The 144,179-nt window shown below is 38.6% G+C and overlaps 7 protein-coding genes, 1 long non-coding RNA gene and 1 other non-coding gene across 21 annotated transcripts in view; 4 read left to right on the forward strand and 5 right to left on the reverse strand.

The window, feature by feature from the left end:
• Positions 1-8,579: 8,579 nt before the first annotated feature.
• Positions 8,580-11,635, reverse strand: dcakd (dephospho-CoA kinase domain containing). 2 transcript variants are annotated; one of them, XM_077245354.1, is made up of 5 exons: positions 11,547-11,635; positions 10,863-10,975; positions 10,526-10,729; positions 10,352-10,439; positions 8,580-9,508 (listed from the first exon to the last, which is right to left on the reverse strand). In XM_077245354.1, the coding sequence occupies exons 2-5, from the start codon at positions 10,972-10,974 to the stop codon at positions 9,223-9,225; spliced, it is 690 nt and encodes a 229-aa protein (XP_077101469.1). In that variant the 5' UTR covers position 10,975; positions 11,547-11,635; the 3' UTR covers positions 8,580-9,222. The 2 variants fall into 2 exon arrangements, with proteins under 2 accessions (XP_077101469.1, XP_077101468.1); XM_077245353.1 differs by having other exon boundaries at positions 11,430-11,592.
• A 1,240-nt stretch (positions 11,636-12,875) lies between these two features.
• Positions 12,876-22,490, reverse strand: fam171a2b (family with sequence similarity 171 member A2b). The gene is made up of 8 exons (XM_077245296.1): positions 22,276-22,490; positions 21,377-21,604; positions 20,620-20,712; positions 18,838-18,990; positions 18,545-18,724; positions 17,864-17,977; positions 17,653-17,779; positions 12,876-16,656 (listed from the first exon to the last, which is right to left on the reverse strand). The coding sequence occupies exons 1-8, from the start codon at positions 22,370-22,372 to the stop codon at positions 15,102-15,104; spliced, it is 2,547 nt and encodes an 848-aa protein (XP_077101411.1). The 5' UTR covers positions 22,373-22,490; the 3' UTR covers positions 12,876-15,101.
• A 1,597-nt stretch (positions 22,491-24,087) lies between these two features.
• LOC143752192 (carnitine O-palmitoyltransferase 1, liver isoform) lies at positions 24,088-45,038 on the forward strand. Of its 2 annotated transcripts, XM_077245303.1 has the most exons (20): positions 24,101-24,163; positions 24,274-24,335; positions 26,286-26,428; positions 28,262-28,401; positions 29,929-30,100; positions 31,219-31,320; positions 31,435-31,572; positions 32,662-32,739; positions 32,841-32,948; positions 33,582-33,669; positions 34,568-34,763; positions 35,408-35,596; positions 35,735-35,840; positions 36,535-36,651; positions 36,740-36,904; positions 38,145-38,273; positions 38,545-38,700; positions 41,088-41,201; positions 41,289-41,381; positions 42,211-45,038. In XM_077245303.1, exons 3-20 carry the CDS (start codon positions 26,288-26,290, stop codon positions 42,343-42,345), a joined length of 2,367 nt encoding a protein of 788 aa, XP_077101418.1. In that variant the 5' UTR covers positions 24,101-24,163; positions 24,274-24,335; positions 26,286-26,287; the 3' UTR covers positions 42,346-45,038. The 2 variants fall into 2 exon arrangements, with proteins under 2 accessions (XP_077101417.1, XP_077101418.1); XM_077245302.1 differs by having other exon boundaries at positions 24,088-24,335.
• Positions 45,039-45,738: 700 nt separating this feature from the next.
• On the reverse strand, positions 45,739-48,512 carry LOC143751535 (dynein axonemal assembly factor 3-like). The gene is made up of 6 exons (XM_077244085.1): positions 48,441-48,512; positions 47,156-47,278; positions 46,731-46,953; positions 46,484-46,553; positions 46,308-46,382; positions 45,739-46,222 (listed from the first exon to the last, which is right to left on the reverse strand). The coding sequence occupies exons 1-6, from the start codon at positions 48,510-48,512 to the stop codon at positions 46,084-46,086; spliced, it is 702 nt and encodes a 233-aa protein (XP_077100200.1). The 3' UTR covers positions 45,739-46,083.
• A 435-nt stretch (positions 48,513-48,947) lies between these two features.
• LOC143752221 (uncharacterized) lies at positions 48,948-63,539 on the forward strand. The gene is made up of 5 exons (XM_077245352.1): positions 48,948-49,043; positions 57,716-58,303; positions 62,875-62,922; positions 63,062-63,124; positions 63,425-63,539. Exons 2-5 carry the CDS (start codon positions 57,742-57,744, stop codon positions 63,445-63,447), a joined length of 696 nt encoding a protein of 231 aa, XP_077101467.1. The 5' UTR covers positions 48,948-49,043; positions 57,716-57,741; the 3' UTR covers positions 63,448-63,539.
• Positions 63,540-70,067: 6,528 nt separating this feature from the next.
• Positions 70,068-74,177, reverse strand: LOC143752208 (dynein axonemal assembly factor 3-like). The gene is made up of 12 exons (XM_077245336.1): positions 74,126-74,177; positions 73,855-73,952; positions 73,659-73,768; positions 73,430-73,523; positions 72,917-73,077; positions 72,647-72,823; positions 72,002-72,124; positions 71,783-71,905; positions 71,424-71,646; positions 71,180-71,294; positions 71,004-71,078; positions 70,068-70,503 (listed from the first exon to the last, which is right to left on the reverse strand). Exons 2-12 carry the CDS (start codon positions 73,934-73,936, stop codon positions 70,365-70,367), a joined length of 1,422 nt encoding a protein of 473 aa, XP_077101451.1. The 5' UTR covers positions 73,937-73,952; positions 74,126-74,177; the 3' UTR covers positions 70,068-70,364.
• An 18,147-nt stretch (positions 74,178-92,324) lies between these two features.
• On the forward strand, positions 92,325-92,862 carry LOC143752230 (uncharacterized). Its single transcript, XR_013207355.1, has 2 exons — positions 92,325-92,364; positions 92,826-92,862. It is a non-coding gene; the product is annotated as an uncharacterized LOC143752230 (long non-coding RNA).
• A 24,018-nt stretch (positions 92,863-116,880) lies between these two features.
• The window catches only part of kcnc3b (potassium voltage-gated channel, Shaw-related subfamily, member 3b), a 69,496-nt gene continuing 42,197 nt past the window's right edge, over positions 116,881-144,179 (forward strand). For 2 of the 11 annotated variants that reach the window (XM_077245319.1, XM_077245314.1), the window contains exons 1-2: positions 128,269-128,688; positions 139,113-139,779. In XM_077245319.1, coding sequence (XP_077101434.1) covers positions 139,162-139,779 — 618 coding nt within the window. In that variant the 5' untranslated portion in view covers positions 128,269-128,688; positions 139,113-139,161. Of the gene's footprint in view, positions 116,992-128,173; positions 128,694-139,112; positions 139,780-144,179 lie in introns of those variants that run through there. The other 9 variants (XM_077245316.1, XM_077245312.1, XM_077245320.1 and 6 more) reach the window with 8 other exon arrangements.
• Positions 122,308-122,450, reverse strand: LOC143752289 (U4 spliceosomal RNA). Its single transcript, XR_013207366.1, has one exon. It is a non-coding gene; the product is annotated as a U4 spliceosomal RNA (small nuclear RNA).

Below are 144,179 nucleotides of genomic sequence, written 5' to 3' on the forward strand. Positions count from 1 at the left end.
CTTCATAATTTTTGATTGAATATTATTATTGTTATTACATGATTTATTGATGCATAGAATCTATTTGATTGTTTAGATTACACTTACCTCTTGCTGTGTTTCCTTTAAATGATTCAGACCAAGAATATTTGTAATTCCACTACCATTTAACTTCATCACAGTGGTAATGGAGAATTGGATATTTAAAATGAGATCACCTTACCATTCAGGACCTTTTAGAAACACTCGAGACCAGATGTACCAATCGCACTTGGTGACATGAACCCATCTATTGTTTTGTTTTTTTTGTTTTGTTGCATTATGTGTTCGGATGCATTTCCTCACGTTTTTAAGTTTATAAGTGCCCAATCGTGAAGTGGACATTTAAGACGATTTTCAGGTGTCTCACACGAAGCAGTGTGGAACCAAGGAGAACACCTTCATCCATCGAGGTCTGCCCAGACAACCGCACCGCTGGAGGTGACAGGATTGGTCAAGAGGGTCAGATTATCATCATGGGGAAGGTGCCAGAGAAGCAGAAGTTTCTCTATGAAGGAATGACACGTCGACTGAACAAGTCACAAAGGTCCAGATTGACTTTATGAACTTTGCTCACATTCTAGGCTGAAACGCAAGAAGAAAACCTGAACGCATTCATCCACCGGCTGAACTCAAGCTACATACACCCGGTGAGACCAGGCGTTCTGTAGGTGAACACAGCCCTCTGAAAGCTTCTACAGATGCTAACATTGCAAAGACAATTTTTGAGTTACGTCTCAAGGATTACAACAACCGTCTTACTGTGACCACGCAAGTGTTCAAATGAATTTGACCCACGTGGTCAAGAGGCCAATCTGTAAGACTGGAAAAACTGGAAGGACTTTAAGAGAGGGCCACTCTCTGAGAAAACAAAGGAAATTAACATTTGAACTCCCCCTCATGCACTATTGAGACGAAGGTCTCACCTCCCTCATCCTAATCTACATTTCTCTCCCCCATTCTTGATCCTGGCAGAGATCTCCCAAACTCACACAAGAATCGAAATGGTTTAATGTGAATGATTATCATCGAGTTTTATACATGTTTGGTATTATTTGAAATGTCTCGGTGCGACTGGTACAAATGTCTCATTCCCAAAGAAGTAAACCAAAAGGTAATAAAGTTCTTAGGAAGTTTAGAAATATCTTCCACACTGGAGGGTGTGTCTTTGAGTTAACACCTTCTGAACATTTGACTGAATGCTAATTTTCCACTGCTAGCAAATGGTGACTTACAGGTAAATTTCCACTGTGTATGATGTTTAGATTTGAAATGAAGTCTGGGTATATAATGAAACGCAGCGAGAGCTCGGGGCCTTTCTGTATCTCAGATCAGCCCGTGAATGCTGAGGGACGCCGAGACTCAGCATTCATGTATGTCTTTGTTCGGGTAAAAAATTGTTCTCTTTGTTCTAGAGCATTTGATGTTTTGCATTGATTATGAAATTGTAATGATACATTTACCTGACATATTAAATTGTGATATTTGATTATTCTAATTGAATTTGACATTATTTTCATTCAAGACTTTAAAAGAATAGTAAAACATTCACTCACATTTAATGATGCATAGATATCATTAAAGCCTTTTTTCATTTATGGAGTCAGATGAAATAACGAGTATATACATATGAAAAAATGTATTGAATTTAACCAAAAATACTTTGCCGCGAGATAAGACAGTAATACGCAAAGACCTAAACCCCTCATTCGAATACCGCCATTGGATTGAGTTAGACGGCCTTACAAATTGACTGACCCATCAGAATCAAGCATTTCAGAGACCCGTGTGGCCTATTACTTTAGAAGTAAAACAGGCCCCTTCTAGTTGAAAGCCAACTTTCTTTAAGCTCATTACAAATCTGAGCACCGCTGGGAAACCCTAAAGTTATACAGTAGGTCCCAGAAACGGCAAATGATGACCTGGGAAGTTGCTCCACAACCACTGTGGCCTTGAGCAGGGCATTTAACCCCAGGACTGCCCTTCTGGTAAGTGCACTTAAGTAGCTGTGCATGAAAAGAAGCGTCTGCTAAATAGCCAATAACCAAACATCAAGGAGAGGTCAGTCTACCCATAAGCCCCTGCCCCTTTCCTCTGGGGGTGTCTATGTGTATCCTCAAATTAGAGTCATCGCAATCAGAATGTCATCTCAGACACAAAGATACCCGCCGACGCACACATCAAAACACGGAGGATGGAAAACAAACAGCGGATGACTGACAGGTGAGAAAGGTAACTGTCTGCGCTCTGAACACAAACAATTCACAGACTCAGATCTGCCAATAACAGGCTTCCCGCGGGGAAAAGCATGGTGAAACATGATGATAATACATAATGCATAGCCTGTTGAGCTTTTGCCAAAGCAAATCACAATCGCGTTGAATAGAATAATCCCTTATTTTTCATGGATTAAGCTGTTAAAGATCACATCAGCCCTGCTGGTTAGAAGTGGTGTAAATCAGCAGATAAAGTCAGTGTGAGGTTGTTTTCATATAGGCAGAGATGAAGGTGATTCTTGTGCATAAGATTGCAATGACATTTCCAGACCCCTTTGATAAGCCCAGTTTTCTTATCTCACTGAGACAGACTTGAGACTACAGCGGGACACCTGCTTACATGACCAGCGCTCTCATCAGAGACCGTGCAAGATCTTCAGTAATGTTATTTAGAGATCGTATCGATACCAGGAATCTCTGTTTAATGTTGGGAATTGTCATATGCTAGAAAAAAAAAAAACACAAAGTACACTTGTTAAAGTCCTCATGAAATCAAAATGGACAAATCTTGTTTTTTTATGGAATATTGTAGCATTTTTTTTTATAAATATTCATTCATGCACATCAACCCTAGCTGTAAGAACATTTTAACTAATATTACTTATTTGAGTAAGCTTACAATGTATAACATACGTCACCTTAAAATAAAGTGCAATCAACATTTTTACAGTGTAATTTCAGTAATAATTTAGACTATCATGACTATTTTCCTGCATGGTTGTTTTTTGCTGCTGTGCCTTTAAGACTTTCATTTAACCTCTTTTTCACATGTGAAATGAGTTTTAGCAAATTGTTGCACTCACACATGGGCTGCTGTGAAGCTAAATTTAGTTTTTAACTGCTCCATCCTTTAATAACAGCCTCCACAACATCAAATGTGTCATCCAAACTGTGCAGATGCAGACCGAAATGATAAAACTGATGATGAAAATAACCTTCAGCCCCTTAAATCTAACATCAGGATTCTTCAGAAGGATCTGCAAAACAGCAGCTTTACACAGCAAAGGTTTGGTGAAATTTCATTTTACTTTTACTATTAGTTCTTCTGGTGTTTAGCAATACTCAAAGTCTATTTAATAAGGCAAGTCATCACATTGTGAGCGTTTTTGTAAGAATTAAATTATATATTTAATTAAATATAATAAAATGTTATTGAGACCTAAATGTACTTTATTATTATAAAATACATTTTAATTTATTTTAGTTCAAGTTTTAGTAATTTTGTTGTGTTTTGTCTTTTTTTTGTCAATGTGGCTTATTAATTTTTTATTTCAGTTTTATTTTTTTAGTATCAAGTTAAACTAAATAAATGTTTTGAAATGTTAGCTAGCTGTAATAAAATTAATTTGTTTTTGCCATTGCTCATTTTTTAAATCTGGAATAAAATCTGACAACAATGTACTGTATCAAAAATTGTGGTCCATGAGCATTAAAAAAATTTCAGGCAATAAAACAGTTACAAAGATAATGTGCTCTTCTAACTGTAAGGTGGGACTTCCATTCCTATAGTCACCATTTTAAACATTGAGATGTCACTTTTAACAAAAGATTGGCTTAATGTATGCTATATTATGGCTTCAGTATATACTTTTTTTGGTCTAAGGAGGAAATGTTCTGAAAGTTACCGTATGTTTTCAACTTTTTTACTTCAAAATACAAAAGAATTTGCCATAAAAATTCTCATACATATCCACCTAATTTTTCATGTAAGCGAAGATGCGACCATTTGTTTTTGTAGCTGTAGACCTAATCCTGGCTTAATCCAAGCCCTGTCTGTGAAACCAGGCTATAATGTGTAAAGTGGCGTGGAAACGGAGGATGGGCGTGGCTTGCTGTCTGTGATGAAGGGGTGGGGCTGGTTGTGATTGGTGGAATTATATTAGCAATCTCCTCCCAGACTTTTGAGTAACTCAGTTCATGTAAATGTCAGTTTGCAATGTCAAGGCTTCAGGTAAACGTGCAAAGCAGATGAGGACATTAGTTTGCCCATCCTCTCATCGCCAATGACACCAGCAGAAGCTCGGTCTCAGCTTGACGTGAGTTCACAGAAGTCAGACGAGCAGCAGATCTCACCTTTAGCTTTGAGCTCAGACTGGCAGGTGGGCTGCATGTGGCTCATGTAAAGTGCCAGCTGATGGTTTATCTGTTCCAACAGCCTCCAAACAGCAAATGACAAACGGAAGCGCTGCTGGGATCTAATGTCACGTACTGTAGCTGTAATTTAGATTTACTTGATATAGGCTATTGATTGTGTGAAATGTGCTTTCAGATTGTTCCAGAGGTGCAAATTAATGTTTCTGATATTCCTATTAAAGGGACAGATTGCATATTCTCGGGACACATTAAAGGGATAGTTCACCCAAAAATGAAAATCCTGTCATCATTTACTCACTTTCATGTCTATCCAAACCTGTATGTATTTTATTCTTCAGCAGAACATAAAGATATAAAAAAAAAAACTTTGGGAATCTAACAAGATTGTAAGCCATTGATTTTTATTGCATGGACCTTTGCGTTTCACACAGGATTGGAACAACATGAGAGTGTGTAAATGATGACAGAAATTTCATGTTTGGGTGAACTATAGCTTTAAGAGCTCAAGTAGATGCATGTAGAATATCATTATCCAGACAGTAGCATAGTGTCGGCCCAGATGCGGGCCACATCTGATACACGTGGATTCAACGCGTACCAGATGTGGGCTGGATCTGGGCCTACACTATGTTGCTGTCTGGGATATAGGTCATGTTGGTTAAATTTCTTAATGAAAATTATTACAAGCGTTGCCAAGAATTCATGGAAACATGCTTATTCACTTATTTCAAGCCCTGATGTGCACTTTTATCACCATATTTTAAAAAGTCAAATTCGGTATATCAAATAAGTGCCAGCAAACAGCCCCCGAAATCAACGCCTGCTGACAAACACACACAAAGCAGCTGTCACTTCTCATTAGGTGGGTGGTTTCCAGCTGAGTTGGTGAGATAGGGCTGGGTGACTCGACCAGCGACAGTCTGTTATGATGTGGACGCACCCGCAGGCGAGAGAAAGAGGTGGGGGGGGGGGGGGCATATCTACAGGACACACATATACACACACACCCACAGTTGATCAAAAGTGATTGTAAAGAGTATTCAAATTCAAGATAATTTCAAGGTTATTCAATTCTATTTCCTGTTCTTTTCAAGTTTCTATTCACCAAATAATCTGTTTTCTTTTCCGCACATTTGTTTTCAACATTGATAATAATTAGAAAATTGTAGAATCTACATATTAGAATGATTTCTGAAGGATCATGTGACACTGAAGACTGGAGTAATAATGCTGAAAATTCAGCTTTGATCACAGAAAGAAAAGGGAAAAAAATGTAAATAGGAAACAGCTTATTTGATGATATAACAATATAATGTAATGATTATATTTCACAATATTACTGTTTTTCCTGCATTTTTAATTACATAAATGTCTGTATATACAGTGGGGCAAAAAATTATTTAGTCAGCCACCAATTGTGCAAGTTCTTCCACTTAAAAAGATGAGAGAGGCCTGTCAATTTCATCAGAGATACACTTCAACTATGAGAGACAAAATGAGAAAAAAAAAAATCCAGAAAATCACATTGTAGGATTTTTAATGAATTATGGGGGAAAATAAGTATTTGGTCACCTACAAACAAGCAAGATTTCTGGCTCTCACAGACCTGTAACTTCTTCTTTAAGTGGCTCATCTGTCCTCCACTCGTTACCTGTATTAATGGCACCTGTTTGAACTTGTTATCAGTATAAAAGACACCTGTCCACAGCCGCAAACAGTCACACTCCAAACTCCACTATGGCCAAGACCAAAGAGCTGTCAAAGGATACCAGAAACAAAATTGTAGACCTGCACCAGGCTGGGAAGACTGAATCTGCAATAGGTAAGCAGCTTGGTGTGAAGAAATCAACTGTGGGAGCAATTATTAGGAAATGGAAGACATACAAGACCACTGAGAATCTCCCTCGATCTGGGGCTCCACGCAAGATCTCACCCCGTGGGGTCAAAATGATCACAAGAACGGTGAGCAAAAATCCCAGAACCACACGGGGGGACCTAGTGAATGACCTGCAGAGAGCTGGGACCAAAGGCTACCATCAGTAACACACTACGCCGCCAGGGACACAGACGTGTCCCCCTGCTGAAGCCAGTACATGTCCAGGCCCGTCTGAAGTTCGATAGAGAGCGTTTGGATGATCCAGACGAGGATTGGGAGAATGTCATATGGTCAGATGAAACCAAAATATAACTTTTTGGTAAAAACTCAACTCATCGTGTTTGGAGGAGAACGAATGCTGAGTTGCATCCAAAGAACACCATACCTACTGTGAAGCATGGGGGTGGAAACATCATGCTTTGGGGCTGTTTTTCTGCAAAGGGACCAGGACGACTGTTCCGTGTAAAGGAAAGAATGGGGCCATGTATCGAGAGATTTTGAGTGAAAACCTCTTTTCATCAGCAAGGGCGTTGAAGATGAAACGTGGCTGGGTCTTTCAGCATGACCATGATCCCAAACACACTGCCCGGTCAACGAAGCAGTGGCTTCGTAGGAAGCATTTCCTGGAAGTCCTGGAGTGACCTTTTCAGATCTCAACCCCATAGAAAATCTTTGGAAGGAGTCGAAAGTCCGTGTTGCCCAGAGACAGCCCCGAAACATCCCTGCTCCAGAGGAGATCTGCATGGAGGAAAGGGCCAAAATACCAGCAACAGTGTGTGAAAACCTTGTGAAGACTTACAGAAAACGTTTGACCTCTGTCATTGCCAACAAAGGGTACAATATATAACAAAGTATTGAGAGAAACTTTTGTTATTGACCAAATACTTATTTTCCCCCATAATTTGCAAATAAATTCATTAAAAATCCTACAATGTGATTTTCTGGATTTTTTTTTCATTTTGTATGAAAATAGGTAAATTAAAAAATTACAGGCCTCTCTCATCTTTTTAAGTGGGAGAACTTGCACAATTGGTGGCTAAATAAATACCTTTTTGCCCCATTGTATATATATATTAGTGCTGTCGCGATCAATCGCATCTAACATAAAAGTTTGTGTGTGTATATATAAACACACGCATATACGTATATTTACAAACGTTTACGTTAGATGCGATATATGACAGCACTATATACAGTGTGTGTGTGTATATATATACATTTTGAAGTATTAAAAATGCAACTGTACTTTTGTAATTAAAGAAAAAAAGACTTCAGGATGTATTAATGAGTATTTTGGTGGGAAATGTGCTCAATTGGGATAAAAAAATAATGTCATCACTATGCAAAAAAAAATTAGGCTTCATTTCTTTTATGGCAAAAATATAATTTCTTATTTTGTTTCTTGTGATTTTTGCGGTTGATTTTTCTGTGAATTTCATTCGTAAGTAACATTTCCCAAAGTGACAGTGTTCAAAAAGTTTACTTTTCACTCTACAGTAGTTACTTTACATCTTGATATGCAGACGCTTGATTCTGTTTCAGATGAACATAGACTAAAGCACTCTGACAAGACTGCTCTCTCTCTCTCTCTCACACACACACACACACACACACACACACACACACACACACACACACACACACACACACACACACACACACACACACACACACAATGATCATTCCATTAAGACAGATGCAAAATCTTAAAACCTTGACCATCTCTCTCTCACACACACACACACACACACACACACGCACAGAGAGGTCTTACTGTGCAGGGCCGCTGGGCCGCGTCACTCTGTGTTAGCATAAGAACAGCTTATTAAAGACAGAGAACATCACCATGGGCCAAGCCTGAAGATGAAGCGAAGTGAGTGAAGAAGACAGAGAGAGAACTCACAACTGCCATATCTGTCTGATGCACATGTGTATTACTCATGTTTACACTGCGAGAGGAACTTGTTCACTCTTACTAATGTAGCCTGCATCAACAAAACCTGCTGTTTAAGATATTTGAAAAAATATCACTGAACCAACCTAAATATGATCATCTATACCTACAAAACTATATTTATACGTTAAAACAGGTAAAAAATAACTCTTTAAAGTACTAACTGCAGGTTACCAAAACGAAAACTTGCATAATTTCCCCATCTGGACTTCATATCAATAAATATTCAGAACAACACTCCGACTTTTGCTTATGTCAAAGTGTGATTCTTCTGTTGACACGTAAATATTTACCCGTTTTACATATGCAAATTACTGCATGGGTCATTTAGCATTACAAAGAGGGATTTTAGTACAGCAGATGATGTTGTATCTGTTTAATTTAAGATACAGATCAAAATATATGATGTTCACAAAGAGCAGCAGAAGATACTGATACATTCATTCCATTTTATGAAAGCGTGAATTCATAATTAACAAATAAATGTGTATTGAGGTGAAAAAAAAAGTTGCTTTGTTATCAGAACTATTTTATACAATATGTTACATTTAAAATAAATCACAACTATTGTGTTGATAGTTACACAGCCTGTGCTTTTGCTCTACTGTGCTATGATAGTGCTCATATCACGGGATGCTAGAGGTTACGCAGAATCCACAGAAATCACATAATACAGCTGCGTACAGTAACCGTCAATATTGAGGTTTCATAGATGTAGCTCAGGCTGCAAACTAGCTGTCGGTGGTGAGGTTAAGTGAAGTTAGACATCCAATAAAACCCTAACAGAAAGTTATGTTAAAATATAAAATCCTATGCTTTATTGTTTTCAGACTGAAATCAAAATTCTGTCATAATTTACTCGTCATCATGTCATTCCAAACCTTTATGAGTTAGGCGTTAGATTAAGCCAGGATTAGGCCTTAGTGTGAAAGTCAATGTGGGGTCCAAAGTTGTTTGGCATTCTTCAAAAACCAGGGAATTCATACAGGAGTACATGATGTTTGCTAAGAGACGAGCAGTCTGACTGTATACAGGAACAGACCGCCGAGCCCGGCGACGGCTGCCACGGCGACCGCCCTGACGACCAGAAACTCCATGGAGTCCTCCAGCTTGGTGTGCAGTCGCAGCACCTGTCTGTGAGTGTCCTCGCGAGAGCCCGAGTTCTCGATCACGTGACTGGCCAGTCCACGCTTCTCTTTGAGGGGCATCTGAGCGCCAGTTCTCTTTTCGGCCTCCTCCTGACTCAAACCATCCCTGTGCATGAGTCGGGACAGCTGCGTCGCCGGATCACTGCCAAAATACACACTCGTCAGTCAGGTGGAGATTTCAGCGTTGGCTTACACTTGCTAACACTCTTTTTTAAGGTGACGTAGTTACATTGTACTTACTCAAATAAGTACAGAGTAATATTTTGGTTAGGTTTAGGGTTATTCACTTGGGTAACACTTTATTTTACAATGTCCTTGTTACATATGTTACATGTACTTACCATAGTAATAGCATTAAATTATGCATAATTACATGCAACTAAACCTCAACCAAATCCTAATCCTACCCTAACCATATAGTAAGTACATGTAGTTAATTAATTTTACTCAGAACTTACATGTAGAATTATACTTACACCTTAAAATAAAGTGTAAACTTTACTTGTAATTATGCATAATTTACTGTTATTGCTATAGTAAGTACATGTAGTAACTAGGTCACCTTTAAAATAAAGTGTTACCCATAAAGTGTTACCTAAAACTATTAGACAATCATTGCAAACCTGGAAAAGTAAACGCAAACCTCCATGAAAATTAGGAATTGGCAGCCGAAAAAAGTTTGTTGAAGTACTAAAATGACTAAAACTGAAACACATATTAAATTAATATTATAGCTAAATGTATATAAATAAATTAAAGCTAAATAGAAATATTGAAACAAATATAAAGGAACATTAAATTATTAAAAAGTAAACTAAAATTAAAATGTTCAAAATATTATATTGGTATATAAATAATACTAAAATAACATTATTATCTGCTTTAAAAACTACTTTAAAGTAACCAACCCAATCTGACTCACGTTACAATGATTTATGAAAAACAGAGAAACTAAAATATATAAAAATGTATATGTATATCATACCAGTATACGACAACAGTGTGGGTTAGGAACCGAGTGAGACGGCGAGTTTCGAAAAGCAGCGGCACATCCAAAATCACATACCTATAGCCTAAAGAACAACAAACACAAGCGTTTATTCACGAGACTCAAGCATACTCATAATCTGCCTTGTTTTATGCATGTGTGTGAGTGTACCCTTGATGAAGTACAGCAGTATTTGTTTGAACATTTCTTTATGTATTTCTGGGTGTGTGATGGAGTTCAGAAGTCTTCGTTTCTCTGGGTTGGAGAAGATTATCTGTCCCAGTTTCTGTCTGTCAATCTCGCCATTGTCTAACAAAATTTCCTGTCCAAAGTGCCGCAAAATCAGTCTGTACGCCAGGCTCTGGGGCTTCACCACTGAAGCATAAAGAAAAATCACACAAATAAAGCACACAAATATACAATAAACACACATACATAATTTATATATATATATATATATATATATATATATATATATATATATATATATATAAACAGTGCTAAACACCTTTTCGGGCAACCAGATCTGCATCGATGACAGGACAGCCCAGCTCTTTGAGTTGAGAAGACACTGTGCTCTTCCCTGAGGCGATCCCTCCGGTTAACCCCACCAGAAACATGCTGAAACAGACAGAAATAACAGAGACATCATTTACCCATTATCATTTACAGTATGTGGCTCAAGAATATTTATCATTGGCGCTCTCTAGCGGCCATGGAATTTCAATTGAAATTTGGGCTCATTAATATGCGTTTATAAGATCAGTAGGAAACATGACCGACCCAAACAACATTTCTAATAATAATAACTAACATAATGATTGTTGACTTGTTTATATCTGTTCATTGAGCGGTAAAACACAAGTTAAATCAGTTGACAAATTTAGCTTGGCTTAAAATCACTCAAACCACAACAATAATGTGACTATAAATGTTAATTAACACTACTGACATTTTAAAATGTTAAAAACATACAGAAAACTCAGTTACCCAACAGCAATGACCTACTTCATGCTGTAAACAGAGATTATAAAAGCGTTTCTGCATATACATTTACACGAAAATAAAGACGAACCTCAAAGAAACCCCAAAACACAAATCTCGCGCTTAATGGAAGGTTTCTAAAGGGTTTGACGACTCTTTAATAATAATAGATAAATATATTCCCATTATTTGTGTACATAACATTGACCTGTTCGCGTGAAAGCAATGCTTTTCTCTTCCTCCTCTTGGTAATTAATTCAACACAGCACATTAGCGCCGCCACGCGGCCTGGAGAGCAATTACAAGTCTGAGAATGTGGAGTACACAGCGAAGTCTCAGCAAAGCTTTTTAAAGGGAAAGTTCTACATCTTCTCCCATTCATAATGGTTTATTAATCCCTGACTGAACCAACAAACCGGTTTACCAGTGGCTGTGGTATTTATGCAATGACAGGCAGGTATGTTGTATGTATGTTGAAGCAAGAGTAGAAACAGCTGATTTCCAAGAGGCTTTATTGAACAACCTTGTTCTATTTTTTCATTTAGTCGTTTTCTTATCCCACTGCTGTAAGCTTGCACTCTAAAAAATGCTGGGTTGTTTTAACCCAATTTTATGATCAATTATGGACAAACCCAGCCATTGGGTTACATTTTTAAATAACATTTTTAACCCAATGTTTGAGTTTATCCATATTTGAGCCAAAATGATTAAAACAACACAGCATTTTTTAGAGTGAGATGCTGGATCAATCGTCCTACAACTCTTGGTTGTGTCGTCCTCGTCCATATTTTTAACCATAGATCGCACGATTCACACGCCTTAGAGATGAAACACAGATGGTCAACCTAGAACTCGATCTACTAGTTAGGCCTGATCAAACACACCTGCATCTAGTGTTCAAGTGAGCTAAAGACTTTAATTAGCAGCTCATGTTTAATTAGAGCTAGAAATTCTGAGAAAAGTCTTTGCATTTTTAATCTTGCCCTATGCATGGAAATATGATTTAGATCAAATGTTATCTAGACATTCAGACTTTCAGGGAAAAAGCATTTGAATTCTGGGTAAATAAAATGTATTTCTATCAGTATCTAGTGTCACAGGTCATTTTTGTGAAATCTTTGAATATTATTTAAAAAAGAACAACACATCACATCAATGCAATTTCTACATTTTCGTAATGATCCATTGCATTAGCTGGTATTATATGCGGCAAATTAAAGTAAAAAAAAAAAAAAAACTTCTATACTCTAAGCAAACACAGAACGTTCCCCTAACGTTCCCGAATGGTCGGGTCCCATGAGGTTATTTTTTTGGGAACCAAACAAGAACGTTATAGGAACGTTCCATGTAGGTTATTTTTAGGTTCCATTTTTTCCGGGAACGTTCCCCTAACGTTAAGGGAAAGTTCTAGGAACGTTCTGGGAACCAAAAACGTTCCCAGAACGTTCCCAGAACCTAAATTTGTTTGCTGGGATGATTAACAGCTGATCTACTCTGTAGACCAAACTTTCAGTTTCATATTTAATACAAACAGAAATGAAGGGAAAACCCCACAAGAAATGGAATTTCTTTATTTTATAGCACATGACTTTCGGACACGTCAGAAGTGAAACAGTCCATTTCACATGTGATTTTTCTAGGATATTATGAACAAATTATAAAATTGCAAAAGTTCCATCTGACATGATTTTAGAACAATTAAGCAAAGCTGTTGTGCACAATGGAAACAACATCATAATATCATCAGAGCCATATTCATATTCAGTCAAAGAGAGAAATATTTACACAGTACAGAGGGAAATGTGTTTTAGGGCACCACATGTACATTGACAAAGGCATATTGAGATTTCCTGCATAAATTACCCACAGGTTGTGAACAAACTCTGAAGAGATAGGGGAAGTGAATGGCTTTTGATTTCAGCTCTTATAGGTTTGAGTGAAACTCGTGCTATAAAGACTGTGCAAATCTAAACTCAGTGAAATTGTAGTTCAGTTTTTATACATTTTGAGATTATGTAAGGATTAGGGGGTTTCAGCACTTAGTATATAATCCTCTGTAGAACTCCACAAAACAGCTTACACTATAGAACTTCGTGATGAATAATCCAGAGCTTAATCTCAGTTCCATTCAAATTTGTGTAATAGTTATTATAAGGAAGGAAGGAAGGGTTGCAAAACAAGTGACACACATATGACACATGTTGCAACAGTGCTGTCATTTGTTGTAAGTTGACAGTCATTGCAGGAGACAGCATTAATCACTGGTCTACATGTGATTGGCATCAGATCACCATGAGCAGAGCTATTTTTGTAAAAGTCTCTTTCTATCATGTTTGATAGTCATCAAATAGCTCTGGAGTGTCTCATCCGTCATGCTCCATACGGTACCCTGTAAATCTGCCTTAATTATTCATAAAATGTTGCTTTAAAATGATACAAGTGTTGTGCTTGTTTTGATGATGGTTAACACAAGTAAAATAATACGTTTTAAAAAAAATTGTACATAGAAAAGTACCAAATAAAGAAGTGTCATAAATTACTAGCTTTTAGTATCTGAATGGCTTTTTAAAATGAGCAAAGTCAGATTTTTTTTCACAGTCAATGCAAGTTACAGACAGCGTGAATATTAACAGCGCTGGAAAAGGTTTGGCCTGTAAACTGGTATAGAATATTTCAAATTGGCATTTGAAATTTTGGCAAATTTCTTCCCATTAGGCATCAATATAAGATGCATCCACCTTCATGCTTGAATAGTGTCTATTTTAATTTGTTGGCATAAAAAATCTGTTGTCCTATACTAGTTATCTCATGCACATATAGGCTATCATACATATACACAAAATGCAAATGGCTCTCTTTTAAACAAATGAAAGGCAGACTAAAAATGCTAATTGTGGGGAATATACATTCATTTCTACTGTATCGCAGTCAATGCTTTTTCATTGTAAGTGAGAACAGGGTCCCATTGAAAAAACCTAATTTGGAATCAGCTTTTCCTAAACAAATCTTCAAGTGCTAGGTTTAAACTAGGTGCATTTGAGTGAAAAATGTGGTACGGCATAAAAGAAAAAGGATTTCATATTACAATAAATCAAAATGCATTATGTAATAACTTACAGAAATTCCTATAACATCACATAACACATAAATGTGAACATGAAAAGCCTTGATATAATTTTCCTCAATCTACTTAAGATAATTAAGGACTAACGGTAAAAAATCTGGAATGTTTGAAATCTGAACTGTAAATTTCAGATGGAAGATTGAATGAAGAATTGACATCAAAATGATGAGTATTGAAGGTAGAAGAACGAAGGGATACCAATAAATATACTGCATTAGAACATAAGGAAACAGGTTTCTAAAGTTTAACATGAAGTTCTTGAGACATCAAGTTCTTGATCCAACATATTAAAGACACAAGCTAAAATCCATCCATTCAAAAAGTTATTTATTCCCAAATCATTGAGAGTGAAAAGGTACTTTTGGATCCAATAGTTTGTAAGAGTCTAATTGGTTTGGAAATAACCGTAGACTATAAGACAAAGTCTTCCTCTTTGTGTGTTGATGTGTTGTGCTTTATTTGAATGCACTCGCCCCTTCTTCTTTTTTGGAAACGTCTATCAAGACACAAATAATCAATCTGTGTGTGAACATTTTTGGGTGACGTTTGTAAAACTTTCGATTCGAGTCATTATCAATTCGAACACATCTATAGTTTGTCTAATTGGCCAAGGCAGCTGCTGGGATTGATTTTCTCACTCTACTTCTTGGCATTAAACACCATGAGTGGGCGCTCTTCAATACGCTGCCAGGGACTTTTCTTGTTTTCATCTTTATCGTCAAGGTCGTTGTCATCTTCTGGGCTGGTGACAGAGTCACGTTGCGTTTCACTGTTGCTACTACGTGAGCTGTTACCTCTGCTTCGACCCCTTCTTGGCATTGAAGACCCCCTTGGTTCTTCGGGACCGTCATCCAAAAGAGGGGTCAAAGGGTTTTCCAGTGGCGAACTGGCCCCCATGCGGCTCACTCCTTCACTGAGGTCCAGAGGGTCATGATAGGTTGGTTTAAAGTAGTGTTTCCCGCCACCCGTACCGCTGTTTCCTCCATGGCCCTTGCGCCCGCTTCCGTGGTGTTCCTCTTTGGTCTTGCGACCAGACGCGGATTTGCGCTCATGTTGGGAATTATGGAGACTTGTATCGCCGTTTCGGTCCTTGCTGCTCCCGGCAGGGGCGCTCAATGTGCTTTGGGCGCTGTGGTTTCCGCTGTGCGAACCTCCGTGGCTGAGATCTGCCCCTACATCTATGTATGAGTGGCGTACGTGAGCGTTGGCACGGCCGTCGAGTGATATAAACCAGGCACGAGGATGTTGCTTTACCCCCAGTTCCAGAAGCTTCTTCTCGGTGAGGGCTTGTAGCTCCCCATTCATCTGCGAAATGGTGGAGTCATTGAACAAAACAGGGATGTGAACCGGTCCTGGTGTTCCACTTGAGGGCCAAACACTATCATCTGAGCCTGCTGGAGATGCACCTTGTTGGGCTTCTGAATGACCTGAACCAGGGGTCTGGCCTTGGTGGTTTTGGCCTTGAATCCCGCTGCTGGTTCCCTGTGAACTCTGTCCATCTCTGTCTGCCTGGTTCGCTCCATCCTTTCCCTGATCTGTGCCACCGAACTCTGACGAGAGCCTCATGTAGTGGGCCGGGATCACAAGAGTTGGTACCATAGAACGGTACATATTCTCCTTCATCTGATCCAATGAGCTGCAGAATATAATCTGACCTGGTTGCGTGTTGAGTGACGTTGGACGAGCAAGGTGATCTGGCCCCTGCAAGACCTGCGAGTACTCCGGTGGCTTGTCAACATTTGGTGGAGAAGGCGGATCAGACGTGTAGCCACGATTATCATTGACGTGCCTCCGGCGATAGTCATCTTTCTCGCCAGGGCTGTAGTTGCGTCCGTAGTCCTCATGTAGAAGATTGCTGTCCAGATTGCTTGTATCTGTGGATCGATGCACCTTCATGGGGAAACTCTCTGCATTTCTTTGGGCACCTTTGGACTGCTTGGTCTTAGATGAATGCCGAAGCTTATGGGCAGGAATGTTTCTGGAAAACTCTTCCCGAGCGCTCTTGAAGGCATGGGATGGGGATCCCTCGGATTTGTTGGTGTCCAAGTTGCTGTTGGAGGCAGCGGATTCAGCATGGCCACCACAGATGAGGTTTAAGTGGGACATGGAGGTGCCTTGGTCCCGCTTGGAGCCGTTCAAACCAGATGGAGCTTGAACCTGTTTCTGCTGCCGTCGGGGCTTCAGACACTTTCGTCTGGAAAATAAATATTGACATTTAGTAATCTTGTAACATATATCTTATAATAAACCCAGGTTCAGTGGGAAGACATGCCTGTGGTGACATTTCTGCAAAATGATTTTAGAGTACGTCGTTTCTCACATGTTTCACGATATTTTCAAAGTGAAATGTCCTGTGAGTGGTGGTAAAAACGTGTTCAGTTTTACTAAAAACCGATTAACACGAATCTGGCAATGTTGTTGGTTGTTGCACATATCGTGGCAGTTGAACTTAAATGTGTGGTGCTAAATGATTAATGCTATATTGCGATTGAAACTAAAGCACCACCTTCACTAACCGAAAATATTAAGCAAACATAAGAAGAAAATGCATTTGCTGAAGCAACCATGCCATTTTAGTTTTCAAAATTCAAAACATATTTGTTTACAAATCATACACATATGGTAAAAGTGTTTTGAGGTCATAATAACATACTAATGTGTAAAGAACATTATTAATCAATAATCTGGCCCTTTAATCATAATTTGTGAGAAATGGATTAAACGTTGCTGGTGTTTTACTGGCACTACTGTTCATTTCAGCTGGAAACTGCAGTGAATTGTATGTATCATAGAGTGTGATAAAAGATGGACAGCACGTCTCCGCTTCCGTCCACAGTAGAAAACTAAAACCAAACGTATTGGGAAAATAAACACTTGAACATACATCTGCATGATGAGAACTACCTAAAATAACAAAAAACATCTTGTGTTGTAATTGTAAAATGTAATTGGGTTTTTTAGTTTGGCTTGCATCCCATTTGCTTACATGGAGAGGGCGGGGTTTAAGACCTATACTGCAGTCAGCCACCAGGGGGCGATCAAAATGCTTTGGCTTCATTTTTAAGATGTGTGTACCACATTTGGTATGTATAAATACTTTTTTGGTTAAAAAAATGTAAGAGGCATGTTATTCCAATGAGCCTATTTTGCTTATAATAACACATGATTTAGACTTTAAACTAGTACACACCTGCAGTAGTAGAGTAGGACACAGAGTAAGACTAGTACCAGCAGTGCCAGAGATCCCAGGATTGACAACAGGAAGAAGGTGTGGTAGGCTGTGATGTCCCTCAGGCCTGGGTGAGACAAACCTGAGCCTAGTGTTCAAATACAAAGCATGCTCAGCATTCGTGCGCTTTTTTTTTCTGCATAAACCACCGGGTTGCATTTGAGTATATTACCTGCTGAAGAACGGAAGGCTGCGATCCAGTAACCAAGCTGGGAGGCAGTGAAGTCCCACGTTAGCTGTGATCCCTCTCGAGTGATAAATCCTGTTCCATTTCGTACCCATAGTCCTAGGGAACAAACACTTATTATTTACAAAATGATGAACTAGCATTGATTGGGCTTTAGCAGGACTTTCTGGAGGACTTTGTTAAATAAAAGCATGTCTTTAAGGTGTCTTAAAGCAGCACCAAGTAACTTGTCCTCTGCGGTCGCCCTACAGGTTGGAAGCGGATTTGTCCATTACCGCTGTCGCAAATAATTTAGCCTACCGCAGCCTACTGTCGCACGCGCACACACATGCTCTCTGTATGGCCACAGACAAGGTAGAGTATGATGCATGATTTTATGAAAGTATGATGTATTGCGACATCACAAACGAGCAATTGTTGCAATTGTAACGCTTGCCGTAAAGCAAGTCAAATTAGTAATTTTCTTATGTCTCATTAGAACTACAGAAACGCGACCCGATCTGGTAATCTTACATAGCGTGGATATATCAGATAAAGGTCCGCAAAGCTGTGGCATAAGTGCATTTCACCATGTCACGACTTGATGAACCACTGAAACCATTTTGGAAACATTATTTTAAGGTAAAAAATCTTACTTAGTGTTGCTTTAAGCATGATTGTACATACCTGTCTTGGTGTCGTACATCCATACAGGAATGCTGGTTGCAGATCGTATGCGAGTATCAGACGGCAGAGGCACGGAGATGTGAACGGGCTCGGTGACCTCAACCGCTCGACCCTCGCGGTCAAACAGTTGTGCATTGACCGCTGCAATCGTTGTAAGGTCCGTCCAGCCATTCTCTCCTCCTTAGCACAGTTACACCATCATAAATATACTGTAATGTCTACAGATCTCTTTCATACTGCAAGACTCTCTTATCTCACAATTTTTAGACTTATATAGAAAGACTTTTTCAGACCTGTGTTGTTTGGTTCCAGAGCGAGTGGGTAAGGGAATGAGTTGATTTCATTCTGCTCTCTGGCTGTTGTTAATACTGCAGTCAGTTCTGTGTAGGAGGAGTTAAACTGTAGGCTCCGCCTTGGAACTTGCAGCCATGGCTGGCTCCGCCCACCTGGAGGTTTAAACAGTAATAGAGTACATTAGCGCCCGCCCCCTTTTTCAGCGGCACTGGTTCCGGAAGTATTTTTTCGATTCATTTTTCACATAGGGATTTAAAAAAAGTAATTTTTAAAGAGTTATAGACCATGAACCAAGACAATCAGCTACAAGGTGAATCACTACAAACTTTGATTTGAAACAAAAAAGTTTTTGAAAATGGTACTTAACGGATTTAGTGAGGCAAAGAACTACAATGAAGCATAGCATAGTCGAATTAAAACTGATGGAGAATCATAAAACTACTCATTTACAAATGTTGATTATAAATATAAACAATATATTTTAAATTTATTGCAAAATATGCATATATATACACACATTTAAGTATTTTGAGAGCATATAAAGATCTACTCGATTACATCATTCACAATGCTTCATGGGAGTGGACTGAGCGTAAGAGTGTTGCTTGTTGCGACTTTCTGATTGGTGGAATTTTCTGTACAGCATCATGGGTAATGTAGTTTTTCACCACAAATTCCACTGTTAAACACGATTATTTTAAAACTAAGTTGAAATGATGCGGGATGACGGCTTCAACAGAAGCAAATACCATTAATTAACAACCTAGTAGCTCACAGTAGGTCTCTCTTTAAAGGTTTAAATGTTATCATTAAAAATCCGTTTCCCTATGGAGGAAATTAATGGAATTTTTATTTCCAGAACCCGACTGTAGGGCTCTATAGAAATTAAGTACAATGTCTGAAAAGAAACATAACTTTACTACTTTTATTATATAGATTAATAAGCCAGATAATTAAAAAGTCTGGGCCTAAATGTGTTTCTTTGGTATTTGAAGTGATTTTTTTTTTTCAAATTATTTGGATTCACACAGAAATGTTCATTAATGGCCAAAACTGAAATGGACCAGATTATAATGTTTACACAATCTTTTTCAAAAATGTTCCTTTTTTGATGTTTTGTATGGCTATACAATACTTTTATACAAGAGTTTGTGTAAACCAACATTATCATATGATTATATAGTAGACTGAATTCTTAAGTATGGAAACCAAGTGTATTTTGGCATAGAAATGTCTTGTAATGTACGTGTATGACAACTAAGGCCATCTCTGCATTGGATAAAGCGTACTAAATCACTAAATGTAATTAAGCTACATAGCTGGGTTGCCACTTAGGCAACTTTATTTGTTCTAATATTTTGTGAAATGTAAGCCTCTCCAAAGCACACCACAGACAACCTTACAATGGTCTTTACTCCACAATAAATGCCCTATGATTATAGTGGAATTGGAGCAATTACATAGCAGATTCAGATGCCAAAAGATTCTGTAATGGCATTACAATATTTCTGCTGTTGCTATGGTGACAGCTGCAGGAAACTGAAGTGTCAGGTTGACATAAGCTGAAAGCTTTAAACAAAAGAAAATACTGATATATGGACACATTTGCCAACTCAATGTCACTTTTTCGTAACCATCAATCCTCAATAATAATCGTATATTTTGTGATACGGGTATATATATATATATATATATATATATATATATATATATATATATATATATATATATATATATATATATATAACAAGTTGCTTCAAAGGTCACAGATGTTTTCTTACTTGGGGAACCATGAAAGACCTGGATGACATCATCATATAGGATCAGTGTGCCAGGCTTCTGGGCCATCAGGTAAAGACTGACAGAGGCATATACTAGCAGAGAGAGAGATTTGTTAAAAAAGTAGTAAAATAAAATGGGCACAGATTAGGGCTGCACAATTAATCGAATTTCTAATTGCGATTATACGGATGCCACGATTACGTAATCGTTCAAAGCCGCGATTACAAAAGAAAATCCACTCTGCGTGTGTGTGTTTAGAGCATATTTATGTTATGAGAGGTGAATCACGACTACTTCAGAAAATCCAGCACAATATGACATACCAGGCAGTGACGTAAGTGTACGCTGAAATAAAAAGTCTTTCACCTCATGCATAAAATAACCAAACTGAAAGGCAAGAATATTTTGAACTACTAGCTGTGCCACATTAAAAGGCAACACTGATAATTCTCACATTGATGTGGTTACAATTTTTGTGTAAACATGTATTATAATATGCCTATATATATTCAATGTAAATTGTGATAATTGTGATAATCGTAATTAATAATCGCAATTACAATTTCAAGTGAATAATCGGCAATTATGATTTTTGTCATAATCGTGCAGCTCTAGGCACAGATGTCTGTTATGCCACACTGAACAGCATGATAATGGACATCAATATACAGTATATCCGAATTAGCAGATGTCAATGACAGATTTTTATAGATTTTGATACGATGTATAATGTATTCCATTTAGGTGTTTACTCACAGGGTACGCGGCTGGCGTGCCATGGCACTGAGCTGGTGAGGTAATCTCTCTGAGATGCTGTAATGATTACCCATGTTCCTGTGCGGTACAGAAAGCTGACCACCTGTACGCCATCACTGCCTGCTTTGCTTTGTGCCAGCACACTCTGGTTCCCATGAACCGTGATAGCAGCGTTGGATAGGGGTGAAAGATCACCGCCGTCAAACACCTGGACCCTCACCTGCACCTCTGAGAGGGATAAAACAAATTCACATGACCAGATGCACGGAAATAGTATTACCAGACATATTTACGTTCAGAAATAGGAAGTCAAACATCAAATATAATAAATGGCTCTTTTAACCTATTATATGATCCACTAAAGACCCAATGGGTATAGAAACCTCTTAGATCTGAACACAGACAGCTTCATGATTCTCATAAAAAAATATGAGGCAGCTCTCAAACAGCATTCACAGCTCACTCAGGAACAATAGCATGCAATCATATTGACAGCTGAAGTAATAAATAAGCACAATTATAATGCGCCTGTAATGAGCTGCCAGTGGTTCTCAGTAAATCTTAGATTTGCATAATTGACAGGTACACCAAAAGCTGTTTAGATTCAATATGCTTTTTCGTGCAAGTGCAACCAAAAGCTTAGGAATTTCTAACAGGGAAAGGCCAGTATTTCAATAATATACACTTATTGTTTCTGGTCTATAAGGCCATGCGATTCATTTAAAGTAAAATTCGTCAAAATCTGCATTTCAGAATTGCATTTAGCAATCAGAGGCTGATGCATACAAATAATATGCGTTTGCATTCGCATTTAGCTCGTTTGCTCGATGTTTTACAAATAAAATAGCCCACCACTCCCTCATCCAGAACCGCTATGCGCTCCTTTATTCTCTACTCACCGAGAGCTTCCCTTTCAGGGATCGATTTGCCAGCTGTCCCTTTAAAACTGGACAAAAATAGAAAGAAAAGAAAACGAGAGACCAAAAAGGATGGCATTTTCAAAGCTACATCGCTGTTTCCACCTCGTCAGCCATTTGTGTATGTGTTTTTTCAGACATGGTCGCCAGCATCCTTCTGTGTGATGCGGGATGCTGCGCTGCCGCCTGTCATTGTCAGTGGAAGAGGAAAAACAGCGGCCTCGTGTGGTCAATTTGAGCGGTGCTTTAGAAAATCCTACTACATCAATATTGTTTGTTTTGGGAATCTGTTCTGTTTGCATAAAGGGGTGACCGGGGTAGGTTCAGCTGGGAGTTCACCGTGGTCCGGATCTCGGTGTTTTTCTGATGTGTATATAATAAAGGTTGTGAAATAATTGCCTAGGGAGAGGTCCTCCGCACCATAAATTTCTGGTTGGGGCAAGTTGTCATGTTTTGTACATGTTAATAATCTAAATGTATCAATGTATCCAATGTAATAAAACAGTATTTGTTGCAATGCTTGTTTTACAAATTAATTGTTTTGTTGAAATTTTGTTTTGTTTATTTGTTTTGTTCATTGTGACAACATGCCCCACTATTGGGTTTCACATTAGAAATTAAGTTAGCCTATTGTTAATTTGATCTATCTATCTATCTATCTATCTATCTATCTATCTATCTATCTATCTATCTATCTATCTATCTATCTATCTATCTGACATTACACTAGTATTTTAAAATGGATGCAAAGTTTTTGAATGCAGTTTATCAGAATAAAATCCACACTCTTCATGGAAGTCTGCAAACATTGTAGCAGTAAACACCTAGAGGGCGCTATTTAAATAATGTATGCTGATCTAATTTAAGTGAGATGAAATGAACTCAACGCGAGGTCCAGATTCAACAGTAAACAGTCCACATTGTGAGCATGTTGACTTCAGGAATCAATAATTGTGGGAAAGGTGAAAGATACGAATGAAACAGTGGGGTAAAAACTGTCCCATGCTGACCCACAGGTATTCCTGCTGTGAAATAGGTCAGTTGAACAGCTTATGTAAGCCAAGGGGAAGGGGGGTTCGAGGGGCTGTTGGTCTTTTCCCACTTCTATGGAAAGGAATGAATCCTGGAAAATCTTTAAAGGAATAGTGTCATAATTTACTCACCCTCAAGTTGTTCCAAACCTGTATACATGCCTTTCTTCTGCTGATTACAAAGGAAGATATTTTGAAGAATAAGGGTAACCAAACAGTTGATGCATGGCCCCATTGACTTCCATAGTATTTCCCCCCATAGGCCTACTATGGAAGTCAATGGGGCCCATCAACTGTTTGGTTACCCATATTCTTCAAAATATCTTCTTTGGTATGTATCTCATTATTATATGTTAGAAACTGACATTAATACTTTAACATTTTATGAAATGTCCATGGCCATGGATGGCACTATATGTTTTTAAAGATTCTCCTTTATATTTCCTCTGACATCCTTGTCATTGACCCACAGTTGTAAAGAGATAATAAACTTAAGATGACGTAGAGGAAATTATTTTGCACGAATATTGACCTTTATTTAACAGTAACACCAAAATGTTTCTTTTATACTGACCGCTCCGCGTCCGCATACATGCTTAAACTGTAAGCCATGTAAATTGCTGCCCGTCCTTAATCTTTGATTGGCAGCCGAGACGTCCAATCACAGCGAAGTTCCCCGCGTATTACGCGGCATTCTATTTGCTGATTTGCCAGCGCGTGCGTCAAGCTGTTCCACGGAGACGTCATCGTCTCCTGACCAATCACAGCTCACTTCCGAGCCGCTTGTTTCCCGCCCTCTTTGCTGTATCTTTTACATTCTTTCGCACTAAGTATCAAAGGTACTTTGTATCCAGTTACGCTACACACCATTGAGTCATCACCATCTATACTGGGGTTTTATTACGAGATTATCAGTACATATTTTTTTTATGTTTATGTTCCTCAAAAGCAGAAGGGTGGAAAGGAGCCCGTCACTTTGTTCCCGTCATCAGTAACATCATTAAACAGCAGGTAGGGATGATGCTTTTTGACACTATAATGTACATGGGATGCATGATGATCTGTAGTTTGTTGGAGACGATGGATGATGGAGATGTCTGGGGTATTTTGTACTGATCGCCGGTTTTTATAGCTGGTATGCTAACAATCCGTTATTGGCCTTGATAATACTTCCAATACAAACCCATCGCTATTTAATGACAGTAGACTCCCAGTTCAGCAGCGTGCTGTCATGTCGACCTCATAAACCTCCTCACCTGCTGATCAAGCGTATAATGGTAGTTTATAATGGATGAGTGTGTTTTTTGGCTCTGAGTTTGTTTCGCCTGTTAGGGTTTTTTCTCTTTTTTTAGATTAATATGGGTAGTTACTGATTAACTGCTACTGTTATGCAACAAACCTGTTTTATAATTCATGGAGTCGGTGTATTGTGGGAGGACTAAATTGCCATTTAAATGATAAGCCCCTGATAAATCTGGCACCTGTCCATTACGGTCTTATATCTTTTTGAATATTTTTTTTTATTATTTGAATATTATTATGTTTCCTTATTCCAAAAGATCCTACTCCAGTGTTGTCGTGCAACATTTGTGAAATAATTCACTCGTTATTTTTAATTGGGTTAAAGTTCATTCAATTCATCCCTGTGCAGTGCCCTCTTCTGGCCACTTGTGATAGTGCAGTTGGAAATGCCTCATTTGCATGTTTCCTGCAGTGTCCCAGAAAGCAGTGATGACGTGGGATTGTTTATTTGCATAATTAAAGTTTTTTTTTAAACTTTCTTTCTTAGCAGATCTTTTATTGAGCTTATTTTTATTCTAATTTTGATTTAAATGTATTTTCACAACAAATATATATATATATATATATATATATATATATATATATATATATATATATATATATATATATATAATTAAAAATACTAGCCTGGTTGTTGGGAAAAATAAACAGTGGAGCATATGTTATTAAGAAAATAATATCTGAATTTTTAGGAACAACTTTTAATGAAAAAGGCAGAACTCATGACATTAAAACAGTTACATTCAGATTGTGTAATATGTGTTCTTTTTACCACCTTTCTGTTACTTTATTATTTATATACTAGTATTATAGTATTTTTCAATATTTTAAATTCGTTTGATTATATTTTCAGTTTTCATTTAGTCATTTTGTTGTAATTTTGTCTTTTTTAGTAGTTTTTTTATATTTCTATTTCTATTTATATAATTATAAAATAGAAATATAATAGAATTTATATATTCTATTTATATTTAAGTCAACACTAACAGTGCTTATTTGTCATTGGTATAAATTAATTGTTTATATGCATGTTCAAAAGTATAGGCATGTAAATTACTTTGATAATGCTTTGGCAGTGTAAAGCTTCTTTTACCAAGCCTGTGTAAGTCACTGTGCGTATGAAGATTAAGTGGCGCACACAGTGAATCCTGATGAATACTGTATCAGTGTTTTGCCTGAGCAACAGACTGGTAGTCACGAGGGAACCCTTTGCTCTTGGTTGCCATAACAACACAGTTGCCATAGATACATCTTGTCTGGATGTAGATGTGGGAGTTGTTTTATTTATTTATAAGTTTTATTTATATATAAAGTGTAAGTGTCTTGTCTGTCTGAAATGAGAAATGGAAAAAGAATGAGTTTTAAAGGAAGTTTCGCTTCGTTACACAGACCGGAAATAGCTTGTCAAGTATTTCATAAGCATAAAACGAACCCTTAACTGAAATGTCTGTATCAGCACTGCTCTTGCCTTAATGGATCATAACTCAAAATGTCAAACTTGTTGATTCATAATGGATGGTGATCAAGTATAAGTGAGATAACGGGGATGGATTCGTCGAGAGCTGCAATCATGCACTCGCATGGATAAAGTAGCTTTGCTGCAGTGAAATTTGAGCTGCCGTTTTAAAAGCCTCTGTCTTTGTCTCACACTCTCTTTAGAAATGGCAGAAGCCCATCAGGCCGTGGCGTTTCAGTTCACCATCACCCCTGAGGGGATCGACCTGCAGCTGTCCCATCAGGCCCTGAGACAGGTCTATCTGTCAGGCCTCCGCTCCTGGAAGAAACGCGTCACACGGCTGAAGGTAAACGCCAAATGATGTTTACATCTTTCTTTATGTGATGAATCTGAATATTTTGTGGTAAATAATGTTTGGGTTGGGATTTGGTTAAAATACAACTTGATTTGATTGGATTGTGAATGTTGGGCTATGATATTATTAGTTAAAGGTGCCATGTGTAAGAATTGAGGTAAAAATATCCAAAAAATGAGCTACACGCATCAAAAGAATGAGAAGAAATAAGGGTGATTATGTCATTAAAAAAATGACAAGTTATAGTGTTGCGGAGATATCAACCTGAATTAGCATGCTAAATTACTAGCCACGGCCCGACAGGTGTCATAATACCAGTTTCGGCCATGGGAGGCGGTATGCGGGCAACATAACCACCAGTCAAACTGCAATACACGAATAACTCGCACGGCTTGTGGGCGTACTTGAACATGATGTGTTTGATAGTTAGCTCTACCCACAAATCCGATCCGGTTTTCACCTGTTATCTACCAGAGCCCGTCTCTACCAAGCTGATGATAAATTGTAACATTAGCTAATTATATTATGTTTATTAAATTGCTTTCCTGAGGTAAATCTGACATATTTGTTCTCCAGCTATGTTATTGACCTCCGCACGCTGATTAAAAAAATGATTGGTCGATATTATGTATGAGGAATACATTTTGGTAAGTGGTAGCATACTGTATCTTTCAACAGTGTTCGTGTGTTTTTACTATTAGCTAGTAGAGATAGCGTAGAGAACGATAATCGTTCATGTGCACTAGGGATCTGTCGCGTAACATTTACAAGCGCCAAAACGGTATTTATTGTTTGAATTGCGTAATAAAATTGACAGAATCTGAGTGCTGAGATGTTTTTATATCATAACTAACCTGCTCTGTCTAGTCTGTCGGTCTGCGTGTCCTCTTTGCTTTGCGATTTTTCTGTGCGTGACAAAATTGATGTGTGGCGTGACTGAGAGCGTGTGAAAAGTGTAAATTGCGTGTGTCTCACGGTGAATTCGTGAGAGTTGGCAGCTCTGAATGGCGCTAGCTTGGTCAACATCAGCGAATGCTGTCTGTCAAATTAATGTAATTCAAACTAACAATAAAAATGTAATATGAACAAAACGAATATGAACATATTCACTGGTAAAGGTGAAGGGGAGTAGCTTGAAGATGTCATTTAAAAATCACTTGACATCAACCAACGTTCCTCTGGAGTCAAAACGTCCTCTACTAGGAGTTGCTCGGCTTCAGCTATGGCTCTAGGGTCGTTGTGAAGGGGGCGGAGCATAGAGACTATGCCGTTTCTCGTTTGTTACTCTAGAGTAGACCAACTCACTTTCTGGAGGTAGACTGCCCCCATCTGGTATGGAATGTGGAGTATGAATAGATTTTTTGGCGTACATGACACAAGACACCTTTAAAGTGCCCCTATTATGCTTTTTTCGGATATTACCATTCATTTAATGTGTCGTGTGATATGACTTTTTGTGAAGTTTCAAACATCAAAGTGCAGATAAATTAAGTTACTGTCTCATAAAAGAAAGAATTGATTCTGAACTGCATGAAACGAGTCGTCAGTAATTCCAGTCTTATTTCCTGCATAAACCGAAGTAGGTTTGTAACAGATTTGCATAATGCCAGTCTATGATATTCATTGGCTGCCCGCGAACAACATCTACTTTGATAGTAGATTTTGATATTTGATTGATAATTAAATCTGTCCGGTTTATTTTTGTGCATGTTTAAGGTTGATAATTCTCACACATTCCCCAGCTGCATTTCGTAGTGTCTTTTGTTTATTCTGGCGGTCTTTCCTAATTTTTCATCTTGTTTGTTCATTGCTTCTCTCGTACAGAACAATGTGATCACTGGCGTGTATCCCGCTAGCCCGTCCTCATGGCTGTTTGTTGTCATCGCGATCCTGGCCACCATGTACACGCGCTCGGACCCTTCCATGGGCCTCATCGCTAAAATCCAGGAACACCTGCCTGTCAGGTAAAGAGGTCACGTTGTTGCCTCAGACTTATTGAATTTCATCCCAGTTCAGAAAACAAATGATTTATCTGCATTGTGAACTCAAAGATACACATGAAACATTTGTCATCCTCTTATGTAACTCTTTGCAAGCTTTTTCAAAGGTTATGAGTTCCTACCCATGAAAACATGAGCATGCCTGCAGAGGGTGTGTACTGTACCTTCACACACCTTGTTTGCGTTGTTTTCAGACAAAAGCAAAAGAGTTATTTTACAACATGGATGCTATTTTGTGTGTATGTGTAACAATGACTTTAATAATGAATAGCTGGTCAAAATTCTGTCATTTGAATCCATTCTTATGTTTTCTTTACTTTCTTCAAGGGCTCCTGTGTTTCCAAGTTTTTTCCCTGTATTAGAATTTCTGAAATATTTGGGAATAGCATTTCAATGTTATTATTTAATACTTCCTTCCAAAAGTTTGGGGACTGTAAGATAAAAAAAATGAACAGTTTAATTCAGTAAAGATGCATTGATCAAACATTACAGTAAAGACATAATAATGTTACAAAATATTTATATTTCAAATACTGTAAATGCTGTTCTTTTGAATGGTTTACTCCTGAAAAAAATGTATCACGGTTTCCACAAAAATGTTAAGCAGCACAACATTGCAGTTTAGCATTGATAATAAAAAGAAATGTTTATTGAGCAGTAAATCATCATATTAGAATGATTTCTGAAGGATCATGTGACACTGAAGACTGGAGTAATGATGCTGAAAATCCAGCTTTGATCACAGGAATAAATTACCTTTTATAATGCATGAAAAAGGAAACAATTATTTTAAATTGAAATGATAAATTTACAATATTACTGATTTTACTGAATGTTTGATCAAATAAATGCAGCCTTAGTGAGCAGAAGAAACTTCTTTCAAAAACATGACAAAATCTTATAAACTATTGAGTGGTAGTGTATGCATTTTTAGATTTTAGCAAATATAAGGAGTTATTAAAAAGACTTGAAGTTGTGGTCCTCAGGTTATGCATCAAGCCTATCATATTTTCTCTTTTTGAGGTAATTATTTATTTCATGTTTTAAAAAAACATGAAAAAACAAAATACAAACGCTTGTTTGTAAGTATTTGATCTTAAAGTCAACCATGGCTGTTACCATTATTTTAACTAGTAAATAAGTAATAGTTGATAATTCCTCACCATGCAACATTTAAATACTTTTTTTTTTATCATTGTTTTTAATTAATTAATTTATTTAAGTGAAGGTCTTACTGAGATACAATATCTCTTCTACCAGGTAGTCCTGGTCAAGATGTGCAGCTGAAGAAAGAAAATTCACATAAAAATGCAAAGAACATGAAAACCACACTGTAAACAAACACAAAAAATAGGTCTGATGGGATATTTACAATCCTTGAAAAATGATATTCACCTTATCAAAGTGCACCTGTTTCATAGTGTCCCATAAACTAGAAAAGTTCTGAAGTGTTGCATACAGCAGTGTAATGCTGTCTGTGTTTGGTTGTAGTGATTCTCTGAGCATTCAGTGTCGGACGGTGGTTTCTGCCGTGTTGTTCAGCACTCTGCTCTGGTTCTCCCTGATCTTCACCATGAGGCTTTGCCTGAAGCAGTTACTGTCTTATCATGGCTGGATGTTTGAACAGCACGGGAAGGTGTCCAACACCACCAAAATCTGGGCGGTTAGTACAGTCATGCTATCAGACATACCTAACCTACAAACTCCCAACTGTAAATCAAGGTGAAGTGTATTCCTGTGAATCCAGTATTACCAAAAATAATGACTTCAAGAACTATGCCAGAACTAATGACTATGCCATCCACTATTGGGTGGGAAACCGATAGTCCTGACCTAAATTTGCTGCATTGGAGTCAGTCAGTACAATTTTATTTGTGTAGCACTTTTCACATTGTTCCAAAGCAGCTTAACAGAAAATCATGATATTATTATTTATAATATCTTCATGTCTTATATTTATCAGAATAGAGCTGCGCAATAAAATAGTCTACATTTTGCAACGATACAGGCAATAACACAGTCGATATATGCTATATAGCCTAGTATATATCGCCCTATACATGAGTAAATGAGGTATTCAACTTTATACAAAAAGCTGAATGACTACATATTACGTTTTGCAATTAAATAAATCAGTCAGTTGAGATTTGCCATATAGTATATATCACTTGACGTCATTGTACTGTATGTTTGTGGAGGAAGTTGGATATAATATATATACAACTTCATATAGAGCTGTACGATAATACAGTTTACGTTTGTGACAAAATAAACAATCACGCAGCTGAGATTTGCAATATAGTAGATATTGCTTTTGGTGTGTGTCTGGCTTTGAATCAACCAGTGTTATTTTTAGTATCATTGTGATATATTATATTAATATTTTAATATTTTTAATTTAAAGTTAAATTTGTAGTAATTTTGTTGTGTTTTTGTTATTTTTAATAGTTTTTTTTATTACTTTTTATTTAAGTTTTAGTACATCAAGTTAAACTAAATCATAAATTTGCCTTGGCAACTAGCTGAAATAAAATAAGTGCAAGTATTTTTAAACGCTATTTAATAGTTTCAGTTAACGTTTATTTAATTTGAAGTAACCAGTTTTTGGTTTTATTTTTAGTTAACCGTAATAACCCTGAAATCAACACCTACAAATATTTTATTTATACTGTACATAGTTGTCATATTAAACTGGAAAGGAGAAAGTATTTGAAAATCACAAGTAAAAAAAAGTTAAAAGTTAAAAAGTCACCTTTACCTTATAAATGTGCGTGTTTTCAGGCCATGGTCCGGATCTTCTCAGGCAGACAGCCTCTGTTGTACAGCTACCAGGGCTCTCTGCCAAACCTGCCTGTTCCAACAGTCAAGGACACTGTTAATAGGGTGAGATCATCATCATCATCAGCAGCAGCAGCAGCAAACTGCATCACTAAATACACTTTATATGGCAAAAATGATGATTTATTAACATTGCAAGCTGTGTCTCTTCTGCTCTAGTTCCTGGAATCTGCGCGTCCGTTGATGAGCGATTCCGAATACGAGAGGATCACGACTCTGGCCAAGGAGTTCGAGAGCAGTCTGGGCAACCGCCTGCAGTGGTACCTCAAACTGAAAGCCATGTGGGCCTCCAACTATGTGAGAACAACCAGCAAACCATCCACAACAGATTAACATGCAACCTTTAAAATGCTGTTTGCAACCTGTTTTACTTCCTTGGTCTGAAATAATTCAGAGCGAAACTGAAGAAAATGTAGCACGGAATTGAATTTTAGTTATCAGGATTTGATTGGTTCATAAAAAGTGGGGATTACACACCAAATTAATGGTGATTTAAGGAAAGTGGTTAGAAAGAAGGATTTGTGAAGTTGTGCAGAGTAGGAACAATTGCATTTTTGTTTAGTTTTAATGAAAGATTATGAAAAGAATCAATTATATTTTATTTAGAATAAATAGTGTGCTGATTAGCAGAGACAAGGAGTTAAGTTTAATATTTATTTAATATGAAGGCAAATTTGGTCAATTTTCACGTTGACCTGAAAATCATCTTGTGCTAGTGGGATTGTGCCGAAGGATGGTTCAAAGATTTCCTGACCTGTTTTACTTTGAGATTGAATTGAGGCTGGGCGATTATAGCTAAAAATGTAAATATTTTTCCAAATATAGATGATATTCAAAATATATACATTGCTCTTGAGAAATTTAGGCTATGTTTACACGACATTGCATTTTTCAGGCTGTACCAACCAATGCGCAGTTTTTTTTGTCATGATTTGAGTGTTTAGAAACTAAATTTATGAGATGATTGTTGTCAGATTTTATTTTAAATATGAAATTTAATCACAAGCTTTGTGAACAGCTGCTTACTATATAAGCTAAACTTTTCAACATTATCTCAATGTATACAATATTCCCTAATTTTATATTGTCAACAAATATATCGCAATAATGTCAATAATATTTGATGGATCACCCAGCCCTAGACTGAATACATTTTTCCCTAACATTTAATTTTACAATGTCTTTGTTACAGAAGTTAAATGAGGTAACTGTAGTAATAAGTATAAATTATGCATAATTACATGCAACTAACAATAAACCAATCCTAACCCTATAATAAGAACATGTAGTTAATTAATATTGCATATTATTTAAACGTATATTTACACTGCAACACGGACATCTTAAAATAAAGTGTAACCAATTTCTCTTGTCTGCATATTTAAGGTCAGTGATTGGTGGGAGGAGTATATCTACCTGAGGGGGCGTGGCCCAATCATGGTCAACAGCAACTACTATGGAATGGTAAGACTCACTGTGAAAACACTCGAAAGTTCTAAACAAGCAGGAAGTTCTAGTGGTTTTGTGTGATTGCATTTGTGTAAGCCGTTCTATTTCATTCTCAGGACTTCCTGTACGTGACACCGACACCGATTCAAGCGGCGAGAGCAGGAAACACACTTCATGCATGTCTCTTGTACCGCAGGAAACTCAACAGAGAGGAAATCAAACCTGTGAGTCCACATTGCAGCACTGACAGATGGTATTTAGTGGAGGGTGAAAGCCCTCGTCGCCCCGAGCGAGGACAGAGATTGATCACAGAGCTGTTTTTAGCTGTGCATTGAACTTTGTTAGGCTTTGAATTAAATGGATTGGGTAATAGTGTGTGTGTGAATAGGGAAGAGCCACAATCATTGTTTGTGGCCACTGAGTCATTTTTTTGCATGCTTGCACTAAAGAGAAAATAGTACGCAAAAGCAAAAATGTTTTCCCGTAATATGTGCATATACCGTATCGTACACTACAAAACTTGCTAATTAGTTCACTCTGTTCATTTATATCTGCTCCAATTCACATGTAGTATAAAGCAGAATAGCATATAACCGCCCATTAACATAATGTATTAGCACCATTTGGTGAAAGAGCATTTGAACTATGCCAGTATGCAGAGATTAGATAACCATAACAAATCATTTACATATTTACTGATAGTTGCAGTAGCAGTTACAGCTTTCTTAAAGAGATAGTCCACTAATTATAATGAGAATTTTCAGTTTTGTGTGGCCGGTCCCTGTAATTGTAATTGTCAGTGAGAGGGTGAAAAATAGTTAAGTTACCTTGACTAACATTATAACTCTGTCTCTTAGGGTCGTGTTCCAGGTTTAAATATTCCTTTGTGTGCCGCTCAGTGTGAGAGGATTTTCAACACCACACGCATTCCAGGAGAAGAGACAGGTGACACTACATTATTTACATTTTTTTGAAAGAAGTTCCTTATGTTCACCGAGGTTGAACTTATTTGATTAATAAATACAGTAAAAATGATAATATTGCAAAATGTTATTACAATTTAAAATGACTAATTTCTATTTTAAAATATTTTAAACTGTAATTTATTCCTGTGATCAACATTTTTAGCATCATTACTCCAGTCTTCAGTGTCACATGATCCTTCAGAAATCATTCTAATATGCTTATTTGTTGCTCAAGAAACATTTCTGATTATTATTAATGTTTGAAACCGTTTTGCTGCTTCATATTTTTGTGGAAACTGTGATACTTTTTTTCAGAATTCTTTAATGAATAGAAAGAACAGCATTTCAAACATGAAATAAAAAGCTTTTGTAATATTATAAATGCATTTACTATTACTTTTGATCAATTTAAAGCATCTATGCTAAATAAAAGTATTGCTTTTAAAAAAAACAGTTTGAACTTTTACAGACTATTAGAATTAAAACCTCTAAATTCATTAGAGAAATAGAGAGACTGGTTCTGTCTGTTTGTGCATCTCTATTTCTATTTTTCTTTTGTTCTTCAATAACCTCATCAAACTGACAGTCTCTTCAGTTGATAAGATGTTTGATATTAGTCAATTTCCTGGAAAGGTCACAAATACAAACCAACTTACTGAATAAACTTCCACGCGCACACACACGCGCGCACACCCTGGTCTAGCCTGGTTTCTTGTTGTACACATTGACTTACTGATACACAAACACACTCAGATTTGTCCTCTTCTCTCGTCATCAGTTTTTGGCACCATTTTCAGATGCTTCAAAAGCTCATAATACACAAAGCATGAATGCAAGCAGTGAGAATTTGCATTGAATGTTTTTCTGTGTGCATTTAGATTCTCTGACCCACTGGCAGGACAGTGAGTATGTTGCGGTCTTCCACCGAGGCCGTTATTACCGCCTGTGGCTGTATCATGCTGGCCGTATGCTGTCTCCCAGAGAGATTGAGCACCAGGTTCAGCGTATCCTTGATGACCCATCAGCCCCGGCGCCCGGAGAGGCCAAACTGGCAGCCCTGACGGCAGGGGACAGGTATACACACACACACACACGCTCTGACACACTATACAGGGTTCATTTACCACAAAACAAACATGCATGTGCTCCGATTTCTCTTTGTAAATAAATGTAAAATGCTTCATTTTAATGAAAGTTGGCAAAGGTCCAGTGAATGTATATCAAACGATTAGTTAAAAATGTAATTTTTCTCCTTTTAAAATTTTTGCAAATAATTAGTAATATTTCATTCAGTGCTGTTTTAGTATAATTGAGATTGTATTGTATTTTTTTTAATTAGATTTTATTTTTGTATTTGCTGTTTTCATTTGAATGTAAACGTTTTTAAATGTAAAAGTTATAGTAAGTTTGTTGTGTTTTTGTCATTTTTATAATTTTTTAATATATATATATAAATATATTAAAAATGTCTATATAGTTGTTAATACTATGCACCTTTTACTATGCACAACAAGTGTTTAGTTGTTAATACTAAACACTTTCTTTTACATTTTGTTTTATTTCAAGCCACACTTTTTTTTAATGGTTTTGGTTAACTATAATAACCCAGATTTTAGTATTTTTAATGCATTTTTATTATTAAGAATCCTTTCATTCCCTTGATTCTTTCTTTAAGGCTTTTCTGTGAATGCTTGAATGGTTTGAACTTTCTTTCCCAGAATCCCTTGGGCCCAGGCCAGGAAGGAGTTCTTCAGCTCAGGGGTGAATAAGAGATCTCTGGACTGCATTGAGAAAGCTGCGTTCTTCGTTACCCTGGATGACGATGAGCAAGGCATGATGGGAGATGATCCCGCTGGCAATTTGGATCGGTACGCCAAGTCTCTGCTGCACGGCAAGTGCTACGACAGGTGAGATGTTCATCCATCCAAAACGGTCCGTCAGTTACATTAAAAATACGATAAACTTATTTACAACACTAAAATGATATTTGCTCTTATGCTACCAAACATATATGCATATACATGTTTTGCTCTTTTTGTCTTAAGATGGTTTGATAAGTCGTTTACAGTGGTGGTGTATAAAAACGGAAAGAACGGACTCAACGCTGAACACTCCTGGGCGGACGCACCTATAATGGCTCATGTGTGGGAGGTGAGAGAGAGAATAAGTGAAAAAGAGATCACGTTTAGACGACGAACAAACGAATGAGAGAGAAACCCAGATAAACTAATTGGTACTTGCTAAGAATGAGTTGAGACAGTAAGAAGATTTCGTGTCTTAAGCTACAGGTTTTAAATAGTTCTTATTCTATTAAAAATATTTGTTAATAATAGAGATAATAAAATTCTAGTAGATGCTTATATACATCTAATTGTGGCTAAAATTCTATAAATTGGAGTAAATAAAATAAATAAATTCAAATAAATAATTTTACATGCTACAAGTGAATTAAGGTATCAGTGTTATAATGTAGATTATGAAAAATTGATATTTTGAGATTCTTTCTGAATGTCAGTGATGATGTCATTGTAATATCTGCATATAAAGTTGCTTTTTTTCCTCTTGCATATTTTACATGCTGAACTGTCGTTTGGTCTTTGCATGTTTGCAATTAAACAAAGAATTCAATAAAAAAATGATTCATCCTCATGCAGTTTCAAACATGTGAACAAATAATAAGACAATTATTCCTTTAAACTTACTGTAACCTGATTTTTGCTAACTTTCAAGCATTGTTATTTTTCTTCCAGTAAATGCAAATCTATTTGTTATTGGCATGTTAGCAGTTTTTGTTATTAATACTATGTTAGCTGTTTTCTAATACAAATGTCTCTTTCTCTCTCAGTATGTGATGACTACGGATTGTTTCCAGTTGGGTTATAATGAAGAAGGTCACTGTAAAGGAGACGTGGACTCCTCCCTGCCTCAACCTTCTAGACTAACCTGGGACATACCTGTACAGGTACAAACACACTGTAACGCCTTCTCATGTTACAGTCATGCAGTGTACAGTGACACTGAATAATTGATCTTCTTGTATGTGTTTTCAGTGTCAGGAGCGTGTGGATCAGTCTCTCGCTGTGGCGCAGGCCCTTGCCGACGACATCGACTTTCATGTGTTCCCAATACAAGAGTTTGGCAAGGGTGCCATCAAAAAGTGTAAAATCAGTCCAGATGCCTTCATTCAGATTGCGCTTCAGTTGGCCTATTACAGGGTAAGACACAAACCCCAGCGTAGTGTGCTGAAGTCAGTTCTCCTCAAGCTCACACTAGCAGACGAACCACAGGTGTCAAGAATCACATTAACTATGAATATGTTCCACTAACACAAAGTGGCACAATACGTTTGGTTTATTTCTTTCAACACTAGATCTATTGTTTTATTATTAATAACATAACCTTTTTGTGTGTGAAATGTTTGAAAATGTACTTGGTTTCATATTTTATCTAATGCAGTAACGTTAAAATATTTTTAAGTGTGACTTACTGTATATAAAATATATTATATATATATATATATAATACACTAAGTGTGTATATTTCACACATCTCCATTGTCTATCTTAAAATGCCCCTATTATGCTCTTTTAAAGGCTCCTACAATAGGTTTACATGCATCCAAGGTCAAAAAACACTTGAATTTTGTCATAATATACATTACAGCATCAGCTCTTTTCTCACAGTGTCTAAAACAGTTTGATAAAGGATTCAGTCTCTCTAAACCCCTCGTTTCCGAGAGCCTGCTCTGATTGGTCAGATGGCCCAGTCTGTTGTGATTGGTCGATCGCTTACAGCGCGTTTCGGAAACAAAACGTATCTGAATTTCAGCTCCGGAGGCTTCCTCAGCGCTTTTTTTGTTGTTTGAGGGTCAAAGTAGATGTTGTTCGCGGGCAGCTAAGGAAGATCATTGGCGGGCATTATGCAAATTTGTTAGAAACCTACTTAGGTTTATGCAGGAAGTAAGACTGGAAATTACTGATGACTCATTTCAGGCAGTTGAGAATCTATTATTTCTTTAGGAGACAATAACTTAATTTATCTGCACTTTGATCTTTTCAGACGTTTTACATTCACAAACAGTCATATCACACACTACATGAAAGATAATATCTGAAAAAGCATAATAGGGGCACTTTTAGTAACTTTACTGAACACTGAAATTGCTTTGTACATGTATGACTATGTAGGAAATGTTATGACCAGGAACAGGTTGCATTGATGCAACTACTCAGGTAGTTATCTTGACATATTACACACATTCATGACATATATTAATTATTTAAGTATATATTATTTTATTGTATAAACTTATTTAGTGTGTATATTTCACAAATCTCTGATGTTTTAGCAACTTTACTGTTCACTGAAATTGTTTAAGAAACATTAAACAATTGATGTAACTATCGAGGTTTAAATAATGACATTCTTCCTTTCTCGTTCCTTCCCCAAATCCAGAATCGAGGCACGTTCTCTCTGACATACGAAGCGTCTATGACCCGTTTATTCCGCGAGGGCCGGACTGAGACGGTGCGTTCCTGCACCAGTGAGAGCTGTGCTTTCGTCAGAGCACTAGATGGTGGAGAGGTAACAAACATACACACATTACACACATGCTGTGCATGTTATATTTTTGTAGTGACAGAAATATATTGTAAAAATGCTGTGAAATTTAATTGCTTATTGCATGTAAATTCTGTATCTTTACAATTTAATTCAATAATTTAAGTATTTTTATTTGACAGTTGATTACTTTCAAACTGTTTTGCTACATTTTGAATAGTTTAAGAGCATCTAGTATCTTTTCAAACAAACCCTTACAGCACAGCGCATATTTAAACTCTCTCTGTGTCTGTAGAGTAAGGAGGTGTGTCGACGTCTCTTCCGTACGGCATCTGAGAAACACCAGAATCTCTACAGGATGGCTATGACCGGAGGAGGAATAGACCGACACCTGTTCTGCCTCTACATTGTGTCCAAATACCTGGGAGAGGAGTCACCCTTCCTCAAAGAGGTGTGTGACTCTGGGAATGTTATCTGATTAGCAAGGAAGTTGGAGCTAGATTAGTTTAACTGATTTTTGATTCCCTGCAAATGCTCTTTCATGTGTGTCCGAACTGGAACATACACGATAAACCTGTTTCAGACAAATAAAAATGTATTTTTGTATCATGATTCGTGACATTACATTCACAACAGATTCTCATTACTGTAGTGCAAAAAATACACTTTACAATAAGGTTTCATAACATGAACTAACAATGATAAATACTTCTAAATCATTTATTAATCTTAGTTTTCAACATTTACTGATAGATTATTTTTAAGAAAATATATCTGTTTATATTATATAATGACCTGAGCTAACTAACAATGACCTATCGTTAACAAATATGAATACATACGGTAACAAATGTATTGCTCTTTGTTAGTTAATTTTATGTAAAGCATTAAGTAACTAATATGTTAACAATAACATAACAATAATTATGTTAACTAATGGGACCTTACTGTAAAGCGTTACCAAAATGTTTTCAAAAAAGTTATTTAAATTGTGAAGTGTTAAAGGTATTGTAGGTAGAAAGCCACAAAAATACTTTTTGTCCAAATTTGTTTAAACTGTCTTTATATATCAATGCATAATTAAAATGTAAGTACTCTGGAAAAGAAATTATAAAAATCGAGTGTCTGTAGTCCTCTCAGGACTGCAATAAACACAGCTCATTATTCCATTAACTCCCACCCCCTCCCTTCTCGGCTCCTTCCAAAGCCACGCCCCCAAAACAAATGAACGCGCGATCCCGGCCGTTCGCATGAGGTCTATGGTTCGCTCAGCTGGAAGAGTCGGACGCGTTTACCAGCTTTACCAGATGTAGTGACATCATGTCAGAATCACCAATAATAAAATAACTAACTTTATCAGTATGAATATAAACAATTAACATGGCTGTTAGTACTCACTATCAAGCTCGCATATCGATACTGGTAAAGTTTAAAATATTTTAGCTCGTAACGGAATCAAACTCAATATAAGGCAAAGCTATAAATAGCTTCATCGATACACGTTTGCCGTTACTATCAGTCACACTGTGATGAAGGTGAATTTGTAAGATTCATAACATAAGAACATAGTTTAGGCAGAGGGTAAAGCTAGGTATAAAAATAGATCCCCTAAACTTTTTAACCTAAATTTGGCGAAATTAAACAAAACAGCTTTCAACTGCAGATGGGCCTATATTGCTTATTTATCGTCTCAACCCTGGCTCACTAACAGTAATGTTATACCAGTCGACACCAAAGTTACACTGTCATAGCTAAGCCAGTACCGTTAGTTATGCTACGTAACGTTAGGTTAGCTATATTAGGTAGCTACGTGTGCTAGTGATACTTCATGAAAAAATAAATGCCATCAAAATGAAAACAGCAAGATTACCTGTCCAGCAGAAATAAAGCCATCATGGAGTCACTTTTCAGCCCCTTGAGAATGAGATCCCTCAGTAGTCGCCACCGCTGGAAAGCCACGCCGATATTGACTCTTGTATGATTTCTTTATTTATCCAAAGACTTTTTGTTCATAGCCTTTTCAAATACTGTCTTCCTTTTTTTAACTCGTTTGACTTCGCTGCCTCTATATGCAGGTAACGTTACTGAGAATTGTGACTGTTCTTTCTCTGCCATAATTGTTTGTTATTACTAGCTTCCGTGCCTCTTCAAACGGGTGCGCGCATTTGGGCTGCTCCTGTATCAGCAGAGGTGGTATCCATGGTAGCGAGGGAGAGTGACAGTCGCCCCAGCCAATCATTTCTTTCGTCCCGAATGGAATAATGAGCTGTGTTTATTACAGTCCTGACAGAACTACAGACACTCGATTTTTATAATTTCTTTTCCAGAGTACTTACATTTTAATTATGCATTGATATATAACGACCATTTGAAAAAAAATTGAAAAAAGTATTTTTGGGGATTTCTACCTACAATACCTTTAATACGTCATGGTAAAATGTACAGCCATTAATTTATGATGAATTAATAAATGTTATTTAACACAGTTAAAAATAGCGTGACTTACTATTTAGGATAATGAGAATTACAAAAAAATACTCTAAAATAAAATTTCCACAAATTATATAGTAATGAAAATTCCGGGGAAATTTACTCATGAAAAAAATGTCACAATGCAAAAAAACAAAACAAAAATAAATTCATAATATTTCAAAATGAGTATCTTTAATTTCGATTTTGTTTAAATGTTTGTGAGATTCACCCATCTAACTACATACATTTTTAAATGCAATATTATATTATAAAATATATAGTACTTTCATTTTTAAATATCTTATTATTAAAAATATTTGTATTCTTATGTAATATTCTAAAAAAAAAATTGTTTGTTTTCTTCAGGTGCTTTCAGAAACGTGGCGTCTGTCCACCAGTCAGACTCCACTCCAGCAGGTGGAGCTGTTTGATTTCGTGAACCACCCAGACTACACAACCTGCGGTGGAGGTTTTGGCCCGGTCAGAAATATTCATGCATATTCACTTAACCATTAACATTCAATTGTCTGTGCATTTCTATAAATGTTCGTCTGTGTGCTCTTGAAGGTTGCAGATGATGGTTATGGCGTGTCTTACATCATCATCGGAGAAAACATGATCAACTTCCATATTTCCAGCAAACACTCCTGCCCTCAGACTGTTAGTACACTAATATATGCTTCCTTTACCAATTTTCTGAAATCAAAGGACAAGAAAAACTAGAGACTAGCAAACGATTTGACAAACTAGCTATGTTTCCACCCATCTATTGTTATGCACAATTTGGGATATTGCATTAAAAAACACTGGATGGAAATACCAAGATGCACAAATTCTAAAAAAGTAGAACCGAATACCCTCAATTGAGGTGCATGCATTTATTAACTGATAAGAAAACATGCACAAAAACTAAGATGGAAACATTTACTGAATAAATCCCTCAATGCGCAACAAAAAACGTGGCTTCGCTTCAACTGAGGATGTGATTGGATAACTGGACTAACCAGCAGACTAATTTCATCGCACAGCATCTCAAATGTTGGTTTGGTTGTTCTGAAGTGCCTGAGCCATGTCTGTCATGACTTTGAATGATTTGGTTTAATTCCCTCCCAGAAGTGTCTCTCATGATTGTGTTCCCAACTCAAGATAACATGACAGCATTTATTGCATTTTGTCTGCGCTCTGAGACACAGTGGCTTCCCCAATTACAGCAACTTCAATTTTTATTACAGATATTTTGTGCCAATTTTCCAGGTAGTGATGCTTTTGTTCTCCTGAACACAAACGGTGCTTTATTCGCAAATGTGATTTTCCAACTTTTCGCATAAATTAAATTTGCAACTTTGGTTGGAAACATAGTTAAACTCTTGTTAAATTTGGTAGGATGAAAACTCATATTAACATGGAAAATATAACATTTATGGCTTCCTTTATGGTGCTACACCTGATTATGATGACAATCACATGTAATGCTATTTTGGTTTTGCAGGATTCTCACAAGTTTGGAGCTTATATCAAGAAGGCCTTGGTGGATCTCTTGGAGTTGATGTCACCGGAGAAGCCGGACCTGTCCAAAGCTGAGCAGAACCACTCGAAGAACCCCCAGAGCAAAAAAGACCTGTAGAGGTAGAACAGATTGCCTATGACGGTCAAAAGAAGACATGAGGCCACATGGAACTAGGAAATAGTGCGTGTGTGAGTGTGTGCGTGTTCGTTTGAATGCACGTTTGTTTTATCCTACAAATATGCATTCATACGTTCCATGCTTGTTGTAATCGATGCCATGAAGCCATGATTAACATATTAATGTAAAAATGGTGGAAGCTGCTTCTTCAGAAAAACGTATTAGTACAAAATAACATTTATGAAAGAGGAATAAAAGCGAAGGGTAGTGAGGTAGCGGAAAACCTTCCTGTTTTCCAGTAGAACAGTTTCCAATTTAGTTTTCATTTAGATTTAAATGAGGTCCTCGCTTTTAATTGTAATGAAGAATCAAAAATGATTAGTGTACATTATCGCCAGAAGATGGGAATCTAATGGTTAATGATCTGACCAGTTAGTATAATGGTGTAAGGATGACATATGAACGGTAATGCATCACCTCTGTACCTTCTGATGAAGGCACTTCACTGCTCTTACAGGACAGTAAATCACACCTAATAGAACTATCCATTTGAGCATGTTATGTTAAGGTTTAAGACTCTGAATAACTTGATCTTGGACCAAAATCCAGTGACGTTTTACTTGAATCCCAGAGCAGATGTATATTTACAGTTTCAGTGACCAATGACTCAGAATATTACATGTGACTGCAGTTTTAATATGATTGTCCAGATACATTTATATGTTCATCTCATTATTAAGTCTAGTAATTTTAACTGTTTTTTATTTAAAAGTACTGTTTTTTTTTTTTTTACACAAGGTCAATTTGCAACTTAATAAATATTCACAATGTATTGGTTTGAGAATGTCTAATAGGTATTAAAAGCGATGCCAGAGGAGAAAACATTTATGCCACGACAAATTCCTGTTAATATCTCAGGTGTTTCGAATGCACAATTAAACTCAAAAGATGAATCACGGCCAGTTAATTATAGTTAGTTCTTGTTTACTTCCTGCTGCTTTAAAGGGATAGTTCACCCAAAAATTCTGTCATTAATTACTCACCCTCATGTCGTTCCAAACTCTTTCGTTCATCTTCAGAACACAAATGATCTTTTAAATGAAATCTGAGAGATTTCTGTCCCTCCACTGACAGCCACTCAACTACCATGCTTTAAAAAGTTCATATGAAATTCATATGAATTGAGCAGTTTTGTCCAAATTTTCTGAAGAGACACGATGGCTTTATGATGAACAGATTGAGATCGAGAATGACATTTACTACAACTGATGTGTGAATTAATGAATGTTTAAATGTGAATAAAAGCCTAAATTCAATCTGTTCATCATATAAAGCGACCGAGTCTCTTCAGAAAATTTTGACTAAACCACTCAATTCATATGGATGAGATTTACGATCTCTTTATGAACTTTTTGAAGCGTCAAAGCGGTAGTTGCGTAGTTGTCAATGGAGGGACAGAAATATCTCAGATTTCATCAAAAGAAAACTTCATTTGTTTTCTGAAGATGAATTGAAGTATTATTGGAATGAAATGTGGGTGAGTAAATGATGACAGAATTTTTATTTTTGGGTGAACACCCTTTAACTCTTAACAGACCTAGATGCTAAGTATATAGTGAAAATCTGATTTGATTTAATTTGCAAAAATGCTTTCAAAGCTAAATGTGGTCTTGATTGATATGTATCAAATAATAATAATAATAAACTCTTTAAAAAACATTCCAATGTAACTTTTATTTTCAAAAAAGTAGAAAACTGAAAAGTGATAAAAAAACAGAAATTGATTTAATCTGTTATTATAATATGCACTAATAGACAAACTAGAGTTAGAATGTGATGCAGTACATATTACTATAATCATACTTCTATAACTCATATGATTTGACAGTTGTCGCATTAAAACATACAACACCAAAAACTGTTTTTGCAAAGGATATGAAGGCGGTGCCTGGTTTCACAGGTAAAGGAATGAGATATGCTTATCAACATCAAACATTTACAATCAATATACAGGCTGCATTAATACTGTATTTCACTATTCGTTGTTGCTGTAAGCCCTTTGCTACACTTAGCTGGACTGAGAGCAAGGGCTTGTAAACTTCCTCTTAGTTTTCAGTTTTCTCTTTGCAATCTGTTGGCAGCTGTACTTTTTATTATCTCTGTTACATCCTCACACTTGGCAGATATAAAGTTGCCTTTTGAGTGCACGAGATCTCGTTTGCACAACTCCTAGATATTGTCATTTTGCAAATATTGATATAGTTCAAAAAGGTCTGTTATCTTCTGTTCTCTCTAACACTGCTTACACACTATATCTCACTAGAGTTTAAACCTTACTGAAGGATTTTATAATTGTTGATGTTATATTATTATTGTCACTATTCTTATAATTAACTTGAAACTGAAAACAGTAGCAATGCAAGTGTTTGTGTAGTGCTGATATTAATGTGGAGCGGCAGTGTTTTATGAATGTTGAATCATCAGCGATCGATCTCTCTGTCCCGGGCCAGTACTGTATTCTCTCTCTGCTTGACTTTTTCTCAGATTTCCTTTGGTCTCAGACTATCTGTACACCGCAGAGCTTTACACTTTCTCTCTTACTCTGGAAATCTGTCTTTCCTTTACATTTTGTATGTGAATGAAAAGAAAGAGACAACATGTTCACTTTTTTTAATTAAAATTGTTCAAGCACACGTGTTTGTGGTTTTATTATTATGACATGATGTTTGTGTTTTGCTGGATCAACATGAAGACCAAACGTTCTCTCAGGGTTAGGGATGTGCCGTTCATTAAAGTTTCAGCATTAAAAGCCATGTCCACACAATTATATATATATATATATATATATGTTCTCATAATTATATGTAGCCTATATGACAGGATTGCGCTACACGTTGCACTTAACTGCATTTTCCTTTTTGAATTGATTTCAATATTACAAGCAAAACCATCATGTCGAACAGTACGCATCTGAAGGAAATAATGCTTTATTTATAGGCTTTGATGTATTGACCAACATTCATTAAAAATGAACATATATCGGTATGGTGGCCAAAATGTCACTACTCTGGGTTGATTTATTTAATCAACTGTCTTGGTTTTTGTTGTTTTGTTTCATTTTCACTTTTTGTTCTCCTTTTTTTGCAATTATTGCCACATTGGACTTATATTATTTGTTTAGCATCTTTTGTTTGTAGTTGTTTTTTCCTATATTACTTTAGTTAACTTAGGTCTATTACTTTAGTGTTCCCATTGTTGTAAAGTTTGTTCTGTTATCTTGACCTAAGAAATGTATCCATTTATTTTATATTCATTAATGCATTTATTTTATAGTCATCAATGCATTTATTCATTTTATTTGTTTCTTGAATAACCCATCCACACTTGTTTGTGCATTTGTTGGTCATTTATTCGTTTCAAAGCTAATTTAGGCAACGCTTCATAATAACATTTATTAAAAAGTTAACAAACATGAATACATTTATATAATGCTTAAAATCATTAGTTCATGTACATTCAAGCAGCTAGAAACTATAAAATTATATACATTTTCATATTCATATTTAAATGTTTGTTAAAGTTATGAAGTCTTGGTTAATTAAATCTTCCATTAAGACAAATTTCAATTTCTATTCTGAAATGGTCTTTTTTTGTTGTTGTTGTAATTTATAAAATGAATATGACTGATGTAGTGCAGTGTATGTTTGTAAAGTGTGTATCTGAAAGTGTGCGAATCCTTCAGTCATTTTTCCGTGTGAATACTGCATATACGTCACTGCTCTGGTCGTGGTTTGCAGTGAATCCTGATTCTCCAGCGATCTCCTTCACTTTGTCAGCAAAACACGACACTTGCTCTTTTGAAAGGTCCAACAGGAAGCTGAACAAGAAAAACAGTGACAATGAGCATTCAGGAGTTTTGCTTGTAAGCTATGCATCAAAATGTGTGTGTGTGTTGGACCCACTTTGCTAACTCTATTAGCAGAGCAGCATCAGGCGCTGCGATCTCTCTCAGAGAAGAATCAAGCTGATGAACCATACTGAGAAAACAGAGATTGTGTTATTATCAGACAGTTTACACTGGTCACTTACACACAAACTCAAGTACTGTTTCTGTGAGCTGCATATCAACAGGCGTCACCTGGCTGAACAGAAGATGCTCTTGAACAAGTTCCTATATTTGTTTTTGAGGGGAAGTTTTTTGAGTGATTCTGGAGACAGAAATGACACTTTCACTCTCAGGTTCAGCAAATATGCAAAAACACAAGAACCCAAAGCAAATGTGTTGAAAACTCTCAAAACTATCAAAAGCAGCAGTTTGATTTGTTTAAAGCACTTCACTGGCAGTGGCAATAGATCTACATTGTTGTGACATAATAGGACATTACCAAGTGCTTGTGTGTGTTGTTCTGCTGGATGTTGCTCAGTTTCTGAGTGAGTTTGAGAGGAAGGTGGATCATTCTGTATCTTCTCTTCTGTTATGAGACGGTCTGTGGATTGACAGCAGGAACTTGAAGGGTTTGGAACATCTTCATTCAGTAAAGAGCTCTCTCTAGTGGCAAGACATTCAAACAACGCCAGGACGTTCACTTCTGAAATATCCTGAGCCGTCTGAGAGAGAAAGATGGCCAGAGAAGGGTAAATCATGATGTAAATGTTATTGCAATATAAATATCATGCAGTATAAATGACAAGCTATAAAGATAAGTCCTACATCTGGTCTTGGACAGAGAAAATAAGTAATGCAATATAATGATTTTTTTTTCATGAGGTTTTTGTTTGTAACTTAATTTTGGGAGTATTAAATTGTCACCTTTACATGTTGATTGTTCTGTTTCTTCAGTAGGTCTTTGTTATCGGTCTCTATGCCGAAGGACAGATATGGACTGGAGACGATGTCCCCCCAATATCCCCTAACAGCAACCTGATCTCCTTTCTGGTACAAACAGTTTCATGAAAGTGTATCATGGGCCACAACCAGGGGCGTAGCACCAAATTTTGGGCCCTGGGTACACACCATCTTGCTGGGCCCCAGTACCAAATACCATAGTGATACCAATGGGTGGGGTATTGCATTTTTAACATAAAAACACTTAAAATGTAAACAAATGGTTGCTAAAATGTTACCCTGGATCACAAAACCAGTCTTAAGTAGCATTGGTATATTTGTGGGAATAGCCAACAATACATTGTATGGTCAAAAAATTATCAATTTTCTTTTATGCCAAAAATCATTAGGATATTAAGTAAAGATCATGTTCCATGAAGATATTTTGTAAATGTCCTACCGTAAATGTATAAAACATTTATTTTTGTGAGTAAATGCAGCACAATCGCGAACATAAATGGACAACTTTAAAGGCGATTTTCTCAATGTTTCGATTTTTCTGCACCCTCAGATTCCAGATAGTCAAATATTTGTATCTCGGCCAAATATTGTCCTATCCTAGCAAACCATACACCAATGGAAAGCTTATTTATTCAGCTTTCATGTGATGTATAAATCTCAATTTCAAAAAAAATGACCTATAAGACTGGTTTAGTCATCCAGGGTCACAAATATCCTTTATTGTCACAATACCTTTTTTTAAAGTGTATCCTAAGTACAGGTTAGGCTAATTGATGATTATTTGTCTGCTTAAAATAAATGCAGACTATAGAATCGCAGGGTACACTAACCGCCAAACTAGACATTCAGTCTTTGAATTACTTTTTTAAAAAAAGTCATTTTCAAGAGAACTGAGAACAATCCTGTACTTAATGTAAGAGCGTGCGCGCGCTAATTTGCATAACAATGCTTTAAAATAGGCGCTAACGATCTGTGTTTTCGGGGGTGTTAGATTTTGACAATGGAGGGGAATATACAGTGTTTTCATGTAAACTTCTGACTCTGGGGAGAACCGCAGCAGTAACAATGTCAATTCTCGATGATGCATATGGAGCTCACCTTTCTTTTAAAAAAAGCTGAGTGAGCAACTGCTTGCCCTCATTTGCCTTTCTCTCTTTAATCTTCTTTTCGTTTTTGAGCCCCTGATTTTCCTTTTTTTAAGGAAAGACATGACTCTTCCCCTGTCTTCCTAGTTCCTATCACGGCTCACTCCAGCTCCTGTCTCATCAACTGATTCACCGCAGGACCGCAGCAGAAGCACCTGGCCTGCTGGTCGTACCATTTACATTGATTCGAGAGGGGTGGTGGCGCCCTGCACAGCATGGAATTTTTTTTTAATACCAAACCAATGCCTAACTACAAGTTTAGTTTTGCACAGGAACTTTTTTTTATTTTGACATTAATGCTATACAAATGTTAGTGCATGTATATATATGTATAGAAAACTGACTTTTTAGAACCCCCCCCCCCCCTGCCTCGGGCCCTGGCCACAACTATTACTGTAAAGTGAAATGTTTGAGTAATTTGAAATATATAAGAAGAATTAAACGATTTGTCCATAAAACGCATAAAAAGTTTACCAGCCAGTAGATCTGTAGGCCACATAAGAAGTAACAAGTCAGACAACTGTATTCCAAGGATGAAGACCTGCTTTGGGTTAAACGAATAACGCGCATTTCATAGTAAATGCAAAACCTGAAAAACTGGTTTTAGTTACGGAAACTGTGCGTTTAACTTTCGATTAAGATTCAGTAAACGTTGCTCCAACAACTGGTCTAAGATCATTCTGGGTGATAGGACAATAAAAGCCAAGGTGAGCTACAGTCTAAAATAAATAGCCTACTTACCCCTTTTTTTTGCTGTCGTTAGATCTGCCAGAAGTCTCTTATTTCTGTGAGTTTTAATGCTGGGTGACGGTGACTCCTAACTTATCTAACTTACTCCCAGATCTTTCTTAACACAACTTGGGCTATATCGACACTGAATATTCGTTGTAGCCTAATAAATCTACCAAATCCATAAGGATTCATTGAGGAGTTTAAGTAATCTAGTATCTACGAGGACCGAAGCTACTTATTTCTGAAAAGTCATTGTCTGGAAGTGAAAGTAAAACAAGAGAAAAAATACGTAGGCTATAGAATATTTTCGTCTGTTTTTCTTATCAATTCAAAAGGTCACGACGATGATTCTATGGACTTCGTTTAAACGCTACACGATTATTAGGACTGAGTGAGCGTTTTGCGCTAAAGAAGTAGGCTATATAGGCTACTGTTACTAGGTCAGTGTTTTTGCCTGATGTCTATCTTTTCTCCCAGTAGGGTGCAGTAACGCTCATTTAACCTTCATTTAGGTTAATGCATTTGTGCGAAATGTGACTATAAGTTACTTTATTATAAATAAAAAATGTAGTCTGTTATGTTTAAATAATCATCAGATGTTGTAGGGTAATTAATGTTTTGTTATTCCTTAGCCTATATTTGTACTTTGTTTTGGTTAATGAGATTCCCCCTTCCATGCGTTATATAAAGTGCTTTGAGTGCTGAGAAAAGTGCTAGATATAGATGTAGCATATTATTATTATTTTTAAATTCTGCTTGTGGTTGGGTTTAGTATCTTGATGTTTATAGCATTCATTTTTTACACTCATGGACATAAAATGTAAATGAGAGAAATCGACAGAAAGGCTATGGCTACATTACTGAAGCATGTGTTAACATGAAGTGGTATTGATTATCTGTGGTGTAATGCTGGATGTTTTAAACTAAGAAGGGGACAGACACCTTTTCAAATTTATCATTGTTTGATGTTGCAGGCTAATCTATCATTAAAAATACAAGAATGTGAATTTATGATGAATATTTTTACAAACCATGACCACTTGTTTTGTTTACATTTATTATGCTAAACTTTTTATTTGGATTGCTTTTGTTAAACTTTCGCTTGTTTATTTTGAACTTCATGTTTGGAATCAATTTTTTTTCAAATAGTTCTCACAGAACAATGAGACAACTTTAAAAAGAAATCTTTAAGTATGCAAAGAGTGAATAAATAAGCATTGTTTCCATTTCATTAACTGAGCTGCTTTCTGGAAATGAAATGAACAGATTTTCAAGATTAATATAGAAGATATAATAGAAAAAAATGTTTAATGTAACAGTAGCACATCTAGCTTGAAGTAACCAAGTTTTTTTTTTTGTCTCACATTTAGATTTTTCCCTTACATGTGTTTTATACATTCTGAACAGTTTAATTTATTGCTATTTGAATTTACCGCTCACATCAGTGTAGATTAACATCAAGATAAGATGTGAGGAGACATTCATTGTAATTATTTTCTAGTCTAACAGTGGATTTTCGGCCTCAGAGTTCCAGAAATATAAAAAATGGCTGAAGGTGGAGAAGTTTCAGAAATGAATCAAAGCAAAGGCAAGGAACAAAACAAATCTTACATTAGAAAAATGACAGGAATGATATTTAATTGTCTCTTGCCAGTCTGATATTGAATTTTCTGAACCTGGAGACCCTTCAGGTTTTATTTCTTACACTAGTAAAGATATATCACATTATATCACTTTTCCAAAGCTTGCTTTAACAGAAATGTAAATGCAAAATGGTGTCGTACTTTAATGGATTTTTTGCTTTTTGACACAAAGTTCCAATAAATAGTTTAAGTTTGATAAATTGAAAAAGATAATGGTTGTTTAAATACTCAGTAGTTTTATGGCTTTAATGGGTACCATTTATGCCTTTGACAATAAATGTATCTGTCTAGCTGAAGACTTTAGTTTTGTGATTTCTGTGTCTGCTGAACCTGGAGTAGACGACATCTTACCTGTTCATCTCTCACCTGAAACCAGTGCCATGAACACAGGGCCGGCCCGAGGCATAAGCGAACTAAATTTTAAATTTTTGTTTTTTTTAGATGACTTAAACCACAAGTGACATAAATGAATGAATGAATATGAATGAATGAATAATTCAAGACAAGAAAATTCTGATTTCATGATCAATATACGTACCTGCAAACAACTGCTGCTGTGTCTGCCAGCGTTTAAAGGTATTGTAGGTAGAAATCCCAAAAAATACTTTTTTCCAATTTTTTTCAAACTGTCTTTATATATCAATGCATAATTAAAATGTAAGTACTCTGGAAAATAAATTATAAAAATCGAGTGTCTGTAGTTCTCTCAGGACTGTAATAAACACAGCTCATTATTCCAACCGGGACGAAAGAAATGATTGGCTGGGGCGACTGTCACTCTCCCTCGCTACCATGGATACCACCTCTGCTGATACAGGAGGAGCCCAAATGCGCGCACCCGTTTGAAAAGGAACGGAAGCTAGGAATAACAAACAATTATGGCAGAGAAAGAACAGTCACAATTCTCAGTAACGTTACCTGCATATAGAGGCAGCGAAGTCAAACGAGTTAAAAAAAGGAAGACAGTATTTGAAAAGGCTATGAACAAAAAGTCTTTGGATAAATAAAGAAATCATAAGAGAGTCGGCGTGGCTTTCCAGCGTCGGCTACTACTGAGTGATCTCAAGGGGCTGAAAAGTGACTCCATGATGGCTTTATTTCTGCTGGACAGGTAATCTTGCTGTTTTCATTTTGATGGCATTTATTTTTTCATGAAGCATGTATCACTAGCACACCTAACTACCTAATATAGCTACCTAACGTTACGTAGCATAACAAACGGTACTGGCTTAGCTATGACAGTGTAACTTTGGTGTCGACTAGTATAACGTTACTGTTAGTGAGCCAGGGTTGAGACGATAAATAAGCAATAGGCCTATCTGCAGTCGAAAGCTGTTTTATTTAATTTCGCCGAATCTAACTTTAGGTTAAAAAGTTTAGGGGATCTATTTTTATACCTAGCTTTACCCTCTGCCTAAACTGTGTTCCTATTTTCACCGTGAACTCTACCTACTCCGTTTTTTCACGTTTGGTTTGTTGTTATATGCTCTACATATGTTTACATATGTCTTTATTAGAGCCCGACCGATATGGATTTTTGGGGGCCGATACCGATATTAGGGAGTAAAAAAAGCCAGATACCGATATATCGGCCGATATTATTTATGTGTATATTATAATACAGTAGCAATATTATTTATGTGTATTATAGTACAGTATACCAGTCAAAAGTTTGGACACTTTCCTATTGGTGTGTACAAACTTTTGATGGGTACTTTACACAGTAGCTATAAACAGAATAAATATATTTTATAAATACGTTTTGCAATGATCACTCAAATGTGGTAATCAAACACTTGTGTGACACAGATATGTAATGGAGGCAGGGGGAATGATAGAATGAGAATTATTCAGCTGAGCTGTTACCAAACTAGTTTGCATTGCATGTTATATTATATTATATTATATTCTAAATACTGTTGCATAATCTTCACTAACGACGACTTTGTCTTTTAATTTAGTCATAACTTGTATCAATAAATATATAAAAAGTGTCACTGACAAAACCTTATTATCTTCTATTTTTACTCTTAATTCCTCTAATCTCTACCAGTGGAGGAAGAACTCAGATCTTTTTACTAAAGTAAAATGAATAATATCATAATGAAAACGTTTTTAATTACATATGTACAGTACTTTTATACTATTTTAAATAATTAGTAAGCAAAATGTACTAAACGTGAAACTAGGCTACTCTTAATGCAAAATGGCCCTATATAAAGTGTTATAATTATATAGATTTTTGGAATATTGCTTGATGTTGTAACGTAGCGTTATCAGGCAGAATGAGCTTTAACACTGTGTCTACACCGGACGCGGCCGTTACTGCTCGCGTCGCAACAGCTGTTTACCCTAGACAAAGCAGAATCAGTTTACTGTCGGAGATCGCTCGCGCCACGCATTTTAATCAATGTTTCATCAACCAATTGCCTTAATAAATAAGAAGAAGGCCTAAATATAGCAGACAATATAATCAGGACTTCTCAGCTGCGCGCTTGCAATAGTCACAAGCTCACACAATACGTGACAGAGGCTTGTAGCAGAGAAATCAATTCTGTGAATTACACTGCGCATATCACAAGTAGGCTACTACCCACCGGATGAAGAAGGGTTGGCTCTCAGTCTCCACAGGCTACATAAAATATTCATTTTACTTTATTTTATTTTATTTTTCGTGTTTGCATTTATGAGGAAAAAACAATGTCAGACGCGACAGTTCAGCACTACGGACGTGAGCGCTCTGAAAGCGGCACTAATGCTTTGAAACTTTCACATAGACATCAAACAGAAAGCACAAAACCTTTCGTTTCAAAGTGAATTTCGTTTTGTATTAATTGTATCTTCATTTTAATCAATGTTTCATCAGCCATTTGCCTGGATTTAATTTATAAGAAGTAAATTTAGCAGACGATAGATAATCTCGACACGGAGGCGCCTGCGGGTGAACTGGAGCTCGTCTCATATATCTATATTGAAATGTCTACTTTTAAACAGAACAATTCAAAACGAAAGACAGACAGACTCATGTAATCGTATGAAATGTGCATTTCTCTCTGGCGCGCGCTCACTGAAGATCGCGAGTCAGCATCGTCAACTTCATCTTTGGCTGACACTGACTAAAAACACTTGTTTATTAATAAACAATTAAAATGTCTCCTTGCTATATTTGTTGTATTCATAATCATTATTTTTGCCAGTTCTTGTGACAGCTTTTAGGTGCTTTATTGGCAGCGCCACCCTTACATGAATCACCGTACCCGCATTTTTTAAAATATTCATTTATCGGCCATTATAAATGCCGATACCGATAGTTAGGAAAATGCCTAAAATCGGCCGATAATATCGGCCCGCCGATATATCGGTCGGGCTCTAGTCTTTATGTTGTATCTGTATGTGCTATACAATATATGTTGTGTGTGTGTGTGTTATATTATCTTGGGTCTGCAATGCAGTTGTGAGAAGGTGTTTGAGTGTATGTAATTCAGTTTATCTGTAAACAATCTTATGTTATGAATCTTACAAATTCACCTTCATCACAGTGTAACTGATAGTAACGGCAAACGTGTATCAATGAAGCTATAGCTTTGCCTTATATTGAGTTTGATTCCGTTACGAGCTAGTAAAATATTTTAAACTTTACAAGTATCGTTATGCGAGCTGGATAGTGAGTACTAACAGCCATGTTAATTGTTTATATTCATACTGATAAAGTTAGTTATTTTATTACTTGTGATTTTGACATGATGTCACTACATCTGGTAAAGCTGGTAAACACGTCCGACTCTTCCAGCTGAGCGAATGGCCGGGATCGCGCGTTCATTTGTTTTGGGGGCGTGGCTTTGGAAGGAGCCGAGTAGGGAGGGAGTGGGAGTTAATGGAATAATGAGCTGTGTTTATTGTAGTCCTAAGAGGACTACAGACACTCGATTTTTATAATTTCTTTTCCAGAGTACTTACATTTTAATTATGCATTGATATATAAAGACAGTTTAAACAAATTTTGACAAAAAGTATTTTTGTGGATTTCTACCTACAATACCTTTAAGTCATGCGCATAATCTTGACACCTCGCGAGTCCATAGACAATTCGTGCGCAACTGCGCATAGTCACGGTATCGGTTTAAGTTGGAGAAAATAGCCGCAGAGGAACTTAACCTTCTAGGTGTAAGGGTAGCAGTTTGAATAAATAATAAACATAGCAGTTTGAACTCTTCTCCACTTTATTATACCACACATGATCAGATCACTAACTCCAAAACCCCCGACACTCCGATACAAAGTGCGCACTACCCATTCCTATCTACGGCAAGACCCGAGGGGAAAAATAGATTGCATACACACATACAACGAGCGCCAGTACATCATTACCGGTATAATAGTAACATACTTTCTGTCATGTACAATCCAACAAAGTCTGTTACAATAATAATAATAAAAAAGATTTTGAGGACAGTTACACTGTATTGAGACAGTTGAGAAATAATAATAATATTTTTACAGTTTTCAACAATAATTGTCATTGTTGAACCCTTGCTCTTATTATGTTTCTGATTTCTCAGTTTTGTCATTATTTTTTGCAAGTAATTTATTTTATATGTTTTGAGACAGTTTGTTTTAAGAAGTTTCAAAGAGTTAGTAAAAGAGTAAAGTAAAAGTTAAACTTTTTTATTTAAGTAGGCATCTATTTTTTATTAAGTATTTATTTTGTATTAATACATAACCTCACTGTATTCATTTATAATATATCATTATTGCGTGACATTTGTGTCAATAATTGTCAAGCACAGGTGACTTCGCGTAGTGGGAGAGGGCCCCCAAATCAAATTCTGCTTAGGGCCCCCAAAAGGCTCGGGCCAGCTCTGCATGAACATCAGATGGTATAGAGGGACAGAGCTCATTTATCAGTATATGAACGGGCTGTAGAGTCCAAATAGTGACTATGAGAACCGAGTGATTCTGTCTATCCAGGCCCTGGAGAGAGGAAATCTTTTTCTGACTTTGAGAAATGTCCAGGAGTCAGATTCAGGAGACAACAAACAAACAAACAACAAACAAACCTAATATAGCCGCAAACTGATTGTTGGGGTCCAAGCACGAACGATTCATGAAGACGATCATATTATTTATGTATTAAATTACAATAGACAAATAATATTGTCTGTTTATTTTAATTGGACCGCAATACATTCAGTCATGTCTGGCAACTTGACAAATATGTTTTCAGTATCATTAGATTTGTAAAAAAAAAATAAAGGTAGTTCAGAGATCACAGATTTCTTTGCAAACTGATTAGACTTAGATTATATAAGACATTCAATTGTAGGAATCTACACTGCTCAAAAAAAATAAAGGGAACACTTAAACACAATGTAACTCCAAGTCAATCACTTCTGTGAAATCAAACTGTCCACTTAGGAAGCAACACTGATTGACAATCAATTTCACATGCTGTTGTGCAAATGGAATAGGCAACATGTGAAATTATAGGCAATTAGCAAGACACGCCCAATAAAGGAGTGGACTCCATGAGAGTGGTATGAGGGCCCGACGTCCGCAGGTGGGCTGGCGAGCACATGGAGGGCTGTGCGGCCCCCCCAAAGAAATGCCACACCATTACTTACCCACCGCCAAACTGGTCATGCTGGAGGATGTTGCAGGCAGCAGAACGTTCTCCACGACGTCTCCAGACTCTGTCACGTCTGTCACATGTGCTCAGAGTGAACCTGCTTTCATCTGTGAAGAGCACAGGGCGCCAGTGGCAGATATGCCAATCTTGGTGCTCTCTGGCAAATGCCAAACGTCCTGCACGGTGTTGGGCTGGAAGCACAACCCCCACCTGTGGACGTCAGGCCCTCATACAACCCTCATGGAGTCTGTTTCTGACCGTTTGAGCAGACACATGCACATTTGTGGCCTGCTGAAGGTCATTTTGCAGGGCTCTGGCAGTGCTTCTCCTTCTCCTCCTTCTCCTCCTTGCACAAAGGCGGAAGTAGCGGTCCTGCTGCTGGGTTGTTGCACTCCTACGGCCTCCTCCACATCTCCTGATGTACTGGCCTGTCTCCTGGTAGCGCCTCCATGCTCTGGACACTACGCTGACCGACACAGCAAACCTTCTTGCAACAGCTCGCATTGATGTGCCATCCCGGATGAGCTCCTCTACCTGAGCCACTTGTGTAGGTTGTAGACTCCGTCTCATGCTACCACTAGAGTGAAAGCACCGCCAGCATTCAAAAGTGACCAAAACATCAGCCAGGAAGCATAGGAACTGAGAAGTGGTCTGTGGTCACCACCTGCAAAACCACTCCTTTATTGGGCGTGTCTTGCTAATTGCCTATAATTTCCACCTGTTGTCTATTCCATTTGCACAACAGCATGTGAAATTGATTGTCAATCAGTGTTGCTTCCTAAGTGTACAGTTTGATTTCACAGAAGTGTGATTGACTTAGTTACATTGTGTTGTTTAAGTTTTCCCTTTATTTATTTTTTGAGCACTGTAGATTCATACCATTGAATGTCTTATATAATCTAAGTCTAATCAGTTTGCAAAGAAATATGTGCAGTATATAATGAATTTGATGCAGTCCATCTGTAGAACCATTATCTATTTTTGGGAGCTGCAATCAGTCAGCAAGAAGAAAACTACATACAAATATAATGTCTTGATGGAAATCTAAAAATTCTGAAAAGTTTGTTTATGGGTTAAGTTTAGATGAGAGAAATTATCATTATATTAGTATAAAAACAAGCCAACATAAGGTTAGGTCTGAGAAAGGAAAGTCCTCATCATTATGGCAAAACAAATATTTGTTTGTGTGAGGTTACATTTTATCTGAAAGTGCATGAGGACGATCAGAGAATCATACTGCCATATCTTACTGTAACTGTAACTGCAATGAAATAATAATTATTTTTCTAGGATTAAAATAATTATTTTAAATTCTTTAGCTTTTTTTGTGATTTAAAAAGTTAAATTACAAAATTCTCTACCTTTTGATTTCCTGCAGGGGAGAGGCAGCTGCAGAGAGAGATAATGGAAGAGCAGAGAGAGAATGAGAAACGGAAACTGGAGAGACGGATAATTAAACTGGAACTGGAGAAAAAGGTAAAGGAACTGAAACTGGAGAAACAGATAAAGGAACTGAAACTGGAGAAACAGATAAAGGAACTGGAACTGAAGAAACAGATAAAGGAAATGGAACTGGAACTAGAGAAAGAGATAAAGAAACTGGAACTGGATAAACAGATAAAGGAACTGGAACTGGAGAAACAGATAAAGGAACTGGAACTGGAGAAACAGACAAAGGAACTGGAACTGGAGAAACAAATAAAGGAACTGGAACTGGAGAAACAGATAAAGGAACTGGAACTGGAGAAACAGACAAAGGAACTGGATCTGGAGAAACAGATAAAGGAAATGGAACTGGAGAGACGGACAATGAAACTGGAAATGGAGAAACCGATTAAGGAATTGGAACTGAAGAAACAGACAATGAAACTGGAAATGGAGAACCATATAAAGGAACTGGAGGAATGGATGGAGGATCCGGAGAGACAAATAAAGGAACTTTCTTCACCCACTCATGCATTACATGGTAATGATAGATCAGAAAAAATCTTTTGAAAGTATCTTCCAGATCATTATAATTCTATGCTGTAAGGCCCAATCAGTCCAACTTTAGTTTCCGATAAGCAGGTGAAGGTTTACTATATGTAGCAAATTAGCTCTAAAGAAATATTAATAACCAATCATAACTTGTTATAATTGATTTTGAATATTTGGATTAGTTAATAGAATTACCTTAATGTAGTAAAATTAATATTACAATCAATCAACCTATTCGTCCCATGAACAAGCAAGCAGAGAATCAAAACCAAATACATATTGTGCACAAGTTTTATTAACTAAATCACGAACACATAACTAACATACAAACAATAACACATATGGGTAGATGTTAAATGACAATATGATAAACAAGTGGAATTAAATTAAGGTACGGAAAAGATTCATTGAACATGAAAAGAACCATCAGCTTATTATTTTAAGAGCACCTCATTAAATGTATACTTGCTTGGCCTTGCAGTGAAAGCATTTCTTGAAGTTCCAGAAAAAGGGTCTTGATGGTTCTGTGAGTGTCAAACGTTGAAGTTGCAATCGTTTTCTTCTCCGTTGGATGAAGAAGATATGATGAACTTGCTTGGTTAGTTTGACTCTTTTCTGGTTGAAAGTTCTCTCTCTCCATGAACACATGGCTGGTTGTGAGTCAAGGCCTGTTGAGGCCACGCAGGACAGCACAGCGCCCCGAACGTACCGAGAAGGCCAAGAGAGGGAAGGGCTTGTGTAGAGGCCATTTAAAACCTGAGAAAGGTCCCACCTTTCAGGGTTGGCTCAACCAATAAGAAAGGGGAAATTTCTAAGCGGGCGATTCCTCTGTTGGGAGCATTTTTGACACTATCTCAAGTGTGGTTAGACATATGCCTTGCCATTTGTGTCCATTTATACTCAGATGGATATAACAAACACACACTGCATTCTAAGAGATGGTGATGTACACTAAAGTATGAGTCATTAAATCGCACAGGGTCCTCGGATGTTAATTTAACCAGAGAAAGTTCAAATGTAAATTTTCCAGAAACATCCTTTGTCTTCTTTGGGAATAGTCTTTATTCATTCCTGACTTTCTGGCATCTGCCTTACAGTTCTTTCAGTCTTACAGTTCCATCCTTGACGCTTTGGGTCAAATTCAGATGAGTCCCTTCAGGGTCACTGTTAGATGTTTGTTATAATCCTTTAGATGTATAGTTAAAAATTGTCTTTGCAAGGTTAGCAGCTGTAGAAACCTTCAGAAAGCTGTGTTCACCTGCAGAACACCTAGTCTTACCAGGTGTATGTGGCTTGAGTTCAGCAGGTGGATGAATGCGTTCAGTTTTTTTACCTGTGGTTCAGCCTAGAATGTGATAACAGTTCATAGAGTCAATCTTGGTCTTTGCGACTTGTTCAGTTAATGTTTCATTTCTTAATGGAGAAACTTCTGCTTGTGTGGCACCTTCCCGATAATCTGACCCTTCTTGACCAATCCTGTCTCCTCGAACGGTGCGGTTGTCTGGGCAGACCTCAATGGATGAAGGGGTTTCTTTTTGGTCAGACGCTGCTTGGTGTGAGACACCTGAAAAGCATATTAAACGCAACTTAACGACTGAACACTAATGAATTTAAAGCCGTTATAGGAAATGCATAGGAACACTAAATGCAACAAAACAAAAACATTGGATTCTTGTCAGCAAGTGCGATTTGTTACATCTGGTTTCAAGTGTTTCTCAAGGTCATGTAAGGTAGAGTGGTCCCATTATAAGCATCCAATTCTTTACTACCATTGTGATGGAGTTAAATGGTAGTGGCATTTAAGTATTCTTGGTCTGAATTGCTTAAAGGAAATGTAGCAAAAGGTCAGTTGAACTTACATATTTAAATAGATGGTATGCATCAATAAACCATATTATAATAACAATAATAATATTAAATCAAAATAATGAAGGTATATATAATAATCGCTGTGTTTGTTCAGGAATCTTCCAATGCACGCCAAATGTAGATCTAAGATTTTTAAGAAGTTATGTGAAACATGCTTAGTCATAGAATGGAGATTGTGCATTCATTGCAACAGGTGTGTGTGTGTGTGTGTGTGTGTGTGTGTGTGTGTGTGTGTGTGTGTGTGTGTGTGTGTGTGTGTGTGTGTGTGTGTGTGTGTGTTATGGTGGCTAAGCCACAGTCAATGACATGGTCAAATTGTAAATTTTGTAATGGATTGAAGTGCTTGAACTTCAAATCTATCTGTTTTTGATAATGTTTCTGTTATTATTGGTATGTTGTGAAACTAGGGGTCCTCTGGTTTGCCAACCACCCTAACAAATATCAGAAAGTTTAAACACTTAATATCAGGTCTGCCTCTGCTTAAGAAATTGCATCATTGTTTTGTGACTGTAGCCATTCATTTGTATATTAAAGTGTTTTCCCAGGATTGCCCAGAGGGTTGTTAATAGCGTATGCTATGTGTGTCTTTGTTAGACTGTCATCATGGGATTAACTTTACTGTCCTATGTGTGTGAAGCTATCCGGATCTGTTAGTGTGAAGATGGAAAATAGATCTATAGTAACACATTTGGACTCTATGCCATTTTTGTCTTCTATGATGTGTAGTCTTCAGCCTGGCTAGACTTGATCTATTCCAGGTGTTGTGGTGGAGGTGTGTGTTCTGTGTTCATGTCTGGGAGATGGGTGGAATCTAATCTATAACAATTGTGTTGCATAATTTAGTTCCAGTTCTACAGTGGGAGGCCATACTTATGTATCGATGTACTACTGTGAGGTCTTGGCGGAATAGTTTTGCTACGCTGCTGCTGCTGCTTTAATTGCTGCTGCTGTAGAGCAAGTACGGGACTTGCTTCTGCCAATACATACACGACACGCTGCTGTGAGCAAGACACGCTGCTGCTGTACAATAGTGAAGGGTTTCTGAAGCGCGCTGCACTGCTAAGGAAAATGCTACCCAAGTATTTTAAGGTTGAGCAGCGAGCTCATTGGCTACTGATACGGCAGGAGACAATCAGCTGTGCCCTATAGATGATGATGTGAACAGGTGATTTAAAGGACATATTATCCTGCACCATATAGAGTTTCATGCCAGAACTTTGTATTTAATTTTGAAGCTTTCAAAAGCCTCACATTCAGACATGTGAAATTCTTTTATTTGCTTCATTATCATGTTTCACCTGTTTCGGTGTTGCTTGCTTAGCATTTGCTTAGGTGTTGTTCACACATTTGGCTAGTGAAGATCTTTGTGAACTGTAAAGACTGTGGTATTTCTGTCTGATGTTTAGCATTTCACAAACTCCTGGTAAATTTACTTCCATGATCAGATTAAATTTTAGATAGGGCACCCCAGTGAAGAATGATTTGGTTGCTATTACCTGTGCCACTTCTAGTTGTGTTTTTGTAAAGGCAAAAATAAAAGCACACCTCCCTCCCCTCTTGGCACTGGGTAGCGGACCAATGAAATTGAATTGTAAGGATTAATGTATAACCTCTGTATAACCTATAATGTATAACCTTCTCCTATTAATGCCCTGCGTGGCAATTATAATATAATTTATATTATAATTTGGTTTATAATACAATTATATTATATTAAAAAATAATATAAATAAAATAATATTATTTCTGGTCTCTGAAAAGACCAGAACAACTTAGTTGTCAAAGTGTTTTTGCAGTTTTAGTTGCAGTTCAGTTCTTCTCACAAGGCAATTCTTGTGGATTTGCCCTGCAGTCACAGTACTGGCATGCATATTGTGTGTACAACAACAATCAGGCTTAAAGCCAATGAGGTATACGTGGGAAGCCATGGCATGACCAAACCAAAGGTACCGCCAGGGAAGTCATATTGGTTGGCTTATATCTGTAATAGTGGTCATGGCTTCTGACTAGAGATAGTGTTATTTTTATTCAAGTGTATACAGATCTATGGGGACTATACAAAGTATCTTAGATAGAGTAAGTATGAATGCGACCATCTAAGGTATTAGTCAACCTCTGTTTAGTGACCAAAAACTCCAGAGTTTGTGATCGCGGGCCCGCAAACAAATGAATGGCCGGTGCCGTGACCCTGTGAGTCTTTTGCACATGAATGAACAAGTACAATAAGACTAAAGAGTTCAATAGAATAATCAAATCTGTAGCTAAACTACATATAAATGACCAATAGCCAATTGGCATTCTAACCTTAATTCGAAGTTCTGATAAAATGTCAGTTTAATTGGAACTAAATTACTTTGCCACACTGAAAAGACAGTAATGCACAGTAAACCTTCGGGAACTGTCATTGGACCGATTGGGCTGGCCTTAAAATGCAATAAATACAAAAGTAAACTGTGAAGGTCTAAAAGTTTAGAGGTTCTCAACTCTGGCTCTTGAACTCTACTTTTGAGCAGAGTTTTTCTCCAACCCTAATCAGACACGCCTGAACAAGCTGATCAATTTTTCAAAATAACCAGAAAGTTTTAGGCAGGAGTTTGATCAAGGTTGGAGTTAAACTTGAGAGTCAGATTTGAAAACCCCAAGTTTAGAGATCTCTTCTGATTAATTTTGTTTACTTCTTTTCAATTTTAGGTCCTACATCTAGACGTAGAAATAGTATTGATGGAATTCCCCCACGCAGTAAGATAGCAATTCACATGCTCATATGATTCTTGATTGTTTTACTGCAACAGTAATAAAATGGGAATTATGTACAAGTAGATTTGCAAGAGAATGCCATGCTAAATTAAATATCTTAATGTCTTGTGATTGTCTTCAGTGAGTGATGATGGCACACCAGAGACACCCGAAACAGAAGAGGAGAGAGAGACCAGGGACACAAGTGGGTGTATAAGATGCATGCAATTGCTGTTATGTAGTTATAATATGAATAATTATTCTACAACTACAGAAAATATATTGAAATCTGTCTTAGTTTCGTGGTCCACAAGGTAGTAACTACCTATACCAGGAAAGAAACCTTTGTGTATCTGTTTGTTTGAGGTGAAGAGGGGACTTACTGTTAGTTATTACAGTTTATATCATATTTCCAAAACCATATTACAGTTGCATTTGGTTTTTGGATTTAGTTCAAGTTATGTTATGTATTTCCTCTTTCTTTGTTTGTGTGTCAATATTGCAGTGGAAAGAGAAAGTGGTGATTAAAACACAAGACGAACAAGAGGAGGCAAGAACATCATAATCAGTAATGAATGAATCCTCCACAGATATACAGTCACAGGTACAAGAAAAAGAAACAACATCACAATCAGGATATACAACACAAACACCAGAGAGATCTGGAAGACTTTTTCACAGACTGTGCTGACACGTTTTAAAGGTCATCAGCATCCTAAATCCTGCAGTTTTATATATATATATGAATGAATGAATGAATATATATATATATATATATATATATATATATATATATATATATATATTAGTGGTGGGCCGTTATCGGCGTAACGTGCTGCGTTAACGTGAGACTCTTATAAAAAATATCGCTGTTAATCTATTCTCAAAGTTGGGTTGGGATCATAAAATAGCTTTTTCGAATATCGTTATATTTCCTCGCAATTCCATGTGTAGCCTAGTATACTGTATATTTGACATAATTGACGCCGCGCCTACTGTCACAGATCGCGCATGGGTATTTTCCTGTCCGGGACACAAGGTGTATACTTTTACATGTTACGTTGGGCGACGTTCCTCTCGTTACTTTATTTTAATGCAATTACATGTTGTTAAATGAGTTTATTCCAAGCGCGCTGTATCTTTGTATGAGCATGAGCGATGCTCAATTTACAAATGAATCACCCTTTTAAGTCGATTCTGTTCAAAGACTTCATCAAACAAGTTGAAAGATCTGTCTAAATCGGTTCGCGAATCAGTCTGAATGATCTGTTCAGTTCCTCACGCACTGAATCGTCTGAAGCGCGTTCAATCACATTCGACACGGAGTCGTAACAGGAAGATTTAAGAACAACAAGAGCTACAGTTTAGTCTAGTGAGAGCAAATCTGCAAATGCATCATATTTTTCCCAGCGATGAAGATATTTATTAGTTGAACATCTTCGTATGCTGTCTGTGAATGAATGATTCCACAGGACGATACATTCGATTTCATTTCATTCAGGTAATACATTTTACAACCAAACCGATTATTAAGCCACGATAGCACTACAAAAAAGTATGACATTATCCGTTTTTTGGACATACATTAATTTATAGGCTACAAAAAAAAAAACGCTTCAGAGCGTCGGCTCACTGGCAAAGGTTAACAGGTTAAATAAGCTAACGTTACCATTGTGTACAGTTTATGAAATGAACACCCGCGATCCATCTCACGGTAATGTGTGTATATTGCGCAGGGGCATAGTCACACGAATAGTTTACATTGATTGAAAACTAATTGGTTTAAAAAGGAGGAGGCTATTGCCAGTAAAGGCAGGTTCACATAAAATCATTATGACATATTACATTATTTTTGATCTAACGAGCATCTGGTTTGGCGATGCAAAAACGGACTGTAGCCTAAACGTCGTGACTCGTGCTTATTGTTTTTTTCTTCTTCTTTTAGCCTACTATGTAAAAAAAACGACGATAACATGATACTTGTTCAATTAATAAACAGTTTGTTTGATGACAAATCGCTAAAAATGAAATTGGCCTCCCTTTCTTTCATTGTGAGTGTGCGTTTTTTTTTTTTTTTTCGAACGATATTCGACTTTTGCTCCTCTATTGTCGAATGGCATTTTTGGCCGAAATTCACATCCCTACATCCCTGCGAACTATTCTCAAAGACTTACTTTTAGTCATTATTTGGGTAGCACACATATTCTGAATGCCTTCGGCAGAATTCAAATGAGCCATTTTAATCTAGATTAATTCCAAGATTACAGTGAGATTAATCTAGATTAAAAAAATTAATCTATGCCCACCTCTAATATATATATATATATATATATATATATATATATATAATGTACATTTACAACACTATTCTTAGTATTGCATTACCTTTCCATCAAATTACCTTTGCATCAAATTACAAGAAACTAGTTACCTCTGCTATCAGGGTTTCTTTAAAGCAGCTGTGGAAGTGACGGTAAAGTTGACGTCTTTCTCTCTTCTGACTGCTGTTATCAATCTCTCTATATATTTTCCTCTTTTTCAAAGTTGTGAAAACACTGTTGTTGAGTTTTTCTTTTCTATTTGAGAAAACTAGTGCAATGTCCGTGCAAAATCTGTTTTTGTGTGTTTTTAGTAATTGTTGGTGTAGTATGTTGGAGTTGCTGAATAGCCGAGACTACTATTACACAGAAGCCTAAACTCTGAGAAAACGATGACGTTAAGCGCATCAGAATAAAATATAATATTCAGAATTAAACAGTGTAGCTGACTTACAGATTCAGTTAACATCCACAAATGAATAAGCGCGACGATTCAGGGAGCAGCGACACAGTGAACTCCGAGAAAACACTACCCTTGAGCAAACAGTTTGTGCTACAAATGATGGTCGTGAATAAAATATAATATTCAGATATTTTTTAAACCACAACCCCTTATTTTGGGGAGTGGCCACTTAGTGTGCAGTGTGAGCAAGAGTGGCCAGCAGCTACAAAAGCCAATGTGTGATTCTTTTACTGATATATTTAACGATATCTTTTGCATTTCTAATACAAACAATGTCAAACTTGGCACGGCACTTACTCGTCCCCGTAGCAAGTCACCTGTCAAGTTTGAAATCCATCGGACTAACGGTTCGAGAGATATGCGAGTAACAGATATGCCCGTTTAAAATCAGTTTTGTGTGTGTTTTTAGTAATTGTTGGTTTGGTGTGTTTGAGTTGTTACAATTACAAAGCAAAAGTTCAGTGACATTTTTATTTGTGCATGATAGAAAGCAAATACTAATACTAATACTGATATAATGACATACAATACATATGGAAAATTGAACTGCATGGTTGCAAAACAATTTATAATGGTGATATTAGGTGACATGTATTTGGGTATCTGTGTACAGGTAGCAGGAGTTTAGATTAGATTAGATTTAGATTAGTGTCAACTTTGTTATCATTGTGCAGATTATAGAGTATATTATAGAGTATTATAGTAGTATATTATAGAGACAACGAAAGGCAGTTTGCATCTTTTATGTTTAGTTGGTGAATAGCATAGGCTACTACTAGTTTGTGCTACAAATGATGGCCGTGAATAAAATATAATATTCAGATATTTTTAAACCACAACCCTCTAATGTCAGAATGTTTATTTTTAAACAACTTTAAAAGTCTTTACCGCGATATGCGAATAACAGACACACAGACAGACGTTTCTGTAATAGATGTATGCGTGTCTGTGTATAGGCTATTATATTTATATATACTGTAGGCTATATTATGTGTGTGTGTACTGTATATATTTTTAATCGCGATTAATCGATGTGCAAAATCAGTTTTTGTGTGTTTTTAATAATTGTTGGTTTGAGTGCTCATTGTTACAATTACACAGCAAAAGTTCAATGACATTTGTATTTGTGCATGGTTGAAAGAAAAAACTGATACTGGCATAATGGAAAATTGAACTACATATAGGCTATAACTAACTACTGACAACTAACTACAATATTCAGAAGTAAACTGTGTAGCTGACCTTGTGTAGCTGACAGAATGTTTATTTTTAAACCACAACTTCAATGTGTGCTTCTTTTACGATATATTTACCGATATCTTTTGCATTTCTAATCCAAACAACGTCAAACTTGGCACTGCACTTACTCGTGCCCGTAGCAAGTCACCTGTCAAGTTTGAAATCCATTGGACTAACAGTTCGAGAGATATGCGAATAACAGACACACACTCCTTTAGGAATTTTTTTAAAATTAGTTTTACACATTAAATTAAGTGTTTAATTTAAACACTTTCTCAATTTTTGTGATGTTTGGTAATGTTTCTGATTTATGTTTTCTGATTTGCTAAAAAGATAGAAGGCCTACTGTGATTTCTCATGACACCTATTTTAATTTAGATATTTTATTCTTCCATTGAATGCAACATAACATTTAATTTTATAATGTTGTTAGAACTTCAAATTCAATTAAATATTTTTAAAGTACTGTTTTTTTTTCTTTATTATTATATTAAGAATAAAAAGTTATACCTATGTATGTACACAGAGTATTTTGCAAGTCTGTTATCTTTTTTTCTGTACTGTTAACTCTGTTCATTTTAAGTTTAAACTTACAGATTTTTTTTATTGTTAGTTGTTATACAGGCCCTTCTCATAAAATTAGCATATTGTGATATAGTTCATTATTTTCCATAATGTAATGATAAAAATTAAACTTTCATTTATTTTAGATTCATTGCACACCAACTGAAATATTTCAGGTCTTTTATTGTTTTAATACTGATGATTTTGGCATACAGCTCATGAAAACCCAAAATTCCTATCTCAAAGAATTAGCATATTTCATCCGACCAATAAAAGAAGTGTTTTTAATACAAAAAAAGTCAACCTTCAAATAATTATGTTCAGTTATGCACTCAATACTTGGTCGGGAATCCTTTTGCAGAAATGACTGCTTCAATGCAGCGTGGCATGGAGGCAATCAGCCTGTGGCACTGCTGAGGTGTTATGGAGGCCCAGGATGCTTCGATAGCGGCCTTAAGCTCATCCAGAGTGTTGGGTCTTGCGTCTCTCAACTTTCTCTTCACAATATCCCACAGATTCTCTATGGGGTTCAGGTCAGGAGAGTTGGCAGGCCAATTGAGCACAGTAATACCATGGTCAGTAAACCATTTACCAGTGGTTTTGGCACTGTGAGCAGGTGCCAGGTTGTGCTGAAAAATGAAATCTTCATCTCCATAAAAATTTTCAGCAGATGGAAGCATGAAGTGCTCCAAAATCTCCTGATAGCTAGCTGCATTGACCCTGCTCTTGATAAAACACAGTCGACCAACACCAGCAGTTGACATGGCACCCCAGACCATCACTGACTGTGGGTACTTGACACTGGACTTCAGGCATTTGAAGCAACAGAAAGACTGAGCAACAGTCCAGTGCTGCTTCTCTGTAGCCCAGGTCAGGCGCTTCTGCCGCTGTTTCTGATTCAAAAGTGGCTTGAACTGGGGAATGCGGCACCTGTAGCCCATTTCCTACACACGCCTGTGCACGGTGGCTCTGGATGTTTCTACTCCTGACTCAGTCCACTGCTTCCGCAGGTCCCCCAAGGTCTGGAATCGGTCCTTCTCCACAATCTTCCTCAGGGTCCGGTCACCTCTTCTCGTTGTGCAGCGTTTTTTGCCACACTTTTTCCTTCCCACAGACTTCCCACTGAGGTACCCATGATTGCGGTTTTGAGTAATGAAACAGGCTGGGAGTTTTTAAAAGCCTCAAGAATCTTTTGCAGGTGTTTAGAGTTAATTAGTTGATTCAGATGATTAGGTTAATAATTCGTTTAGAGACCCTTTTCATGATATGCTAATTTTTTGAGATAGGAATTTTGGGTTTTCATGAACTGTATGCCAAAATCATCAGTATTAAAACAATAAAAGACCTGAAATATTTCAGTTGGTGTGCAATGAATCTAAAATATATGAAAGTTTAATTTTTATCATTACATTATGGAAAATAATTAACTTTATCACAATATACAAATTTTTTGAGAAGGACCTGTATTGTCACAATAATAAATGAAACTGAAAACTATATCTTACAATATTTTAAACCTTACTGATGGATTTTCTAATTGTTGTTGTTATATTATTATTGTCACTATTCTTATAATTAACTTGAAACTGAAAACAGTAGCAATGCAAGTGTTTGTGTAGTGCTGATATTAATGTGGAGCGGCAGTGTTTTATGAATGTTGAATCATCAGCGATCGATCTCTCTGTCCCGGGCCAGTACTGTATTCTCTCTCTGCTTGACTTTTTCTCGGATTTCCTTTGGTCTCAGACTATCTGTACACCGCAGAGCTTTACACTTTCTCTCTTACTCTGGAAATCTGTCTTTCCTTTACATTTTGTATGTGAATGAAAAGAAAGAGACAACATGTTCACTTTTAAATTGTTGGTGGTGGTTCACGTTTTTTAATTAAAATTGTTCAAGCACACGTGTTTGTGGTTTTATTATTATGACATGATGTTTGTGTTTTGCTGGATCAACATGAAGACCAAACGTTCTCTCAGGGTTAGGGATGTGCCGTTCATTAAAGTTTCAGCATTAAAAGCCATGTCCACACAATTATATATATATATATATATATATATATGTTCTCATTATAATTATATGTAGCCTATATGACAGACTTGCGCTACACGTTGCACTTAACTGTATTTTCCTTTTTGAAGTGATTTCAATATTACAAGCAAAACCATCATGTCGAACAGTACGCATCTGAAGGAAATAATACTTTATTTATCGGCTTTGATGTATTGACCAACATTCATTAAAAATGAAATCCCTACTCTGGGTTGATGTATTTCATCAACTGGTTTGTTTTTTGTTGTTTTGTTTCATTTTAACTTTTTGTTCTCCTTTTTTTGCAATTATTGCCATATTGGACTTATATTACTTGTTTAGCATTTTAATTTTTTGTTACTAGTTGTTTTATAGTCCTATATTACTTTATTTCTCTTAGGTCTATTACTTTAGTGTTTCCATTGTTGTAAAGTTTGTTCTGTTGTCTTGACCTAAGAAATGTATCCATTTATTAAATAGTCATTAATGCATTTATTCATTTTATTTGTTTCTTGAATAACCCATCCACAGTGTTTGTGCATTTTTTAGTCATTTATTAGTTTCAAAGCTAATTTAGGCAACGCTTCATAGTAACATTCATTAAAAAGCTAACAAACATGAATACATATATATAATGCTTAAAATAATTAGTTCATGTACATTCAAGCAGCTAGAAACTATATAATTATATACATTTTCATATTCATATTTAAATGTTTGTTAAAGTTATGAAGTCTTGGTTAATTAAATCTTCCATTAAGACGAATGAATATGACTGATGTAGTGCAGTGTATGTTTGTAAAGTGTGTATCTGAAAGTGTGCGAATCCTTCAGTCATTTTTCCGTGTGAATACTGCATATACGTCACTGCTCTGGTCGTGTGTTGCAGTGAATCCTGATTCTCCAGCGATCTCCTTCACTCTGTCAGCAAAACCCGACACTTGCTCTTTTGAAAGGTCCAACAGGAAGCTGAACAAGAAAAACAGTGACAATGAGCATTCAGGAGTTTTGTTTGCAAGCTATGCATCAAAATGTTATCATGAGCATGAATGTAAGTGTGTGTGTGTGTTATCATGAGCATGAATGTAAGAGTGTGTGTGTGTGTGTTTGTTTTTTTGATTTGTGAGGACACAAATGTGTATAATGACATGTGTATTACACTGGTATTACAACTTGAACGTGATTTATGAGGACATTTGATGAGTCCTCATATTTCAAATGGCTTTAAAAACATACTAAGCAGTATTTTATTAAAAATGCAGAATGTCTCCTGTGATGGGTAGGTTTAGGGATAGGGGCAGTGTAAGGGGATAGAATATACAGTTTGTCCAGTATAAAAACCATTACGCGCGTGTGTGTGTGTGTGTGTGTGTGTGTGTGTGTGTGTGTGTGTGTGTGTGTGTGTGTGTGTGTGTGTGTGTGTGTGTGTGTGTGAGAGAGAGAGAGAGAGAGAGGGATGTTGGACCCACTTTGCTAACTCTATTAGCAGAGCAGCATCAGGCGCTGCGATCTCTCTCAGAGAAGAATCGAGCTGATGAACCATACTGAGAAAACAGAGATTGTGTTATTATCAGACAGTTTACGCTGGTCACTTACACACAAACTCAAGTACTGTTTCTGTGAGCTGCATATGAACAGGCGTCACCTGGCTGAACAGAAGATGCTCTTGAACAAGTTCCTGTATTTGTTTTTGAGGGGAAGTTTTTTGAGTGAGTCTGGAGACAGAAATGACACTTTCACTCCTCTCAGGTTCAGCAAATCTGCAAAAACACAAGAACCCAAAGCAAATGTGTTGAAAACTCTCAAAACTATCAAAAGCAGCAGTTTGATTTGTTTAAAGCACTTCACTGGCAATAGATCTACATTGTTGTGACATAATAGGACATTACCAAGTGCTTGTGTGTGTTGTTCTGCTGGATGTTGCTCAGTTTCTGAGTGAGTTTGAGAGGAAGGTGGATCATTCTGTATCTTCTCTTCTGTTATGAGACGGTCTGTGGATTGACAGCAGGAACTTGAAGGGTTTGGAACATCTTCATTCAGTAAAGAGCTCTCTCTAGTGGCAAGACATTCAAACAACGCCAGGACGTTCACTTCTGAAATATCCTGAGCCGTCTGAGGGAGAAAGATGGCCAGAGAATGGTAAATCATGATGTAAATGTTATTGACATGTGGTCTTGGACAGAGAAAGGGGAAGAAAATTTATGAGGTTTTTGTTTGTAACTTAATTTTGGGGGTATTAAATTGTCACCTTTACATGTTGATTGTTCTGTTTCTTCAGTAGGTCTTTGTTCTCGGTCTCTATGCCGAAGGACAGATATGGACTGGAGACGATGTCCCCCCAATATCCTCTAACAGCGACCTGATCTCCTCTCTGGTACACACACACACACACACACACACACACGGTTTCATGAAAGTGTATGTATCATGGCTCACAACTATTATTGTAGACAGTCAATCTACTCACATGATTGAACACTCGTGTGGAAAGTAGACTCTGATTGGCTGTTTGGTAAAGCCCCTCCCTCATTTCAAAGGCCACACCACTTTCCCTCCATTTCACATATTGATGTTTGCTAATGACGCCACACTAAGAGAAAAATCACAGGACTTTGTAGAGCAGTTGTGAGATAGACTTAATATCCTTCACTAAAACCATAAAAAAACTATTTTGTTACTTCAAATAAATTAAATTAAATCTTATTTTTATTTAAACTTAGATAAACTAACTTATTTAAAGCTAGTTGCCAAGGCAACATTTGTCATTTTCGTTTAGTTTCACTTGCAGTACTACAATAACTGAAATAGAAATGTAAATTAATAAAAAGTAAAAACAAAACAAGAACTACAAAATGATTAAAACTTGAACTATTTTTTTTTCTTTACACATGGAAACATGGAAAAAGTGTGCTGTGAATCAAAAATATGTAATTTAGGTGCAATAATTCAGAATTTGCCTAAACAATCACATTTGTAATAAATTATGGGCTGAAATAATTCTATTTGGCAAATAACTGTGTAACATACAGTAAATTGAGTCTTATTGCACGGCTCTGATTGGCCTTCCGGAGTGCAGGTGTATATAATAATGTCATGTTATTATGGTACATACGCCTCTCTGGTGCAGTTTCATGCTGAGATCCCAGTCGAAACACCCCTGTCGTGAGTCGTAGCGAGTCCCCAGGTGCTGGCGAACACGGGCGTCCCAGACCTTACGCACACTCGCTGGCACTGACGGTGGCCGTTCCCACAGTTTAAAGATCCGAACCAACTCATCTCTCTCCTTAAACTGATGAAGAAACAGCAGAGGAGTGGATATCACTGAGATGAGTCTGATTATGACATGCAGTATATAAAACGCATATATTAATGTCTGCTGGACCTTCAGAAGGCTTGTATCAAGGCAAGGATGGGCGTGCGAGTTAGAGGACAGAGTGTTTGTGATGGAGAGAGAGAGTTGAGCCGCGGCGTGTTTTAAAGTCTCTTCCGTCTCTTTGCGAATCTCAGAATTCCCAAACACCTCCAGAAACACTTCGGTCTTTTCTAAAAAAATACAACACAAATAAACTTTCTTGATTTGATCTGATCTGAGTATACAAACATGAATGCAATATGTGACAAAAACAATGTATAGAAAACAAAATAGAAGTAGCCTAGATTTGTATTTTCTGTTTTTTTTACACCTTTCCCTAACTTGAAACGACAGGAATTGTCAAAATCTAATATAAAAAAATACGTTTATTACATCTCATTTGTATTATATATTTATTTTATTCTTTAAAACGTGTAATATGTTAAAATGTGTGTATACATATATTATGCTGGGAATTATAGGTTATAAACTTATAATTTTTAAAAGAGCAGAAGCTATGTCATAATAAATGAAGGTACGTACTGTGTAGACTCATGTTCTCAGGGGTCTGAAGTGATAAATATAGTAGTAATAATTGTCTGGCAACAATCTCCATACTGTTCTCAATCACCCAAATCTGCAACATGCCACATGTCTAATTATTAACACATTAACATGGACATAAAATTTGATTTATGTTGTGGTAATAATACGTCATAAAGGCTATTATTATGCTGTGTAGTAACAGACGGGTCAGTGATGAATCACACACATGTAGTGTATCAGAGTGTGTCAGTCCAGTGATGGTCTTCAGGATGTGTCTGGGATCTCCGCTGCCCACCAGCAGAACATTCAGCTCTCCATCTGACCTCACCATGTTCTCTGTATAGAAAATACATCAAACAAATGTATGTGAGCATTCCATATTTACTGTGTGTTGTGAGATACTGGGATGGTGTATGGTTCACCTGAGTTCAGGAGGTCTCGTGCTGGTCCGAATCCCCACCAGGTCACACACCCCGCGCCCTCGACAGTCCGGCCGGCGCTCATTCTCCACGAGCACGACCTTATAAAACGGGATAATTCCTGAATATCCGGGATCCCGTTTGTAGCGGCTGTTGTGAATTTTAGTTAGCTATAGCAGCTGGCTGAAATTTTTTTTTTTAATAGTCTGTATGTGAAGCCGTAATATACGCTACAAATAGTAGCAAAATGTAAATAATCCTCTGTGAAACTCACCTCTCGGTCGCTGCTCCTGCCGGGTACAAGCAAGCTAATGTTTGGACCGCGGTTGCTTAGCAACAGGAACCGCGCGCCGTGTAGAGTAGTACACAAACACATATAAGGTTATTTTGAATAAGTTTTAGGTTGTCCTTGTCCGGGTATTGTTCTACTTACTTAGTAAACCAGGGTGTTTATTGCTCAAGTTATCTCTAATCCTGTATTTTTCTTTAGTTTCTTTATTTTAGGGGCATCCGCGAAAAGAAAGGCTATATTTTATTTTTTAAAGACAAAAAACAACAACAACAACAACAAAAAAAACACTGGCGTTGATTCGATAACTCAAAAATTGTACCGTCTCAGATTCATATCTTAATATAGTTAACTACTTCAAAACCTGTCAAAATAGTATCTCGGTGACAAGTGAGACAAAGTTGAATGCACTGGGAATTCCTGTTGAAACTTGGATTTAAATTATGGTGGGATTCAGGAAAACTGAATAAAACAGTTTCATTCTAAATTTTCAAAATGTTCTTCTTCTACAATCTAAAATTATTTCTTCTTTTTTCTTTTTCATTAACTTAATTGATCTATAACACACTCTAAACAGGTAGGCATAAAATATCCATATTAATTACCTTGAATATTAGTGTAGCATTTACGTGGAAAAACGTAAGAAATGTCACCTGATCAGCTGACGTGATTAGACTATTTCCAACAGATATCTCACATGATATCTCTGGGAAAACGGTTGTTGCTGTTAACAGAAGTACATTTATTTATTTTGGCAGATTGATACGTATTTTAAGATACAATTGGATCGTATATGGTGAATTAGCTATAACCACATATGAATTGAAATGGACATGGAATCAGAAATTAAAATGTTTATAATACCTTTATTGTTTTGAAAAAAAAAGTTATACATAACACTGGACCTCGTTCAAGGTGTAGGCTATATTTGTTTCATAGTCGTACATAAATTGGGTATAAATATATATATATATATATATATATATATATATATATATATATATATATATATATATATATATATATATATATATATATATATATATTTAACGTCACAATTTCATTATCATTAAATCTAGCAAATGGCAGCGTTTATGTATGTATGTAGGCCTATTATTATTGAACAAAAGACACACTTATCTGTTGTTTTTATCGTATCTAAAGCAGAGTTTGTCTGTTCTGCCAGTAGGGGGCAGTAACATGCCTAACACTATTTTGACATGTCTGACAGATATTTTTTCTTTATTAATTATTTTCTCTCTCTCCCTCTCTCTCTTCTTCAGAGTTGTCTGTTGTTTGCCAGTCTGACATTGCATATTTGAATCCTGGAGATGTCGTTCTGTCGTGTCATCTTGAGCCAGCCATCAGCGCTGATGGAAATCGTGTAGTGGAATAAGGAGGATCTGGTCTGCCATTATAAGGATGGACAGATGATAGAGAGCTATGAGGGTCGAGTCAGTCACTCACTGCAGTATATCTACACAATGGAAATGTGTCTTTGACTCTCAGAGATGTCAGGAGATCACAGAAAGGCCCTATTTGTGAAGTCATCTAATGTCAAACATTACAAGATACTATTTTGTATGCAGTATCACCTGTAAGTATTCAAATAAACAAGTTTCAAAGATATTCTAACATAAGTCAGTTTGAAATGGTCCCTTTTACATCAACATGTGAACTGATAAAATGCATTGTCAAATGTATTTATAGTTTTCTAGTGGACATTGCTTCAAAGCAGCTTTACAGAACAATATTGCAGTAATAATGTCTTAATGTTACTATTATTCATGTGGTTCACAATATTTCTCTGTCCAGCTGAAGACTTGTGATTCCTAATGGCACTGTGTCAGCAGACGTGATCTTACCTGTTCATCTCTCACTGAAACCAGTGCTCTGTCCATGAACATCAGCTGGTATTGACAGTCAGAGCTCATTTATCAGTATATGAACGGGTAGGAGAAAACAATTGATAAATTATCAGCTGTCAGATAAGAAAATACACATGTAAAGTTTTCAGGAGTTATCTTCATGATGAATATCTGCAGACTGGAATAGTTCACTTCACGGTAAAAAATGATTTTTTGGTAAGGTAAATACTACTGAAAAAAAAACAATGTAATTTACAAGAAAAAGTTAGTTCAGGTAAGAATTAAAAGAAAAACTAAGTAAATTCCATATCAGTACTTAATTCAAGCGAGTAGAAATGAAAGCGTAAATATCAACTCAATAAAATTAAGTAAAAATTACTCAACTTTTCTGATACTGGGGTTCCCATCATGCACTGGACCTTGCATAATTAATGAGGTTAATTTTTCACTGGTTTCCAGCTGTATTTACACTGTTTTATCATTGCTTTTGTTGTCAGGATTAGTAACTTGCCATTTTGTGACATTTCGAGTAAATTTTCTGCTCAAAATGACACATTCAAACACAAAAACGATCCATGAAATGTCACCGTCATTGTGTATTGTCTACCAAGTATTGAGATCTTTGCATTCACATCAAGCTTAACATTTGTCATGATGAAGTATAAATTATTTAGATACTCTAAGTTAAACACATACTATAAATGTCTGGTATAATTCAATAAAATTGTTTGAGTGAAATGTAATGCAAAGGAAATTTCAACTAAATTGATATTAATCAACCTTTTACTATAGCCAAGTTAAAATTACCTATTTTCTTTGTTACTTTCACTTAACTAGGTTAAGTAAAGTTTACTTAATTCCATATTCCAAGTAAATTTTAACTTAAAGATTTCTAATTAAAGCTACTGATAAATATGTTTAGGTTTTTACTTGGCAAATCTTTGTAAATTTACTAGCATTTTCTGAGTGGAAAAAGTTGCCTAGCTTTTTTTCAAGTAAATCCTACTCCAAATTTTTTTCAGTGTTGCAAGTGAAAGGTAAGATGCCGTTTTAATACATATACATTATTGAACTATTCTTCTCCGGCTCATTTCTGTTCTTTGTTCATGGAAAAACACATCAGTACTGTAACAGTAACATTGACGTTTTAAAATTTGAATTTTTTGTTCTAGTTAAAATCTATACAAAAAGCAAAGCATGTAATAGTTTTACTTGAAACATGCAGTGGCCCTGACATTTTTGGATACTTAAGTCATGCTTGAAAATGTCTGAATTTCATAGGATTAGAAACAAAATATCAAACCAAGTAGCATCTGCAAACAAATGATGCTACAGCTTTTCTCAGAACCAGCTTCATTTTTCTGAGCCACTTTTTCAATTATTTTTAATCCGCTGTTTCATGGTTCTGTTTCATGGATGTGTTTCTCAAATTCATTTAAATTCTCTATAACTGAATAATGTTGGTAACCTACACACCCATTGACTTCCATTGTATGGACAGAAAAAAAACTTGACATTTCTCAATATGTCTTATTTTATGTTACACAGAAGAAAGAAATTGTACAGGTTTGGAACGGTATGAGGATAAGTACAGTACATAATGATTGAATTTTCATTTTTAGGTCAACTCTCCCTTTAACATGTGAATTTGTTCCACAAAATGTACCAACCAGCAACATTTTGTCTTTCTTTTTAACAATCTATCTATTTCTTCATGTTTCGAATCCTCCTAGCCAACATTTATTTTTATTTATTGAAAAGCGTGTTATATATATATATTAAATATAGATTTATTTATAAAAAGATATAAATATGCATTTTGTTTTGATATTTTGAATTGATATATAATGTAAAGACATGTAAATATTTTAAATTGTGTCTCAAGTTTCCAAATACTTTTGGGGGCCACAATTGCTGTACTGTGACTCATTAAAAAATCACCTTGATATTTGGTTTGTTTTACGGGATTCAGAAGTGTGATGAAGCTAGATTGAGAGATTGAGACTTACTAAGACACGTACGGGATGACATTCTGATACTGAAAATACAACTATTAACAGGAACCTTGGGTTTGCTTTAAGAAACACTCGATCCAGATGTTTTTGGTATGAGAGACAATGAGAAGAAAAAAATTCTCCAGATTATTTTGAAAGTGAACTATACATAAAGTAAATTGCTTTTTTTGTTTTTGTTTAATACTACAATCAGTAAGATACCTTTAAATGCATGTGATTTTCTAATCTGTAATATTCTCTGATCATCCTCAAACTTTCAATGTTACTGTAACTAATGAAATGGTAGTTACTGTATCTTTAATGGGAAGAGCTATTGAGATGTTAATTTCATTTTTGTTGAATTAGAATTTGCAATCCAATCTGCAATGTCATTTTTGTATTTTAAATAACATTTTATCAATCGATATCTTGTGATTGTCTGCAGTGGAAGATGATGGCATACTTGAGTCACACACAATAGCAGGAGAAACATTGAGATGTGTGTTTGGGCAAAATATCATAAACATTACAGAACATGTTCTATAAGTGCACCAAACTGTAAGTGTCATGGGGGGACATACTGTAAGACGTATGCACTTGCCATCATATACTCATGCTTTTCTTCACCTAATTTTTCCCCATTAAAATGCTTTTTATTTTAATCTGTGCACAAGCAAGCAGTTTCAGTGCATTTTGTTAGTTTCTCATTGTCCGCAGTAAGGGCAAGTATTGCCTGCTGGTAGCAGATACACCAAACCTTGGTATATTTGTTTGGTCAGATTTTTCTTTGCATTGTAGGTGGAGGATTGACTTACAGCATCATTGCAGCTGTATTTGTTTTGTGATTTGGTTAGTTCAATATTAAACATCTCCTGTTTCTTTGCTTGTGTATCAATATTACAGTGGATAGACACCATCATGATCAAAACACAAGACGAAAAAGAGGAGGGAATACTGCCACTCCGCAGGAGTTGTTCAACCCACTGACACCGAATCAGCAAAGTGAAATAACATCAGAATTTGTCATTTTACCGAAAATGGCTACGACACGTGCACAAGAGAACCCTGGAGCAACAGTGCAAATGGATCAGGAAAGTAGACGAGAGTGAATCCACCGAGCAAGAGAGATCCTCCACAGATATACAGTCACAGGTACAATAAAGAGAAAGCACATCACAATCAGTCTCATCACTACCAGGAGATACAACACAAACACCAGAGAGATCTAGAGACAGAATGCCCAGAAAGTACAAATACAAACTGCCAGATTGTTTAATTATTAGACAAAGTAGGAGATATACAATTACTGGTCTATTAGGGTTAAGCAAAGGGGCGTCATGCAAGCCAAAATTCTGGGGGGGGCACAATCTGAGGCAATTGTTTTCTGACGGTTAGACTAGGCTAGCTATCGATAACGTTACACTGACACAACTTAAGTTAATGCTCAGAATTCGCAGCTAATATCAAATCCATAACTTTTTGATCAAGTTAAAATTTCCAGGTCAACCACAAATAATCCCACTACCTTTTAATATCATCCGATAACTAATTCAATGCCGATTTGTTGCTTTGCCCACTTACCACTTCAAGACCATCTGTAAAACATTGCCAACTCAATGTGCGAGACGAGTGAGTTGCTTGAACATACACAGCAAAGATTCTAGAGCGCTGATTTGATGTACACAGACACCATATTAGGAGAAAGGGGCAGGCTGATGCTGACCGATTTATTACACATCCAGAAGAATCAGGCATGTGATTGGCTAAGGACAAAAAAGCAGGAAAATATACCGATTTTGTTGTTTTATTAACATTAAATAGATAGTTCTCCCAAAAATTTTAATTGTCATCATTTACTCTCTCAAGTTGTTTTAAACCTGAATAAGTTTCTTTCTTCTGTTGAAGTTATTTGGAAGAATGTGGGTAACCAAACAGTTGATGTACCCCAGTGATTTCCATAGTATATTTTTCGCTATGGAAGTCAATGGGGACCAGCAACTGTCTGGTTACTCACATTCTTCAAAATATCTTCTTTTGTGTTCAGCACAAGAAATAAATTAATATAGGTTTGGAACAACATTACAGTGAATAAATAATGACAGAATTTTTATTTTTGGGTGAACTATCCCTTTAAGGACAAGCGGCTGCATGTTTATTATTAGGGCTACTGTCTCTTTAAGATCTGTACGCGACGCGTCTAACATACACACATTTGACAAGCAGATTTCCCTCAAGTTTTTCGGTTTGCTTTCAGTTTAGACATAACCAACTTTCCTTATGTATTTGTGTGTAACCTTGTGTGTATTTGAGAGTATTAGCGAAATAAGACTCGAAAGATAACTTAGTCCAGTAACCACGTGCTGTTAGACAGGCTGTTTTAGACGAGGCTGACTCCAGCTCCTTTTTCGCCAGCTCCTTATTCGTCGAACTATTCGTTCCACCTTAAAAAATTTGGATGGTTGTTAACCCCTCCCCCTCGGTGCTTTTGGCCGTATTCCTTAAAGAAACAGTTTTACGGGAATTATGAGCCTGTGAATCGGGCAGTATTTTTCATTTAACATTGAAAATATATACTCCTGTAAAAATTATCTTGTCTGCCTCTATAAATGGTGTTAGCTACGTGGTAAATTCAACCAGAGTATTTATTTTGTATTTAAGTTCCATTTCTTACTAAATATTTTTTTAAAAATATGGAGTAAAGTGATATTATGTTTGCAACTGAGATTTAATGTTATGTAATTTCTGTTGTTTATTAGAAGTTATCCATTACTCCAGTCTAACACACACACACACACACACACACACACACACACACACACACACACACACACACACACACACACACACACACACACACACACGCACACACACACACACACACACACAAACACACACACACACACACACATACACACACACACACACACACATATATATATATACATATATATATATACATAAATATATACACACACACACACGAATTCTTGAATTACAACCTTTTCTGATGTGTTATTGTTGAAATATGGTTCCCAGAATATGCCCCACCATTGTAACTTTTTGTGCCGACATAGCATACTGGAGGTGTCATTACTTTAGTATTTCACAAGTTCTAAAAAAAAGGGGGAATGTAGAGGTACAGATAAATTCATTCTTAAACGAAATCTTGCATTACAACATTTTCTGATGTGTTATTGTTGAAATATCGAACCCAGAACATGCCACTCCATGCAACTTTATGTGCCGACAAAGCATAATAGAGGTATCATTACTTTAGTATTTCACAAGTTCTCAAAAAAACGAAAACGTAGAGGTATAGATAAATTAATTCTTAAACGAATTCTTGCATTACAACATTTTCTGATGTGTTATGGTTGAAATATGGTACCCAGAACATGTCCCACCATTGAAACTTTATGTGCCGACAGCTTACTGGAGGTTTCATTACTTTAGTATTTCACAAGTTCTCAAAAAAGGGGAACATAGAGGTATAGATAGATTCATTCTTAAACAAAATCTTGCATTACAACATTTTCTGATGTGTTATGGTTGAAATATGGTACCCAGAACATGTTCCACCATTGAAACTTTATCTGCCGACAAAGCATACTGGAGGTGTCATTACTTTACTATTTCACAAGTTCTCAAAAAAGGGGAACGTAGAGGTATAGATAGATTAATTCTTAAACGAAATCTTGCATTACAACATTTTCTGTTGTGTTATGGTTGAAATATGATCCCCAGAACATGTCCCACCATTGAAACTTTATGTGCCAACAAAGCATGCTGGAGGTGTCATTACTTTAGTATTTCACAAGTTCTCAAAAAAAGGGGAATGTAGAGGTATAGATAGATTAATTCTTAAACGAAATCTTGCATTACAACATTTTCTGTTGTGTTATGGTTGAAATATGGTACCCAGAACATGTCCCACCATTGAAACTTTATGTGCCGACAGAGCATACTGGAGGTTTCATTACTTTAGTATTTCACAAGTTCTCAAAAAAGGGGAACATAGAGGTATAGATAGATTCATTCTTAAACGAAATCTTGCATTACAACATTTTCTGTGTTATGGTTGAAATAGGGTACCCAAAACATGCCCCACCATTGCAACTTTATGTGCTGACAAAGCATACTGGAGGTGTCATTACTTTAGTATTTCACAAGTTCTTAAAAAACTTTTTCGTTTTTTTGAGAACTTGTGAAATAATAAAGAAATGACTAATCCAGTATGCTCTGTCGGTACATAAAGTTGCAATGGTGGGGCATGTTCTCTGTACCATATTTCAACAATAAATCATGAGAAAATTTTGTAATGCAATATTTCGTTTAAGAATGAATTTATCTATACCTCTACATTCCCGTTTTTAGATTTAATGTTATGTAACTAAGATTTAATGTCATGTAATTTCTATTCTTAATTAGAGTTATCCATTACTCCAGTCTAACACACATATACATATTATATATGTGTGTGTGTGTGTTAGACTGGAGTAATGGATAACTTCTAATAAAGAACAGAAATTACATAACATTAAATCTCAGTTGCAAACATAATATCACTTTACTCCATATTTAAAAAAAAAAATATTTAGTAAGAAATGGAACTTAAATACAAAATAAATACTCTGGTTGAATTTACCACGTAGCTAACACCATTTATAGAGGCAGACAAGATAATTTTTACAGGAGTATATATTTTCACTGTTAAATGAACAATACTGCCCTATCACAGGCTCATAATTCTCGTAAAACTGTTTCTTTAAGGAATACGGCCGAAAGCACCGAGGGGGAGGGGTTAACAACCATACAAAATTTTTAAGGTGGAACGAATAGTTTGACGAATAAGGAGCTGGCATAAAAGGAGCTGGAGTCAGCCTCGTCTGCAATTGCACGTTGGGTGTTCGCGCTCAGTAAAGCGCATGTTAGAGCAGCGCATCTGCAGTGAATGACATGTTTAACCGGCAAGGCTTTAAAGCACATGCAAATAATTAACTTTTGTGAACTCACTGAACTGATGTGTCCCGTTCCTCTGCGTTAACATTTGATATGAGTAGGCCTATTTATCGCGTTGTACACTAATGCTGTTGAGACGGAGGCGCCAGAACTGCAGCTGATAGATTGCACGATATACATATTTCTACAAAAGCAGTGAGCAGCTTGCTTGGAGCAAGGATCATAGCGCAACTATATCGATATATGCGATATGGTCTAATTCCATATCACATTTAAAAATATTTTTTATATCGATATATGGGCCAGCCCTACTGATGGCCTAACGGCGATGTTTTTGTCAACTGACAACGATATCACTGTAAATGAAAACATAAAAGGGTATATATGAAGAGCATTTATTTTAAAGGCTTATTTGCATATTTTCTGTTCATTTAACATTGCTTGTCTCATTTACATTTTATTTTCATTCCACACATTCTTTTAATTTCATATTGCTTTTCTTTTACTGTTTTTCTTTACATGTCACATAAGTTTTCTTTACTCTTTTAGTGAGTTATTGTTCTAATTTGTTGCTGACTTTGCATTCTTTAACCTGTTAGGCTGCAACCCCACTTTTGAAAAATCCTCAGAAATGGCATACCCAAACTGAAACAGATAGCCTACAGTTCAATTCAATTCAATTCAAATTTATTTGTATAGCGCTTTTCACAATACACATTGTCTCAAAGCAGCTTTACAGAAAGTGCATTTCGGAAATGTACATATAAAAATACAGTTAGTTAATCAAGTAGTAATTTATGGCATAACATATCGCCGGCTTTGAGTCGTCTCTTCACAGGCGTCGAGTCGTCTCTTCACAGGCGTTGGGGCATCTGAAGTCTCCGTGAGAGGCTGGATACAAACTGGAGCTGACGAACGCTATTTACCTCGGGACTAGCGTCCCGAGATAACAGCAGAAAGGCAGATGGGAAATAATTAGCATAGCTGATGTTCATAATGTTAATGCATTCGAACTGATTCAGCAGTAGTATTAAAGGTTAAGCATTAAGTGAATGCTTGGTTAAAGAAATGCGTCTTTAATCTAGTTTTAAACTGGGACAGCGAGTCTGAGTCTCGAACAATATCAGGAAGGCTATTCCAGAGTTTAGGAGCTAAATGTGAGAACGCCCTCCCTCCTTAAGTGGACTTAGATATCATAGGAATGACCAGAAGCCTCGAATTTAGTGATCTTAAAGAGCGCAATGGATTGTAGGGCGATAGAAGGTCTGTTAAATACACAGGAGCTAAACCATTTAGGGCTTTATAGGTCAGTAGGAATACTTTGTAATTGATACGTAACTTAATAGGTAACCAGTGTACAGATGATAAAATAGGTGTTATATGATCATATTTTCTTGATCTAGTAAGAACTCTAGCGGCTGCATTTTGCACTAACTGTAGCTTGTTTATTGAGGATGCAGGACAACCAGCTAATTAAGCATTACAGTAATCTAGTCTCGAGGTCATGAATGCATGAACTAGCTTTTCTGCATCAGAAACAGATAGCATGTTACGTAGCTTAGCAATGTTTCTATGGTGGAAAAAGGCTGTTCTTGTAATATATGAAATATGATTTTCGAAAGTCAAGTTGCGGTCTAGTATAACACCCAGGTCTTTTACTGTAGTGGATAAAGTAATAGGACATCCTTCTAAATTAAAGTTGTATTGTAAGGGATTTTGTGGGTAGTTTTTTGGACCAATAAGTAGTACCCCGTTTTATCTGAATTTAATAGCAGGAAATTACACGTCATCCAGCATTTTATATCATTTAGACACTCTGTCAATTTAGATAAGTTAGTGTTTTCATCTGGTTGTGATGAGATATATAGTTGAGTGTCATCAGCATAACAGTGGAAATTAACTCCATGTTTTCTTATAATATTACCAAGTGGCAGCATGTATATTGAGAATAGCAGAGGGCCTAACACCGATCCTTGCGGCACTCCATAGTCTACTGACGTTATCTTTGATTTTTCCCCATTTAAACAGACAAAATGGTAACGGTCTGATAAGTACGATCTAAACCAGCTTAATGCCTGTCCCTGAACCCCAGTGTAGTTTTGTAGTCGATCCAAGAGTATTTTATGATCTATAGTGTCGAACGCAGCGCTAAGATCGAGTAGAACTAGTATTGAGATACAGCCTTGGTCAGAAGCTAAAAGTAAATCATTTGTAATTTTAACTAGCGCAGTTTCTGTGCTATGATGCGGTCTGAATCCCGACTGGAATTTTTCATAGATATCATTTTCTTGCAAGAAAGAGCACAATTGAGCGGACACAACCTTTTCTAGTATTTTAGACATAAATGGAAGATTTGAGATGGGTCTGTAATTTGCTAAGTTATTTGGATCTAATTGCGGTTTCTTAATGAGAGGTTTTATTACTGCCAGCTTGAATATTTTTGGAACATGACCTAAAAATAAAGATGAGTTAATAATATTAAGAAGAGGCTTGTGTAGAATGTAAATATAGAATTAATTATTGTCATAATGAAAAAATAGTTATTAATAGCTACAAAGTTTTGTAAAGTTATTAGAAATTTATTTTGTACGAAACATCTTCAAAGTTTCTGAGAATACAATAGTGGTCAAATACTGAAACTTGAGTGTTATATCTTAATGATGTATAGTTTGTCAAGGTAATAACATTAAATCTGATACTAACTTTGAACTATTTAAACAAACAAAAAAACGCTTCAGTGCGTCGGCGCACTGGCAACGGTTAACAGGTTTTAAGATGCTAAAGTCGCAGTTACAAAACGCGTGACTGTCCCCTACCCTGCTCCTCTTCAGAAAAGTAAATTCGCTGTCCCATTGATCGCGGTATTTACATGAGCGTTTTGGTTTTGTGGCAGGAGTGCCTTCCGTCTCTGTCGCAGCGTCCACCATCCGTCTCCGATTTTATTTCTTTTTTCCCCCGCGTTGTCACTCATCATCTGACCTCACACACTAACCTCGAGACAACTGCCACCTACAGTACCCACAGTACCTGTAGTAGGCTACTGCAGTTGGCAGTTATCGCGTGGCTAGTGACAGAGCTCAGATTGGGATTGTTTGTTTTTTTAATCCGCCCGGGCCATTATTATTTTTTAATAGCGCAGGTTAAAATACGGGAGATTTACGGGAAAATACTAATACGGGAGGACGGCGGGAAAGAAGGGGTTAAATATGGGACTTTCCCGGCCAAAACGGGATACTTGACAGGTATGCTCTGAATGGTAAGCTCGAACGATGTAAAAACGGCGAAAGCAGAACTAAACACACTGCTCGAGGTTGGTGCAGTCAGTGGAATGGGCTCTTTAAATTTTCGCGCTGATGTGATAGTGCACGTCACGTGACAATACAAACATGGCGCATGTAGTACGTACGGACTCCATTCATACTACACGTATTCATACTATAAAGAACGTACTTTTTTATCGGTCGAGAAGTACGTTCTAATTTAAATGTAGTATATACTCACATAGTACGCGATTTCGGACGCAGCTCATGTTTCTGCTCTGGCTATAAGGTTAGACGGACGTTCAAAAAAACCTCAAAACAGTCAATAATAACAGCACATTTTTCCCAAAATGTTTCCTGAATTGCATTGGCATGTTTTTTTGAAATTGATCTCTTTCTGGCCATATGATAAGTGGCTTCATGCGAATAAACATGACAATAAATCATCAGAAATATTGCTGACTTGTGCGCGTCTCAAGCGCCCTCTTTACGTTCGTCCTAATGCCTATTAGTTGTCCGTGGATTTGCCTATATTTGGCGAAAATGGAAACGTCTTTAGACATGGAAAATCGATTTTACAATCGATTCAATGAACACTTATGTCTCAAATCGAACAGGATTTTTTTCACAAAAGTGACACCCCTAAAACTTAACCGGTCTCTGATTTGTAGGTTGCATTGACACCTAGCGGTGTTTGCACGTAAAACAGTAAAATTCATACCTACGTAATCACCATGACCAAAATGTTACTTTTTTTTATTTTCTCATTGAATCTTGAAAAAAATATATAGACCTACCTACCGACCTTTTTTTTTTTGCTGCTTGTTCCAGGAAGCAACTGAACTTTTGCTGGGACACAGAGAAACTGTGAGTGTCTGTGACCAAAACCACTTGTTGTGTGGACATTCAAACATATAAATGGAAGAACAAAATTGTGCCGGGCTTCTGTACTGGACAAGCCGGGTTGAATGGGCTGATCTCATTTGTTGTTGTTATCGATCCCGTAGATTTGTCTGGAGAAGACTTCACCTGCCCAGTTGGAGCCAAAAGTGTTGTCGCTAGAGCACTTGATAAATGGAATCGAGATTGCTCTCAATTACCAGAATCTGTTGAAGTTGGATCAGGCTCCGCGAAGGCCGGACTTGTTCCACTGGCAACTGGTCACTGGGATGTGGTACGATTAACAATGAGTTATCTGTCGTTCCACCATGGAGCATGGACTATTGGGTTCTTCCTAAAGGAATCACCAACTAGGCACAGGTTCTATGAATGTTGCTTGGATCTAGTCGTTGTTACCGTATATATGTTAATCATATTACACCGAGGGGGAGGGGTTAACAACCATTCAAAATTTTTAAGGTGGAACGAATAGTTTGACGAATAAGGAGCTGGCGAAAAAGGAGCTGGAGTCAGCCTCGTCTTTTACGGTGCATGTGCGCGTCGAGTGTTCGCGCTCAGTAAAGCGCATGTTAGAACAGCGCATCTGCAGTGAATGACATGTTTAACCGGCAAGGCTTTAAAGCACATGCAAATAATTAACTTTTGTGAACTCACTGAACTGATGTGTCCCGTTCCTCTGCGTTAACATTTGATATGAGTAGGCCTATTTGTCGCGTTGTACACTAATGCTGTTGAGACGGAGGCGCCAGAACTGCAACTGATAGAATGCACGATATACACATTTCTACAAAAGCAGTGAGCAGCTTGCTTGGAGCAAGGATCATAGCGCAAATTTTAACTATATCGATATATGCGATATGGTCTAATTCCATATCACATTTAAAAATATTTTTTATATCGATATATCGGCCAGCCCTACTGATGGCCTAACGGCGATGTTTTTGTCAACTGACAACGATACCACTGTAGCGCGAGAACGACTGAGGTACGAAATTGAGCAAGTGAACAAGCTGAACGCAAATACGTCCTTGTTGATACTTGGAAAGGAATGAAATAATCTGTACGCACGTCAGCCTGTTATGTCCTCATATCCTCTCCTTTTCACTCCAGCAGACGACCCCCAGCACGTGCCACCTCACTTTGAATGTGCATGACGCCACTGGTTAAGCATGTTAATAGAACAATCTTAAAATCCTTGTGTAGTTAATTGACCGTACTTGATGGACGTGTCATGTTGGAGTCTGGAATCAATCACATTTTTGTGAAATCACAAAAATCACACCCTCCCTCCAAAAACAAACATCAAAAAGAAATTTCTATTGATCAACAAATGTGAATAACCACTGTAAAGCTCTAATTCCTTGGCTGAGGAGTCACACTATTACTCTTGTAGTGGAAGATTTTAATATGGAATTAAATGTACCACCAAATACACTCAGACATACGCACATACCTAGAAGCCCCCCCTCCCGGGTGAAAAAAGTTAAAAAGGTCGAAAAAGTGCTTGTATATTTAGCACCTGAGGAATGGCCGAAACTGAATAAAGAGCAGAAACAAGCCCTCAGGAATATACAAAAGAAAAATGCAGAGGCGAAAATAGATCGGACTCGCTCAGTGAAAGTCAACAAAACAGCTAGAGAGAATAATGAATAGGGAAGTATAACCACAGGAAAAGCGACAATTGCAAAGATTTGGAGGCCTATAACCAGATGGTGTGTGGATGGGTGAGGGAGACGCATACCAAGTTATCAATGACCGTTGTGTTGTGAAGGCCAAAGTAAGTAATGCAACCTAATTCTTTAATAAACCTAACCTTAACTGTATGATATCATTGCGATATCAAGGTGTAGCCAAGTGACTCTGAATCGTTTTTTTTTTTTAATTTCAAAGACCCCCAGTTTGCTATCTACACAGTACACTATCTGAGTTAGTTTCATAGTATTTTATTCTATCATATACAGTATATGCACATGTACAATCTGACACCCCCCAAAAAAACACTATTAAATCAAAAAAGACTAGGCTGAAGCTATCAAGCATAACAATAGTGATCTATTGTCCATGTGCAAAGATGTTAAAATTTCAGTATCAGAGGAACAAGCAAAGGCAGTTGAGGCCGCTACAAGGAATCAAGCTTCCTCTAAACTGTGGTTTCGATTTCGTGCTGGTCGAATTACAGCATCTAAAATGAAAACTGCATGTTGCACTGATCCAAAACAACCATCACAAAGCTTCATCAAAAGTGTGTGCTATCTTGATTCATACAGATTCACATTAAAAAGCCACTTCCTGGGGATGTAATCATGAGAATGTACATAAGGAATCTCATGAAAATGTGAAAGTACACGACACAGGTTTCTTCATAAATCCAAGTGTGCCATCCTTGGGTGCTTCTCCCAATGGCTTCGTTTCTTGTGATTGTTGTGGTGTCTGTGTAATTGAAGTGAATTGATTTCCATTACACGAGAGTAGGTGTTACAACTTCATGCTGATTTGTACTCGGCTTTCGCCAAGATAATCACCAACTAAGACGTAGCTTTACAGTAACCTATGCTCCTCCATCCATTTACGCTTCTTTCCATCTGGTGACGTGAATCTCCTTCTGTCTGGTGTTAATAGCTGCAGTCTATTGCGCGTCAGCACACACAAAGGCTGCAACCAAAGTGCGGTCCCCCCATAACAACCCTCTGGATTGAGCGGAGTAGGGAACATCTCTAGGGTCTTCAAGTGGGCACCTTCCGTCCTCAGTGTTTCGTCGACTAGCCCACGACACCTCAAGAGGGCTCGACAGTGACTCTGGCGTCCCAGAGTCACACCCCTCCGTCCCCCACTCAACTCAGCCCAGCTTACTGACCTCTACTTCCCTCTTGCTGCTGAGACCTAACCACAATCTCTCCGCAACCCAACCATACGCGCCAACCCGTTTGACTAAGACTGTCGAGCCCCACTGGTGCGTTAATATGCAGTTTCAGTGGCAACGGTTCCATATGGCATACCACCTACCACAAAACACAATATCTGCCCAATCACCCGTGGTTGAAATGTCCATTCCGTGTGAAAAGTGACAAGTTAGAGAGTGTATCTTACTTGGAGAAAGACAGTGAAGGGAAACTGACACTTAACCGAAACCATCAGTATTTCTACCATGTGCAAACTCAACTAGGGGTGTGCAAACTGGAATCTGCCTGTTTTGTTGTTTGGACAGAAAAGGATTTGCATGTTGAGCAAATTTTATTTGATGAAGTGTTCTGGGGTATGATATGCCAGAAAAGCAAGAACATTTTCGACATAGCCATTATTCCAGAGTTAGTTGGCAAGTTTTACACAAGGCTTTCATCTACCATGGCCACTGTGTCCTCACAACCTGGAATATTTACCTCGGCTGAATCACATGGCTCTGATTCTGCTGCAAGTGCCAGTGATCAAGAAAAAACCTGGTGTTTCTGTGGCCAGGTTGAGTTTGGAAAGATAATTCTATGTGATAATGCAAAATGTCATATTAGGTGGTTTCACTACTCGTGCATTAATGTTAAGATTGCACCAAAGAGAAAATGGTATTTCCCACAGTGCCAAAAGCTTCCCCAGTCTCTGCCGAGAAAAGGAAAGAAACCTCCAAAGTAATAAAACAAAAAATACATTATGGACCTTTAGTAAATTTCAGCCTTTTTTAGTTGGCTGCTGTGAAGTTTTGCATTTCAGGCACTTTGTTCTCGGGGAAGAGAAGGAAACCGTAACCTATCAAAAGAGTCTTTCGTCTCCGGCAATACGAGAATGGGAAAGAGTACCTGACCCTGGCGCATAACCCAGAGACAAAAAACCACAAGGATCCCACCGCATCGGATAGGGAAAATGTACGAGGATTTATGTTTGCGAGCCCCGGCGACCCACTTTGTCACATGGACAGCTTTAAAAAATATCTGTCAAAGTTTCCAAAAAATGACGGAGCGTTCTATTTGCATCGGAGACGCATCCCTCTGTGCAAACTCGAGAGCACCGAAATGTGGTTCACCAGGGAGCCCGATGGGGCTCAACTACCTTGGCAATTGGGACTCTTTCATTTCTTTGTCTCTCTCTTTTAATAATTAATTTAAATAAATGTGATAATTCATTCAAATAAAAGCAATCCGATGGCTCTACTTTATTTAAAGCGGACAGAGTGCTAGAACTAACGAGCCGTAACTTCAGAAAATAACCGTCATTTTTACACGTCTGTTAAAAAATTACACTGTAAACATCAGTTACAGCTTTAACTTATTTTTAACTTGGCATATAAGCGGGATAATCCACGGCTAGCCATCCATTAAAGGATTTTAATGCACGACGTAGAGGCAACCACCCTCCGCTTCGCGTCGGGTGGTTCTTCGCCTCTACGTCGTGTATTAAAATCCTTTAATGCATGGCTAGCCGTGGATTATCCCTTACTTAATTAATTTAGAATTGTGCACCTTTTTTGAAAATGTGACATGTTCTTTAAATATTTTTGACATTGATTTCAAGTTGGTGAGATTTTTGTAAAGCTATTCTGGCAAAAAAAAGTTATACTCAAGTTACATACAAAATTGTGTTTACCATAGCACAACAGACAAGTCCAATCTTATCTATGGTACAATACCCATCACTATCTTTGCACATCAAGAAATCAATTGGCAATATTCCCCCCAAAATAGTATATTTTTGGCGCACACAACCAATCACACGCTCAACATGAATCCTGACGTGGGCAATTTTCCTTGTGGTTTCTAAGTCAACAGGAGCTAACTGTGACTTTCCACGAGTGAAGGCTGGAATTTGTACATGAGCCATTCTACAACCTAAAGTGGCCTGAATATTAAAGCCACGGTCAGCAAGAACTAGATCACCAGGAAGTATGTTGTCCAAAAAGCCACAGTTTTCAGTTATATATTTGTCACTTACTCTTCCTCCCCATGCATTTGAAATGTAGGAGACTGTGCCCTGGGGTTTAATACCAATCAAGAATTTAACTGTGTTATGGTGCTTGTAGGAAGACCATAGCTGCGTCCGAAATCGAATACTTCCCTACTATATATCATTATATACTATTCCAAATCATAGAATTCGAAAAACAGTAGGCGAAAAGTACCCGGATGACCTACTACTTCCGCCGAGATTCTGAAGTGCGCATACGATGGACACTTCAATATCCCATGATGCCACGGGAGAGGAGTTGTCGTCGTTATATTTCTTGAAAATGTCGGAAAACGGAGACGCGGCTGTTATGAAGTGTAAGTACTTTATAAAGCACTTTTTGTTTCTTTGTGGTTAAATTGTATTTGTTTAACATCATATAAGTAAACGATTGACTTGTTAAAAGTTTAAATAATGTAAATTGAGGGTACAATTTTGTGAATTGGCTGCAAAATGACAATTTTATCATTATTATTATTACCGAACAGAACGAGCTAATCCCTGTCACTGGCAAAACAGCATAGCTAACACTGTTTTCTTTAAACAACGACGTTCGTTGTTTCGCATTTTAATGAGATAGTTACAAAACATTATTTTTTTTATTTTACAAAGATTTTATTTCTCCTTTACCAGTGTTGATATTATGTAATATTTGTTGGTTACATAGCAAGCTACTGTTAACAAGTGTTACATCAACTTGTCCATTAATCTTGTAACATTAATAATATAGAATGAGCATGGTTTATCACTAATGTTAAATTCTGTGTTGATTTTGCAGGGGGCTGATGAACACGCCTGTGTTCTTACAGACTGGAGACTGGCTAATGAAAGAGAGGAGAGGAAAGAATGAGGGCGACGAGAGCATGAGGACAGAGAAAAAGAGAGAGAAAGGGAGACAAAAGAGAGAGAGGAAAGATCCCTTCTTTTAGAAATGTTTGCTAAAAAAATATTAATAAAGAAAACAAATGTTACAAACACTTTCCCATTTATTTCTTGTTAGTAAGTAAACATGATTTATTACAAAACACTTAATTCCCAGGGATTTACAGTGGCTAGATTGTCAGTTGTAAAGTGTTTAATATGTGGCATTGAGTAATTAATATTTTTAAAGTGTGTTTCGTGTTTACTTATTTTGTGGCAGATTCCAGATGTTTTTTTGAACAAGTAAATTGCATGTATATCTGAAAAACGTTGTCTAAATTAGTGCTGCACTGTAGAGACACACACACACTCCGGACACTTTAAAATGTATTTGCTTTATTTGTGTGCGAGCAGCTGAACGACGACTCCTCTGAATTGTAAGCTCGAACGATGTGAAAACGGCGAAAGCAGAACTAAACACTGCTCGAGGTTGGTGCAGTCAGTGGAATGGGCTCTTTAAATTTTCGCGCTGATGTGATAGTGCACGTCACGTGACAAAACAAACATGACGCTTGTAGTACGTCCGGACTCCATTCATACTACCCGTATTCATACTATAAAGAACGTACTTTTTTATCGGTCGAGAAGTACGTTCTAATTTAAATGTAGTATATACTCACATAGTACGCGATTTCGAACGCAGCTCATGTTTCTGCTCTGGCTATAAGGTTAGACGGACGTTCAAAAAAAACTCAAAACAGTCAATAATAACAGCACATTTTTTTCCCAAAATGTTTCCTGAATTGCATTGGCATGTTTTTTTGCAATTGATCTCTTTCTGGCCATATGATAAGTGGCTTCATGCGAATAAACATGACAATAAATCATCAGAAATATTGCTGACTTGTGCGCGTCTCAAGCGCCCTCTTTACGTTCGTCCTAATGCCTGTTAGTTGTCCGTGAATTTGCCTATATTTGGCGAAAATGGAAACGTCTTTAGACATGGAAAATCGATTTTACAATCGATTCAATGAACACTTATGTCTCAAAAATCGAAAAGGATTTTTTTCACAAAAGTGACACCCCTAAAACTTAACCGGTCTCTGATTTGTAGGTTGCATTGACACCTAGCGGTGTTTGCAAGTAAAACAGTAAAATTCATACCTACGTAATCACCATGACCAAAATGTTACTTTTTTTTATTTTCACATTGAATCTAGAAAAAAATATATAGACCTACCTACCGACCTTTTTTTTTTTTTTTTTTGCTGTTGAGTTCCAGGAAGCAACAGAACTTTTGCTGGGACACAGAGAAACTGTGACCAAAACCACTTGTTGTGTGGACATTCAAACATATAAATTAGCGTTTCTCAACGGGGGCGGTACCGCCCCCTTGGGGGCGTTTGGACAGTGTCGGGGGGCGTTGGGAACGAGGCAGCTGAGAGGGGGGCGCTCAGGCACAAATGGGGGGCGTTATGTCTGACTGTGCTGTGGCACTATATACTCACTGTTATTATCACAACTTTTTTAAGCCTCTGACAACACATACAATGTTAATTTGAATGCATGGGCGTTTTAGGTACAGCATTGATTTCCACGCTGCTGCTCAAATCCATTCCACCTTCATTCGGAGTCCCACCAGGCCAGACGATCCAATACGCACGTGCAGTCCCAAGCGCGAGTCTCAGGTTCCTATGAGAATATTAATATAAAATATCATATCGTAGAACATGTAGCCTACCGGTATATGAAATAGTAGACTAGGCGTCATTTAGCCTACAGGGCGGTTTTGAAACACTTTTAAAACATCTCGCGGCACGGATGTACCAATACAAATAAAACATATCCAGTTAACTAGCAGCATTCGTTTCATTCGTTTGTTAAATAAGAGACGATCTAGCGCTGAAATGTGTTGTCTTCACTCGGACGCGCACTTCAGTCCGTTACGGAAAGTGAAAGTCTCCCTAAAAGATGTAAGAAATAAAAAAGCGAAACGGATGTATACTATTTTTGAATCCCTTTCTTTTTGGAATTTTTTGTAATGTTTCGCCTTATAGTTTTTTTTTTCTTTCTGTCTATTGTTTCTTTGATGCTATTATGAATGTAATAGATATAATATGTGATCCTCCGTATGTGTATGTTATATATTGTTCTTGTTATGCAATAAAAAAAAAGAGAAAAAAAAAAGAAAGTGAATCAGGACATCATCACATCTTTGTATACATTTTTATTTATTTACATCAGTAAGCTAACGTTACAAGACATTGTCTTTCAAAACATTACCTGCGCAAAAGAAAAAAAAAAGAATGAATGAGTCATTCGCACTTTTGAAAATGCCCTTCCGAATGCGTCTCTGTCCGACATAATTCCATAGCGTCCATGTTTTAATGTAAAATAAAATTATGTCTGTGTTAATTAATTAATATTTAAATGTTGCTAGTAGCCCACTCAGACTTGTCCCGGCTAGTTACCGGCAAATTATCTCCATGGCAACGCTTAAAAACAAATGCCGCAGCCGGCAGAGTGGTAGAAAGAATGTGTCCAATCAAAATGTACACAAGCTTCGCGGTTTAAGATTAATGTGTCCAATCAAAATGCACACAATCACGTAAACTAAAACAATTTTGACATCAAAACACATTTAAACATCATGGCGGAAAACAAGAAGAAGTGCAGACAGTATAGTGTCGAGTATATTAAATATGGATTTATTCCCTCACCCACGAACATCCAGCTCCCTATGTGCCTGTGTAACGGAGGCCAGCTAGTAGTCGCTGTGCGAGTAAACCTCACTCCTCTGATCTCAAAACGCTCTCTAGCGACAGATGCTAGAGGCTGCAGTCTTTAGCCTCCTTGTTAGAGCGCCTGACTCTCATGCCGGATACCCGGGTTCGAGGCCCGCTCGGAGCGGGTCAAGTGGGACCTGGGTGGAGGGGTTACACCTGCTTTGCCAGCAGGTTTTTTCTAACGAGGCAATGAAACCGTCCCGTCTTAAGGAGCCCCTTACTAAAATTCACCCGGATAAGGCATCCAAGGATGCTGCGTTTTTCCAGAACATCAAGGAGCAGCTTTCGAAACAGTCCATCTCCAAGATGTTCGCTAGGAAGGTAAACCAGACAGACAGTGGGTTAGTGGCCTCCTATAACATCTCTCTTATGATAGCGAAGTCCGGGTTGTTTTTGTATGACCAGAAATTATATAGCTAGTATTTTCAGTTGTTTCCACTGTTGATAGGAAAATGCACGTGATCGTGCCTGCATACAGCAAGCGCCACACTCCGCACACACACTTGGATATGCGTAAACATCTTGTGTTTATTTGTGATAATCTTACTACTAACTACTAACTTGTATTGTGAGAGACATTTGAAGAATTGCTTTGTTGTTCTTCTTTTTTTTTTGGATAAAAGCGTCTTCTACATAGCCCAAATGTAATAATAATAATGGTAATAATGGTAATTATTATTATTTGCGTTTATAACTATAAATTAGTTAACTGAAGACATAATATGTTAACCGACGCCTCGGTTGAAAACATCTCAACTTTTCAGAATGCCGCAAGTGCACAGCAAGTCATAATGACAAAACCCATCTGATCAGCTTCGGCCTTTCCGTAACAACATCGAACGCTCGGCCGGACAGCTGATCATAGCTGTACAGGGCAGGTTTTTTTTTTCTCATCTCCATAAATATATCTACTAGTAAAGCTAATGCAAGGGCTAGAAATCAATCAATCCTTTGTATCAAATGCAATGAATCCTCGTCATCATGTCATGGAGAGCGCAGTTCATGCTTTCTTAGCAACAACAGACGGGAGCGCAAGCGCTTGTGGAAAGGAGAAAACGATGCGGCCCTTATGTACACTTATTAGGTGTACTTTAGTAATTCAGAATAAGACAAAAGCACGGTTTTGAAAATGGATATACTGACTCAATACATAAATGTTTCACAATTTAAATACTTAAAGTTACGGATTTCATAATAATAATAATGATAATTATAATTTTAAGAAGAAAATAAGGACGTCAATCATACACATTATTATTGTTTTTATTATTATTATTATAACAGAATGATAATCAGCATACATTCAATAAAGACATTTAGCCCTTTTTTGGTGGTGGTGGGGGGCGGTCAGGGTTCTGGATCTTGGAAAGGGGGCGCTGGGCCAAAAAAGGTTGAGAACCACTGATATAAATGGAAGAACAAAATTGTGCCGGTCTGTACTGGACAAGCCGGGGTGAATGGGCTGATCTCATATGTTGTTGTTATCGATCCGGTAGATTTGTCTGGAGAAGACTTCACCGGCCCAGTTGGAGCCAAAAGTGTTGTCGCTAGAGCACTTGATAAATGGAATCGAGATTGCTCTCAATTACCAGAATCTGTTGAAGTTGGATCAGGCTCCGCGAAGGCGGGACTTGTTCCACTGGCAACTGGTCAATGGGATGTGGTACGATAAACAATGAGTTATCTGTCGTTCCACCATGGATCATGGACAATTGGGTTCTTCCTGAAGGAATCACCAACTAGGCACAGGTTCTATGAATGTTGCTTGGATCTAGTCGTTGTTACCGTATATATGTTAATCATATTACACCGAGGGGGAGGTGTTAACAACCATTCAAAATTTTTAAGGTGGAACGAATAGGGGAATTATCACCCTACGTCATACCACGTCACGCAGGTTCCACTGCGCATGTCAGGAGCTAAAGACCGCCACCGGAAAAATGTCGTGTTGTGCAGTCGGATGCCAGAATCAGAAATCTGTAAACAGTAGTCTTAAATTTTACCGAATACCATCAACTCGCACTCCCTTTAATGCCAACCGCCGACGTCTTTGGTTACAAGCCATCAGAAGAGCCGACTGGAACGAGGACCAAATTAAAAATGCCTGACTCTGCGGTTCACACTTCATATCAGGTAAGTTACCATTACGCTAAATCATATAACGTTAACGTTACATCTCTCGATTTGGCTTACAACAACTAAATAACGGTAAATAATGAGTTGTACAACACAGAATAAATACAAGTTTCAGTCGAACTTGCTGACTAGCTAACTTACCTTCAATTTTGTTACATTGTCTTGCTGGTTAGCCTAAGCTAAACAATCTCTGTTACTTTAATCTCCTATTATCACTGTAAAGCCGCTTTGGGCCAATCTAACGTTGTTTTAACATTGTTAAAAGCGCTAACCTTATATGAAGATGACTTGACTAAGCTTGGTTGGTAATGTTAATTCTTGGCTAATAAGTTACGTTATTAACTTAGTAAACTCTATCGTACTGTCAATCACTAGAATGCACTATTTTTGTGTGAGCAGGAGAGGTATCCAGGGAATTCGATCGTCCCGACTTTGTCCCTTCTGTCTTTTCCTTCTCAACCCAGTGTGAAATGAACAAAGGCGATGCAAAACTTGAGAGGTAAATATTGTCACGTTTGCCTTTAGTTGCTAACTGGGATCACATTGCATGCATCAAAATGCAAAGAATGTATAGCAAATAATGTCACATCTTTTTTGTAAAGATAATTTGTTGGACCAGATTGTTTTTATGTCTAACAACCAACTAAACTGTTTTGGACTAAACTGTTTGCTTTCATCTCTGAGTATCAGATTTAAGAGGAAACGAAAAAGGGATGAACCCACCACCAGACCACCAGATGATGTACAGCAGTCCAAAGAAGTTACTGACAAGATTGCATCAGAATCAACAGGAGCTTGCCTGTCCTCAGATGACTGCAGAATGGAGCCTGTTGCTGGTCCTTGCAAGGGTAAGAACTTCTATTATCTTAACTAATGGCAGTCATTATTAGGATATATATATATATATATATATATATATATATATATATATATATATATATATATATATATATATATATATATATATATTATATATATATATATATATATATATATATCCTAATAATGACTGCCAATTTGGGACTGTGGCTTCTGAAATATAGATTAGATTGTAATTGATTTATAAAAAAAAATACACTGTCACTTGTTTTAGTTTAGCTTTTCTCTATTATTTGATAAGATGTTTTCAAACATTGCTAAACAGAATAATGTTCAACTCAATTTACAACACAGTACTGCTGTATTGAACATTATATAAACACATATATATACATATATATATATATATATATATATATATATATATATATATATATATATATATATATATATATTGTTTTAGCTAAACTAAAACAAGTGACAGTGTATTTTTTATAAATCAATTACAATCTAATCTATATTTCAGAAGCCACAGTCCCAAAGGTTCTCCATGATGATCTGAAACACAAGTACAGCCAACTTTCTACAGAGTGTGACAACTTGCGTTTGGTCATTAACAAACTGAAATCTGAGAATGAGGAACTAAAGGCAACACTCAGAAAAACACAATTTTCCTTTAGCTCTATCAAAAGCAAAGCAGTGCATGTTCTGTTTTTCACAGGTCTGACCACTGTCATTTGAGTGGTTGATTCACAAACTTAAAGACAGTGTAGAGGTTGTGCGTAGCTCTATGAACCTGGAGGATCATCTATTAGTCATCCTAATGAAACTAAGATTAGGGCTCAGCAACAAGGATATTGCTTTCAGATTTAATGTTACAGAATGTGACATCTCTAAAATTTTGAGAAGTTGGCTCCCTGCTATGTCTGTCGCTTTAAAGCCTCTCATCAAGTGGCCAAGCAAGCATGCAATATTAAAGAATATGCCAAAATGTTTTAAACCCAAATATAAACGTTGCAGGTGCATTATTGACTGTACAGAAATTTTTATCAACAGACCCACAAATTTAACCTCCAGAGCCCAGATGCACTCGACTTCTAAAAGCCACAACACTGTTAAATATTTGGTTGGCATGTCACCTGCAGGAGCCATTACTTTTCTGTCGGCAGGTTGGGGTGGGCGTGTTTCGGATAAACAAATTACAGCTGAGTCTGGATTTTATGACCTTCTAGAGCATAATGATGAGATACTAGCAGATCGTGGTTTTACCATTAGAGATGAGCTTGCCACACGTGGTGCCACCCTAAGGATTCCTCACTTTACCAAAGGAAAGAAGTAGCTCTCTGCTCAAGAAGTGGACATCTCAAAGAGTTTGTCTAATGTGAGAATACACATTGAAAAAGTAATAGGTAGATGGAAAATTTTCAAAATTCTGACAACTGTTATTCCACTCACACAGGTTGACCTCTTAGATTATATAGTGATTGTGTGTGGAGCATTAACAAACCTTTGTAAATGTATAGTCCCAAGAAGATAGCATGATTTAGATTCATTCTTTATGTAACTGTTTATTTTAATAAAAATAACTTATTGAACATTTAACTGTTTTAATGTAAAATACTCGTACTGTATTAAATCATTGGCTTCAAGGTACATTTCATTCTGAGTTGGTTTTTTTGCACTGTTCACAATACCAATCCACGAGCTTTCTTCTTACTCTGGCACATGTGTAGTGGAAATGGTTCTTGGACTTTGCACAGTCAATCATCATCCAAAAGTCTGGCCTTTGACAGTGTGAGCAGACTGCAGGTGCTTGCATCAGTGGATCCATGCTGCGCGTTAACAGCTCAGGCAAAATACTCCGTTTAAAGAACACCTCATCTTTAGGCAGGACTGCTTGCAGCATTTCTTCATCTCTGGTGATGCGGTTGATGGTAATATCTTGCTTTTTCCAAACCACAAAGTCGCAGTACTGGGCGTTGCATACAAACATGTGAAGCTGAATTTGATGGTAGTATTCATGATTCTTCTTTAGGTGAAGTGCTTTGTCTAAGCAGAACTGTGTGTCCTCACTACTTCCTGTCAGACCATCACGGTATTTGTATGGACACTTAATCTCTACAGTTGCTTTCCCACAGCAGGTACAGTTTGCCATTCCATCCGGCGATGCCCCAAGATGTGGTTTGTCCGGCCGCACAACAAGACCGCATAGCTCCAATTCAAAGTTGTGATGTTGTGCTTTCATTATTTCTGTGTATATACTTATGATAAACAAAGGACTAATCTAAATTAATCTAAATAAATTAAAATCTAATTAATACCTGCTTGTTATATGTACATGCCCTGATCTTTTCTACATTCAGATTGTGTCTACCTTTTACATTGTTCTTTCTACACTTTACTCTGACTGGCTGCAGTTGGGTGTCTGTCCTCTTAGCCTTTCTGAAGCTGATCTCACTCAGTCTGGCTGGTTTCACCTCTCTCTTGGATGTGTTAATCCACATATTTGTCCCTGATGTACAACACTTCTCCGTCTTGCCCATCCTGACCCACAGCTCAACTTTAAACATAAGTGCAGCTGCATGCCTGCAGCATGACCCTAACCTGCACAAAATTGAATAAGTGCTCTTAGCGCAACTGGATCAAACTCTGCTATTTTTTCCCTGATTGAACCTTACTCTGACAGTTTTGTCACCAAAGTGATTGGAGAAACTTTTCTCTGTGTTGTCTGAATTGCGAAAGGATAAAGCAGTTCCAATGGACTACAGTGATCTATTGTCCATGTGCAAAGATGTTGAAATTTCATTATCAGAGGAACAAGCAAAGGCAGTTGAGGCCGCTACAAGGAATCAAGCTTCCTCTAAACTGTGGTTTCGATTTCGTGCTGGTCGAATTACAGCATCTAAAATGAAAACTGCATGTTGCACTGATCCAAAACAACCATCACAAAGCTTCATCAAAAGTGTGTGCTATCCTGATTCATACAAATTCACATCAAAAGTCACTACCTGGGGATGTAATCATGAGAAATTTGCACGTGACATGTTTATAGATGTACATAAGGAATCTCATGAAAATGTGAAAGTACACGACACAGGTTTCTTCATAAATCCAAGTGTGCCATTCTTGGGTGCTTCTCCCAATGGCTTTGTTTCTTGTGATTGTTGTGGTGTCTGTGTAATTGAAGTGAATTGATTTCCATTACACAAGAGTAGTTTTACAACTTCATGCTGATTTGTACTCGGCTTTCGCCAAGATAATCACCAACTAAGACGTAGCTTTACATTAACCTATGCTTCTCCATCCATTTACGCTTCTTTCCATCTGGTGACGTGAATCTCCTTCTGTCTGGTGTTAATAGCTGCAGTGTATTGCGCGTCAGCACACACAACGGCTGCAACCACAGTGCGGTCCCCCCATAACAACCCTCTGGATTGAGCGGAGTAGGGAACATCTCTAGGGTCTTCAAGTGGGCACCTTCCGTCCTCAGTGTTTCGTCGACTAGCCCACGACACCTCAAGAGGGCTCGACAGTGACTCTGGCATCCCAGAGTCACCCCCCTCCGTCCCCCACTCAACTCAGCCCAGCTTACTGACCTCTACTTCCCTCTTGCTGCTGAGACCTAACCACAATCTCTCCGCAACCCAACCATACGCGCCAACCCGTTTGACTAAGGCTGTCGAGCCCCACTGGTGCGTTAATATGCAGTTTCAGTGGCAACGGTTCCGTATGGCATACCACCTACCACAAAACACAATATCTGCCCAACCACCCGTGGTTGAAATGTCCATTCTGTGTGAAAAGTGACAAGTTAGAGAGTGTATCTTACTTGGAGAAAGACAGTGAAGGGAAACTGACACTTAACCGAAACCACCAGTATTTCTACCATGTGCAAACTCAACTTGGGGTGTGCAAACTGGAATCTGCCTGTTTTGTTGTTTGGACAGAAAAGGATTTGCATGTTGAGCAAATTTTATTTGATGAAGAGTTCTGGGGTATAATATGCCAGAAAATCAAGAAAATTTTCGACATAGCCATTATTCCAGAGTTAGTTGGCAAGTTTTACACAAGGCTTTCATCTACCATGGCCACTGTGTCCTCACAACCTGGAATATTTGCCTCGGCTGAATCACATGGCTCTGATTGTGCTGCAAGTGCCAGTGACCAAGAAAAAACCTGGTGTTTCTGTGGCCAGGTCGAGTTTGGAAAGATAATTCTATGTGATAATGCAGAATGTCATATTAGGTGGTTTCACTACTCCTGCATTAATGTTAAGATTGCACCAAAGAGAAAATGGTATTTCCCACAGTGCCAAAAGCTTCCCCAGTCTCTGCCAAGAAAAGGAAAGAAACCTCCAAAGTAATAAAACAAAAAGTACATTATGGACCTTTAGTAAATTTCAGCCTTTTTTAGTTGGCTGCTGTGAAGTTTTGCATTTCAGGCACTTTGTTCTCGGGGAAGAGAAGGAAACCGTAACCTATCAAAAGAGTCTTTCGTTTATCCGGCAAGACGAGAATGGGAAAGAGTACCTGACCCTGGCGCATAACCCAGAGACAAAAAACCACAAGGATCCCACCGCATCGGATAGGGAAAATGTACGAGGATTTATGTTTGCGAGCCCCGGCGACCCACTTTGTCCCGTGGACAGCTTAAAAAATATCTGTCAAAGTTTCCAGAAAATGCCGGAGCGTTCTATTCTCGCTGAAATGTGGTTCACCAGGGAGGCCGATGGGGTTCAACTACCTTGGCAATTGGGACTCTTTCAGTTCTTTGTCTCTCTCTTTTAATAATTAATTTAAATAAATGTGATAATTCATTCAAATAAAAGCAATCCGATGGCTCTACTTTATTTAAAGCGGACAGAGTGCTACAACTAACGAGCCGTAACTTAAGAAAATAACCGTCATTTTTACACGTCTGTTAAAAAATTACACTGTAAACATCAGTTACAGCTTTAACTTATTTTTAACTTGGCAAATAACTGTGGTATAAGCGGGATAATCCACGGCTAGCCATCCATTAAAGGATTTTAATGCACGACGTACATCTTGCATTAAAATCCTTTAATGCATGGCTAGCCGTGGATTATCCCTTACTTAATTCATTTAGAATTGTGCACCTTTTTTGAAAATGTGACATGTTCTTTAAATATTTTTGACATTGATTTCAAGTTGGTGAGATTTTTTTAAAGCTATTCTGGCAAAAAAAAAGTTATACTCAAGTTACATACAAAATTGTGTTTACAGTTAGTGTATTGCACTATATTATAATGTATCATTTATAGCAGTGTATAGTTTATAAGTGTTATGATAAAAGTGTTTTTTTTCTTTAATAAATCTGTGTTCTGATGATAGTGATATGATGTGTGTTGTCATCCACAACAAAACAATAACAATGACTTAATGACTGTAAATTAACAATCATTTATAGATCATTTTAGGCTATATAGACAAGTCCAGACATGGATTAATTTATATTTTTATTGGCAAAGTGCATATAAAAATATACTTTAGTCAAAATCAACTACTGATGGACAAAAGTTCACCAGAGCACAACAGACAAGTCCAATCTTATCTATGGTACAATACCCATCACAATCTTTGCACATCAAGAAATCAATTGGCAATATTCCCCCCAAAATAGTATATTTCTGGCGCACACAACCAATCACACGCTCAACATGAATCCTGACGTGGGCAATTTTCCTTGTGGTTTCTAAGTCAACAGGAGCTAACTGTGACTTTCCACGAGTGAAGGCTGGAATTTGTACATGAGCCATTCTACAACCTAAAGTGGCCTGAATATTAAAGCCACGGTCAGCAAGAACTAGATCACCAGGAAGTATGTTGTCCAAAAAGCCACAGTCTTCAGTTATATATTTGTCACTTACTCTTCCTCCCCATGCATTTGAAATGTAGGAGACTGTGCCCTGGGGTGTAATACCAATCAAGAATTTAACTGTGTTATGGTGCTTGTAGGAAGACCATGTTTCTGCTCTGGCTATAAGGTTAGACGGACGTTCAAAAAAACCTCAAAACAGTCAATAATAAGCACTTTTTCCCAAAATGTTTCCTGAATTGCATTGGCATGTTTTTTTTTGCAATTGATCTCTTTCTGGCCATATGATAAGTGGCTTCATGCGAATAAACATGACAATAAATCATCAGAAATATTGCTGACTTGTGCGCGTCTCAAGCGCCCTCTTTACGTAGTCCTAATGCCTGTTAGTTGTCCGTGGATTTGCCTATATTTGGCGAAAATGGAAAAGTCTTTAGACATGGAAAATCGATTTTACAATCGATTCAATGAACACTTAGGTCTCAAAAATCGAACAGGATTTTTTTCACAAAAGTGACACCCCTAAAACTTAACCGGTTTGTTAAGGTGGCATTGACACCTAGCGGTGTTTGCACGTAAAACAGTAAAATCCATACCTACGTAATCACCATGACCAAAATTTTACTTTTTTTCATTTTCACATTGAATCTTGAAAAAAAATATATAGACCTACCTACCGACCTTTTTTTTCTTTGCGGTTACTGCAAACCAAAATATTTTTTAAGGATGGCCTGGGTTGGGTGTGTCACGGCCGGCTCGCAAGCCGCGACAAAGGAGACAACACGTTGGATATTGCTCAAAAGAATAACATTTATTAAAGTAAGAATAATTAAATGAGACGGAGACGAGACAAATGCAAACAAACAACGGACTCCAAGACACAAATGGCACGAGGATGGGAGAGCGCGCCCCACAGCTGAAGGGGACTGCTTTTAATTGCCGGCATCAGCTCCAACACAGGTGTAACTCCATCCTGCAAACCAAACAGAAAGAAAAACACACAACCCACAAATATGACCCATACTGGGTTCATAACAGGTGCAAACCTATTTCTAACAGTAATTAGCTATAGGAGAAATATAGCCTTAAGACCAATGGTGAATATGGAGGACCAACTCTACCATATTTAAAAATAAATACAGAAATAAATAAATGCTCAATAAATAAATAAGCATACAATGAATTGCCCCAAAAAATACAATAAACAAATAAATGTAGGTAGAAATCAAATTATACAGTGAGACATAAATGTATATATCTCTTTTAATTAGCTTCTTTATTTATTCACCTTTGTAATAATTACCTCATTTATTTATTGTCCGTTATAATCTTCAACTTTATTTATTAATTACTTATTTTTTTAAGTATTTATTTATGTGCATGTTATAATATTTTTGTCTGTTTTAGTCTTCCTTTGTATTTTTTTACCCTATTTATTTCTTCAATGCTATTTATTTCTGCCTGTCGTTTTTACATTTCTGTATGCATTTCTGCCTCATTATGCAAATGAGGAGGGGCTGTGTCTTAAGGGGTCAACTTCTGCCCATTGGTTGGTTAGCATTTTACTGCATCGGTCGAATCTACATGCCACCGGTCACAGTCACAACAAAGATGGCTACCTACGATGAAGTTGTCAGTGAGCTGAGGCATTTAGCAACTGTTTTTGAAAACAATGCTAACGTTTGTATTGATTTTATTATTTTTCGTTTGGACGCTCTGACAGAACGTGTGTTTCAGTTAGCGGCACACATGGACACAGATGTCGACAATGTAGTTTTTCAGAATCTGGAGGAAGCGGCCCATCTTCTTAACTCGGTCGCTAACGTTAATCACACACCTGGGATAGCTGGTCGCCCTGCTTATATGCTGCCTGTGGACGCCGTGGAAGGACTTTTACATGCGGGTTTGCCTGTGGGTGCCATTGCAAGGCTTTTTGGAGTCAGCGAAACAACAGTTTGTCGTCGGATGGCAGAGAATGAAATAAGGTGAGTGTACCATTACATGTGATGCCAATAGAACCAGTGTGTGTAACGTTACCAAATCACAAGAATGACACAGGAGAAAGACAAACCCTTCCTAGCTTGTGTTAATTTACAAAGTTATGGAACTAAACAAGAATGCATAGAAAGTAACGTTAAGTCGCACACACAGTGACTTCAGACTCCACTTTAGACTCTCCTCAAAAGACTTCAGACTCGACTCGGACTCGTAATCAATGTTTATTTTTAGGAAGCGTCTGATGAGCTTCCTCCGTTACCTATAACCTGCCTACGTAACACGTAGTATCTGCTGCGCGCGGCTGCACGTGAGTGAGAGTTGACAACAAACACCGGCAGCTGCTCCACCATTCATCATAAACTTTGGCTTTAAAACTTCAAACAACAAGACCCAAACAAAGAAACGCTGAACCGACGCAAAATAGGTTAGTAACCTGTCGTGAGTAAATATGTTTAGCTCAGCATTGGCCATCTGCCATCTGGAGTATGAAGTCTTTTGAGGAGAGTCTAAAGTGGAGTCTGAAGTCACTGTGTGTGCGACTTAGCGTTACTTTCTATGCATTCTTGTTTAGTTCCATAACTTTGTAAATTAACACAAGCTAGGAAGGGTTTGTCTTTCTCCTGTGTCATTCTTGTGATTTGGTAACGTTACACACACTGGTTCTATTGGCATCACATGTAATGGTACACTCACCTTATTTCATTCTCTGCCATCCGACGACAAACTGTTGTTTCGCTGACTCCAAAAAGCCTTGCAATGGCACCCACAGGCAAACCCGCATGTAAAAGTCCTTCCACGGCGTCCACAGGCAGCATATAAGCAGGGCGACCAGCTATCCCAGGTGTGTGATTAACGTTAGCGACCGAGTTAAGAAGATGGGCCGCTTCCTCCAGATTCTGAAAAACTACATAGTCGACATCTGTGTCCATGTGTGCCGCTAACTGAAACACACGTTCTGTCAGAGCGTCCAAACGAAAAATAATAAAATCAATACAAACGTTAGCATTGTTTTCAAAAACAGTTGCTAAATGCCTCAGCTCACTGACAACTTCATCGTAGGTAGCCATCTTTGTTGTGACTGTGACCGGTGGCATGTAGATTCGACCGATGCAGTAAAATGCTAACCAACCAATGGGCAGAAGTTGACCCCTTAAGACACAGCCCCTCCTCATTTGCATAATGAGGCAGAAATGCATACAGAAATGTAAAAACGACAGGCAGAAATAAATAGCATTGAAGAAATAAATAGGGTAAAAAAATACAAAGGAAGAATAAAACAGACAAAAATATTATAACATGCACATAAATAAATACTTAAAAAAATAAGTAATTAATAAATAAAGTTGAAGATTATAACGGACAATAAATAAATGAGGTAATTATTACAAAGGTGAATAAATAAAGAAGCTAATTAAAAGAGATATATACATTTATGTCTCACTGTATAATTTAATTTCTACCTACATTTATTTGTTTATTGTATTTTTTGGGGCAATTAATTGTATGCTTATTTATTTATTGAGCATTTATTTATTTCTGTATTTATTTTTAAATATGGTAGAGTTGGTCCTCCATAGGTGAAAAGATTGACAGTGCACTATTTTGTGATTTTAATAACCATGGTGGTTTCAAGGCGCCTGAAACCGCCAAGGTCATTTATTATTGTCTTATTGCTGGGTATTAACAACCACTCCCATTCCTGGGGATTGTGTGAAAAGTGTCAATGAATGTTATGCATTGTTTTGTTTTGAATTTAAATCTATTTTGTATTTGACATTATTGATTTGAGTTGGTTTGAAAGAAAAAGAAAAAAAGAGGGGGAAAAGGTGTGAGAAAAGAAAGTAGATCCATATATGTTGTGTTTATTTTTTTTATTTTTTTTCTCCCTCTCTTTCTCTTCTGTTATTCTTTTGGATTTTACTATTGATTTTGTGTTATCACATCAGGTACCAGAAACAAGGAAGCGGGCACATGAATATGGAGATCACAAATTCTGCAAATCATGTTTTAAATATAAATGTTATCCTGTAAGGATTTAGGCTTGGAGGCGGGGTTCTCATAGATATGACAACTTTTGCTCAGACTGTATAGTTAAGAACAGCTAAAATATATTTTTGGCTGAAATTAAAAATATAACTTACTGTAAAGGCGGGGCCAATTGGCTTGACCCAAGCAATAATCATTATATGACCTATGAATTAATCAGGTTAATTAATGAGAAAAAGTGGCGCATAGTTGAGTTCCAGGAAGCAACAGAACTTTTGCTGGGACACAGAGAAACTGTGACCAAAACCACTTGTTGTGTGGACATTCAAACATACAAATGGAAGAACTAAATTGTAGGGCTGCAACAACTAATCGATAAAATCGATTATAATCGATTATGAAAATCGTTGTCAACGAATGTCATTATCGATTAGTTGGTCTGCTTACGTCACGGGGAGCGTTTACGGGTACGCACACACACGCAAGGTCTCTCTCCCTCAGGCGCTCTGCCGAGCGCGCGCGCTACACGGTTTGGAGCAGTCTCTTCTGTCTCGCATGCGCGCTCTTGCTTGCGCGCTCTAGATTTCGGGAGTTTGAACTAATTCGCGGGCATCAGGGAGCCGCAATCAATATGCGGGAGACTCCCGGGACTTCCGGGATCTTGGGATGTCTGTATTTTGTCTCGAGCATCAGGTTGCGCAATCAGTTCGCTCGCAACGTAAGTGATGGATTAAAATAGCGCTACCGCAGAAATAGGTTAAATTAAAACGGTCTTTACAAAGCGAAGCACTAAATATAAAGGCAGTTAATAACAGCAGCAGTAAAATATTGTTTTTTAGTCACTGTACTCAGTGGTTTTCAGCGAATGCTTGTGCACTAATGCATAATTTCTCCTGTCCTTTACTCAAGCCTGTTAGCTTGCTGGGTAACGTTACCTCCATTCCGTTCTCTTTTTATAGCATTTGTCTACTAAGTTTTAATTGTTTTTCAAACGCGATCTACTGCGGCTCTACATTCACACAATTGTTTTCAGTCTTTCTATATTTATTTAATCAATTTATCCTTATATTATTCTTTTATATATTATATATAATATATATTATATTCTTTATCCTTATATTCCTTATATATAATTAATTTTAAATAAAAATTAAATGAATTATATATTTTAGATGTTTTTAGTTTGTTTTTAGTTCAGATATTCACATCTGAACAACATGTCTGTGTAAATTTGTTTTAACAAAAATTGTGTTAAAACATAATATGTTGGATATCATTTTTTTAACAATAATCATGCTTGTCAACTTGCCATCAGCAATTATCATTAAAAACAATGCAAATATTGATATTAGTAAAACTCAATGTGTGGCTTTTGCACTTTTTAAAGTACACTTTTACACATAAATACCCTGATTTACGGTTTTATTTAGTTATAATAAAAAAAAATCAAATTTAATTTCTATCCGATTAATTGAAAAAATAATCGTCCGATTAATCGATTATCAAAATAATCGTTAGTTGCAGCCCTACTAAATTGTGCCGGGCTTCTGTACTCGACAAGCCGGGGTGAATGGGCTGATCTCATATGTTGTTGTTATCGATCCCGTAGATTAGTCTGGAGTAGACTTCACCGGCCCAGTTGGAGCCAAAAGTGTTGTCGCTAGAGCACTTGATAAATGGAATCGAGATTGCTCTCAATTACCAGAATCTGTTGAAGTTGGATCAGGCTCCGCGAAGGGCGGACTTGTTCCACTGGCAACTGGTCAATGGGATGTGGTACGATAAACAATGAGTTATCTGTCGTTCCTCCATGGAGCATGGACAATTGGGTTCTTCCTAAAGGAATCACCAACTAGGCACAGGTTCTATGAATGTTGCTTGGATCTAGTCGTTGTTACCATATATATGTTAATCATATTAATCTTGATGAACTAGACAGACAGACAGACTTTTTTTATTGTCATTCAGAATACAACAAGTGTATACAGAACGAAATTTCGTTTGCATAGGCCACAGTTTCAATGCAGTGTAAATGTTCATCCCCAAAATTTGTACAAACAGATTATAATAAATATCTAAATAGCAAAGTGGAATAAATAATTTAGCTATCTAAATATCTATCTCAATATTTGACAGCAGTCAAATATAGGACCAGCAGTACTAAGTATTATTTATTAGTGTTCAACAGTCTGATGGCTTGGGGGACAAAGCAGTTATAAAAAAGGGAAGAGAGGTGCCGATGATTCTCTCTGCTGTCTTCACCACACTTCTTACATCCTTCCAGTCAGAGGCACTACAGCCTCCACACCACACTGAGATATAGCTGGTCAAGATGGTCTCTATGGTGCTTCTGTAAAATGTGGTGAGGATAGGCAGGGGCAGATGGGCTCTTCTCATCCTCCTTAAGAAGTACATCCGCCCCTGTGCCCTCTTCACCAGCGATGCAGTGTTTACAGACCAGGTAAGATTGTGAGTAATGAACACACCCAGAAACTTTATACTGCTAACCACCTCCACGTTTATGTTGTTGATGAGTAGTGGAGCATGGCTGGGCTGGTTCTTTCTGAAGTCGACAATGAGTTCTTTGGTCTTTTCGACGTTCAGGATCAGACTGCTATCTCTGCTCCCGCCCACCAACTGCTCCACCTCCTCTCTGTAGGCCAGTTCCTTGTCATCCTTTATTAGGCCTACCACCGTAGATCCGCAAATTTCACGATGTGATTTGTGCCTAGAGTGCTGATGGGAAATCGTGTATGTAATAAAGTCCCTTGTTGTGTGAGTGTGAAGGAAGGAGACCGGGGTCAGCTGGCTGAGACTCGTGGGTATTTTATTTAATAACTCAAAGCTCTGGCGCCACATGCGCACGTCGAACAGAAATCTCATTCACAGTTTTCAGGATACTCGATCAGGTTCGTCATAAAGACCTCTTTCCATTTCCCACGAGACCTCAGCCCTCCTCTCTCCTCGATCGCTGGTTCCAGTCTGCTTTATACGGTCTCCCCACGCCAATTACTGCAACGAGACACAGGTGTCAGTCATTTTGCACTTGACCTACTTACCGCCGCTCGTCTCTCCACTCTCTCTCTCGTCGCAGACCTCGCTGAACCACGCCTCCCCCGCCACATACCCCCACCGCCCGACTCAGGCCGGGGAGCCATCCGGCCTGCAGCCCCCCCCCCCCCCCATTCCTAGAGAGGAAATCAGCCACAGCCATCTGCACCCCCGGCCTGTGGATCACCTTGAACTTAAAAGGCTGTAAAGCTAGATACCAACGGGTGATCCGCGCGTTGGTGTCCTTCATGCGGTGGAGCCACTGCAGGGGCGCGTGGTCCGAACAGAGGGTGAACTCCCGCCCCAGGAGGTAATAGCGCAGGGTGAGGACCGCCCATCTGATGGCCAAACACTCCTTCTCTATGGTGCTGTACTTAGTCTCTCTCTTCGAAAGCTTACGACTAATGTACAGCACCGGGCGGTCCTCCCCCTCCACCTCCTGGGACAGGACAGCGCCCAGCCCCCTGTCCGACGCGTCAGTCTGCAACAGAAAAGGGAGAGAGAAATTAGGAGAGTGCAGGAGCGGGCCACCACACAGAGCAGCCTTAACCTGGGTAAAAGCCTGTTGGCACTGCTCCGTCCACTGGACCGTATCTGGTACCTCCTTTTTAGTGAGGTCAGTCAGCGGGCTGGTGAGGTCCGAATAGTCAGGAATAAACCTTCTGTAATATCCTGCCAGCCCCAGGAACTGCCTCACCTCCTTTTTGGTCTTAGGTCTAGGACAGGTTGCAATTGCTGCTGTCTTGTCAATTTGGGGACGCACCTGCCCATGACCCAAGTGGAAGCCCAGATACCTTACCTCCACCCTCCCAACTGCACACTTCTTCGGGTTGGCCGTTAACCCCGCCCGCCTCAGCGCCCCGAGGACGGCCCTCAAATGCTCCACATGCCGCTGCCAGTCATTACTGTAGATGATGATATCATCCAAGTACGCAGCGGCATATGGAGCATGAGGTCGCAGAATTCTGTCCATGAGCCGCTGAAACATGGCCGGGGCCCCGAACAACCCGAAAGGAAGTGTCACAAATTGGTGTAACCCGAACGGCGTGGTGAAGGCTGTTTTTTCTTTAGACATGGGAGACAAGGGGATCTGCCAATATCCTTTCGTTAAGTCCAGCGTCGAATAAAAACGAGCCGTGCCTAACCGATCAAGCAGCTCGTCAATCCGCGGCATTGGATAAGCGTCGAATTTCGACACTGCATTCACCCTGCGATAGTCCACACAAAACCGTACCGAGCCGTCCGTTTTAGGAACTAAAACTATCGGGCTTGCCCAGTCACTGTGGGACTCCTCAATTACTCCCATCTCCAGCATTGCCTCTAATTCCGTCTGAACCACTTTTTTCTTGTGTTCAGGCAATCTATATGGCCGGCCGCGAACCACCACTCCCGGCTCGGTCTCAATATGGTGCTGGATCAGATTAGTACGACCAGGCAGGGGTGAAAACACATCTGCAAATTCTTTTTGTAACCTTGTGATGTCAGCGAGCTGCGAGGGCGAGAGGTGATCTCCCCCCGGGGCCAGGGCGAGAGATTTCCCTTTTATGATCGCTTCTGGCCCGAGATCCTCCTCTCCACTCACTGCCATCGCAAGCAACACTGACTCCTCCTCACTCCATTTTTTAAGGAGGTTGAGGTGGTAAATTTGCCGTGAATCACCCCTGTCTGTCCGTACAACCTCATAATTGAGATCCCCTATCCGCTGTGTGACCTCAAAGGGTCCTTGCCACTTCGCTAACAATTTAGAGCTGGAGGTTGGTAGTAAAATGAGCACTTTATCTCCCGGTGCGAACTCTCGAAGCTTAGTTCCCCTGTTATACAGCCGGCTTTGTCTGTCCTGAGCCTGAAGCAAATTCTCCATAGAGAGCCGCCCCAGTGTATGGAGTTTTGCTCTCAGGTGCATGACATACTGAATTTCATTTTTGCTATCTGAGCGTCCGTCCTCCCAAGTTTCCTTTAGGACGTCTAACACCCCACGGGGCTGACGTCCAAAAAGAAGCTCGAAGGGGGAAAACCCCGTGGAGGCTTGCGGGACCTCTCGCACGGCGAATAAGAGGGGTTCTAGCCACCTGTCCCAATTTTTCGCGTCTTCTTGTACGAATTTACGAATCATTGTTTTCAACGTGCGATTAAATCGTTCGACCAGTCCGTCCGTTTGTGGGTGATAGACGCTGGTACGCACCGATTTAATGCCCAATAATTCATATAATTCGCTTAACGTGCGTGACATAAACGCGGTGCCTTGATCCGTGAGAATCTCTTTCGGGATTCCCACGCGGGAGATTAAACGAAACAGGGCGTCTGCCACACTCTTAGCTGATATAGTGCGCAGCGCCACTGCTTCGGGATATCGCGTTGCGTAGTCTACTATAACTAACGCAAAGCGATGTCCCCGTGCCGATCGTTCTAATGGCCCGATGAGGTCCATACCAATTCTCTCGAAGGGGACCTGCACAAGAGGTAGAGGGCGCAATGGCGCTTTTGGGGCGGCCGGTGGATTTACCAACTGACATTCCCGACACGACGCGCACCACCTGCGTACGTTCTCGTGAATGCCCGGCCAGAAGAATCGGGTCATTAAACGACTTAATGTTGCTGTCATCCCAAGATGCCCCGCCATCGGATTACAATGTGCCGTCTGGAAAAGCATTTCCCGACGGCCCCGTGGTACTAACAATTGGGTTATATCTTCTTTTGTCTGAGTGTCTTGGGTCACCCGATACAACCTGTCTTTAATAACGGCAAAATAAGGATAGGAGAGAGCGCGGTCAGGTTGGAGGATCTGCCCATCGATGGAACGGACCTGTTCAAACGCATGTTTGAGCGTCTCATCGTGGGACTGTTCCAGGGGAAAGTCATCGCGACTGGAGAGGTTTAACCTCGCCAAGCCGCTCGGTTCCTCTGAAACAGTTCCGCTGGGTCCAGGAACAGCCTCCCCAACCTGAGCGCTCGCCCCCCCTTCCCCGCCTTTTCTTTTCCCCAGAGGCATCCGTTGTTAAACATCCCAATAATTGTTTAAAAGCTGGCCAATTCATTCCCAAAATTAACGGATGCCGGAGGTGCGGGCTAACTGCAACCTCCACACAATGATTTTGTCCCCTGAATTTAATAGTGATGGCCTTTAAGGGGTACTCCACTATATCCCCGTGCACACACCTCACCTTAACCATGCGGCCCGTATCCAATGCCCCGGACTGTATCAGGCTTTGATGGATGGAGGTCTGGTTACAACCTGAATCCACCAAGGCCTGATAGGTACCCCCCTTAATACTCACAGGTATTTGGTATAACCCGGCTTGATCGGGGGCGGCCTGTGGAACGTCCGGGATCCGGACCAGTGTCCCAACCTCCATGACCGGGCAGCGGTCCACGAAATGGCCCGGATCCCCGCAACGCCAACAGGCCGGCCCAGGCTTCCCCGCCGCTCTAGTGGCAGGAAGCGGGTCAAGGAATTGGCGTGGGGAGAGCGCAGGAACCGCGTCGAGCCCTTCAGGGTGTCCCGGCCCCCCTCCCCTGACGAATCCTCGCGACCCGGCTGGGCCCTCGGCTCCAGCCTTCCAGCGGGGAGGTGGCCTCGGAGGTCCATTGGAGCGGGTCCTGGGGAATGGAACGGGTTTAGGGGAATGGAGAGAGAGAGAGACAGGGGGAGAGAGAGAGACAGATGGCAGGGGTTCGCTGACCCCGGAGCACGCCGCCAGTTGATCCTCCGCCAGTTGGATGGCCAGATCCAGCGACGCCGGCCGGTGGCACTGGACCCACTGGGCAGTCCTCTTCGGCAACCTGGAGATGAACTGTTCCAGCACCACCTGGTCGATGATGGCCTCGGCGTCGCTTCCTCCGGCCAGGAGCCATTTGCGGCACGAGTCCCGGAGCTGCTGCGCCAAGACAAAGGGTCGGCCTGCTTCCGTCAGTTCCAGCGAACGGAAGCGTTGACGATGTTGCTCGGGGTTGAGGCCGACCCTTTGGAGAATGGCTCTTTTCAAATCGACGTATACCAGGAGGTTCTGGACGGGCAGTTGTTGAGCGGCCTTCTGGGCTTCCCCCGACAGCAGCGGAATGAGCCGAACCGGCCAGCTGGTTACTGGCCACTCACATGCCTCGGCCGTTTTCTCGAACAGGTCCAAGAAGGCCTCGGGATCATCAGAGGTTCCCATCTTCGTCAGAGACATGTGAGCGGCTGGGTTGGAGCTGGGGGAAGCCCGCTCCATCCGAACCTCCCGGTCCAGCAAGCTCCGGAACAGCTCGCGGTCCGCCTGCTGGGCTTGCATCAGGGCTTGGAACCGACCTTCCTGATCCGCCCGCAAGTCCAGCAGGGCTTGGTGGTTCTCTTGATGCAGTCCCGCGAGCGATGTAATTATGTCCGCAAATGGCGTCCCCGATGTTGCTGACGGAGTTTGCATCCTGGCGGCGGCGTCCTCCTTCCTTCCCGGGTTTCGGCACCAGTGTAATAAAGTCCCTTGTTGTGTGAGTGTGAAGGAAGGAGACCGGGGTCAGCTGGCTGAGACTCGTGGGTATTTTATTTAATAACTCAAAGCTCTGGCGCCACATGCGCACGTCGAACAGAAATCTCATTCACAGTTTTCAGGATACTCGATCAGGTTCGTCATAAAGACCTCTTTCCATTTCCCACGAGACCTCAGCCCTCCTCTCTCCTCGATCGCTGGTTCCAGTCTGCTTTATACGGTCTCCCCACGCCAATTACTGCAACGAGACACAGGTGTCAGTCATTTTGCACTTGACCTACTTACCGCCGCTCGTCTGTCCACTCTCTCTCTCGTCGCAGACCTCGCTGAACCACGCCTCCCCCGCCACAGTGTATTTAGACGTCCAAGAGGGGGTGTAGTGGAAGATTTTAATACGGAATTGAATGTACCTCCAAATACACTCAGACATACGAGACACAAAAGAATTGCCTAACTGCATCCATGCCGGTTTGCAAGTTGCAAGATAAGCATTAATGTCACAGGGACGGGTGTTCCTCTGTTCATCTGGAAAAAACACAAAGCAACCGAAACAGGAACAATGTACGTTGTCTTTTGGGGTATATATACCCCAGGAAAAGTGTATTAAAAGTGTGTTCATTTTTTGGTGTGCATCTCTAGAGAGAATTGGGTTTCTTTAGATCATTTTTTGCTCAATTCTGCCTGCGCTATTTTATAACCTGATGATCTCAAGTTGCTTGATTGAACTGCTTAAGAAATAAGTTGTACATCCGTTCTCCAGGACTGCCCTGGGAAGGGATTAGCTGAAGAATCATAATCTGTAACCTTTTATTATTTTGCTAAAAGTTTTTGATTATTGTGTAACCAAGTACATTTCTCTTTTGTATAAATACATTTTTATTTTATAAAGACAATTATTTTTCATCTTACTTCAGCTGTACAAAGAAAGTTCAGTAGCATAAAGAAACACATTTGTATATCTTCACTGACCAAGACAAAAAGGAATCCAGGAAGCTTTCATCGGATGGTAAGCATGAAAAATTCTTTGAGTAAATGATTGTTATTGTTGTATATGGTGTTAAGGGACTATGAAAACATTAAACCATGTCTGGATTTGTGATCGTAGAAACGACTAACAAGCGCGACTATATTGCTCAAAACTCGTGTTTGAATAGTCAGTAGCAAATTCTTAAAATATGAAAATATACTTACAGGCTGTGTCTGTGAGTCAGACTCACCAGACTGTACTTGCAAAGATGGAATTGCCTCACTTTTTTAGAATCAGCCTTTGTGCACAGCCGGCCTTGTAGCGTACTCTCCCAGGTTCTGGAAACAGTCCTCCGAAAAATTTGCAGCACACAGTCGAATATTTTAGTTGTACTGTTCTGGAACAGTAAATAAAGCTAAACCACTGTGTTCTAAGTGTGCCTTCTTTTGGAAAGCCAAACAAAGTAGTTTGGCTTTCAAAACGAAAACCACAGCGTCTCCACGACATGGCAGCGCTGGCTCAACAATAATACAGCGAGAATAAAAGTTACGCCTTATTTGTCACGAATAAACTTCGGAAGCAAGTGCAAGTTCACAGTTTATTGGCGGATCAATGCGAGCAAAAAAAACGGGCTTAATTTTAGATACATGAAAGATGGGGTGAATCCTCCTGTACACTGGAGGAAGATTAAGGCGGACTGTCACCGGACTAATGATCTTGGTGACAGAAAACGGGCCAATGAATTTAGGTGCGAGCTTATTCGAAACGGAGCGGAGAGCAATGTCCTTGGTAGAAAGCCACCCTTTAGAACCGACGCCGTATACGGGAGGCCTCCGCCTGTGGCGATCGGCTTTGGCCTTGGTGCGCGCCCCCACCTGGAGTAGAGTCTCACGGGCTCTAGTCCAAGTGCGGTGACACCTCTGGACAAAGGCGTGGGCGGAGGGGACCGCGACTTCGGATTCCAGACTATTAAAAATAGGTGGCTGGTAACATACGCTACACTCAAATGGTGATAGGCCCGTGGATGACACTGGCAACCTGTTGTGGGCGTACTCCACCATAGACAGTTGCTGACTCCAAGAGGAAGGATTCTTGAACACTAAACATCGCAACGTTCGCTCCAAATCCTGGTTGGCTCGCTCAGTCTGACCATTGCTCTGGGGATGGAACCCAGAGGACAGACTGACAGTCGCCCCCAGAAGTTTACAAAATTCTTGCCAAAATTTGGACACAAATTGGGGTCCCCTGTCAGAAACCACGTCTGTCGGGAGGCCATGAATCCGAAAGACGTGGTCAACGAAAATCAACGCTGTCTCCTTGGCTGAAGGTAATTTGGGCAAGGGAATGAAATGGGCAGCCTTCGAGAACCGGTCCAGCACGGTCAAAACTACCGTGTGGCCCTGGGAGGGTGGGAGGGCGGTGATAAAATCTAGTGCGATATGGGACCAGGGTCTCGAAGGTACAGACAGCGGTTGAAGTAACCCATCTGGAGGTCGATTGGAAGTTTTACCCGTGGCACACACTGAGCAGGCCAATACAAAATTGTGAACATCACGAGCCATGAGGGGCCACCAGAATCGCTGCTTGACTAAAAACATAGTACGATTAACTCCCGGATGACAAGCCACATTGGAACAGTGTCCTCACTGAATAACGCTGGACCGTAAACTCTCCGGCACGAACAAACGGTTCGGTTGGCAACAAGTCGAGGGCGTTACCCCTTCTAAGTCCTTCTTGACCTTCGATTCGACCTCCCATGTGAGTGTAGAGATAAATAGGCTCTCTGGTAAAATGCACTCGGGAGTAGACGGGCGATCGGAACGGTCAAAAATGCGCGATAAAGAATCGGGTTTGATGTTTTTAGAACCCGGGCGGTACGAGAGAGTAAAATCAAAACGTCCAAAAAAAAGAGCCCACCGAGCCTGCCTGGAATTAAGTCTTTTAGCTGTACGAATGTACTCCAAATTCTTGTGGTCGGTCCACACGATAAAAGGCACCCCCGACCCTTCTAACCAGTGGCGCCACTCCTCAAATGCTAGCTTGATCGCCAACAACTCTCTGTTGCCAATGTCATAATTGCTTTCGGCAGGGGTAAACGATGGGAAAAAAACGCGCAAGGGTGCATCTTGTCGTATGAAGGAGAGCGCTGGGATAACACTGCACCTACCCCCACCTCTGACACGTCGACCTCCACCACGAACTGACTTGATGGATCAGGGGTTATCAGGATGGGGGCTGAAACAAAGCAACCCTTCAGTTTGGCAAACGCAGCCATCGTCATTCTGGGGGAGGTCAAGGCGGTCAGAGGCGTGGCTAGTCGGCTGAAAATGCGAATAAAACGCCGGTAAAAATTGGCGAACCCAAGAAACCTCAGTAGGGCCTTACAGGAATCTGGACTTGGCCAAATTACCACAGCCTTAACTTTGTCAGGATCCATGCGCATTCCCTCAACCGGGATGATGTGTCCTAGGAAAGGAACAGACTGTGCATGAAACACGCATTTCTCCGCCTTGACAAAAAGCCCATTCTCTAGCAACCTCTGAAGCACTTGTCGGATGTGTTGCACGTGCTCCTGGAGAGACGATGAAAAAATCAATATATCATCCAGGTAGACATATATGAATTGATCGAACATGTCTTGCAAAATGTCATTGATAAGTGCTTGGAAGACCGCTGGGGAGTTGGAAAGGCCGAAAGGCATAACCAAATATTCAAAGTGCACCCTAGGGGTGTTAAAAGCGGTCTTCCACTCATCCCCCTCCCTGATGCGGACCAAATGATAAGCATTTCTTAAATCCTATTTCGTGAAGATAGATGCTCCTTGCAACCTCTCGAAGGCTGAAGACATCAGCGGCAAAGGATAAGTGTTCTTTACCGTGATGTTGTTCAACCCCCCGGTAATCAATACAAGGTCGCAATAATCCATCTTTCTTCCCCACAAAAAAGAATCCCGGCCCCGCTGGAGAAGAGGAAGGGCGGATGAATCCCGTTGCTAGAGAATCAGAAATGTATTTCTCCATGACCTCTCTCTCAGGAACAGAGAGTGAATATAATTTGCCCTTAGGCGGAGACGTACCTGGCAGTGACTCTATAGCACAGTCATAGGGACGATGTGGAGGAATCAGCCCGAGACCTACTGAACACCTCCTTCAGATCCCGATACTCCGTGGGTACGTTAGATAAATCCACTGTCTCCTCCTGCAATACATGAACAGAAACAGACGGACAGGCAGACACAAGACAGGACTTATGACAAAAACTACTCCACGCCGCTACTGATCTGAGCTGCCAGTCTATTTTGGGGTTGTGACGAGTGAGCCATGGGTGACCAAGAACGATGGGTGCAAGCGGAGTGTCCAGGATGTAAAAGGAGATGGTTTCGGAGTGGTTGCCTGACGTGATGAATGTGATGTCTTCAGTGACCAAAGATATAGTGGGGAGTTCTTGACCATTGAGGGCGTGTACTGCAATCTGATGGGTGAGGGGTTTGAGGGGAACTTGGTGGTTGAGTGCAAAGGTGTGATCCATGAAGTTACCTTCGGCGCCCGAGTCGAGAAGTGCGTGACAGTCGTGACAGTGGTTGGACCATCGGAGTCTACCCGGAAGGAGAGTTGATGTGAATGAGGTCTTCTCGGCGGAGATCCCACCCGATAGTAGCCTCATACTTACTATCGGGCTGGGCCTTTTAACAGGCAGTTATAGGCGAAGTGTCCCGTTTCTTCACAGTACATGCAAAGGCCCTGGGATCTCCGCCTTTCCTTCTCCCCCCGGGGAAGCCGGGCTCGACCCACCTGCATGGGCTCGGGATCGAAGACGGGGCTGACCGCGTCCCCACCTCTAGCGCGTTGACCCACGGATACCGCTGAAGAATGGTAATTGGGTACTCTCTGATCCACTCGAGACAGCCTGGCGTCCACTCTCAATGCTAGAGCGATTAAATCGTTGAGTCTGGGAGGTAAGTCCATGGCATAAATCTCCTTTTGGACGCGGTCAGCCAACCCATGCAGGAACATATCCCACTGCGCCTCCTCGTTCCATTGGGTCTCCGCCGCTAGAGTCCGAAACTCAATAGAGAAGTCCGATACGGATCGTTGTCCTTGCCGTAAATCTGCCAGCATTCTGGCTGCTTCTCTGCCCGCCAATGCCCGGTCAAAGACACGTTTCATTTCGGCGGAGAGCGCTTGGAAAGAGGTGCAGCAGTCGTCCTGGTTCTCCCACACCGCCGTTCCCCATAGCACCGCTCTCCCAGTCAATAGCATCAATACAAACGCCACCTTGGCTATTTCCTCACGGAAGGTTCTAGGTTGTAGAGAGAAATGCATGGAGCATCTAGTTAGAAAAGCTAGACAAAAATTGAGTTCACCTGAGTATGTCTCCGGAGCTGGTAAGCGGGGCTCTGACTGGGAGGGGTCCACTGGTGGTATTTGGGGAATCGGCGGTGGGACCGGCGCAGTGGGAATGCACAGCTGTTGGACTTGCTGGGTGAGCCCGGACACCTGCGTCACTAACGCCTGAACAGCGCAAGCTGTGTCGTTGATGTTTCTTTCTTGATTCGCCATTCGCTGTCTGCTGTGGTTGACGAAATCCTCCAAGCTTTCTGAAGTGCCACTCGCTGCTTCCATCTTGGGTCAGATCGTTCTGTCACGAATAAACTTCGGAAGCAAGTGCAAGTTCACAGTTTATTGAAAGATAATAGACTCAGTCCAAAGGGCAACAGGCAACAGATAATTTACTCACCCCCATGTCATCCAAGATGTCCATGTCTTTCTTTCTTCAGTCTAAAATAAATTATGGTTTTTGATGAAAACATTCTAGGATTTTTCTCCATATAATGGACTTCATGGGGTACCAAACGGTCCAAGGTCCAAATGACAGTTTCAGTGCAGCTTCAAATGGCTTTAAACGAAACCAGACGATGCATAAGAGTCTTATCTTGCGAAACGATCGGTCATTTAAAAAATAAATAAAAGTTTAAGTTTTATAAGCACAAATGCTCGCCTTGCTCTGTTCTGTGATGCACGTTCGTGATGCTGTTCGAACTCGTTCATCAAAATGAACAAATCTTTTTTCGAGTCATTTCGTTCGTTGAATGAACGAAATGACTCAAAAAAAGACTCGTTCAAAATTAACAAATCTTTTTTCGAGTCATTTCGTTCGTTGAATGAACGAAATGACTCGAAAAAAGATTCGTTCATTTTGATGAACGAGTTCGAACAGGAGAGTCACGAACGCGCATCACATAACAGAGCAAGGTGAGCATTTGTGCTTATAAAACTTAAACTTTTTTATTTATTTTTGAAATGACTGATCGTTTCGCAAGATAACACCCTTATGCATCGTCTGCTGTCGTTTAAAGCCATTTGAAGCTGCACTGAAACTGTCATTTGGACCTTTGACCGTTTGGTACCCCATGAAGTCCATTATATAAAGTTTTCAACCAGCAAAGATCACGTCTCGGATGAGCCTCATAGACTATAATATTGCCTCTGCGAAAGAATGCAAAACTCCTAGAATGTTTTCATCAAAAACCTTAATTTCTTTTCGACTGAAGAAAGAAAGACATGGACATATTGGATGAAATGGGGGTGAGTAAACTATCAGCAAAAGTTTTTTAAAAAGTGAACTAATCCTTTAACTTTTACCAGGCCCGTCGCCAAGGGGGGGCATTAGGGGGCCGTGCCCCCCCAGATGACACAACGTGCCCCCCTAATCATATGGTCATTGAGCAAACTATTGAGAGCAAAAAAACGTATCCACGTATTCCATAACGAAATGTCGTCAGCAGCATTTAGCACACAGCTGCACTAATCTATGTAACTTTAAATAACACATTGTCTTCAGAAATATGAAAATTAGTCGGGAGCGTGTAAGGCTCTGCGCAAGGCTTACCTTCCCCTGGCCAAGCGGGCTTGTCGAATTTTCTGATTAATTTGCCTGCTAAAAACAGCCTACTGTTTCCACGTAAAAAAAAGGTAATTTTTCTCAGAATTGCGTGATATAAAATCAAAATGGTACATTATAAAGTCAGAGTTGAGTGATATACAGTCACATTTGCGTGTTATAAAGTCAGAATTGGGAGAAAAACTCTGAATTGAGAGAAATCCATGTGAGAATCGTGAGATAAAAAGTCGCAATTATCTTTTACTTTTTTTTTATTCCGGGGCGAAAACAAGCTTCCATATACTTCTGATTGCTTTTAGAGGGAAAAGCTGTCCATAAATGCTGGTCTAGGATCAGTTTTCTCCGTAATAAAAGAATATTGGCTAAACTCCGGTGTTTTGAGCGGTGAGTGGATTAGTTTACGCGCGTGCAAATCCTCTCGTTATAATAAGCAGTTAGGCTATGTAAATAAGGCATTATTGTGTATCAGCTTTACTGATAGCCTAGGAACTTTGTGAGATCGCGATGAAGTTGTATAACCGCTTTTTAAAGATAATAAAATAGGCGCTCTTTGCGAGCTTTCTGCCATGTCAAATCCTGCATATATGTCACCGGGTCGGGGGAGGAGTGGACGCCAGATGACCGGCCGTCCCAGCCCCCGACTCACGTACCACCGCGAGGAGCCAACACCACAGAGGACACAGAGGCAAAGTAATGTAGAAAAACACAGAATCTTTATTGAATAAATTAAGTAAAAGCAACCTCAAGCCAACTGGAGGAAGGTGAGGTTTCAGCCGTATAACTGGTCCTTCTCAGGACTCTGGCAGGCAAGGAACAGGTAAGAATTATCAGCGGAACTGCTTCTCTCGGATTCACAGCAGAACTGTCTTTCTCTTCACAGGATTCGGGTGGACGGAGAGGAGTACGGAATCAGCACAGAGTTGGCTCTTTTCTCGGGGCACAGGCAGGCAGAGAACCGGTAAGAGTTATCAGCGAAACTGTTTCTCTCGGATTCACAGCAGAACTGTCTCTCTCTTCCCAGGATTCGGCTAGACGGAGAGGAGTACGGAATCAGCCACAAGACTGGCTCTCTTCTCGGGGCTCAGACAGGTAGAGGGCAGGTAAGAATTATCAGCAGAACTGTTTCTCTCGGATTCACAGCAGAACTGTCTCTCTTCACAGGATTCGGGTGGACAGAGGAATACGGAATCAGCCACAGGACTGGCTCTCCTCTCGGGGCTCAGACAGGTAGAGGACAGGTAAGAATTATCAGCAGAACTGTTTCTCTCGGATTCACAGCAGAACTGTCTCTCTTCACAGGATTCGGGTGGACGGAGAGGAATACGGAATCAGCCACAGGACTGGCTCTCCTCTCAGAGCTCAGACAGGTAGAGGACAGGTAAGAATTACCCGCAGAACTGTTTCTCTCGGATTCACAGCAGAACTGTCTTTCTCTTCACAGGGCTCAGACAGAGAGAAGATGAGGTTTCCACAGCAAAGCGAGTTCCATTCACAGGGCTCAGACAGAGGGAAGATGAGGATTCCACAGTGAAGCTGGTTCTACTCACAAGGCTCCGGCAGACAGAGAGAGAAGATGAGGATTCCACAGCAAAGCTAGCTCCATTCACAGGGCTCAGACAGAGAGAAGATGAGGATTCCACAGCAAAGCTAGTTCCATTCACAGGGCTCAGACAGAGAGAAGATGAGGATTCCACAGCAAAGCTAGTTCCATTCACAGGGCTCAGACAGAGAGAAGATGAGGTTTCCACAGCAAAGCTAGTTCCATTCACAGGGCTCAGACAGAGAGAAGATGAGGATTCCACAGTGAAGCTGGTTCTACTCACAAGGCTCCGGCAGACAGAGAGAGAAGATGAGGATTCCACAGCAAAGCTAGCTCCATTCACAGGGCTCAGACAGAGAGAAGATGAGGATTCCACAGCAAAGCTAGCTCCATTCACAGGGCTTAGACAGAGAGAAGATGAGGTTCCACAGCAAAGCTAGTTCCATTCACAGGGCTCAGACAGAGAGAAGATGAGGACTCCACAGCAAAGCTAGTTCCATTCACAGGGCTCAGACAGAGAGAAGATGAGGTTTCCACAGCAAAGCTAGTTCCATTCACAGGGCTCAGACAGAGGGAAGATGAGGATTCCCCAGTGAAGCTGGTTCTACTCACAAGGCTCCGGCAGACAGAGAGAGAGAAGATGAGGATTCCACAGCAAAGCTATCTCCATTCACAGGGCTCAGACAGAGAGAAGATGAGGTTTCCACAGCAAAGCTAGTTCCATTCACAGGGCTCGGACAGAGAGAAGATGAGGATTCCACAGCGAAGCTGGTTCTACTCACAAGGCTCCGGCAGACAGAGAGAGATGAGGATTCCACAGCAAAGCTAGCTCCATTCACAGGGCTCAGACAGAGAGATGATGAGGATTCCACAGCAAAGCTAGCTCCATTCACAGGGCTCAGACAGAGAGAAGATGAGGATTCCACAGCAAAGCTAGTTCCATTCACAGGGCTCAGACAGAGAGAAGATGAGGATTCCACAGCAAAGCTAGTTCCATTCACAGGGCTCAGACAGAGAGAAGATTAGGTTTCCACAGCAAAGCGAACACTTCACAATGCCCCGTAACGATTAAAGAGGAGAAAAGGAGAATTTCACCACTAGATGACTTCTTCCAACGGTCTCCATCCAACGAGTCGCGGACGATGTCTCCACAGCCAGGACCGCTTCCCCAATGTCACTGCATTACACCTCCACTCGTGCTCAACTGCAACTCGCACAAATCTGCACACGTTTTTACATTAATGAACAACACTGCAAAGTCTCGTCACTCACAAACTAGGGCGGAGACAGGGGGTCTGGTCCACTGCACCTCTCACAATCTCTTGGACTTTTTCCAATGGAGCGTGGGGCATTCAACTTCCTCCAAAAAGACAAAATTACACTTCATGCAGCCTCATCACATCCTCCAAACAGATTTCTCATATCACAGTCCTAACATCAACAGCACTTATCTTCTCATCACGTCCTCCACCAGATTTCTCATTTCTCACTCCAAACATCAACAGCACTTATCTCTTATCCGCCACAGTTCTCCTCTCCACATCTCCAGATTCACCCGAATATCTCCCGCCGCTATTCCTCTCTCCTTCCTCCCTTCGTTGAAGATGAAATGTCCTTTTATCCTTCCCAACTGACAACGCGTCCCAATCGTGATCGCAATCATCCTCTCCCGCACCTGTTTTGTATCAACTAATCATCCTCCGTCTCTGCTCGGAGTTTTCCGGAACTGGAGTCTTCCGGGTCCCACACCGGAAATCCCTCCCCTCGGAAACCCGGCCGTGATTAAAAGGTTCCGCCTGCCTTTGTCACCCCGGTGACATCTAGCCTAGTAAATGTTTTTAAAGGGGAAGCGCATATCCTCATGGTGTTGGTTCACCCTCCGCCAATGATCAGAAACTTAATATTTTGTGTTTTGGTGTTGTTTAAATATAGAATTTGGTCTATTTCAGTTATATTAGATTAAATAGGGGATGTTATTGTTTTTGTGACTTTCTGTTTTGTAGATAATAAAGAGTGTGCCCCCCCCATGAAAATGAAATGCCCCCCATTCTATATGTTCTGGCAACGGCCCTGACTTTTACAAACAATACCTCTTTGGGTTTGAGACTTTGAGCTTTGTAAATCTGCAGATCTTACACATGCACAAACAGCCATAACACTAATGAAAACGGAAAACAAGAAATCGCATTATATGACCCCTTTAAACAGAGGTGGAAAGAGTAATAAAATATTCTACTTAAGTAAAAGTACTACTACTTCAATGAAATTTTACTTAAGTACAAGTAAAATTACCGGTCTAAAAATCTACTCAAGTAAAAGTAAAAATTAGCTCATTTAAAATTTACTCACGTAAAAGTTACTGAGTTACTTTTTTAACTGCGGGGTGGGGTGGGGGGCTCGCCCGTGTAGGGTTGTAATGATATGAGATTTCCACAGTATGATAACGTCTCAGAAAATATCACGGTTTACAGTATTAATCAATTATTAAATAAATAAACGGTATTATTAAATTATGGTTATTATTATTATCATCAGTTAAAATGACAGTTAAATTAAAGAAAACAGTTTTTGGGGGGTTGAACCAATGCTTTTATTATAACAAACTTGAAACCATTTGTTTGTTTTGTTTATTAAAATTTCAATATAACGAATCAATTAAATTCAATAATTGATAATGAATTAGATTAACAACTTATTTTTAACATTAATAATTTAGTAAAATGTTTAAGAATAATATAGTCCTATGAAATGTATTTATTCAGAAAATTAATGTTTCTTTTTATGATTTAATCCAAATATATTATCAAAAACGGTGGTAATCAAATGAAAATTTTAATTTGTGTCCTTTTATTTTTTGGGGAAGAGCTGCAAAAAAAGATTTACTAAATTAAACATTGGACAAAAAATATATTCCTTAAATAATGTTTAAATAAATTGTATTATTATTGTTGTTGTTGTTGTTATTATTATTATTTTTATTTTGAGGAGTATGTTCTATTGTATGCCTACAATAGTAATACTTTTCTGTCATAATTTCTCCTAGTTAAACCAAACTTTTATTTCGACGGGTTGTTGTGAAGACCTGTTTCAAAGTGTATTTGACAATGGGTTTTCTCAAATAAAATGGTGAAAATGGTCAATAGGCGTTCTCTCAGAGCAGCTCTGGAAATGTTCATGTATTCATGTCCTCAAATTGTTTGTGAGACGCTGAAAACAGCATGTACAGTACTTGAGTAGCCTATGTAGTAACTTAGACCAAGCGGAGCAGCTCATTCACACCGATTCACACAGAAACGCAGTACAAGCAGGTTATAGCAGTATTTTTGCGCTTAAATATTCACAGACCATGTCGCGATTGGAATTATTGCACGGTTCTACTTTCAATGTATTCATCCATCCATCATTTTGCGTGTTTTACGTGACATCTTCTGCGTTATGTAAATTCCATTTTCATGACTGGATTCCGGGATTCCCTCTGCATCACGTAAATCATTCGCCTTTAGTTATAATCGGGACATACCTAAATCTAAAGGGCACATTTTAAATCATATTGATAATGAAGATTTTTTTATAACTATTATTATTAAATATAAAAGTAGAGTAAAATAGATGCATTTTCCTAGAACCATGCCTACAGGTCTCAATCATTTGTACACAAAAAAATTCATATTTACAGTCTGTGAACGTCGACGTGTCTTTCAAATATTGACTAATTTTTTGGATGAATCTCCACGCGCGATCTCCGTTCTTCGCGTGCGCGTCACGTCACAATCACCTACCGAACTCGCGTGAGTCCTCCCACCGCCCACGCGTGACATCTGAAAGAAAGAAAAAAATTATTAAATAAATAAACGAGCAAGGTGCAGTTCCACCATGAGCCGTGAGTGTGTGTGTGCGCGTGAATGTGTGTGTGCGTGTGTGTGTCGTCTGTCTGAAACATGAACCGCTTGCATTAGACATCAGGAGGGCGATTTAAAACGGCGCAAAAATCACCACCAACATCATCATCATTCTTCTCGTCCACTGGGAAAACCTGTTCGCACGCGCCAGGGAGCAGCAAGATCAAATTAGGGTGGTGAAATTATTTAGTGCAAGCAGCCTATGAAGGGGAGGATGGTGTAACATACACTATAATAGAGTGTGTGTTGTTTCCATTAGTGTTAATGATCTTATTTACTACTCTCTTAATTATCAGCACTAAAAACATTCGAGGAAAACTGGAGCATACATGTCGTGATCTGAGAAAAGCATCGGGTTATGCTTATGGATTAACATATGATCTGAACTCAACCCAGGTGAAGTGAGTATGCTGTTTAGTATAGATGTCTACACTGTGTCTGTAGTGTACTAAATATCTGTATATTGTGCTTGATGTTGCATGCAATTTTCTGTTATGGGATTAAATAAACTCAATTTCTGTCTATTTATCATATGTTTCCACTAGTGTTTAATGGTTTCAGGGTGTTTTATAGGTGAGCATTACTTTCACAACATTCAACAAGTATTGTTTTGTGCTGCTTTAATGTTGGTGCGTTCATGGTACGTGAATGCATTGATGCTGAAACCGGCCACACCAGCATTGATGTGGAATAGCATTAACAGCATTTGTGTGGGATATCATGGCACACGGGCAGGTGTGTGAAATGAGATGCGGGACACACTACATGCATGTCCACATGTTTTGCACAGTCTATTTGAGCGTATGTCCTCACATAACCAGATTTATGAGGATTTAAAGGTGGAATAGGATTGCTCGGGATCATTTTCACCTATTGGCCCGAGTGCAAGGCAGAACCGTGGATAACCAGTGTCATGTCTTTTCTGCAGGGATGAGTAATCAGGGAGAGACTGAGAGAGAGAAACGGACAAAAGAGCAGAGCTTGTGTGAACTCGTGAAATAAAAGCATGGAAGAGGGCAGAAATGGGATGCATCAGGATACATGATACATGCTTTATATCCTTATTCCTCCAAGTTAAATAGGCATTTGCTCTTAAATAAAATCACACACCGAGCTAATGGAATCAGATCTATTGGAACGTCTGCTACTTTTATTAATGCAGTTCTACTTATGACTTTTGAGTGAAATACAGTTTTAGAATTACACTTGATTGAATTAAAGTAAGTTGTGATTAATATAGCTTAAGTATTTCAATATTATTCCCAATTCTCTCCCACTTTTATCTGTTCTTCTGTAAATAAGCAGTCAAAAAATAGTTAGGCTTTTGTGTTTTAGTCTGTTTGGACAATCATAAGTGAGATTGTATTGATATAATGCTCAGTCATTTATTTTTATTTTTTTGAAAGAAGTCTCTTCTGCTCACAGGGACTTAATTTTTCTGGATCAAAAATACAACAATAACAGTAATATTGTGAATCTATTTTAACATGTAATTTATTCCTGTGATCAAAGCTGAATTTTCAGCATCATTACTCCAGTCTTCAGTGTCACATGATCCTTCAGAAATTTCTCTAAAATGCTGATTTGCTGCTCAAGAAACAATACTGATTATTATCACTGTTGAAGACAGTTGTGCTACTTTCGACATTAAAACTGTAGACTTCTTGAAGTATTCGCTCTGTTTTAGTTGGTATAAAATATTGTCTGCTATATTAGGGTCGATTGATCCGTGGGCAGTGTAAAAAGCTCTGTACTGCAGAGTTACACGCTGAAATGCTGAAATGATGTGGTCATATTTATTATTTATTATTGTTCTTTATAAGCAAGTAGATCTTATATAATTGTTAAACCTAAGTTACAGAAATATATCAGTTTTTAGCAACTAAACGGTAACATTTCAATAGTTGGTTTGTTGGATTCAGAACACTGATTCAATAAAACCCAACCAGTTTTATTCTTTCGGTTTACATTTTTTGCAAGTTTGCAGTAGTTAAAGAACCTTGTCTTTTATACTGCTAAGTAAACTGGCTGTATTTCAGTCGAGACAGTCCTTGTGAAGTTCTGAAGGGTCTGTTGGCATTTAAGTGATGATGTCACTGTGCCCCCCCTCTGCTAGTCCGCTAATAAATTCTCTGTCTCTCTCTCTTCAGACACTTTGCTGTAATTGCTGTTAAACTTGAGAAAGAGCTGAGCTCTCAGACGCAGAGGTGAGGAAGGGGTTACACTGCTGTAAAATGATACACTTTCCTCATTTAGCAACTTTGACCTCTTACTCGTTTCATATTTCTCGTAATCCCTTATATTTTCAGTCTCTGGTTATGCAGGCTTAGATTTCTGTTTAATACACAACTTCTGTTGCCATTGACAGTCAAAGGTAGCTACACTGAAAAAGAAAGTTGCTGCCATACGTTTTTAAGTGCCAACTTGAATCTTTAAGTCATTTGAATTTAAATTACATTAAACTGATTTTTTTTAAATGAGCTGAATCTTGTATAATTAGGCTATAAAAAAAAGTATAAAATTGCTAAACTTATTTTGATGAGTTAAAGAAATGTAAAAACATGTCGTTTTAACTTATTGATCATATAATTTTTGAAACCTAAAATACTTCTGTAGGAGTTTGTTTGTTATGTATATTCTATTTTCAACTTTAACATTTTTGCAGCTCTGTGTCCATTTATGATTATTATTCATCCTCTCTCAACCACACAAAATATCTTAATTCACTTTTTATGATTACCAAAGCATAGTTAGATCTTTTGATTATTTTGAAATGTTTACTTTCAATGTAATCTGGATATAAAATTTATATCTTACTGATAATTCTAGTCATAAAGCACGTTTACGAGCAGTTTACTTCGTAAAATGTAATAAAAAGGTTAGTGTGCAGCACACGTTTCCAAAAAGAGGAAGAGCTCCGCTGGCAGCCAATGGCGCAGTTCCGCGCTCTTTTGTTTGGAGGATAATGGGCTTCTATGTGTGCTCACAGGTAGCCCAGAATGATAGTTTGCCCTTAAGGAAGGAAACGCTTTCCTACACAGCAGCTGAAGCAGACAATATGGAGTCTGCTTTCCACTGCGGTCTGTAGCACGTCGAAAATGAATGAAAATTAAGACTGCTAGCAGGCAGGGAAAATGTCCTTTTAACGTGCTCTCTCTTTCTCTATCTGTCTGTCTGCACATATTTCTTTCTGCATCAGTGGATCTAATGTTTTGACCTTTGAAGGAGGGAGAGGAAGACGTGGGACGGTGTGCGTTTTTGATGAATGTCTCGATAGAATGGTTGAAATTGTTGGCGCAAAGATCAGATCAGGGAAGAGAGAGAGAGAGAGAGAGAGAGAGAGAGAGAGAGAGAGAGAGAGTGTGTGTGTGGTGTCACTGCAAAGGGGAGGCGACTGCAGCACTCTGCATCGGTGCAGTTCCCTTCATGTCCTGATGGGGCACCACTGCACCAGACGGGAACATGTGAGGGGCTGCCAGACTTTAATATACTGTAGATGGGGAGCTATAAGATGAGGAGAGTTTTGGAATACATATCATGTCTATTGCAACTTAAAGAGATAGTTCACCCAAAAATGAAAATTAGCCCATGATTTACTCACCCTCAAGTCATCCTATGTGTATATGACATTCTTCTTTCAGACGAATACAATCGGAGTTATATTTAAAAAATGTCCTGGCTCTTCCAAGCTTCATAATGGCAGTTTCTGTTTTAAATACGATAAAAGTGCATCTATCCATCATAAAAGTGCTCCACACGGCTCCGGGGGGTTAAAAAAGGCCTTCTGAAGCAAAGCGATACTTTAGTGTAAGAAAAATATCCCTATTTTAAACCTTATAAAGTAAAATAACAAGCTTCCAGCCAAACAAACATACAGATTCCACTTACACCTAATGTGCAACTTATGCGAGTAATGCGACGTACTACTGCTGTTTACGCTACGCCATGACGCACTACGCTACTTCTGATGTCACAAGTGGCGTAAGTTGCGCTTTGGGCGTAAGTAGACTTTGTTTGGCCGGAAGCTAGAATTTTACTTTGTAACGTGTTAAATATGGATATTTTTCTTACAAAAACGCAACGCTTCGCTTAAGAAGGCCTTTTTAACCCCACAGAGCTGTGTGGAGTACTTTTTATTGATAGATAGATGCACTTTTATGATGGATGGATGCACTTTTATGGACTTCAAAACAGAAACAAACATTCACTGCCATTATAAAGCTTGGAAGAGCCAGGACATTTTTAATATAACTTTGATTGTATTCGTCTGAAAGAAGAATGTCATATAGGCTACACCTAGGATGACTTGAGGTTGAGTAAATCATGGGCTAATTTCATTTTTGGGTGAACTATCCCTTTAAGGTCTTCTATCACTTTCTGTCATTTACGTTATAGACTTTAATAACGGTAGTGCCATATTTAATTTTTGACAGGAATGAAAATTAGGCTTTGAAGGATAGAAGTTTGGATTGTACAAAATTGTTTAATAACACACTGATTGTTCAGCTGACGAAATGTCTTTCTGGGGGAAAAAACTATTTGGTAGACAAAAACTCCATAAAACAGTTTTGAAAGTTGTGAATTGTGGAAATTACGTGACTTAGCACCTTTATAGACTTCTTAGTTGCCATTGTAAATTCAATATGGCATCTGACCTGACTTAAGGGCCAGTCACACTGCACTTTTCGTTCCACTGACTTCCATTCAAACCCATTCGAATGCATCAGACCCATAGACTAAAAAAATATGGACGTCCGTGACGTCACCCGTAGGTTTCTGAAGAGCATTTTTGAAGCCCAAAGTGGGTGGAGCCGGCCATCGCCATCTTGGCAACACGTCACTTCCGGATAACCAAAATGGGCAAAGAGGCGGGATTATCTGAGGTGACATGTTGCTAAAAGACAGCAGACAAACGATTAGTAGTGACAATTACTAGTAGTGGTTGCGGCAATCCACCTGTCACTGCCCTAATGCAATTGCCCCTTGTGGGATTAATAAAGTGGTTAATTGAACTTAACTTAGAACTTAAAGGCTTAATATAATTTAAACGGATGAGTTATAAAAAGGCAAAGGGCAAAATTAGCAATATAGACCAAAACCACTTTTTGTACCAGGCTGTAAACACATTTATTTCTGCTGTAAAGTTAGGCATTTTAACATGGGGGTCTATGGGATTGACTCTCTTTTGGAGCCTGACACTAGTGGCCAGTCGATGAATTGCAGTTTAAGTCACTTCCGTGTTGGATTTAAGAGAGAGACACGGAGGTTGCCGCTTGGTCAGACCGGAAACGCAAACTCAAGTTTAAATTTTCAAGTTTGGTGAACTCGCACCTGCGAATTCGCATCACGTGAAGACATGTGACTAGTAGAAGATCGATGCGTCAAGGCGTGACCTCTGGGCTGAATTAAAAGAACAATATTTTTGCAGTAAAGTCGAGTAGATTGTATATTTTTTTACTATTTTGGTGTATTACTTCTTGTTAAATGTTGAATTCATGTTTATGAAAAAGACGCTTCATACCGTGAAGTCATGACCATTGCAGAGTCCGAAGAAATTTCGCATGCTCAAAGTCTAGTGTGACCGTGGCTTAAGGTATATTATCTTGCTGTTTACTCATTCTTTTTTTTGCATTTTGTCCTTTATGTACCCTTTCCTGCTGAAAAATGAAATCATCTTAAACCAGCCTAAATTGTTTTTCTGGTCTCCCAGTCTGGCCAGGCTCTTCTGTTGGTGGTTTTAGAGGTTTTGGCCACTTTTCAGCTGGTCAGGCTAGGGAGACCAACTCAAACCAGCTGCTTTAAAGGGATAGTCCATCCAAAAATTTTAATTGTCATTATTTACTTACCCTCATGTTGTTCAAACCAGTATTAATTTTTCTTCTGTGAATTTATGCTGGTAACCAAACAGTTTTGGTTCCTGTTGACCTTCATTGCATGAACAAAAATACAATGTGAGTCAATGGGAACCAAAACTGTTTACCAACATTCTTCCAAATATCTTCTCTCATGCTCCACAGAAGAAAGAAAGTAATACAGGAACAACATGAGGTAGGTAAATGATGCAGCATGGTACTATTTTTTTAATGGCTATTTTAATTTCTCAGGTTCATCTTCTGTTCTTAACTAGATAGATAGTTCTGACTCAACATTCTGATTGGATGTTTGAAACTGTTGTAAAACATGCCCCTAACAGAAAACTCATGCCTGTGACTATAATACAGCAAGTTGATATATTGCTTGGCAACGGTAAACAGCCTACAGTTATGGTAATTAACTGTATTGATGAAATAATTGTTTATTCTGATTAATGCATATATAGACTGTTTCAGTCATAATATGCAATAGACTGCGCAGTATTCTATTCCGAACAGCCCATGACATGCCCCCTGTCTGCCATTGGTCAGAAACAGGACACTCCACCCCAAACTCGCTCCATTGGTCGAGTCAGTGTTGCTGTGTAGGGCTGGTTGTGATGATCAAATAAACAGAGCAATGTTTTAAAAGCAGCACAGATTTATGTGTGTGTGTGTGTGTGTGTGTGTGTGTGTGTGTGTGTGTGTGTGTGTGTGTGTGTGTGTGTGTGTGTGTGTGTGTGTGAGTGTGTGTGTGAGTGTGTGTGTGTGTGTGTGTGTGTGTGTGTGTGTGTGTGTGTGTGTGTGTTTTTAAGGAACCTACAATTGATTTACTAATAGTTGTTTTTTCATATTAGGCTGGATAATAGGACCTTTTAACATCAAAATCACCTTTAAGTTTTCAGATTGTATGGCTAAGACCTATTCTTACTTGTCGAACGCATGACTACGATTGGCTTTTTTCTTTTTCATCTTCACATCTCCTGCATTTTCCGTTTCATTTGCTTGTGTTCCTTCTTTTCCAGCCCCCCTTCCCATCTCTCGCTCTCTTTCATGAGCAGGCTTTCCATTTTTTCCCAAGTACAGGAACGTAAGTCACTAACTCTCCAGTCTTTTAAATTCTCTCTCTCTCTCTCTCTCTCTCTCTCTCTCTCTCTCTCTCTCTCTCTCTCTCTCTCTCTCTCTCTCTCTCTCTCTCTCGTCCCCTCCCCCTCTCTCTGTCGGTGCTGGTCTCTCCTGGTCTGTTCTTCTCTCCCTCCCCCTCTTGCTGCAGTGTTACTGCTAATGTATATTAGCGTCACTGCAGTCCTCCACTGCTCACCCTCTCCTTCTCTCCTTCAGCTTCCATTTCCTCTTCAGTGATAACAGCATTTTTATTTCTCACTGTGTTGTCTTATTTTGCGCAGGTTCTGTGTCACATGCATTCACACACGCACACACACACACACACACACACACACACACACACACTCACAGGAGAGGGTGAATGCGCTGGGTAATTATACCTCGTCTCCCTCACCCTGTATTTCAGGATTTCTCACGCCGCTCACATGATCTCTAAACCTTCTTTTTTTTCTTGCCTATTTCTCTTTTATTTACTTGTTTTTCTCACCTTCTCTTTGTGAACCCCTCTCCCTCCCCCTTCCAAAAAAAATTAAATAAATAAATAAATGAAATAAAACGTCACCATGCTGCCTACCTCAGTTCTGGTGCCTGCTTTGCAAACACACTCACACACACACACACACACACACACACACGGCACAGTCAAATGTTAACCCTCTCGATTCTTAAGTACTTCAGCAGGGATTACATTTTTAGGCTTTTTTTTTTTACTTTTGCATATTCTTTTTTGGTCATGTACACGTATATTCCTCATCATGTAATCAATATTTCTTAATAATTTCCTTAATATTAACTTAATCTACCAAACTGTAATTGATTCTAATAAATAGTATTTTATTCTTTTTTTATGCATAGTTTGAAAGTACCTTACTGGGCCCAATCCTTACTTTTTCTTTAGCCGTAACTCATTCCACATCCTCTTTTCTCTTTGTTTGTCTAGTTTTCTTTGGCTTCTCTCTGAGCGCCGCAGTCCTGCTGCTGTCCGAGGTGCTGATATCAGCCCTCTTCAAACTTCGGAGTCTGAATTTATTTTTTCTTCAACAAAAGCTTCTCTTTTTCTTCATTTTGCTCTAATATCTTTCCCCTCGACCTCTATGCCAGCTTTTTACACTTTTCCTCCATCTGTGTATTTGATTATCTCACTTTTTTAATTGTTTTCTTTAATAATCCCTCCTCTGGGTTCATTTAAGTATCACATTATTCCATTAACATGCTCTCTGAGTCACATTTATGCACCTGAACAGCTTTGAACTCACTATTTCTATATTTCTTTACCTGCATTAATCTGAAAGCTCTGTGTCTATGCAACAAAATCAATATGATTTACAAAATCATTTTTTATGCAAGCACAAGTACAGTATTTTAACTTCTGCTGCTCATGTAGTTTTAAGTCAATCACTGTGAATACTAGTCAGGGTTTAAATAATTAAACAAAGATCTTTTTGAAACAAATTTCACTCAGAAATTGCTAATAAATTTCACAGATAATTACAAAGAAATACCAAGTAAAACATTGAATTAAATGTAACATTTTGAAGCAGAAACACTGAATAGTATTTTCTTGTAAAATATGCTTCAATAATATTTGTTTTACTTTATATTTACTTAGTGTATTTAAAGTTTAAAAACAAGTTATAACTTAATGCACTTACTTCTATGATAAAGTTACCACAGCCTTATATATACACTAACATAAACAGCACAACTCTTGCAGACAGCGCATACATCCACAATCAGAAGTAAATAGTCTTACCTTTCGTCCTCTTTCTTGACTTTCTTCTCTAGATCCCTCTTGCTCAAGCTGTTTAAATGCATTTCTGTGAGAGTTGACTAACTTTCACCAGAATGCCTAGAAAATAATTAGAATAGACAGAAAGGAAAGTGACTCAGGAGTTGAGTTTCTAGCTTCCGAAAAGTGCGATTAAATAGACAGAATGGAAGAAAAAAATATAAAAAGAGGCAGAAAGAGTAATGGAAGAAGGAGAAAGTGTTTGTGAAATGAAATGAAGAAGGAATCAGCTGAAAAGAAGGTGATGTAGTAGAAAATAGAAAAGTAAGTGGACTCCAGAGCCGTTCTCAGTGAATTGTGATTCCTTAATGCGGATTTGGAGAGCATGGGATGGGGGAGGGGGAGGGTATGGTGGAGGAGAGGAGGAGAAAGGTTTGGGGGGGGGGGTAAACAGAGATGGGATAGGAACAGAAAGAGAGTAAAATGGAATGAATTCTTTAAAAGCAAGTAAATCAACCATTTCCAACAGGGCTCTACTACAATAATAGAGGGGAAGAAGCGGGAGATGCACAAAGTCAGGGTTTTACTGCAGCAAAACTGCACTGTTCTCTCCAAACCTCTCTCGCTCGCTCTCCCTCTCTCTCGCTCACACCCCCTCCTGCTCAGTGACGCTCGGCTACAGTGCTGTACTGCTGTGTGTGCATAATGAGCACCTTCCTATCTCCCTCTGTCTCTCTTTCTCTCTCATTCCCTCCATGCAATGAAGCTGCAGTGAAGCTCTTGACTTATTAGCTGCTTCATTTAAAGAGATAGAGAGACGGAGGGAAAGAGAGAGATAGAATTCTAATCAGTCGCAATAGTCTCTCGCCCTCAGTTGCGTCTAGCAGTGGCGTAGCTTTGAGAGTTGTGGGCCAAATGATGTCTGAAAGCAATAAGCATGAATGATGGATTGACAGACAGTATCTGTAGTCGACATGCATGCAATTACATTCAATTATATATTAAATATTCCTTCAGTTTCATTCATTAATGACTTTTGGTATACTAAAATGAACTTTTTCAGTAGTTATCATGCTTTACATTTGATTACTGAAGTATTGAGAGAGAAAAATAATAGTAATGAATTGTTTGACTGCCAGTTATATAATGCTCAACTTGCATTCTGTTCTATTCTGTTGTCTAGTAGCTCTACTTATAGTTTACTCTCTTATATTTATCATTTCTGTTTGCATTTTTCATTTGTGAGTTGCATCAGATAAAAGCATCCTCTAGATGAATAAATGTAAATCTCATCGTGGATAACTTGTGCTACGGGACAATTGTTTTTATGATCCTGTTGTTTAATGTGTCCTGTGTGTTCAAAACGGCATCAAAGCCCTTTGTATTGTACTGAATGTTTCTGTACGATTGTTATTCGATGTGCTCTGATCTTTTTTAGTGTCTTACAGGTAAGTGTGTAGTTGATTAGTTTACATGAAATACTCTTGGGAAGTCCTGCAGTGTGAGATGCTGAACTCTAAAACTCTTTTAAACAGTATTATGCTTTTGTAACCTATTATTAATTCAGAGACTGCATGCAATTGTAATATTTGAAGGAAAAAGGCGATTTTTAAATGGAGACCAGTTACTGTCCATGAGCTATACACTCTTAAAAATAAATGTGCTTTATTGACATCTATGGTTCCATAACGAATCTTTAACATCCATGGATCTTTTCCATTGCACAAATGGTTCTTAATAGTGGCTCTTTTTGGAACTGTTCACCGAAATGTTCTTTGGGGAAGCAAAAATTAGAGGGGAGGGGGGGAGGGGGGCAATTCTGGAATCTTTATTTTTAAGAGTGTATGACATGCATGCATTCTTTAATCTTGATGTTGATGTCACAAAATCATGCCTCAATTACGCGCATACATGAAGCAACTTTTGCCAACAACAACAAAAAAAACCCACACAAGGTCACATGGCAACCTTCATGTCACTGCAGTATTTTTGGCATATCAATAGCGGACCCCTGTATGATGTGCAAGATCCCTACCTTATAACTTTACTAAACATCTTCCCTCTTTCTCTCCCATACCCCCCCCCCCCCCCCCCCCCCCCCCCCCCCCCAACAGACCTCTCTTCTCTCCTCCCCTCTCCGTTTTTCTCCTCCTCTCCTTCCCTATGCTCAGTTCGGTGTGTGTCTCCTCATTCAAAGGGCGCAAGGGTGGGAACAAGTCGTCCAACAAAGCATGTTACAGCGCCGACATGACTTGCCCGTCGGAAAGCGAGAAAATCGTCATCAACTGCGGCGGCGTGAGGCACGAGACGTACCGGAGCACGCTGAAGACGCTTCCCGGGACGCGCCTGTCGTGGCTCACTGAGCCGGACGCCTTCAGCAACTTCGACTACGACGCGAAGTCAGACGAGTTCTTCTTCGACAGGCACCCGTCCGTCTTCTCGTTCATCCTCAACTACTACCGGACGGGCAAGTTGCACTGCCCTAACGACGTGTGCGGCCCGCTGTTCGAGGAGGAGCTCGCCTTCTGGGGCATCGATGAGACCGATGTGGAGGCGTGTTGCTGGATGAACTACCGGCAGCACCGGGACGCGGAGGAGGCGCTGGACAGTTTTGAGACGCCCGAGCCGGAGGTACCGGACGATGACCCTGCGCTCGCGGGGGACGGAGACCTGAAGCGGCTCTGCCTGCAGGAGGACAACAGGAAAGCGGGCTGGTGGCGCGTGTGGCGACCCCGGATCTGGGCGCTCTTCGAGGACCCTTATTCATCCAAATACGCGCGGGTGAGTGTTCAGCACCTCTTTACGCATGGACAGCTCCTTTAACTGGGTTAACTCATGATGCTGGTGGGCTGAAATGTTGTCGAATCCATGAACTTAGAACCTGATTAGTGCATCCAAGTGTTCTTTGAAGACCCAAAATGTTGTATGCATGAACTTGTTTGTTTGGTAACTGTAGGTTTTAGGTTCCAATACCAGGAGGATTTGTCCATTGTGCTCTTGAGTTTGAGCATTTAGAAAATTTACACTCTTCTTCTTTAGTGGTTCTTTATAAGTTATTTAGGTTATTAAAATATTCTTTAAACTATAAGGAAAAAAATGGTTCTTTTTAAGAACGTTTGATTCATTTGGGAACCTATACAGTAATGCATCGCTTTAAACCCCCTTTTGCAAATGCAAAAATAAAAGTTCTTTATCAAGAACCTTTTAAATTTGCATTGCATAAAATGATCTTTAGAAAATGTTCTTCACACTAAGAAAAAAATGGTTCTTTTAAAAACTTTTTTTTGAAAGGCTCTGTAAAAACTCGCTTTATTTTTTACAAGTGTTCACTTTTTTAGCCCCCCTTTATGAATAGACAAATCCTTAGTATATACTTCTGCAAACCAGCTGAACTAACTTGCATAGTTTAACATAAAGGTTGGACATGTTGAAAGTGAAAGTTCAACTGCCATAACCGTTGTTCAGATATCATTGTGCCCTTGAATAAGACGCCTGACCTCAGGTTACTCCAGAGGGATTGAACCAGTAATTAGTCACCTTTGATGAAGGCATCAACTAAATGAGTAATTAAGAAATCTGTGCACTCTTATTCCTTCACAAGGGATGCTAAATACTTAATTGTATTTAACTCAACTTTTAACTGTGAGATGGGAGGTTGTTGTGCCTTTATGCTTGTTTTTACTTAATTAGTAAATCTAGATGCTATAGTTACTCATATATACATTGGTGAGTGTGGATATTTAGGTAGCATTTTGTAGTTTGTTAACCTACTTTAAGGTGATGCGCCTAGTGGGTTGATAACTGAACGTTTGTAGGTTCATATCCCATGAGAGTTGAAGTATCACTGTGCCATAAAGCAAAGATACGTCACTTAATAAGTGTACAGTAAGAACCTTTTTATAGTAAGTGTCTTTGGATAAAAGTGTCAGATAATGGCTAATTAGTAGGTAATTGTACATTCTGGAGTAGTTAAAGATTCGAACTGGTAATTGAGAAGTTGTGGGATCATGAAACAATTTTCACTGGGAAATTGCTTGTAAAACGGCAATTAAAATATTGAATTGAACACGACATTGTAGAGTAGAAAGGCTGAAATATTTTCTTGTAAAAATGTGCCCCAGTAAACTTCATTTTATTCACCATTTCAAAAATATTTTGACAGTGTTGATCAAAACATTTAACCTGAGATTGTAAGTCACTGATAAAAGCATCAGCTAAAAGAGTAATCGTGCAGTAACGTGTGTGTTTGCAGTTCCTCCATCATCATCATCATCAGACTGTTGCAGTGACTGGAGAAAGTTGCATGATTTCAGTAGTTGACCCAAGCTGGTTAAATGAGTTTTGAAGGGTGCAGTTATCAGCCTCTAAAAATGAACTGGATATTCCCCCAGAATCACACATTGCATCACCATCAACCATCCTAATATTTCTGCGTGTAATTGCATGTTATCGTGGCCCATTATGCAGGAGCCCCTCTTCGATTCATCTGCAGTCTGAGTTTCAGCTATTTTAAAGTGTTGCACCTTTCAGTAGCAGCCACCATTACTGCATTTATAGCCCATAAACACACTGCTCTTATGAATCTTTTATGCTTCTGATTCCCGACACAGGAAACACAGACGCTTGTTTCTTTTTCGCATCCTTGGTCATTTTCATTGAAATGCGGGCTTGTGTTTTCAGAGCGAATAACGTTCAATCTGATGCGATTATAACTGCTGATACAGGACGGAACGGTTGCTGCTTCAGAGACAGGGTGCATTTGATTGATATTGCACAAATATGATAGACTATCACTCATATTTTGGCTCAGAGGCATAGTCAAATATTTGAAAACAAATGCCCCAGTGTGTGCATACACTGTTGGTGTGTGTGGATGTATCAGGTTCAGCTGAGGAAGTGAATTGAGGTTTTGTGTATACAGAAAATCTATGTGCATTTGTCAATGGTGACTCACTTATAGCAGGCCATATGCTTTTTAAAGTTATTTTATCAGCATGTTTGGTGATTATCACATGCTGTGGCGTGTCTTTCATGATTTTAGATGGAATTGAGATGCATGGCTGTACAATTCAAAAGCTTTTCAACATGTTATGTCACAGAGGCACTCTGATCTTCCTATCTGAAACTAGATATAATGATTTTACCGTGTGAATTTTTAGGGAAGAGCTTAAAAGTATCATCCACATATACATAGACGAGACATATGCACAATCGCTGTCTGCTGTGTTTGTGCGATTACACCTGGATTTAGACTGATACATGAGGAATGCATCTTCATCGTCCAAATGTCACTCGCTGGTCAATATTTGCCACAGTTCATTCACCTTGTTGTCAGCCGGGGTTTACTGTATAGTTGTTGCTGAGCACATGCAAGCATTAACATGCATGTTTGCATATGGTAAACACAAAATAAATTAGTGGTCGAACTATAAAGGTTTTTAATGTCCAGTGCTGACTGATATCTAGAGAGCAAGGGGACTGATGGCAGATATAAGCAAGGGAAGTTTATTAATATAGCACATTTCATACACTATGGCAATTCAAAGTGCTTAACAGAAAAGACTTACAAATAAAATAATCACAATAAAAGCAAGGAAAATTAAAACACTTATAAGAGACATTAAAAGAGATATATGATACAGTTGATGAAAAGACGATACATAGATAAACTTCTCATCTGGCAAAACAGCGGTGTATCATATTTCTCCCAGTTTTACTGTGAGATTTTCCCATGGTGGTTACACTGTGTCTGTGGTGTTCTTTCGGCGCGCATAAGACAACTATTGGACATTTCCGATGGACCCGATTTATCCCTAAAAGCGGACAGGAGGAGCTCTGGCTCATACAGTGGAGATGTATGAAAAGCATTTGAATTTTTAAAATTTGAATCACATATTTAAATGATTTGCTACCATTCAAAATTTTGGGGTCTTTTTTTCTCAAAGTAATACTTTTATTCAGCAAGGATGCATTAGATTGACCAGTGAATACATGTATAATGTGACAAAAGATTTTTATTTCAAGTACAGTAAATGCTGTTCTTTTTCATCAAAGAGTTCTCGGGGAAAAAAATGTCTCAGTTCCACAAAAATATGAAGCAGCACAACTGTTTTCAACATTGATAATACTAATAATTAATGAATATAATAAGTACAATTTAGTGACGGCAAATAAGATGCAGAATTTAAATTAACACTATTTTACACTTTTTGGACATTATTCATAATTAAAGGAGAACACATTTCTTGATAAATCATTGATAAATCCATCCTACTTTATGCTGTTTAAATTGAATTGAATGGAGAAATTTACATAACGATTTTTACACAGAAATTGATTCTGCCTGTGTTTCACGCGTAACGCTTATTTATTCCAACATATTTGTGCAAAAAACACTTTAAAAAAAAGAGAACATGGTTTCTCACAGAGCATTTGACTGGTGTCACAGTGCTCTGTTTCTCTCCGATCCGTAGCCTACAGTTACACTCCAGTGATCTATCAGGACTAGACTAGACAAAAAGGACGGACAGTGGAAGGTGAAAGAAAGGATATCGCAGGCGTGATTTAAAGCCACTCGCTATACATTCATCATGCGGGTGAAGTGTGAAACATTTATGAGCTGAGTGATAATCTTCATGTTTTTCATACCAACATCAGTTCTCTCCGAGATTCCAACACACACACACACACACACACGCACACACACACACACACACACACACTGGCGTGCAACACTGCTGCAATCCTGCTCTCCACGCAGTCTGAGCTGTGCACTAGAGCAAGGCATGAGCGAGAGAGGGTCAGATGTAAGGAATATGGGGGGAAACAGAGATGGAGGAAGCTGAGCTATGAGAGATGGAGGGAGATGGATATTTGAGAGGGGGAGTGGCTGGAAACGAGAGGATGGGGGGAGAGGAATGCATTATGGACTCATTTTAACATCTTCAATTATGACTAAAGGCACCGAACGCCTTTCTTCCTCACTCTCTGTGGACTATTGACTGATAGTTTATCGATCACTCGAGTCTGTCTCTGTGAAGGCATCCGATCAACACACACACACAAAGACTGCACTGCACTGCAAGTAATACTGTGCCGTTGCATGTGACACTTCTGAAGGTTATTGAGAGCGAATTATCTAATGTATGTATTCTAAATGCTCATGCAGAGATCAAAACTTA

Source organism: Siphateles boraxobius, unplaced genomic scaffold (genome assembly GCF_051911475.1).
Source record: "Siphateles boraxobius isolate OS27281-9 unplaced genomic scaffold, OSU_SipBor_1 26, whole genome shotgun sequence".
Lineage (NCBI taxonomy): Eukaryota > Metazoa > Chordata > Actinopteri > Cypriniformes > Leuciscidae > Siphateles > Siphateles boraxobius.

Excerpts from the sequence above, each read along its gene's own strand:
- dcakd (XM_077245354.1), bottom strand. The coding sequence starts at position 10,974 with ATGTTTCTGGTGGGGTTAACCGGAGGGATCGCCTCAGGGAAGAGCACA. Across the intron at positions 10,440-10,525 it reads ACTGCTGTACTTCATCAAGG|GCTATAGGTATGTGATTTTG; the intron begins GTACACTCACAC and ends GTTGTTCTTTAG. Across the intron at positions 9,509-10,351 it reads CACACTGTTGTCGTATACTG|TGATCCGGCGACGCAGCTGT; the intron begins GTATGATATACA and ends GTATTTTGGCAG.
- fam171a2b (XM_077245296.1), bottom strand. The coding sequence starts at position 22,372 with ATGCCATCCTTTTTGGTCTCTCGTTTTCTTTTCTTTCTATTTTTGTCC. Across the intron at positions 17,780-17,863 it reads AGCCTTCCGTTCTTCAGCAG|GCTCAGGTTTGTCTCACCCA; the intron begins GTAATATACTCA and ends TTTGAACACTAG. Across the intron at positions 16,657-17,652 it reads GTCCTACTCTACTACTGCAG|ACGAAAGTGTCTGAAGCCCC; the intron begins GTGTGTACTAGT and ends TTTATTTTCCAG.
- LOC143752192 (XM_077245302.1), top strand. The coding sequence starts at position 26,288 with ATGGCAGAAGCCCATCAGGCCGTGGCGTTTCAGTTCACCATCACCCCT. Across the intron at positions 31,321-31,434 it reads TCAAGGACACTGTTAATAGG|TTCCTGGAATCTGCGCGTCC; the intron begins GTGAGATCATCA and ends CTTCTGCTCTAG. Across the intron at positions 32,949-33,581 it reads ACAGAGAGGAAATCAAACCT|GGTCGTGTTCCAGGTTTAAA; the intron begins GTGAGTCCACAT and ends TCTGTCTCTTAG.
- LOC143751535 (XM_077244085.1), bottom strand. The coding sequence starts at position 48,512 with ATGGTACGACCAGCAGGCCAGGTGCTTCTGCTGCGGTCCTGCGGTGAA. Across the intron at positions 46,383-46,483 it reads AGCATCTTCTGTTCAGCCAG|TATGGTTCATCAGCTTGATT; the intron begins GTGACGCCTGTT and ends CTGTTTTCTCAG. Across the intron at positions 46,223-46,307 it reads CTGCTAATAGAGTTAGCAAA|CTTCCTGTTGGACCTTTCAA; the intron begins GTGGGTCCAACA and ends TTTCTTGTTCAG.
- LOC143752221 (XM_077245352.1), top strand. The coding sequence starts at position 57,742 with ATGGAAGAGCAGAGAGAGAATGAGAAACGGAAACTGGAGAGACGGATA. Across the intron at positions 58,304-62,874 it reads ACCCACTCATGCATTACATG|GTCCTACATCTAGACGTAGA; the intron begins GTAATGATAGAT and ends TTTCAATTTTAG. Across the intron at positions 62,923-63,061 it reads TGATGGAATTCCCCCACGCA|TGAGTGATGATGGCACACCA; the intron begins GTAAGATAGCAA and ends GATTGTCTTCAG.
- LOC143752208 (XM_077245336.1), bottom strand. The coding sequence starts at position 73,936 with ATGAGCGCCGGCCGGACTGTCGAGGGCGCGGGGTGTGTGACCTGGTGG. Across the intron at positions 71,647-71,782 it reads AGAACAATCAACATGTAAAG|ACGGCTCAGGATATTTCAGA; the intron begins GTGACAATTTAA and ends TTTCTCCCTCAG. Across the intron at positions 70,504-71,003 it reads CTGCTAATAGAGTTAGCAAA|CTTCCTGTTGGACCTTTCAA; the intron begins GTGGGTCCAACA and ends TTTCTTGTTCAG.